Below are 103,341 nucleotides of genomic sequence, written 5' to 3' on the forward strand. Positions count from 1 at the left end.
TTAGCCAACTACCCATGAGTAGTGAGGTCACCGAGCTCAGGAACAAAGCTCCCACTGCCAGTTCACTCTACTGCCGTAGTCCCTTGCTGCATTCTCAAACCGATCTGTATGCCCACAAATAAGTGTAGTGCCACCCAAAGTGGAAGCTTCTGGGTTCTTTGAAAAGTTAGTTCTGTCAAATGAGGTTTTGCTGGAGCGCACAGGTGAAAGGGTGCCTTGCTAAGGCAGACACGTGGAAGAATGCTTTCCTGAAGCAGACACCGGAAAGGATGCTTTGATACAGCAAACACGTGAAAGGACCTGTGAGGTAGTGCATAAATATGACCCCACAGACAGTGGGAGATAAGGACTGAACATTGGTTTGGTTTGCTCCGCCTCGCTATTCTTTTCTAATGACATGCATGTATTGGTTCGCCTTACATATAGCATTGTGGAGCTCAACCTGTGGTAATGCCACCATTGAGAGAAACTCGCCAAGAACTGCTCACGAGGCTCCTGTGGCAGCTTGCTGCTTCCCCGGCCTCACCTCAAGCCGGTTGGCAAGCCTGGTGGTTTCTTCAGGACTGAACTACAGCGGCTGGTTGGTGCCTGGTGTCTGCCTGCAGAAAGTACTGGACTGCAGCTGCTGAGTCATATTTGGTGTTTGATACGAGACTGAACTACTGAGAAAGAAGATCGAGCTCACCCCCAAAGAAGTATTGCTGAACAGGTCCGCTTCCCCCATGTCCTAATAACTTTTCTCTTACACTACCTCTGATGGGTGGTGGGCTAGAGGAGAGGCTGACCCTTACCAAAAGTAGGTTGCAAAAAAAATGTCTAACTATAACCACCCCTCTTCTCTTTACAGCAGATGGGTCCAGCACAGAAAACTGGACACAATGGGTTGAAACTAATGGGTCATGGTAAGCCCAGCCCTAGTAGACACATCTGCAAAACAGCTGTGATAAGGCTCAGGAAATAGCTCAAGAGGGAGTGTAGGACAGAAAGGTTGTAAAAGTCAGAATACCGGTAAGTCTGCTATGATACTGTCTCCTAGAAATGGCTGCAAAACCAGACCCGGAGGATGATAACGTCCGTACACAGGCTAAAGCACAAAGAAGAAACTGTAAGGGTTCCAACCCCTAAACAAAAAGCTGCGTAAAACTAGAAAACATGGATCTCTCCAATCCCTCCGCTAAGAAAGGAGTCCTAAGGATGAGCCTCTTCTCTGGTTCTCCAATACAGAGCGGTCAATCTCGGGACCATGTACACATAGAGAACAAAAACAGATTCAGTAGGTTGTCTTTGGATAATCGTGCACGTGTGTATGTTTATAACATGATAAGCAAAAAAAGTGAGTCTTTCAACCTGAGAGGTCCTGGAGCTCTGGAGGGACTGTAGGAAGGGAGAGTGATTGTGATTATATATTAATTAAAAATAGAAGATCCATCAGTTTAGGGGACAAGAATAATTAGCATTTGTGCATGACTCTTGGACGTTCACGCAGAAATGTCTAATGGTCATCCTTGGCAGTCCAGGCTGCAAGAATAGAATATGCCTGGGAAAAAACACAGCATTAGGCAGTGGCCTTCACCGAGAAGTCAAACATGAAACTTGTACCACAAAACAGTCCAGTTCTGCTCTGACAAGACTTTGTGTCCTTCCCACCAAGCCCAGCCCCGGAACATCTTTCCTCAAGAATTCTTGCACTCTCTGCCCATTGTAACAAAGCCTGGGTGACCACCTAACATGACTCCACCTCATCAGCATGTACATTTGTAGCCTAGCCCGATGAGCCTTGGGTCCATTCTTCTGTGAGCTCACAGCACTGGTCCATACCACTTGAGCAAGCTCTGCCCCAGGCCCCAGGCCTAGACCCTCTGACTCTCTTCTACTGCACTTGGTCTCCAGCTCCAGAAAGTTGGTAGTATCATCAAACCCATTTGACAGATGGAGAAGCAAAGGCCAGAAGAGCAGAAACTAGCCCAAGGCTAGTAGAGGCAAACATATGGGAGTTCCATCACCTGTGCTGGCTAGTCTTATGTCAGCATAACACAGGCTAGTGTCATCTGAAAGGAGGGAACCTCTATCGAGAAAATGCTTCATAAGATCTAGCTGTAAGTCATTTTCTTTATTAGTGATTAATGAGGAAGGGTCCAGCCCACTGTGGGTGGTGTCATACCTGGGCTAGTGGTCCTGGGTTCTATAAGAAGCAGACTGAGCAAAACCCAGGAGGTAAGCCAGTAAGCAGCACCCATGCATGGCCTCTGCATCAGCTCCTGCCTCCCACTTCCTGCCTCCCGCTTCCTGCCCTAATTTAGTTCCTGTCCTCACTTCCTTCAATGTTGAACAGCGATGTGGAAGTGGAAGTCAAACAAACCTTTCCTTCCCAACCTGCTTTTGGCTCATGAGGCTTCATCGCAACAATAGAAACCCTGACTAAGACATTACTATGTGAACAGTTTGCATTTGTTCTATAAAAAACGTAGACTATTTGCCTAAGAATTTCATGAATTCATTGTTTCTAATGGCTGAATAGTACTCCATTGTGTAGATATACCACATTTTTTGCATCCACTCTTCTGTTGAGGGATACCTAGGTTCTTTCCAGCTTCTGGCTATTATAAATAGGGCTGCTATGAACATAGTGGAGCATATATCCTTATTACATGCTGGGGAATCCTCTGGGTATATGCCCAGGAGTGGTATAGCAGGATCTTCTGGAAGTGACGTGCCCAGTTTTCTGAGGAACCGCCAGACTGATTTCCAGAGTGGTTGTACCAATTTGCAACCCCACCAGCAATGGAGGAGTGTTCCTCTTTCTCCACATCCTTGCCAACACCTGCTGTCTCCTGGATTTTTAATCTTAGCCATTCTGACTGGTGTAAGGTGAAATTCATGAAATTCTTAGGCAAATGGATGGAGCTGGAGAACATCATACTAAGTGAGGTAACCCAGACTCAAAAGGTGAATCATGGTATGCACTCACTAATAAGTAGATATTAACCTAGAAAACTGGAATACCCAAAACATAATCCACACATCAAATAAGGTACAAGAAGAACTGAGGAGTGGCCCCTTGTTCTGGAAAGACTCAGTGAAGCAGTATAGGGCAAAACCAGAACAGGGAAGTGGGAAGGGGTGGGAGAGCAGGAGGAGGAAAGGGGGTTGATGGGACTTTCAGGGAGTGGGGGGCTAGAAAAGGGGAAATCATTTGAAATGTAAATAAAAAATATATCGAATAAAAAATTATTAAAAAAAAGCGTAGACTAGAATAATCTAAGATCTAAAATAGAAAAAGATACATTATAAGGGCTTTATTTTACATTTTAGCCATACATATAGGGGTGCGGTATGCACATTTGTAGGAGAGTCCAGAAAAGGATGTATAGTGTTGGCTGATGTGATGATGGAAATTGAATTTGAGTTCTTTGGAAATAGTACATGCTCTGAGGCACTGAGACCTCTCCAGCCCCAGGACACATTGTAAAGAACTGACAGATGCATCTCAGTGGTACAGTGCTTTCTCAGTTGTGTGGAATCGTACCCAGAATAAAAACATAAAGTTATTTTGGGCAAGTAGTAAATAATATCTTCTATACGCTTACGGCACTTACACACTCCCGACTTAATTTGCATCTGAGTTGGAGATACAGGATTATGTTTCTTTTCAAACTTTCTGTCCTATTCAGGCTGCTCTCCCCTTAGTCTCTGGCTCAATGAGAACTGAGGATGTTTTCCTATGCAGGGCTCTCAGCAGCCATGATGCTGTGTAAGAGTTAAAGGTGTCAAACGCTTGAGTGTAAACATTGGCTTTGCCACAAATCTCCTGTGTGCTTGGGTGAGTCCATCAGCCTCTCTGACCAACTATTCTTCATCTGTCACGGAAGTGATTGACATAGCCCACCTTTCCTTCATCAATGATGTATACAGATAACCGAGGCACAGGATTAGTGCAGAGCAGACGGTAATTACCAATAGTTATTCTAGGCCGCATCCTGAAGATGCTACTCAGAGGCATGTGAAGCTGACTCTGCTTGGTTCTAGTCAAGAAACCCCTGAAGATATTGGGAAGTATAAAACAAAACCAAGTTACATTCTGTCATGAGATGCGTGACAAAACTTTCTATCTTCTCTAAGGTTCAGGAAGAAGGTGCCATTGTGCATCTGGGCCATGGCCGGCCGGTCACGCTGACACATGGCTAACAGAGAGAAAGCTCGGGACTCTTAAATTCTGAATCCTTCAGACAGTCCTGCCAGTTTCCAAACATGGCATCAACATCGTGAAATGCTTCAAAATCAATAAAAATGCATTTGGCAGCAGAAGGCAGTTATTCATACATTATCTGAAAACAATCAAGTAAAATACACCTTCCATTCAGTTCTCGGGGTAATATGCACTCTGGGTGAGCATTTATTTTTAGCTGACTTTCCCCCTCTCCCTCTTTTTTAATCCAGTTGTTAGTTTCTGGGGGGTCAGAAAGAGTTCAGTTGTATAGAGAAAGCACTAACCGCTGAATGGCTCTGTCAGGCTCCTGTATTTAAGGAGACAGAATTGCATATTACAAGAAAATGATCGTTCAGCTACTTTTTCATTAACCATTTGTCTAAAAGGAGACAGACTGAACTGCCTCCATTGAAGTTGGGAAGCAACAAATTGAATGTGCTCCATAAGGATTATGTCATACTTCAAACGTACAGAGAGCCACGAACACCGAGACAGAACGTTGGGAAATAGCGGTGGGCTCGCTATTGTGGGTGGCCATTTAATCGAATAGCCACAAATACTGACAATAAAAAAGGAACGAAGCATCCCGGCATTGTCTGCACCTCAGGTGAGATACGGTGATAACTTTCTCTCATCTGCATCTTTTGATCACTGGCACACATAAGGAAAATTTGAGAGACTGAGAATGAGGGTGACTAACAAAAGATCAAGCATAAAATGCATCCCTGGTCAGCTTCTTTGGGTCTGTTTGTTGTTCTTGAGACAGGGTCTTGTGTAGCCCAGGCTGGCCTCAAATTTGCTGTATCAACTTTGAGGATGCCCTTGTAGTCATGATCCTCTTGCCCCTGTCACCATAGAATGACCTGTGAATGCTACCATGATATGTTTATGTAGTGCTGGGGATGGAACCCTGGTCTTAATGTAAAAGAGGCAAGGACTCAGGCTGGGCGAGGTGGTGCATGCCTGTAATTCCAGCACTTGGGAGGCAGAGGCAGGCAGATTTCTGAGTTCGAGGCCAGCCTGGTCTACAGAGTGAGTTCCAGGACAGCCAGGACTCCACAGAGAAATCCTGTCTCAAAAAACCAATAAATAAATAAATAAATAAATAAATAAATAAATAAATAAATAAAGGCAAGGACTCTAGCAGCTGAGCTGAATCCCCACCCTCCATGTCAGCTTCCTATTCTAAACTCAGAAAAGACATCTAGAGGAGAGGACCAGGAAGTCCTGAGTGAGCCCAGTGTTTACACAGATGGGCTTTAATGGCTGTACCCCAAGACAGAGAGACTGGGGCAGAGAGATCAACCAAGATTGTCTCTGAGTCTGTCTACACAGCAAGTCTAGAAAGTCCACATTACCACCCACAAAGTTCTAAACCAAATGTCCTGCATCTCTTTCATATTAGTTCATACCACCGACTTGTGTGACTTAAGGAAGATGCTAGAGTGTCCCAACTTGTAGGACCCACAGTCTATACCAGTAAAGCCTCTGGAGGTACAACTATGGCTCCAGAGACATGTATCCTCAAGTGTTCACTAGGAAATGCCAGCCACTAATGCTTACCACCTATGAATTTCATAGATTTAATAACAAAACAGGTGTTCTGTCCTGCTACTTAATAGAAAAATCACTCATCGCTCATGCAGAAGAGAAAGGAAATACTCACACAGAGGACAAAGATGCCATGGAAAAGACGCCTAGTCACCCCCGGGAGGTTGGTCCTCTGTGTAAGCCACATGAGGAGTGTCCTCACTGGAGAGGAAATAGGGATAAATTATTTCCTAAGAAATTATGAAAAATAATATTTCAATGTCATTTTTAAACTATGGGAAAAGTCATTAGAGCAGTTAGTTTGTGCCCAGCATCTCCAAACTCAATGCCCACCCTGCGTATTACACAACCCCTTCACTGTGTCTTGAAATGTAACTCATGGAAAATAAAACCAAAATAACACACTCTAGGGTAATGACTATCCAAAATGCAAAAATTAGCTAGTGTTGGTGAGAACACAAACTGATTGAAGCCACTGTGCATTCTGGGTAGAGACTACTATGATGCAACCGCACAGCTAGCACGATGTGTGCTCCGTTAAAAAATGTAAAGTATGATCCAGCAATCCCACTTCTGGGTATGCAGCCTGGAGAATTCAAAGTGGGATTGCAAAAACATTTGCTCAGTCACAGAAGCAGTTCACAGCAGCCAAGAGGAAGGAACTGAAATACTCACTGACAAGCCAATGAGTAAACAAATGAGGTGTGTGTATGTGTGTGTGTGTGTGTGTGTGTGTGTGTGTGCAGAATGCAACATTAGTCACTCTTAGAAAGGCAATCCTGTGCTGCGACACAACCCAGATGAACTTAAGGACATTATCTCAAGCACAGAAATAATAAGACTGCTCAAAACCTCTAGTTTAAGGTATGGGCGAGGCGGGGCACATGGCTACAGAGTTCCACACTCACAGGTGAAGGTGTCTAGGGGTCTGCTTACTGCAGTGAGATACATTCAACAGTACTGAAGCTCACTCAAAATAGCTACGGTGGTCAGAAACAGCCAACATAGGACACACACAACCCAGCATAAGCATAACTTTAGAAACTGTACACGGTGCCCCAATATCTTAGCACAAAAGGGAAAGGAAAGGTCTGTGATGTGGCCGTATTTCACCAGAGAAGCCAGCACTACAGAAAATATGACAGTGCCTGCATGTTGACACTATCCATAGAATCTTCAAGAACATGGATGCCAAGAGGCAGGAGGGAAGATGGGTCTGGCTCTCACAGTGTGGACTGTGATAATCCTAACCTATGTTCACAGAAAGCTGGCAGAGCTGCCTTACCACCGTCACCACAGCTGAAGATGCCCCTCACAGAGCACCCCTAAAGGGCAACATCCTAGAGAGAGCAGAAAGGGTTGCCCAACAACTATGAGCCTCAGAGAGGCTAAGGGCATCAGTGGGTGGAGCAGTTCTTTGGCAACACTCCATCCATCAATAACTCAGGCCCCACCCAGACCTCTGCTCAGGAAGATTTCTGCAATATCATATTATCGAGTCTTGCTATATTGAGTCTAAAACACAGTGCTCAGCAAACCAACCATCCCAGACCAGAATTTAAGTTTGCTACTTTTCTTCTTCTTCTTCTTCTTCTTCTTCTTCTTCTTCTTCTTCTTCTTCTTCTTCTTCTTCTTCTTCTTCTTCTTCTTCTTCTTCTTCTTCTTCTTCTTCTTCTTCTTCCCCTTCCCCTTCCCCTTCCCCTTCCCCTTCCCCTTCCTCTTCCTCTTCTTCTTCCCCTTCCCCTTCCCCTTCCCCTTCCCCTTCCCCTTCTTCTTTTCCCTTGTTTTTTTCGAGACAGGGATTCTCTGTGTAGCCCTGGCTGTCCTGGAACTCTGTAGACCAGGCTGGCCTTGAACTCAAGAAATCCGCCTGCCTCTGCCTCCCAAGTGCTGGTACTAAAGGTGTGCACCATTCCACACAGCTGTGAAGTTTTATTTTACTTAAGACTTAAAACAGAAGTTTCAGACTCAAAGAAATGGGGCATGGTAAAGATCAAATTGGTACTGGAGTTGAGAGGAAAATGTCAAATCTTCCTGTCGACTCTGAATGCACCAGTACCTAGACAACCTATTCTGCCAACCCTGAGCACTGCTCCTAGGCTGGGAGCTGATGTCTGTGTCTCTTCCCTTCGTGCTTGGCACCCCCTCCTGCTTTGCTGGACAGTGCAGCTGCCCGGAGACTAGACGGGACTGGACAGCTGCACTGGCTCATACAGTCTCCCCAGGTGTCCCCAGGCCACGGCATCTACTAGGAGATCAAGGAAAAAGAGACAAAGGTCTAATGAGGAATTATGTCATGGAGAGAGCAGTATTCAAATGCCAGTCAGACACTAATGAGCACATAAACCACGGGAACTCATGCCATTTGAAGAAAAGCAGGGGCCTTGAGCTCCCTTCCAAGCCAAAGGCCGCACAACAGAAAAGCTTTGGAGAGTCTTATGCCAGCTTGTTCTCCTGGTTCATGAAGTCCTTTGACTTCAATATGCATTTATTGAGCACCTGCTGTTTGCTGGTAGTAACACTAAACACTTACAGAGACAGACAGAAAGAGAAACAGAGAGAAACACAGAGAGAGAGACAGAGAGAGAGAGAGAGAGAGACCCAACATCTCCACTGCTGTTAGTGTATTTTCAAGAACACTGTGAGGAGGGGGAGGGGCAGTGAAAATATTTCCAAATGAAAATGCCCAAGATCCTGAAATGAGGATGGCAAAGGGCTCGTGAACCTGAGTGACAGAGAACATTGAAAACAGGAAGTTCTGTGTCTAGACAGAGCAGAGCTGAGGAACCATTACTTGATATGCAATTTTCTACTTAGCAGAGCAGGTACGCAGAATTCAATTTGGGAGTGATCTGTATTCGATTCCATCTCACAAAAGCACTCAAATGTAGGCAGGGAACGGGGAATTTATCTTCCTGCAAATTCACCTTCTAGGGGTAGATGCTGGCCCACCAGTGGGATTCAAGGCTAGCTAGGTGGGCGGCAGAACAGACAACAGAGAGAAATTACAGCCACAAATCGCCCCTCAGGAGCAGTGCGGGAGCTGCTGGCCTCTTCCCACTCCGGTAATTACAGAACCAAAACCACTGCCAGGAAAAGGGATAACTAACCTGCAGGAAGAAATGTCTCTCCTGCTGCCCAGGAAACCGGCCTCGCTCTAAACTGGAGCGGTAAATCTGCCGTGCTGACGCTATTACTCAGCTAAAACATTTTCTCATTTCGCATGTTTATCATTTCAAAACTTCCAAGTGTGCTTCGTAGTCAAATTGCGTATTTTAAGCAGTATTTCTTTCTCCCCTCGCCCCCTCCCTTCAGTCATTAAATAATGTGTCTTACAATCAGTAACAGCTTAGAATCAAGGAAACGCAATTCTTGACATGATTTAAAATGAATCTTCCATAAAACGAGACAGGAAGCTGAGAGGCTGAGCTCCGCTTCCCACACAGGGCCGTGTCATCAAGGGCCTTCTGCTTACAGCCCATCAGCTGCCCAGTGGCGCCATTTACAGGATCTCTCTGGGGAGACACACCTTCCCTCCCATCAGGCCTGCTCTCTATTGGAGCCCACGCAAGGCAAGGCAAGTCAGCAGCCAGGCTGTTCCCAGACAGGAAGCAGGCAGCCTCTGAGTCTTAGAGACACACAAAAGCTAAGCGGTGTGGTTGTGAAGACTCTTGAGCCCAACAGCAGATTCACTTGACCCCAATTCTAAGCAAGTGCGGTCCCCATGATGTCTGCTTCTGATGCAGCCAGCCAGACAGCCATAGGAGGTGCAAGGCCGTTAGTGGACCCAGCATTCCCTCTGGAGCTGCAGAAAATGCAAAAGTGCTTGAGTTTCGTGAGTGCCCATTGAGATGGCGCGTGCCTTAGAAGCGAGTGGCTGAGCATGCCAGTCCTGGGAAACCAGGAGGCCGTGGTCCAGTCCTCACATGTAGTTGACAGACTACAAATTACTCAGCGCGCACCGTGGGATTATACCCATCCTCGGTTTCAGTCATCTTACCCTGCTTTTCAGTTTGAGCTCTCTTCTCTTGGGTCCCAAAGGGACTCACTAAAAAATAATTAGTAACAATAAGTATAAAAGTTTCTTTTTCCGTGGTCTTGGTTCTAAGGCCAGCTTGGCTTTCCTCCCTACGCAGGGCGGCATTTTCATGAGAAGCAGCTAAACTAAACGCAGAGGACGACTGCTCCAAGGGCTTTGGAGTGCCAGCAGCATCACCACCCCAGGCAGACAGACTTGAAAAGGCCGGCTGGGGATGAGCTGAGTCTTGGTGAGCCCATTTTAAGAGCTGTTAATAGCCTGAACTGGAACATGAACTGCCGGGAACATCCGCTCTCCGTGGGCGCCAGTTGGAGCCAGGCATCTGTCAAAACACCTGCAGAAGCCGGCTCTGGAGGAGGGAAGGGAGCTGGGGAGAACTACAGCAAAGGGGATGCTGTCGGGATGTTGTCGGGATGCTGTCGGGAACTGCAGCTTTACTGAAAACAGAAAGGCTACAGGAAAACAGAAGGCTCGTACTTCAGCTAGAGCTGAAAACAGGCTGTTTCTCTGCTGCTTCTTTGAAGCAGAGAACCGGGAACCAAAGGTCCCACACCAACTTTTGTAAGCACTATTAATTTTAAAGTTCTGTTAATGATCCAGTGCACTAAGTCTTCACTAAACCAGATCAACACAGGCAAGCAGGTCTACAGCAGTTTATGCTAAGGATGGGACTCTGAACTGATAAGAAGGCAATAGCTAGGTCCGGAAGCCACCTGGATGCCAAGAGTTCCGGGTCCACGTGACAGAAATGACACAACATCAGAAGCCACCCACAGCTGGGCGGAGGTGGCGCACGCCTGTAATCCCAGCACTCTGGGAGGCAGAGGCAGGCGGATTTCTGAGTTCGAGGTCAGCCTGGTCTACAGAGTGAGTTCCAGGACAGCCAGGGCTATACAAAGAAACCCTATCTCAAAAAACCAAATCCAAAAAGCCAAAAAAAAGGAGGAAGAAGAAAAAGAAGAAGAAGAAGAAGAAGAAGAAGAAGAAGAAGAAGAAGAAGAAGAAGAAGAAGAAGAAGAAGAAGAAGAAGAAGAAGAAGAAGAAGAAGAAGAAGAAGCCACCCACCAGCTAGGACAATTTCAGCTGGACTGTCACGTGAGTGCAACAGCATGTCTCTGTGCTGAGCCCCAAAACTGGGAGCCACGCTTGATACAGCAATAACAAGGCCGAACCCCCAGGTCCGACCCTCGGGGCTTCCTGCCCCAAGTCAGCTCCTTGTTACTCTGCAATCTCATCCATTACTGTCCTGTGAGTTGGCATGTGGTGGTCTTTAAAGCTGTACTTCCTTATGTAGTGATAAGTGCACAAAGGTCCTTTTGTTAGTGTGTAGTCACTGTACAGTGTGAGGTTTCATGAAGACACTCTCATTCAAGATCATTGTCTCCATTGGGTTTCTATTGCTGTGATAAGATACCATGACCAAACGCAACCTGGGGAGGAAAGGGTTTATCTCTTGACAGCTCGTAGTCTATCATCCGGAGGAGTCAGGGCAGGAAGCGGTAGAGGAACACTGCTCACTAGCTTTCTTCTCATGGCTTCCTCAGCCAATCTTCTTATAGAACCCAGAACCACCACCCTAACGATGGCACCACGCACCATGAGACGGCGCCCTCCCACATCAATCGTCAATCAAGAGAATGCGCTACATCTTTACCCACGGGTCAATCTGGTGGGGCAATTTCCTCAATTGATGTTCCCTCTTCCCAAATGATTCTTGCTCGTGTCAAGTTGGCATGAAGCTACCCAGCACAGTCATGTACTTTGGCCATACGCACTGGCACGTGAATTACCATCTCTTGTTCCCCTCCCCATTAATCCCCATCCTTGCCCCGCCCCCACACAATCTTCCCTCTGCTTGCATGCCAGTCATCTGGAATCTGGGCTCCATCTATGAGAGAAAACACCACGTAAGAATCTTCCTGAGTCCGGTTGATTTTGCTTTAACGGTGGTATCTCCAGGCCTACTCCTTTTTTGCAAATGGTATCATTCATTCTTCTTTATGGCATGATACTCCACTGTGTGTGCACATCACATCCAGTCATTTGTTGATAAACAGTTGATATTGTAAGTTGACAGTGTCAACTGATTAACAATTTTAATGAAGCGTCCCAAGCTTTCTGGGGTCTCAGTGTCCTTTTCTATGGGATAAAAATAATAATACCAGTGTGTGTGTGTGTGTGTGTGTGTGTGTGTGTGTGTGTGTGTGTAATAGTTAAATTTGTATGTGGGGCAGAAATGTCAACCTTGTGGAACGCTGTGGTTCTTCAATACACTTTCAGGCTCCTTATTCATCTAAGGAACACAGGCTAAGACTGACCAGGAACTGCAAGAAAGAATACATTTAATACCACTAGAAACCTGGAATAGTGATGGAGAAGTAGACACGCATAGCAGATGATATTTGATCATAATTTGTTCTGTGTTCTCCATGTTAACAGTCTAGTCTCTGGAGGAGTTCCTCTTGCTATGGTGGGACGCACCAACTGAGGTAGAAAACATTCCTGAAAACCAGTTCTGCCCTGCTAGTTGTCCATACACTGCTCCTCCCCGTCAAGCCAGCAGATCCTGGGAAAGCAAAGAAACACAGAAAGCAAGGAGTGAGACTACAGAGAAAGGAATCTCCTCCCAATAAAACATTCGTTTTCTCTCCTCCCTGCTGGCTGGGTAACTTTGTGTTGAAAATTGCAGAGTCATGATTGGCCCCGATCCCTGGAAGACCACACAGAGCAAAGCCCCCCACTAACCTCAGAACTGTGAGGAGCCCTCTCATGGATTCAGCAGCTCTGTCCCCCATCTCTTTGGTGCAGCAACTAGTTATCCTCACTAACTTGGAGAACCCTTTCTAGCATCCTCAGTGCCTACAACTGAGCAGAACTCTGAGCAGGCTGTTTAGTCACCGGTGAGCTGCACAGTGCCACACCAACGGGGCAGACATCTCCACAACCAACCCCAGCTGTGCGAGAAATAAATCCGAAATTTACATCTCCATTACAATTCGCTAGTGATACTATTATAGCATACACTCCTAGGGTCAGGTAAGGTATGTAGACGTACCGGTGAGGTTCTCCTTCCTGGACTTGTGGGAGTGTGCGGGTCTCATTTGTAAGGTTATCTGGCCTTACCTGCAAGATGGTTTCTTCCAGTTTTCCTTGTGAGATTTCTCTCCCTGGAGCTCACTTTCAAAAGGGCATTCTTGGGACCTTCCGCCAACAGAAATTTTGTAGTGACATGTCATGGGAACCACACTATTTTCCAGATCCCATTGGCTCAAGTTTCTTGAATCACGATGACATTTGTCATCTGAGAGTAGCAATGAACAAGGTAATAGATTGCAATGCCTCCGATGAAATAGCTGGCCCATCACCCATATCCTTTTACTACTGGCCCAAACTCATGTCCACCTCAAAGGCTTTATTTGGAAATAAGGTCTTTGCATATGTAAATAATTAGGGCTCAGCAGTATCTAGCTCTAATGGTCAACAGCCTAAAATCACCTGGGAAAGCGTCTCAATAAGGGATTTTCTCCTTGGGCTGGCCAATGGACATAACTGTACAGATTGTCTCAAGTCAACTGATATGGGAAGACCTAGCCCGGTGTGGGTAGCACAATTTCCTAAGCAAGAGTGAACTCTACGGAAGAGGAGAAGTCAAGCTGTGTGCGAGCAGCTGGTGCATGCATCTGCATTTATCTCTCTGTGTTCTTGACTGTGGATAGGATCCGGATAGCTGTTTAAAGCTCCCGCCTTGCCTTCCCACAAGGGTTGAAAGCACTCTGAAGTTGTACGCTGAAGTAAACTCCTACAGTACTTAATAATTGGGGTATCTTATCATAGCAACAGAAATGAAACCAGAACATACCTCTGAGTTTGAAATCATCCTGGATTTAGCAGGATCCACTTAAGGAGAGCTGACACATATATCTGATCCTCACAAGGGAGGCAGTCTCCATTCGCCTCCATCTACATCTCCTTTCGGGGATATTTCTATGAACACTTCTCCCTGATATGGGACACGTAAGATCCCACGATAGGCAGGGCTGTGACCAGTCCTTCTAGTGCTGGCAGGGAATGTCACGAAGGTCACTACACCCGTGCCACATCTGTCTTCTCTCTTTCCAGGAGGCCCTGGGATTTGAAGTCGGAAAGGTAGAAAGTGGATGTTCCCCATGGTTCCTGGGTTAGCACACAGCATGTGCTGCAGGCTAGCCCGCACACTCCATGCAGTACCTGGAGTTTTGGTATGGATCTGGGCTGGAGCATGGCCAGAACCCCAGTGTGCTCGTGGAGAAAGTAGGAACTTAGGCTTGGGCACATCCATGCTAGGGGTTCAGAGTCAATGTGTTAATATATACTACACACAGCATTAATAAGGCACAACCTTCCCACACAGCCCTGTGCCTTCCATGTGGGGACACCCCTGGCCTTTGCCCCTCCAGGTGCCTTCCAGGGTACTCTGCCTCTACTGATTCAGGCAGTGACTGCCAATGCAGCAAAATGAAGTCTATCACAGAAGGCAAGCTAGCTACCCCCCTGGCAAAGCAAGTTTCACCTTCCCTTTTGTCAACCTGACTTAGATTCCTTTTCTATGCCTACTTACCACAACTACTGCAACTGGAGAAGTCTCCTCCTAATGTCCAACCCTTAAGTAAGCTGAACCATTTACGATGACCATTATTAACTAGATGGACAACTGAACTATGACAATCCCAAAAGTATCACACACAAAGTCACCATAGGGGAAGAGGGAAGGCAGCCTCAGGTTTCCTAAGTGCTGAGCCCTGGTTATGAAATTAGAGGAATAGGATGCAGTGGATGCCCTGGTTCTTGGTGGATACTGTCAGCAGCTAAGGGGACATGCCTCTGCACAGGCCTGAAGCAGAGGCAGTTAGCAGAGATAGTTCCCTCTCAAGACCCACTTCCACAGTCTCAGTACACTGAGATGCCCTTGCGTTCCAGATGCCTCACAAGAAGAGACCCAAATGTCAAGTCTTTGTCCCCACTGGCTAGAGGTCAGCTATCCTGAATTTCCTCCCCTGATAGCAGCTACACCCACCTCCAGTGAGGGCCAAGAGTCCATCCATCTCCGAGACTACCCATCACCTCACCAGATGTCTATCTGGGTTTCAAGTTTGGTAATAATTAAAGTAGGGTCTTACTTAAATTTGCTTTCCCTGTGGTTTCTCCCCAAACAGCCAGTGAGCAGGGTCATGTGATGCCTGAGATAAGAGCACAGAGGAAACCCACATGTCCCCAAATGCCTTCCGAATTTCTCACAAAGGTGTTCCCAGTGTCAGAGCCAACACCTCCATCACAGGGTACGCATCTCCAGGGAGCGTGGACCAAGATCCTCAGGCTCATTCTTTTACACCATGAGGCCATGAGGCCAGGAGGCCAGAGGCTGTGTGTCCTGACACTAGAAGACTGTGTGTCCTGACACTAGGAAGGACTTGTGGCTATCCTAGTGTTTCTTCTTCAGGGCTGGCCCACCATATGCCTATAAGACTTCCTGCCATGCTAATAGATGTGCTATCAATGATTTATTAAATGCTGTGTGCACATACACGCTAACATATTGAATCATTACAACAAAAATTATTAGTCCCATGTTTTGAATGAGACATTAAGATCAAGAAGCATGGGCTGGAGAGTTAAATGGTTAAGAGCACTGACTGCTCTTCTGAAGGTCCTAAGTTCAAATCCCAGCAACTACATGGTGGCTCACAACAATCCATAATGAGACCTGATGCCCTCTTCTGGAGTGTGTGAAGACACTGTGTACTTAAATTTAATAAATAAATAAATCTTTTAAAAAAAAATCAAGAAACTTGCCTTTTCAAGCCATCGTTGGCTATCAAGAATAAGAACAGGGGAGTCCCCAGCCCTTCTTTGCTAGTTTGGGACACCACGTCAAGTACCTCCCTTCAGAAATCTTCAGATCCCTGTACATAGCTCCATCACAATCTGTCATAAATGTCCCTACATTTCCAGAAGTCGAAGCCTGCTCCACCTGCCTCCCAGGAGTCAGAGGCAAGCTGCAGCCATGATGGAGCTCACCCCAAGGAAGACAAGCGTGGATTCTTGTATTTTGCTATGAATCCCTACCTCAGCACAGAGAGGACAACTCCACCTTCCTGGCCAGGGCGCCATCTCACTGAGCCCACCCAATAAGATAAGCATGAGTCGACTCCACTGCCAGCAAGAAGTCTCCGGTAGGGGGCGCCTAGGGTCCTGCCTCGGTGGGGACTTCTGCAGAGCACTCCTTCCCAAGCAAGGTCACTCCCAAGCAAGGACAAACTCCCCTCGGTGCCTGCGAGCCAGCAGTGGTCACTGGGTAAGAGTGTGCTCAGGAAGGACTTCCCAAGAGGATTTGATATGAGTGAGCATCCCAGGTGTGCTCCAGGGATTAAAAAGTGAAATCCCACATTCGAAACCTGCTGCTCGAGGGCGGGCGGTGGTGGTGCACACCTTTAATCCCAGCACTTGGGAGGCAGAGGCAGGCAGATTTCTGAGTTCAAGGCCAGCCTGGTCTACAGAGTGACCAGTGAGTTCCAGGACAGCCAGGGCTACACAGAGAAACCCTGTCTTGGGGGGAGGGGGGGGAACACCTGCTGCTCTTCATGTTTGGGTTTCTTTTTTTCCTAAGAGTAGAAAACAATACATCCACATTATGAATATTTTGACCATTATTAATTTTTAAATTAAACAAAAAGCAAGTAAAACAGAAAATGAAAAGCCTCCAAAATCTGTTCCCTCACCAATAATAATAATAATAATAATAATAATAAAATTTTAAAACTGTATTAGTCTAAGCAATCACTTAACCAAATTACTATTGTGTCTCAATGTTCCAGAAGGAACACAGCTTATAACACATTAAAGATGCAAAGAGGCTATTGGTAAACACCCACGGGTGGACAGGGCATTTGTTTTTTTTATTAATTTATTTTTTTATAAATAAATTGTAACTTCTTCCAGATTCTCCCCAACTCACTACATGAACTGATAGGTTTGGTTTGGTTTTTTTTTTTTTATTTTGTTGTTGTTGTTGTTTCTTTGTTTTTGTTATTGTTGTTTTGTTTTTTGACAAAGATGTCCCGGTTCCAGTGTTTCCCACACAGATTTTTGTTCTTCTACCTCCATGTTGAGCAAAACCCTCCTAGTCCCCATGCCCCCAAGCATTAGATTGCCAAATGACACAGATTAAGCTGGCCCGGCTCCTAAGAGGCCAAAGTTCTGGGGTAAGCTATTACGGAGTGCTCGCCCTATCGTGGTGTGAGTGCTGGTGGATGGCAGGTGTTGGTGTTCACAGTCCCAACTAGCAAATGTAGCTGTCTGGGGCAAGGGCAGATCCCAGGGTGCAGAAGCTGTGGAGGTAGCGCCTTCCTCTGTGGAAGCTAAGGAGAGTGGCTTGGGGAGATGGCTCGGTGGGTAAAGGACTTGCCCTTGCGTGAGGACCTCCTGAGGAGTGGCAGGACACGTGTGTAACCCGAGTGCTTATACAGCAAGGGTGAAGCCACAAGAGACCCTACCTCAGAAAAGGTGTCCCGCAAGGACCAACGCGGAGATTTCCCTCGGACCCCAACATGCACACACAGAGACACCACGTATTAGTCATACCCAAAACGTTACAGGCTTGATGTGTGCATGCGATGGTCCTGGGACAATGAGGATATTCTGAGGTGGCTTAGCAAGACAGCCCAAGGTCCGTCATATGTCCAGCCAGCAGGACAGTTCACCGCATGCCCGGCATTCCTTTTTCTGTCGTAGGTAATTCATCTGAACATATTTTCCCCTTCGCTCCCATTAAACACATAAAAGAGGCATTAGCTTCAGAATGTTAGGTGTCTGAGGATGTGGTAGACATCATTCTCAAGTGGAAACTTCTCCACAGTGATAAATCTCGGGGGTGGGGAGAGATAAAAGCAAGATGATGCAGTCTATGGTCCTGGTTTAACGCACGACTTTTATGTCTTTGTTAACGTTTTTATCTAGACTCCTGAAAATAGATATAAAAAACATCTAATGCTGTTCAAAAAATTATGTAACTGTAAAATAAAAAAAGCTTGGAGCAAAGTCGTAAGTAGAAATAATCAGGTACAAAAACACCACTCAAGTTGAATAAAATAGTGAAAGTTTTAGCTAAATATCAATCTTGGATACAATTACAGCCCAGTAGTTAGCAGATCACTCAGAATGGATATTTTAGTGGCCTACTTTTCAAATTACGGTGTGGAACTCACAGCAATAAAGGGCAGTTTGAAGGAGTGGAAAGTCATAAAGTTGAGACTGTAACATGTCTTGCAAGAGCAGGGGAGGAAAGGAGGGTGCGGAGCATGAAATGATGCTGGCTTCGCCACAGCCACGGCACAGCCTCTGATCTGGGAGTCCCAGGAGGAAAGCTGACTGGGTTACATTTAGAAAAAAAATAAGAAAGAGGGGGAGGGGGGCTCTGAAATGAAATTTTCTCTGAGGGAAAAAAAACCATAATGTTTGCTAAAATTCAAATTAGCCCCAATAGCACTGAGAGGTGTCGCTCGGTAGTAGAATAAGTGACGAGCATGAGTGACGTATCCGGCTATGCGTACTCACACGCATGCGCGCACGAGGCTTTTCCATCGAGGGTGATTAACCAATGAGGGAGCTTGTCTACCACACTCAAGGACCTGAGTTTGATTCCAGCAACACACCACACAAAAGGGAAAAAAGGAAAAGCCAATTTTGGTACGAGAGAATAATTAATATAAATTACCCTGACAAGAACTGCAGCTCCAGAGCTGTCCATGCCACGTGGCACTTAGAAGTTGGCAAACAGGGAAAAAGCTCGTTAAACTGATTATTTAAGCTTTGTTACCTTCCGACATAGAAAATAGTCCCCTCACTACAAGGGAAAGTATGTGCTCGCGCACACACACACACACACACACACACACACACATATACACAAACAGAATACAAAGCTGGGCTCAAAACTATCCGCAGCTGTACCTAGTTCGGTGCAGCTATCAGTGTGTTCTGGAGAACTTAAGGTCTACAGGAGACACCACCACGAACTTCTGAGGTTCTAAGGGAACCTCCTCCTACTCTGGGGGAGATGATGTCCTTATCTTCCAAGGCTAATTACTATACAGACATCCTGAAATCACACCCCTAACCAGAGTTGCCCTACTCCTTCTGTCAGGTGTTCACAAATAGAAACAGTCGTTACAGAGACGTGGATTTCTCTTCACCATCAATTGACATCATTAATACAATGGACTGGTAACGTTCAAGTGATGGACAATGGCCTAGAATTGTATACGCTGGGCATCAGGACAGGGCTTTGCTCTGCTGTTGTAGTTGCTGCAGCAGCAGCAGTGGTAGATGTAGAATGTCCCCCAAGACATAGTGGTGGCATCTGCTTTAGCGACCCACACAACAGCAGAGGTAGCCACGGCCATAGAACACTAAGCTTAGAGAACACAACTGACACCTCGGGCCACCCACAGCATCCAAATCCTGGTGCTATCAATGTTACGGTCCACATTCTAAGACCTGGTGTAAGAATGAGTTTTGGTAAGTATGATACTGTCTATGACATCGGAACCTTAAGGAAAAGGAGCCAAACCCTCCCGCCAACTTACCACAACCTAGAATCAGCTGAGAGCAGAATCTCCATTAAAGGATGGTCTGCATGAGGCCAGCTTGTGTGTGTGCACAGGGGAGAGTCTTCACTGTTAATCGAAGCCGGAAGACCTGGCTTGAACGGGGTGGCATCCTTGCCTGGGCTGGGCCCTGCAATCTAGCACACACAGGTAAGCAAGGCTGTGCTTGTTTCTTTCTCTTTGCTCTTGGCTGTGGATGTCATGTGACCGGCTGTTTGGGTTCCTGCCCTGACTTCTCCTCAGCGGTGGACTGTAACCTGACTACAAGCCACATAAACCCTTTTTTCCCCTACGTTGCTTTCTGTCGGGATGTTTTATCAAACCCCCAGAAATAGCACCCCCAGAGTAAACGATGATGTCTTGTTACATTTTATACCCAGTCAGTATCCCTTCATCCCATAGCGGTCTTCCCAGAGATTCATCGTTCTACACAGACGAAACCTGCTGACAGGGAAAGGAATGAGAAGGCAGGAAGGTGGTTACTAGTATAACCAAGAATGCTCTGAAAATGACAAGCCATGCTTGCTTTACCTGTACAGATCGAAGAGTCCTGCATATCACAAGAACCTGATGGCCTGAGCCAAGGATGTGCATTTATGGCACCAACGGCTGTTGTGTAGACAGCTATCAGGGCGAAGCCCTGAGCCACGGAGGGCTGCTCCTCTCCATGGCAGTAAGTTTTGGTGGTTCACAAAGATGAGAATGGCCCGAGTCCAGCAGCAGGCGAACCTTGGAATCCATCGCTGAGCCCCCTGCAGACCGCCGCCTCCCCTGGGAACCTCATACCCTTGATTTGCCTCTGCCCACTGAGAGGGTTAAAGTGGTGCAGCTCCAGAACTTGGCTGCACTGACTTCTGCAGCTGACTCAGCTCAGAAGGGGGCTCAGAATGGTCCCGGGCTCCCACTGCCTGCAGCAGTCCCTTCCGTGCTCACCAGCTTGGCCGCGTGCCCGCCCAGTTCCAGCAGCTCAGATCCTACAGACGTTAGCGGCTTCCGCACTCTCTTTGGAAGGGATGGCTGCTTTAATGTTTGCCTGGGCAATGGCGGCCTTTCCAACTGCACCAGGAGCACTGTGGCCTCTGCCGGGCATTCTGTGATGCCCAGAAAATGCCTCCACAGCACTCTCTGCCCCACAGCGTGTTGACACTGCAGAGTGCTGATGCTTCTAGAAACCTGCAGAAAGGTCCAGAGGGACCTGAGCTGCTCACCTGTCACCTGTCCTGGGACTTCGGGGCTCAAGACCCGCTGCAGATGTTTGTGCCTTTTGGGAATACTCGGTCTGCCAAAGTTTTTGTAGACAATCAGACGATGCAAGCGAGTGTTTGGTTTTGTAAGTTACAGCAATTCTGTTTTAGCTCAAGCTGCCATGAAACCTTCAAAGGGGTTTCAGCGGTGAAACGGCTTAACATGAAGCTCGGGTATTGTAAGGGAAAACAGCAAGCCGGACTCTCCAGTTCCCCTTTAAAACAGACCACTCCTTCCGCACCTGCCTGAAAACTTGGCGTGATGAATTTTCTGGTTATCGTCAATTTTAAGAAATTAAATGCCTAGCTCCCAAAATAATTTCACATTTTAAACATATAGAGAGCATCAAACTGTGAACTCAAGTTGCGACTTTACTCCTGCTCTAATCAGGCTGCTGCAAGCAGGAATCCTGGCCTTTCTGGAAGAAATCCTAGCCTTTCCGGAAGAGGTGCCTCGCCGCCTTCTCTTCAACATTTGTGCAGTTTCTCCTCCTTGCTAAACACGGTTTTAATCCCTCCGTGTCAGCAGGAAGGAAAGGCCAGGGGAGGAGGAAACCCTCACTGACTGGGGTGGCCGGGCAGTAGACAGCCCCAGTCTCTTGGTTCAGCCACGGGTGTTCACAGGAGACTGAATCTCAGGACGCTTTCCGAAGTCCTCAGCAACTCCCTGCTTGGATCGCAGACATCTCTTCCCTGTGGTTCACTGGGTGAACGAGAAAGGCTCTTCTAGCTGGTCACACTCTGCTTTATCTCAAGGAATGCAATGAGGTGTTCATCTTCTATCTTCTTGGGGACAGTTTTCCCTCCACTTGACCTCCTGGTCCAAATCTAAAACATCCCACATGACTCTTCCCTAGGTGCATGGTCCACATCTGGTTCACAAAATACGTTTGAAATATCCTTTATCCCCAGACACTCGGAGTGGACAGTCTATGATTTGCAGTATTTCAAGTAGATGGTTTTTTCAGTTTTATGATGGTACAAAAATTATATGCAAATACTAGAAACAGATGGTGGACCGAATCCAATGGTGCTGGCCTGTGACTCCACCAAGGAACCAAAGCTGAAGGCTTACAAGTTCAAGTCCTGCTTGAGCTACAGGGCACAGTTAAACCTGAGCAATTTAGTGAGGGCCTGTTTCAGAGTAAAAGTCACAGTAAAGACTCAGTGATAAGAGTTTCTCGCCTAGCCTGCAGGAAGTCCTAGCTGTGATCCTCAGGGCTGGACAAAAGTAAGTAAAGGAAATGTAAAAGAAACAGAGAAAGATGAAGACAAGGTATGGTAGTACATATCTGCAACCCAGCGCTTCAGAGTCTGAGGCAGGAGAATTACAGGTTTCAGATCTGCTCAGGGATGGTGGGACGTGCCGCACAAACAGCAGACAGTTGCCTCTGTGTCTGAGATTTGGAGTTTGGATCTTTTCCTGGGCTAACAACACGCAGTACTTTGACAATCTCTTGTGAGGGGATCGTTAGCTCCCAGCCAGCTGCACACCATCACGACAGGAAACAACAACATTGTAGAACCCACCCTGTGATGCAGCCGTAATAATTAGAAGGCTGGGGAGAGCAAACACACGGAAGTAACAATATTTAGAACTCACTGGGAACTTGTTGAGATGAAACCCCATTGAGGGTTGAGAGAGACAGTTTTCCTGATCTTATAAATACATAAGAGCCTTTTAAAGCTGTGATAAGGGAAAAGTGTGCATACAGAACTGTCTGATGGTGTGATGTATTAGTCAGGGCTCTCTAGGGCAACAGAACTTGTAGAATGAGCCTAGAGAGAGAAGGGGTATTTGTTAGATGGCTGACCGGCTGTGGCTCTAAGCTAGTCCAACAATGGCTGTCTACCAATGGAAGATCCAAACTCCAGCAGGTGTTCAATCCACGAGGCTGGAGGTCTCAGGCAGTCTTCAGTATACACAGGATTCCCAAAGAATTAGGCTTTAATACCAGTGAAGGAATGGACTTGCTATCAAGAGCAAGTGGGCAAAGAGAAATGAGCAAGCTTCTGTCTCATGCGTGCTGCCTGCCAGAAGGCGCGGTCCAAATTAAAGGTGGATCTTCCCACCTCAAAAGAGCTGGATTTAAAGTGCACCTTCCCACCTTCAAGGTCCAGATTAGAAGTGGATCTTTCTACTTCAAATGATTCAATTAAGAACTGTCTTAGTCAGGGTTTCTATTCCTGCCCAAACATCATGACCAAGAAGCAAGTTGGGGAGGAAAGGATTTATTGAGCTTACATTTCCATGTTGCAGTTCATCACTAAAGGAAGTCAGGACTGGAACTCAAGCAGGTCAGGAAGCAGGAGCTGATGCAGAGGCCATGGAGGGATGTTTCTTACTGGTTTGCTTCCCCTAGCTTGCTCAGCCTGCTTTCTTATAGAACCCAAGAATACAGCCCAGAGATGGTACCACCCACAAGGGGCCCTCCCCCCTGATCACTAATTGAGAAAATGCCTCACAGCTGGATCTCATGGAGGCACTTCCCCAACTGAAACTCCTTTCTCTGTGATAACTCCAGCCTGTGTCAAGTTGACACTCAAAACCAGCCAGTACAAAAACAAAGAATCCCGAGCTGGTGAGATGGCTTAGTAGTTAAGAGTACTGACTGTTCTTCTGAAGGTCCTGAGTTCAAATCCCAGCAACCACATGGTAACGCACAACTATCCATAATGAGATCTGATGCCTTCTTCTGGTGTATCTGAAGACAGCTACAGTGTATCTACCCATAATAAATAAATAAATCTTAAAAAAGAAAAAAAAAAGAAAAAGAAAAGAATCTTTCATAGGTGTGTCCACTCATTCAGATTTTAGTTAATTCCAGATGTAGTCGAGTTGACAGCCTAGAATAGCCAGCACTAAATCTAACAGTTCATTGTGTATAGTCAGTAGCAGTGAGACTTTCCTCTGAAGCGGAGAAGACAAAGGCAGCAGTGTGGCCATCGAATTTCAAAAGGTTTAACTTTACCTAACTGCAAAAAAAAAAAAAAGAAGGTAGAAAAGAGTGTTGAAGAAAGCCAGGCCTGGTGTCACATGCCTTTAATCACAGCATTCTGGAGGCAGAGGCAAGTGGATCTCTATGAGTTGGAGGCCAGCCTGATCTACATAGTGAGCTCTGGGATAGCCAGGGCTAAAAGTGTTGACCATCGATTTAAGTACTTGTTAGCCACCTGTGTTCCTTTCCCTGGGAATGTGCTGGCAGGTCCCACAGGCCACTTTTCCTTTCTTTTCTCTTTATTCGGGTTTGATTGTTATGAAGAGGCATCACGGCTGTGATGGATTATATATGCTCTTGCCAGGGAGTGGCACTATTAGGTGTGGCCTTGTTGGGGGAAGTGTGTCGCTGTAGAGACGGGCTTGGAGATCTGCCTCCTAGATGCCTGAGCATGCCCAGTCTGTTCCTGACTCCCTGTTCTTTGAATAAAGGTGTAGAACCCTCAGCTCCCCCTGCACCATGCCTGTCTGGATGCTGCCATGCTTCTGCCATGATGACAAAGGACTGAACCTCCGAACCCGCAAGCCAGCCCAGAGTAAATGTTGTCATTTATAAAGCTTGCATTGGTCATGGTGTCTGTTCACAGCACAAGACAATGGCCAAGGCAACTCTTAAAAAGGACAACAGTTAATTGGTGCTGGCTTATAGTTTCAGAAGTGTGGCCCATTATCGTAATAGCAGGAAGCATGGCAGCATGCAGGCAGACATAGTGGTGGAGAAGGAGCTGAAAGTTCTACATCTTGGTCTGAAGGCAACCAGGAGAGACTGTCTCCAGGCAGCTAGGAGGAGGGTCTCAAAGTCCACCCCCACAGTGACACACTTCCTCCAACAAGTCCACACCTCCTAATAGTGACACACTCTGGGCCAAGCATATCCAAACATGTGAGTCTATGTGGGGGAGGGGGGGGCAAACCTAGTCAAACCACTGCACTTGGTATTTAGTTTCTTAAGCTCTCTGTATGTTCTAGACCCTAATCCTCTGTCAGATGTACAGCTGGCAGAGACTCTCTTCCATTGTGCAAGCTTCACAGTCACAATTCATAGTTTCCTGGGCAGAAGCTTCTTAATTCCACAAGGTTTACCTTGCTGATCGTTGGGCTTATATATGAGACGGTGGGAAGAGAGAGGAGACCAGGGGTCCAAAAAATATTTTAAATCACAACGGAATGACATTTTGTTTTCAAAGGACTGACAGAAACAAACATGCTGCCATCGGTACAGACAGAGACACGATCTGTCATCTTGTCCAGAGAGTAATTCCAAAGGAAGGACTGAAAATACGGCAGTTAGCTTCAGTTATAAAGATATACCCCCACGGTCTGGCAGTTCCTCTAAGACACACCTAGAAAACGCCTGCCTGTGTGGACCAATATTATAAACAAGAGTGTTCTCGACAGCTTTGTCAGAAACAGGAAAGGGAAGAACAACATAAATTTTCATACACAGGAGAGCAGATTTCCTTAAAAGTGGTTTTTCTATAACAAAAATACTACTCGATAGATAAAAAGCAATGAACTGGCCACCTAAGGGTCAATAGATAAATCTGAAGTGTAACACTGAGGGAAGCAAGTTGCAGACGACACTGGATGCCGGACGGCCCTCGTTTGAATTTTTAAATGCGATGGGTGTTTCAGCAGTAGCATGTATTGTTTATGGGCCTTTACACAGACTGTGAAAGTACGAACCCCTCCGGGAAAGAGAACGTCCTCTCTAGTGAAGAAGACGAAGCGAGGAAAGGAATTGGGACTGGGGCCAAGCCAGAGAGCTTGCTAGTAGTTGTAATGCTCAAGTCCCTTGTAAGTCGCCCTTCTCCTCGGGTGCACGAGTCAGCTCCCACCCTCCATCTCCTCCCTTTTCTCCTCCCCTTCCCCTGTTTTCTGTATGCCACGCGGTGAGTAGCCTTGATCACAAGTTCTTGGCATCCTGATGTTCTCGCCTCACCACAGGCCCAGAAGCAATGAAGCCAAGAAGTATAGGCTTCACCACGTGAAACTGTTAGTTAAAATCAGTAATTCCCTCCTCTAAGAGACTCTCTCAGGTGCTCCAGTCGCAGCCACAGAAAGCTAACTCATACACACGCGCCTCCCTCAACTGCTGCAGTTCTCTGACCAAATATCTGGTCTTCATGACCTTGAACCAGATTAGACTGGATAGGAAAGAATGCCCACAGCAGAGCTGCACCCTACTGAGCGCCCTTCCCTACCCCACAGTGCCCTACCCCACGGTGCCCTACCCCACGGTGCCCAGCCTGTCCTCTGGCAGGCTTGTCTCACTCCCTACTCTGTGGATGCACCCAGTTCATTTCCACTGCCCAGAATTTCTGTGGCCCAAAAAGTCTCTCTGGTCCTCTGCCTGCCCAACCCAACCTGGTAGACCAGATATTGAAACAGAGTCTGGAGTTTTTGGCTTCTAGAAAGTATTAGAAGTAATACTAAAATACTTGTGTTCCTACCATGCTCATCACTCTAGAATATATTATCAGCAGGTTAAAGACATAAATGTTGTTTAAATTAATATTTTATTTGTATGCATTCATTGGATAACAGGTAAAGTATGCAACATAATGATAAAATAAAGGCAATTAGCCTTTACACCCACTTAGGCATTTTCAAATGCTTTTGTATTAATACATAATAACAACATATGTACAAGGTTCAGTGTGACATTGAATACATGCATACGATGTGCACTGATCAAATTCAGTTAATTACTATTTCCTTATCATTACCTCAGCTTGGTGCTCTCTCTTATTTTTAAATCTCTAACTATTATGAACTGCATTATAGAATACTTTTCCTTCTTACTGTGTCGCTCAATCTCTCCCCCCCTGTTGTGGTAATTTCTTACCCCAATCAGCCCATTTAAAACACACCCAAGTCAGTAATTATATTTATTAGCTATGTGTCTAGATTGGGCAGATCTATCACTATACGAATTTATCCCCAGCTATGAGGAGATCCCTTCCTACCTGCGGCTTCTCCAAGCCATGTGGCTCTGCCCAATCTTCCTTCCACCTCTTCTTCCTCCATCTCTCTGAGACTTCCTGTCCTATCTTTTCCTTCCCCTGCCCAATCACTGGCTCTAGCCTTTATTTGACCAGTCAGAACAGGGAGAAGGCTTAGCCAGATCACCTGAGTAGGTGAACCCCCTCATGGGGTGGGGCAGTCCCTCTTGAAGAAGCAGAATTAACACCAAAATACAAACAGCACCAGGGAAACCCTTGACACTTCCCCTTGCCTTCCCAGGTAATCTCTACTCTACACCCGGATGGGCCTTCTTAGAAAACATGAGCAAGTTCTCTTCTTAAAGTAGAGAAGGCCGTCCAAAGCACAATAGAAAACTCAGCACTCATCCATTCCTCTGGGGGAACGGTCTGTTACACACCTTGTCACCACCACCTTCTCCTAAAGTCTGCTTACCCAACTGAGGACCTTTGTTTCCCAGCACCCTCACCCAGCACAGTTCTGAGTCAAGTCCTGTGGTGAGACGCACTATAGGCAAGAGAGAAGAAAGGAGCGTGCCTTGCCTTCTAGAAGGGAGTAGTGTCAGATCCCAGCAAACATGAGACAGGCGTTCCCAGCAAGCTCTGGACATCCGCCTGCCTTGCACTGCACCACAAGCTACTCAGGGACCTCAGAGGGATACAGCAGGTCCTATGAGTCACACAAACAATCCGCTTCCATGTTCTGCCTCAGATCCCAGAGTCATTTCCTCTGCCTCCCGTCCCCAAGATCTTCCACAACTGTGTGAGCCCTTACTGCCTTTATTAAGACAGTTGACATTAGAGCCATGTAGAGAGGCTACCGTTTCCTGACCAACCCTCACCTGATGTATCAAATGTATGTCACATATCATTAGGGGACATCTTGGAAGAAAAATCAGGACACCAGTCAACAGAACCAGGATGAAGTATTGAGGATATTTGGCTCTTGAACATCCTATCATGTGACTATTCTTAAGAACTGTACTTTAACTGTAGAATATTACTCAGTCGTGAAAAATAAAATCCTTTGGAATCAAAGGTCAATATGTCAAGTGAAATGAGCCAGGTGCAGAAAGACAAATCCTACAGGGTCTTACTCGTATGTGAAAAGTATCTCTCATAGGAATTGAAGATGAACTGATAGTTACCAGAGTCTGAGGAAACTGGGAGAAAAAGGCATGGGAACAGTTGGACAATAGGTAGCAAGTCTGTCGGCTAAGAGAAACACATTCTGGTCTTTTATATAATACTGTGACAATACATAATAAACAGTATATTTCAAAAAAGCCAGAAGCAAATATTTTGCATGATTTACCACAGATCATCATTTGCAGAGACATATTGGTTTATCCTGTCTTTAACATTACATGCTGTGTACAGGCAACAACACATGCTAGCCCATAGCTGTGTATAATTCTCTGCATCAACACTAATTTAAAAGAAACCACCAGTAAGCTAGTGAGATTGCACATCACTAGGAGATCCCATTGAGGGCAGCACCAACAAAGCAGGGGCGTGCTCTGTTTCCTCTGTCTGTTCTTGCACCCTCGTGGAACTTAGTGAATTGGAAGCAGGAAGAGATTCTCACAAAAATATTTTGGGGTAATATATGTCGGGCCCTTTGAAGATGAATTCCCATGGCCATCCATGTTTAAAACGGGTACCGGGAGGATGAGGCAGAAAGGGCACTGAGCCCTATGTGCTTCTTTGTCTTCTAGCGCAGGATTGCTTAAGCTTCAGATCCATAGGTTTTTATGTTACAGAACTAGAATGCCTACTGACTTGGTTGATAAATTCTCACGATTGATTTGGCTGCTTTTATATCCTCCTGCTAATCGAAAAAGAATTAACTAAAGGCAGATTCTTGGTTTCGTGTTGCTGTAACAAAATACCTGTGGCTGGCACCTCATGAAGAGTTTTGTGGAGCAGGCATCTGTCTCTGTCTTGAGGGTCTGTTCCCATATTCACCTGCTTTATCCTTCCCTTTCTCCCCATAAATCTTCCAGATGGGCAAGACAACTCTGTCAATGACATCTAACTGGGGAACTCTCTGCCACCACAGAGAAATGGGTTTGATTTTCCAGACCCTAGGTCGTAGGAAGGCTCCACATGTAAACTGGAAACACACACACCCCTCCTTGGGCGATCAGGTTTTGTTTTGTTTTGGTGTGTGTGTGTGTGTGTGTGTGTGTGTGTGTGTGTGTGTGTGTGGTTTTTCAAGACAGGGTTTCTCTGTGTAGCTCTGGCTGTCCTGAAACTCTGTAGACCAGGCTGGCCTTGAACTCAGAAATCTGCCTGCCTCTGCCTCTGCCTCTGCCTCTGCCTCTGCCTCTGCCTCTGCCTCTGCCTCTGCCTCTGCCTCTGCCTCCCAAGTGCTGGGATTAAAGGAGTGCGCCACTACTACCCGGCCAATCAGTTGTAAGGAAGGAGGAAAAGGCATGTTGTACAAAATGGCTTCTTAAGTAGATATGGCAGAAGACATCTGGAAACTTCCAGAAGAAAGGCTAATACTTGATTTGACGGTCAACTCTACCCTCTCCGTCGTGTGAAGCCCTTCCCAGGGGTCCCCTTGAGGCTCTGCTTCCCTTCCTGATTCCCTCCATTCTTTCCTTGAGGCTCTCTAGTGTGTGGACCACACAAGTTCACAGCATGTTCTAGTCTATAGACTGTTTCAAGCTCATCCTAACTCCTATTATTACAACATCACAGAGGGTATAGGGGGGTCTTTATAAATCTCATTACTCCTAAAAATACACAGTGGAGCAGTGGTAGTGCACACCTTTAATCCCAGCACTTGGGAGGCAGAAGCAGGAGGATTTCTAAATTCAAGGCCAGCCTGGTCTACAGAGTAAGTTCCAAGATAGCCAGGTCTACAGAGAAACTCTGTCTCCAAAAAAACAAAAAAAAGTCCTAAAAATAAACAGCATCAAGTGGGATCGCCATGCTGTCGTTGGACAACTACAGAGAGTCGTGCATACTCTGACCCTGTTCCTGGCTTGTAGTTTGCATTTAACCTCAACACAGCCCAGAATTTTTGATAGAATTTATCAGAGTCGATAACCTCTAGTGTCATTGCAGCCCAAAGCAGGTGGAACTGATGCTTCAGGACCAAGGCCCAGGCTCAGCTTGGATCCCTGATTACACACAGCCCTCCCCTGGGCATATTGAGGCAAGCGAACAGAGAACTGTGAGTGCTTTTAAAGGAATCTGTCATCACTACTGACAACCTAACATGGAACAGGTTCCTCCGTGCAAGCTCCGATAGCACTACCTTTCAATACAAATCGGAGCCCAGTGATTGGCAGGCATCCTCTGAGGTTAGTTCTTTTTATCTAATTAATGAAGAATAAAATCTAATATTTTGAGTGGCTTGGTTATATACAGTCAAATTCCATGAGAATCTGGGAAATTTCCTCTACCTTCATTATTGATTTGATCAGTCAAGACAGATTTGTTTATGCCACTGTCATAAAAAGTCCCCAGGACCTCCCTGGCTTTAAATATTGCATCTTGCCTAAACCCACGACTGTTGTGGGCTGGCTGGAAATGTAGGCTACCGACACTCTGCCATCTGGATGTCCCGGACTGCAGTTATGAGGGGGGGCAGGGATGGAGAGCAGCAAATGGCGCTTCGGCAGATAAGACCATCCATCCGTCTGCCTGCCGGTGGTAGATACTGTAATCCCAGCACCTGGGAGCCAGAGACAAGGATCCGGAGTCCAAGTCCATCTTGGTCCACATGAGACCCTGTCTCAAAGCAAAATGGAACAGAAAGATCTTGCACAGAAGAAACACCCACCCTACTCACAACGCTTCGGCTAAGAGAGCCGTGTGGGCACACCGGGGGGCATGGAGAAGAAGCCTTCCATGATGGACGACTGTCACAGAGCCCTGACCATAACGGCAACCACCATCTGGCCCTCCAGTATGCAGCTGTTTTCATTTATTCTCTCCCCAAGAGGAAGACTTCAAAATCCCCACCTAGTCACAGGTCGGGAACCTCTGGGTGGTGGCCTTCAAATCTCCAGTAGAGCCTCATTGTTTGCACTGTAACAGAAAACCACAGAGCGGGTGGCACAGAGAGGAGAGATGTAACTCACCATTCTGGGAGCTGCCAGGATCAAGGCCTCTTAGGCTTAATCCTCCTATGGCCTCTCTCCTTGGCTTGCAGACAGCCATCTTCTCCTTGTGTTCTCACGTGCTGTGTAGTCTTTCCTCTGTGGCTTTTATCTTCTTATAAGGCCACCAGTCTTCTTGGACTAAGGCCTGGTCTTATATAACACAAACTACCCTTTGAAAGTCATTGTTTCTAAATACGATTCCGCTGGGGGTTAAGGCTTCAGACTAAATCATGAAGGATTCAAGTAGCCCACAGCCAGAAATGATTGGACACAGAACAAGACCTGGATAGTCAGCTATTGTTCTAGAGGCCATGAATTTAAAAGACAAGTTATCTACCTTCTCTACGCCCAATCTGTAGAAGTAGACTAGGAAACGCGTACCTCGGAGAAGGGGGGAGACGGGGAGACAGTAGCACCGGTTTCTCTGAAAGCTTCTCTGAAAGTCCCCAAATAAACAGTGACCCTGGGAAGGTCATTGGTCGGGGAATGCGCCCAGTGAGGGAAGCCACTCTGGCTCGCTTTCCCATCATGCTTTGTGGCACATGAGGGAAGCCACTCTCTGGCTCATTCTCCCATCATGCTTTGTGGTGCATGTAACTAGGTATCAGAGGACACCCTGGCCTTCATCTGCCTGGCTGTCATCTCATCTCATTTCCTGCTCCAGACCGGTTCTGGTTTGGGGTCATTTTCTGTCTCTCATATTTAGCCTTTCTTCATTCTGTGCTGGTTCCTTTGTAGGACACCTCTTAGAGTGACTTCATCTGCTTTTTATCAGATGATGACAGTTCCAGATGCTAACAACCACACCTACAATTTTCTTCAAAGACCTCCTTGGCCTTGATGCTGGTACACTTCACCCCTTTGTAGCCTTGGATAATGATGGGATGGTAAATGAAACATAATCAGGTGAGTGGCATTTGAAGGTAGGTGAGCAGGTTGTGCCCTTTGCGACAGGGCTCAGCTTTAATATATTTTTATTGCCAAGAGGCGCTCCCAATTTTATCCCCTCCGGCTGGGCACCCGGAATCAGCCAGCCTTGCTGACGAGGTAAAGCGCCACACTTTCCATTAATTCCCGCTCGGAACCCAGCTAATTCTTTTGTGACCTTGTTTCTTACAAACACCTTGTCAAAGTCAGCCAATAGAAAGCAAAGCACATCGCTACTCTTGTGCTTCCCTCCTCTTTCCCTATAGCTATCAATTCATGTATAGTCGGCCTTCCGAGTCACTGGGGGCAACGGTTTAACCAAGGCTGTGCTGCCGAGTCACCTGTCATCCTCCAAGACTTTGCAATGCTCTCTCCACAGCCTGCAGCTTGTCCTTCAAACCAATGACAAGTGATGCTCCTCTCGTTACGTTAGTGCCCTGCTCCAGCTAGCAATTTATGAACTGGTTGGAATAGAACTAAATTCCGGAAAAAATAGATTTCTTTCTCAAGTGACATCCTCATTATGAATTAGTTGGAGGTGGGGAGGGGACTTGTCTCCATGTCCTCATCACTTAGAGGTACGACCTGACAAGGCCCCTACTCTGATGTAGCCCCTGCTATGGCCAGAAATTGTGACTGTAATTGGCGCATTAGCGCTTACAGGCTTCTGATGACACGTTATTGGCCAAGTCACTTGACCAGGTCTAATTTTAACAAGAAAGCACATTCTTACTTGTCCCTGGAAAGTACAGTATCAGAACAGTAATAAACAGCCCTATGTCTAGCATTCTTTTTGGTGGTTTGTTTTAGATTGGGGTACTTTGGAATAGGTCCAAACTTTCCACATATATCCAAATAGGTTCACCCATCATTGTCCATGCTCCTAGACAGACATTTCCCAGCGTGATCTCAACACCCAAGTCCCATTGGATTTCAGAAGGTTCTATGTATAAATAAAGATGCGTGTTGTAACAATGTTGACCAAAATGGTTATGAAGCAGGATATTTTCTTCTTTATAGATCCACGGAGCTGGCCGTGGGGCATCAAACACTGTCGGGGAAAATAGCTTTCATGTTTAGTAAGTGATTTCATTCATTCATTTCCTATCAAAATCAGACCTGGTCGCACGACTTGAGTTGGCCAATAAAGTGTCATCAGAAGCCTGTAGGCTCTAACACACCAATTGCCGTCACATTCGTTCATTCTGTGTTAACCTTTTCTGCTCAGGAAATAATTCTCAACCTGGTTATTTTGAAAAATATAGACTATGGCATTTGAAGAATTATCAGTATCTGGAAAGGCCCGCTTGGCTTCAGCCCTCAAACTGTCCATTCCGCGCCTCTCTGATGAACGGACACGGTCTGCAGTTGGTACAGAAGTGCCTGATGCTTTCATGTAGATGACCATCCCACCGTGGATTCTTTGCATGCTCCGTTTGATTCACATCAGTTATCCACGTGGAGTTGGTCTTTTTCCCTTCTGCACAATACCAAGGATGCACTTGCAGAAAACCATTTCTCACAAATATCACCTTTGTAATCTGCATGGAGGGATTTTACTCATTTAACAAAAGAACATCAAACCTATATTCCTTAACACCCAGGGTGCGGCCCAAACTCAAACAAAGGAGCCTATGTTCATTGATGCTACTACTAGAATATGGTATTATTGGTGCCCTTCTCAGTATAAAACTGTGCCCTGGTTTTCCCTGTAGAGTGCAGGAAGCCATGTACACCCTGTACCTGGGTGAACCTCACCTTCATGACTTAAGAAACACAAGGCGGTCTCAGCTCTGTTGCTAAGTGCATTATGAAAACCAAATACAGCTAGGCGCACGCCTTTAATCCCAGCACTTGGGAGGCAGAGGCAGGTGGATTTCAAGGCCAGCCTGGTCTACAGAGTGAGTTCCAAGACAGCCAGAGCTACACAGAGAAACCCTGTCTCAGAAAAAAAAAAAAAAGAGAGAGAAAAGAAAAGAAAACCAAATGCTTTTTACATTGTCCGGAACAACTTTCCTGTCTTATTTACTTCAACAACTTTGGGTGCACACTCAAGACAGATAACGTTCCGTGGTTATGTCTTCTCTGGGAGTTGCAAACAAGACCCAGCCAGCCTGCTGAGCATACGCTCGTGGGTATTCCAAAGTGAGGCAGAAGCCGCGCTGCTCACTCCACAGAATGAACCGCAGCTGCTGCGTTAGTTCTGGCTCCGATCACGGTTTGTGACTTCTGCCATCTCCACTGGTTACAGCTCTGATTCATGCACGAGCCACTCAGGCCTTATGGGGCAGGCAGCTCAGCTAGGGCTGCAGCTTTCTAGTCCAATTTCATCAAGTGCGAGGAAACAGGCTTCTGTTACCATATCTATTTTCTGATGATTAGTTAGCAGCTGCATTTAAACTCACATATTTTTAATCTTCCAAAATAGAATCTGACTCACTCATAGCAAAAGTTGCAGTTATTAAAAATTACCATCCCATGGAACTAGAAAGTGTCATCCTGAGCGAGCTAACCCAGTCACAAAAGAACACACATGGTATGCACTCACTAATAAGCGGATGCTAGCCCAAAAGTTCAAAATAAACAAGTCACAATTCACCCAGCACAGGAAGCTCAAGAAGAAGGAGGACTTAAGTGAAGTGAGGGGTGCTTTGGTTCCTCTGAGAAAGGGAACAAAATACTCACAGGAGCAATAAAGGAGAAAAAGTGTGGAGCAGAGACTGAAGTAAAGGCCACCCAGAGACTGCCCTACCTGGGGATTCATCCTATAAACAGTCAACAAACCCCAACACTACTAAGGACGACAAGAAGTGTATACCAAAAGGAGCATGGTTGTCTCCGGAGGGGCCCTGCCACAGCCTTACACATACAGAGGCAGATGCTAGCAGCCAACCATTGGTCTGGGCGTGGGGTCCCCAATGGAGGAGCTAGAGGGTGGTCCGGAGGAGCTGAAGGGGTTTACAGCCCCATGGGAAGAACAGTGATGTCGGCCACCCAGGGCTCCCAGGGACTAAACCATCAACCAAGGGCACACATGGTTCAAGCCAAAAATGTGGCAGAGGAATGCCCTGTCGGGCATCAGTGGGAGGAGTGGTCTTTGGTCAGGTGAAGACTCAATAGATGCCCCAACAAAGGGAAATCGAGGGGGGGAGGTGGGAGTGGGTCAGGTGGAGGGGCATATACTTGGAGGCAGGGGGTGGGAGGAGAGGTTGGGGGTTTTCCGGGAGGGGGAAAACCAGGAAAGGTTTTAGCATTTGAAATGTAAATGAAGATTATATTCAATTTAAAAAAATTACCATCCTAGTCATAGGCCTTAGGGGAGACCTAATATTGTTTGTTTGTTTTGGGGGATTTGGGGGTTTTTTTGCTTGTTTATTTTGGGAAGGTTGGTTTTTTGTTTGTTTGAGGGTTTTTTGTTTATTTGTTTGTTTGGGGGAGGTTGTTTTTTTGCTAAATGGCCAGCTGCAGAGCGTATTCTAAGCCTTTATGTTTATACCACAGACCTGGGCGCTCACAACTTTGTTCGCAGAAGCCTCTTCTTGCACTGGGCAGCAGTCAGGAGGGAGAGGGGGCAAGGCTGGTCAAAGGGCTGAGTGCTCTGGGTCACTTCTCACCAGAGGCGGGGTAGCATCTGAGAAGAAGAGGCGGAAAGAGAGCAGAGCAGGAAGCTGGAAAGACTACTGTCCCCTGGGCGTGACAGAGCTGTCACAATCACGAATTCACAACAGGAGAGCTGCATGCACAAGACCAAGCCAGTCAAAAACCATAGCATGGTAGGGTAGATCTCTAAGCCCCGCCCCTTCCTGAGGAGCCATCGGCAGCTGATCAATATTAGGGAAGGAAGAATCACCCTCCCCCTCCCTCTCCCTCTCCCCCTCTCCCTCCCCCTCCCCCTCTCTATCCATATATATATATGTGATAAAGTTTGGGTACACTCTACAGATAATTGGGGCTATTCGGGTAAGATGGTGAATATTGGCTCGAGTGTTCACATCACTGGCGACCCGTGTGCCACCCAGATCAAAAACAAAGTGTGCCCATTAACGAAGAATTTAAAATGAAAAGATCACATTTCGACACTGTTTGCTTTGAACCGCAGGTAGTAGCTAACACATCAGACCTAGGCAGTCATGGGAAGTGGTCAGGCTTGTGACACACCCAAAACTGGGGGGGCGGGGCCTCCAGAAGTAGCGCAGAGGCTGCGTGGGTGATACTGGGAGGTCGGGCCCAGACCAGCTGAGAAACTGCGGGATGGAGGCAAGCCCCTCAGAAAGAGGAATGCAGGAGCAGCTCGAGCAGGGTCAGGAAGAGGAAACCGGGAGGAGGTGGGGCTTCCCGCAGCTGGCTTGCAGCCTCTCCAGCGCACACCTTGGCAGGAACTATGGGGAAGAGCTAGCAGAGCAGCAGTGTCTGCTGCCTGTGAGCAGGCAACTCCAGCCTGACTGAGCAGCGGAGGTCTGGAGAGAGGCAACGCTGAAAAGCACACACACACACACACACACTCGTCCTCTGCCCCAGGGCAGTTCCGGTTGATGCCTAGGAAAACTTTCATACCCTGGCCTTATATGATTCCATCCACCAAGCAGTTTAGAGGTTTGACCAGTCACTGGCTGTACAGAACCATATTGGGGCAATCATGCACATGGTTTTGAGTTTGACTTTGGTCAAGGACAATCCTTGGCTTCGGGCAGGAATCTGCCTTTTGGACATAATAGGGAAGTAGGTTAAAGCAGGAATTTTTATCCTTAGGTGGAGTGCTAAGAGGGTACTTGACAACAGTCAAGGTTAACTTCTCCCAGATAGCCAGGATCCTGCTCCACCTAGGGTGGAGTGCTTGAAGTAAAGGTTAAGTTCATTGTTCCTCCAGGTCTAGGAATTTCTGAATTAAGCAGGTTATCCACCCAGCTGCCGGAGCAGTCAAGATGAGGACCTCCAAGAGAAGCTAGACAACTTCCTCCGGAACTCAGCCTGGAGTCTGGGGGGGAAGGGTTTGCCCAAACTGTTAAAAGGTCTGGCGCCATTAAAGTTTCCAGCTTTGATCAGTGAATATTGTCTTAGCCATTCTCCTTTTCGCCCCTTCCCTATTTATCCCTCAGCTTCTGTTCCAGAAACCTACTTCATAATAGCTGCTGGCAGCTATGGAACCCAACAACTGGCCTTGGCTGTAACCAGCCATGGAGTCAGGGAGCAAACACTGGGACCGGTGGCTTTCCCAGCCGTGCCAACATAAATATTTTCTATGACCTTGGACACACCACTTTTTCGGTTGCCTGTTATTTAACATGAAGAAATTGGATCAAATGTTCTTGAAACTCATTACAATCTGTAATTCTTAGAGATCAATACAGAGTTCACCTGTTATCAGCATTGTTTGGTGGGAGAGGGGGACCCTAACGCCGTGAAATCCTGAGATTCAGAAGAAAGAAAGGGTGGGTCATGAAAAGACAAAAGACCTGACAAAGAAGACATGGGAAAATAACAAAAGCTCGGGCCACAATGGAGGCAAGCCGCTAATCCAGCACTCCTCGTAAGGCAGGACAGACAGAGGCTAGCCCAGTCTACATACAAAGTTCTGGATCTGCCAAGGCTACCCAGTAAGAACCTGTCTCACAAAAGAAAAGCAAAGAGAAGAGGAGAAGGGGGAGGGGAGGGAGGGAGGGGAGGAGGAGGAAAACCAGGATGAAGAGGAATAGGAGCAGAAGAAGGAAGAGGAGGAGGAGAAGGAAGAAGAGGAAGAGGAGGTGAAGGAGGAGGGAGCAGAGGAAGAGAAGGAGGAAGAGTAACAGAAGAAATCGATACCAAAGAGGAGCTGTGGGCGTTTGAAGGGAGGACGCACAGAGCAGGGGCCTGCCTGGCACCTCTGTGACTCTGACCGTGCCTGACGGCTCCTTAATGGCTTCTAGTGGCTGGGACTTGGACGCTCTGTGTATACCATAATTCCTGCACCGGCTGGAGACAGAATGGGCGCCAGCCCACTTCAAGGAAAGCCAGCCGTCTGTAGGAACGAGTTAGAGTCCTGGTGCAGAAACCTAATCTTCCCTTCCCCCCAGGGCTGTAAAAAGAAGATGAGAGGCCTGTGCATATTGCCATCTGCCACAAAGCATTTCTTGACATCCGACTCCCCTCATATAGATGAAATACTCTGTTCTTCTTGGCAGAATGGTGTTATTCCAATGCGTACGTATAACTCACTCCCACGCTGCGGGACGAACTGCTTCTGACTGAATCACAGAAAAGGCAGGTGACAGTGCTGAGGCTGGGCTTTGTATGTGTAGGGAGGACATCAAAACACTATCCCCCATAACTCTCCCTGGACTATGGTCACAAATCACCTGATAATTAAATATCCTCTTCAAGGTACCATGGCTGATTTAATGAGGGCCAAACCCATCATAACAGATTGTTAATCTGGGCTGGAGGGTCTTTTTTCCCCCTTTGTTTCATTTCCAAAGATTTTTATTGCTATAAGATATTTGGTTATACTCTTTATTAGGCTGATAAGTTTTGAATTGCTTTTCATTTTATTACCACATTAGTTCCTTCTTAATGGTTTTACTGGAACTCGGAAGTCTCCTGAGTTTTAATAACCTCTCTTTTTTCAGTACTTATAGTCATGGAATTAATTGTATAGAATCATGATCTTTCAGTGAATGTGTCACTGGGCCAAAAAAAGAGAAATTCAATAAGAAGAATAGGACCTTGAAGAGTGATTAACGATTCATCCTGCTGCAGAGTTCTCGCTTGCAGACTCTCATTCGCTTTACAGAGGCAGAATTCCCCCTCTCTCTACCTGAAGAGTTTCACTTAGACTAAGTATTTCAGAGTTCTCTGAAGTGGGGAACAGCATAACCAACTGTTTAGGCATCAGCTAAATTGTTTTTAACTTATAAAAGGTCTTCTCTTACCTACCTAAGAGTAATCTCTTTGTCGGTTGCTGTGTTTAACGGGTGGTAACAATAATATGCATAGGAGGAAATCACCATGTTGTCAGTAACCAAAGTTTCTTTGCATCTTTTTTTTGTGCTAATTTTCCTTGCTCCATGGTGATAATAATTCTCCTAAGAATAAATACCTACTAATTAGAATACTGAGGTCAAATCTTCTTTACTAAGTCACAATTTAATTAATATGAATTAATATTGAAAGAACAAATGTCGGCTGCAAAAGGCTCTAAAAGAACATATAATTTACATAACTTCTTGGATATTGTCAAACGATGAGAGTGCCAAGTGAAAATAACCAAGTTTTCCAAAAAGAACAAGTAATTAAACACCAGATTATGGAAATAAGAGTTGGGCAAATTAAAACTATAGCTGCCAAATAAATCATCATCAAGAAAATGAATATTTTTAAAGACTGGAAACCTTTATTTTTACCAGTATATAACCAGATATACAGATAGATGATAGATGGAGGATGGACGATAAACAGGTGCTTCAGTTAACACCTCTCCAGCAGCAGCAACTGAGAACATTACCTCATGACAAAATCACCCTTCTAAATCTAACCCGTAATGAATGCTCAATAAATGCCTACCAAATGAGTGGGTTTGTTCAGTTAATGGATTTAATCAGATAAAAGGAACAGAGCCCATCCAAAATAACTCCTTGATCTGACAAAGCTGAAAGTTTTTCAGGCAGTCAATTAGTAATGAAGTTTATCTTCCAGGATCTGAGTTATTCCTAAAGATAAGTAAGCAAAGTATTAAAATGAGAACCAAATTAAAACAGGATTATCAACATCTTCAAAAGTGCATATAACCATATGGCTTCGCTACTGGATTTTACAAAATGCTTAAAGAATAATTAACTCGAATACCTTCAGATTCCTACAAAATAAACATTAAGAATATCAAAAAGGCCAGGGAGGGTGGATTATGACTGTAATCCCAATCCTTGGGAGGCTGGAGACTGCAGAACTAGCAGAGGTTCAAGGCCAGCCTGGCTGTATACTGAGTTGCAGGAAAGCATGGGGGGCAGGGTGAAACCTGTCTCATTAAACGAAACACAAGTCTATCAAGGAAGAGGAAACTTTCCAAGCTCGTTCTGAGTCCAGCATTACCCTAAGACCAAAAGGAGACAAAGTCGTCATGAGACTAGAAAACTACATAGCAACATCCTTTATGACTACAATCACAAATCCTCAATTAAGCACTCGAATGCAGAAACATGCAAAGATTACTCACCATAACCCAGTAAGATCTATCCTAAGAGCACAAGACTGATTCGATACATGAAGAACTACCAAAGTAATACATCATAGGGACAGAAAGGGGAAACACATGTGTGTGTGCGCGCGCACACACACATACATACACACACACACACACACATGCACATACACACACACTCCACACCTTACTCTAGAAACAAAAATTAACCCAAAGTGGATCACAGTCCTAAATGCAAAACTAAAGGTATAAAAGTTCTCAAATTAAATATACCAGAAAAAGGTGTGACCTTGACATACATTTCTTAGACATATCAAAGCACAGTTCAATTATTTCAAAAATTTAATTAAATTTTAACCATCAAAATTTAAAACTCCTGGCTCTGCAAAAAGACAGTGTTAAGTGATAAAGAGAAATACCAGATGGGGAGAAATATTGGCAAAACACAAGCCTGATAAAAGAATGTGTCTTCCAATTAAAGACCTACCAAAGCTCCATAAGTAATAAATCCAGGGCTGGAGAGTTGGCTGGGCAGTTAAGAGCACTGACTACTCTACTAAAGGTCCTGAGTTCAAATCCTAGCAACTACATGATGGCTCACAACCATCCATATAAGAACTGATGCCCTCTTCTGGAGTGTCTAAAGACAGCTACAGTGTACTTACATATAATAAATAAATTAAAAAAAAAAAAAGAAAGAATGCAAAAGTTCAAAGATGCAAAGCTTTGCACAGGTATTTCACTCAGGGCAGCAAAAGCATGAGACATTCGATGGTGTACGTCACACCACGAGGTGTTCCATGGCGACCGGCTGAGAGGATGTCCCACGGCTTACGTCACGGGACCGCAGTAGGACAGGTCAGGAGGACTGAGGTGGGAGCACCTGCCACTCTCCCAAGCCGCTAGACAGTCTGCTGCTTTCCTATAAACCCGGGCAACCCTGCTCCCAGTCGTTTTGTTTGTAATCAAGTGTGGACCCTACTCAGTAGCATGAAGGAATCTCAAATGCGCGAGCCTCAGAAGGAGCCAGTTCAAAGGGCTCATCTCCGTGGCGTCACTCATGCAACTCCGGCAAGGCAAAGCGCAGGCGCAGAAAGTGGACCAGTGATAGCCAGGCAGGACCTGGGGACAGCAGCCATCTTCAAAAGGACACAAAGGAATCTTGTGAATAATGGGTTTGTTCTGTGTCTTAAGTGTGGTGCTAGTCACGTGACTCTGGATTGACAAAACTCGCAGTGCTGTGAACTTTTCCGCTTTTCCGCGTCAATTATAGCTGAAATGTTCAAGTGTACGGCTTTTATATTTTACTGCCATCGCCTTCAAATATGAGGTTGCATTTCTGTAGCATTTGTATGTGTTGTCATTATCAGGCTGCAAAAAGAAGATATTCCAATTTCTTAGGACGGACTATTAGATTTTCTGAACAAAGGACTGAAGACTGACAGAAAAATATCAAGCTTGCTCTGAAGCCTCCTCCTGCTGTGGGAAAAGAACGTTCTGAAATTGCAGATGGCCACCCCTCCTCTCCCTTCACATGCAAGCCGGGCGCAAACCTTCTTGTTTGTGCTCTGGCAAGAGTTCGTTTGCTTTGTCATAATTCATCTGAACTGTTCTCGCCGGCAGCGTGCAGGCTCTGGCAGGCAGTCCCATGCATGATCTGAAATCTGTTTATTGATATCAGTCTGGACATAAGCTACTGTCTGAGAGCAGAGCGATGCTTTCTGCTCGAAGTAAAATAGCAGAGCCATCTGTTTTCCCAGAAACACTCCCTGAGCAGGATCAAGTTTCATGTCTTAAGTGGCACCAAATTAAAAAAAAAAAAAAAAAAAAAAAAAAAAAAAGACATGAAGGAAACAGCAAACAACCGAATGTACAAAATCGCCGCGCGTGAGCCGACTGACCGAGCGGAGGAGAGCATCACTCCTGCACACTTATCTCATCCGGAGAAGTGCTGAGCGCCGCGCAGTTCCTCTTTGCTTCTAAGTGCTAATGGGGGAAATGTTTTCCTTTCATTTACTGAAAACAACGGAGATGCTGTGTCAGCAGACAGGCCATGACACAAAACACACACCGGAAGCGAGATGCTGCCTGGCACATCGTGAGCAAAACAAAGAGGTTTCCTTAGGGCCTGAATTTTGCAATCTAAAGTAGAATTTTGAAAAAGTAAACTGTGGAAGTAAAGAGCCTCCCCCTGGACAGGAGTGTGCGTACAAACGGAGGACCAGAGGTCTAAGACACACACACTGAAGCAACACCGGGCTGAGTGTCCGGGAGGCAGAAAAAAGCAGCTTGGCTTTCCACCAAATGAAAAACTGCTAAGTAGAAGAGAACTGCCAGGCAGTGGGGGCCCACGCCTTTAATCTCAGCACTTAGGAGGCAGAGGCAGGCGGATTTCTGAGTGAGTTCCAGGACAGCCAGGGCTACACAAAAAATAAAAAATAAAAAAGTAGGAGAGGATTAGTTACATGTAAATAAAAGCAGAAATATAGCAAATATGAAATTCATACTTCTTTGGAATATGCTACCCCAGAGTACATATTTTAATTAACATAATTTAATTAATGACAAAGGAAAATGGTTAGTAATTTAAAAAATTCTCCTAGTTAACCATTTGATAAAAGGAAATTTTATACAAAAATTCCAAATTTCAGGCCAGCTTGCTGCCAAAGCTGCCGGCCTGAGCTTGACACCCCCTACCCATCCCCGGGATCCACACAGGGAAAGGTAAGAACCAGCTCCTGGAAGTTGCCCTCTGACCTCCACGTGCTGGCACGTACACTTCACAGAATGAACACGTCAACCGAGTTTAACGATTATACATTCCTAGGCCTGGAGAGATGCCTCGGCAGTAAAGAGCACCCACTGCGCTTCCAGAGGTCCTGAGTTCAATTCCTAGCAACCACATGGTGGCTCACAGCCATTTGTAATGGGATCTGATGCCCTCTTCTGGTGTGTCTGAAGAGAGCAACAGTATATTCGTGTATGATAAATAAATAAATAAATAAATAAATAAATAAATAAGTCCTAATTTGAGTCCATTACCTCAGGAAGAAGCTAATGCTGCTGGAACTCTGTCCTAGGGTTTTATTGTTGTGGCCATACACCATGATCAAGACAACTCCTATAATACAGACAGCATTTAATTAGGTCTGGCTTCCAGGTTCAGTCCATTATCATCAAGGCAGAGCATGGCAGCATCCAGGCAGGCATGGTGCAGGAGGAGCAGAGAGTTCTGCATCTTCATCTAAAGGCTGCTAGATGAAGACTGACTTCCAGGCAGCTAGGATGAATATATTCTATATTCTTTGTTTACATTCCAAATGATTTCCCCTTTCCCGGTTTCCCCCTCCCCATAATTCCCTTTAGCCCTTTCCCTCCGCCCATTCCCCAATCAACCCCCTCCCACTTCTCTGTTCTGGTAATCCCCTACAATGCTGCATCAAGCCTTTCCAGGGCCCTCTCCTTCCTTCTTCTTGGGAATGATTTGATATGTGAGTTGTGTTTTGGGTATTCAGGGCTTCTGGGCTAATGTTCACTTATCAGTGACTGCATTTCATGTGTATTCTTTTGTGAATGAGTTACCTCACTTAGGATGATATTTTCCAGTTCCAACCATTTGTCTAAGAATTTCATGAATTCATTGTTTTTAATTGCTGAATAGTACTCCATTTTGTAAATACACCACATTTTCTGTATCCATTCCTCTGTTGAAGGACATCTGGGTTCTTTCCAGCTTCTGGCTATTATAAATAAGGCTGCTATGAACATAGTGGAGCATGTGTCTTTATTGCATGCTGAGGAATCCTCTGGGTATATGCCCAGGAGTGGTATAGCAGGGTCCTCCAGAACTCTTAACCCACAGAGGGACAACGCTGCTATTACCTGCCAGTGTGGAGAAGGCTCCCAAGTTCTGCTGGCAGCTTGAGATGTACCCTGGGCCCCAAGCTGCATCTGCTTGCCTTCAAGAGTTAGCCTGGGGTACCACCACCCTAGGCAGCTGTGTATGAGCAAGAGTCCTCTGTGGTGCCATTCTCAGCTCAGGGTCTCTCCATTTGAATGAATTTGTATTCTCACAAGTTAGAGCCTCTGAAGGGTGGAATCTTGACAACAGGAGATTTCTCCTACTGGCCCAGTGCAAAGCGAACGGTTTCTCCTTAACGGTGCTTGTGCTCACTGTTTTTCTATTGCTGTGACAAAAACATGACCAGGGTAAGTTACCAAAGGAAGGCTTTATAGTTCATGGTTCCAGAAGGCTAGGAGTCCATCGTGGTAGGGAAGTCATGAACCGTAAGCAGCATGCACAGAAGCTGAAGCAGGAGTCTGGGCGCTAACCTCTTGAATGGGAGGCAGGAAGCAGAGGGCAGACTGGGAATGTTGAGTCTGAGTTCTCAAAGCCTGCCCCAGCGATGTGCTTCTCACATCTAGGCCATGCCTTGTAAGCCTCTCAGACAGTGCCACCAACTAGGGACGAAGTGTCCAAATGTCCAATAGCTTGGGTACATTCTCATTCAGTGTGGTGCTAATCTCTCCAACGATAGCAGCTGACTTCCTATTTCCCTTGTCCACAACCGTAAGCTCACTCAGACTCCTTCCTCACCAACCTACACACTCTTGTTGTTCCTTCTCTGTCAACCTAGATAAAGGAGTGGGCGATAGTTGCTCCATTGTCTGGATGCTCTGCTGCCCTGAGATTTCCTCTGCTGAAGGAATTAGTCCATTATTTTTTAATTTAGCCTGAGTCTTTTTCTTGAGACTCGGGCAGCATACAGCCAGGTTCTTTGTTGGAAGACAGCACAAATGGCCTGTCCCTCCTTCCTGATGAGAGTCCCTGTTCCCCTCTGAAACCTCACGGGCCAGGTCTTCATCATCTGTGTCTCTCCACACTCTGGTCTTGTAAACCTCACCCCTGGAATGGCCTGGTAACCTCTGCTTACAGCAGTCTGTGTCTTTATTACCCCAAAGCTCCAAACTCTTCCTCATCCATCCCAGAATCCATTTCAAAGATCCAAATTCTACCATAAGAACTTATCATATTTATCACAACAACCCCACTTCTGGTAACAAGTTTCTGTACTGGCTACTTTTTCCCCACCCCAACTGTGAAAAATACTTCATAAAAACAATTTAAGGCAAGAAGACTTTGTTGTGGCTCTGGGTTTGAGGATCCTGGCCATTACTCTGAGGAGTGTGTGACAGCAGAGGTTGAAGCAGCTGGTCACAGCGCACCTGCAGTCACCAAGCACAGAGAAGCGAATGCTGCTGTCTGTTCATTCTCGCCCTTGTTTGCTTTTGTTTTGTCCCGGCCTAGGACTTCACTCCATGCAACAGTTCTGCTCGCATCCAGGAGGGGTTCTCAGTTAAAACTCCCTGGAAACATGGTCACAGATGTATCCAGAGGATTGTTCTCTAGATGATACTAAATCCTGCCACGTTGGTGATGAGGCTTAACCACCGTACTCCCAAATGCACAAGTGACCTCTAACATCCAGTGTCTCAGAATCCGACACTGTTTGTAGACAGGTTGTCTTACCGAGGGTTTCCATTGCTGTGAACAGACACTATGACCAAGGCAACTCCTATAAAGACAAAACATTCAATTGGAGCTGGCTTACAGTTTCAGAGGTTCAGTCCATTATCATATCAGGAAGCATGGCAGCATGCAGGCAGATGTGGTGCAGGAGGAGCTGAGAGTTCTGCATCTTGAGTCAAAGGCAACCAGGAGAGCCTGGTATCTTCAGGCAGCTAGGAGGAAGCTCTCTTCTGCAATGGGTGGAGCCAGAACATAGGAGGAGACCTCCAAAGCCCACCCCACGGTGACACTCTTCCTCCAAAAGGCCACACCTCCTAACCCTCTGTATTTGTCAGGCACTGACAGGGCCTCTCAGTAGACAGTTACATCAGGCTCCTGTCAGCAAGCACTTGTTGGCATCCAGGACAGTGTCTGGGTTTGGTGACTGTATATGGGATGGATCCCCAGGTGGGGCAGTCTCTGGACGGCCTTTCCTTCAGTCTCCTCTCCCTACTTTGTCTCTGTATCTCCTCCCATGGGTATTTTGCTCCCCCTTCTAAGAAGGACCAAAGTATCCCTACTTTGGTCTTCCTTCTTCTTGAGCTTCATTTGGTGGTGGGACCCATGGCTCCAGCTGCATATGTAGCAGAGGATAGCCTTGTTGGACATCAAAGGGAGGAGCCCTGTGAAGGTTCAATGCCCCAGTATAGCAGAATACCAGGGTGGTGAGGTGGGAGTGGGTGGGTTGGTGAGCAGGGGTAGGAAGGGATGTGATAGGGGATTTTCAGAGGGGAAACAAGGAAAGGGGATAACATTTGAGATGTAAATAAAGAAAATATCCAATAAGAAAAGAAAGAAAGAAAAGGAAGGAAGGAAGGAAAGAAGGAAGGAAGGAAGGAAGGAAGGAAGGAAGGAAAGAAGGAAGGAAGGAAGGAAGGAAGGAAGGAAGGAAGAGAGCCATGAACCTCTGACTTCCAAGGAACATGCACATACTGGCACATAGGCACGCATACCCCCAACATGCACATAACACACACACATACACACACACACACACACACACACACACACACGCGCGCGCGCGCGCGCGCACGCGCGCGCGCGCACGCACGCACACGAGCACATGATGAGTACGTTTAAATGGGGTTATTAGACTGAATGCTAATCCAATCTGTCTGGCTTCCTTATTAGGAGAGCAGACTGGGGTGTGGACCCGACACAAAGGTCATAGCCAAGGTCCTTAGCCAAGGAGAGAAGCTCTGGAGAGACTGATCCTATGGGTACTAGGACTTTGGACTATAGCCTCCAGAGGAGAGGAGTCCGTCTCCGACGTTTAACCCCCGTCTGTATATATTTCCATGGCAGTTCCAGCTCATAGAGACACACGCACGCGATGCTGCTTTTCTAATATGTGTGATGTGTTTGCACCAGTGTCTGAGAGCGAGGGAAAACTATAAAGCAGTTCTGTTCCTAAAAGATACTGCTTCACTAACCTTCTAGATAGCGGGCAGAAGAAATCTCTTAGATCTGCAGCCGTATCCTTCAGGCATATGGCTTCAATCAGGGACCACCCTTTGCCTACCAAAGAGATGCCTGATTCAAAGAGGCTTAGAGCCCAAGCTTCGAAGCCACTCAGACGCTGCTAATACCTGAGCTCATGCAGTCCAATGGATTGGCTCCGAGCAGTAGCGCCTTTCCGGCGGCTGGTCGACAAGTGCAAGTGAGGACAATGTGCGTCTTCACTGTCGTCCAGGATCAAGAGGTTAAGCACTGCACGTGCCTAGTCAGTCAGCGTGCCTTAGTTTATCCAAAAGAGAAATGCCATTCACATAATTCTTTCCCTGTATTTCTGAAACACAGTCTCAGGTAATGTAGGCTGTCCTTTCATTGATTCCATAGCTGAGCATAACCTTGAACTCCTGACCTTCTTCCTCTATCTCCCAAGTGTGGAACTGTGTACCGCATCTGGGAAATTCGCCTGTGGTGAAGTTAACATAGGACAGCAATCATCAGTCTGTCAGCTACAGATTCCTCATCACTAGCATGTTGAGGAAGAGAAACCTCACAGGGGCCTGCTCTGCCCTTTTAAGCCGCCGTGGCTATGCAGTGTGCTTAGGCAGGGGGACTGCAGAAGAGCGTGACATTTCTCCATCACTCCAAATTAACTTCAATCAGTCTTACCAAGATCAAATCTATGCTAAAGAGATTCTTGGTCAGAATGCAAACACCTCTGAAGATAGCACTAAGTAATCTAACCCTGAAGTGGTTATGTGAACAAGGGATCATGTGATAAAATGATCTGTAGCACACTAGGGACCAGGCATAGGGGAAGACAGAGGCAGGATGACAAACCAAGCCAGAAGCTTTGCCTGCCTTGTGATTCTGCCAACTACTACTTAAAGGGATTTAGTCTAATGCCTTCTGCCACACTGTCGTTGTGTGTTAACTATCACGTCACATACACACACACACATACATGTACATACATGCACACATGTGAGAGTGCGCACACACACACACATATACAAACACACACTGCCAAGCTGAATTTAAAGCAAACCCTACAAGACCCCACTACCTAATGTATCCAACAAAATTGCAGAGGTGTGCGCAGTTTTCATACTATTCTGAAGCTTGGGTTTTCATACCGACATGGACCTGCTGCTTGTTTTCCATCCTGCAATATGACAGAGAAGAAAACTAACTCAACATCTCCCTTCCACCCTTGGATTAAACCCGGAGATCAATGAGCCATTGTTTGATCAATCCTTCCTGGATAATGTTCACGCCATAATATTAAATTAGAAAAATAAGACATCTAATTTCCCCACCTATAAAAGTTATATGGTCCTTTTGTTCATGTTCAATTTGCATCAGTTCATTGAGTCACAAGTGTGCCGCTTCCAGGAGACTCATAATGTGTCATTATTACAGAGCACTTCAGTCTGAAGGAAAGTGTTCTGTCTAAGAGGACTCAAACCACTAGAGGTTTCTAAGCTGAGAGACATTATTGTGTTATTTAGATACAGCTGTCCTTTCCTTTATACAAATATCCACCTTCCTATTTAAGTATATGGCCCACAGTGTCTTTAATGATAATAAGTTCCCTGTGCTTAATACCTGTTTGGGCAAGTGCTATTTTCATTGATCCTAAAAATTACCTATTTTCTAAATGGAGTCCTTGCAAGAACAGTTCACTTAGTCTTAACCAATAAGGGCAGACTGGGGCTCTGTTCCCAAGGGCCTCTGGTCCTGTGGGCTGGCTCCTCCCACTTGGGACCAAGACATGCTCAGAAGTCTGCTGACTTGTCCTTTCAATGAGCACTGAATTTCCTGACCTTGGCTTAACTCTCATGTCTGTGCCCAGTCTCCATGTCCCCTAATCTAACATGGAGTCTGAGTAGCTCCTTGCCCCTTTCTGCCATCAAACAGTCCACCAGCCAACAGTCTGCACAGATTCAGACACCCAGTCCTGTTCTAATGGACTGAGGAGGTTTGGAAGGATGTTTGTTTTCCATGTGGTCGTTCTCACAAGGCTGGGAGTAGACAGCATCCCTTGAGGGAGGGTGAGGCACCACTGGTGAATGACAGTGGCAGGAGGATTCAGCTGTGACTATGGGCCAGCAGAAGGCCCAGTGAGTAAAGGCCCTTGTCACCAAGCCTGTTGATCTGCGTTTGCCCGCTAGGATCCATATGGTAGGAGAGCGCTGACTCCTACAGTTGTCCTCTGACCTCCACATGTGTGTAATGTAACTCCCGACTCCCCCTGGTGTGCGCGTGCATAAACACACACACACACACACAAAATAATGTAAAAGGTGTTTTTTAAGGGAGCCTTTGTCCATTGTAGTAAACCACTTCCCAAAAGTTTAGAGCCCAGCTTCACACTTCACTTCATGGCTGTCCTGGTATAATTTAACTTCAGTCATCAGCATCCCAATATTGTGACCACTTTGTTTTGCAAAAGTTTTAGTTTAAAAAAAAAAAGGAAAGAAAACGGCCTTGAGAAACTTGGAGTGTGGGCATGGGAGGTTTTGTCAGAATTGCACGCCACTTCACACTGACCTTAGAGGTCTGTTCAAATGACCTGGGAGGCCCTATGAAGAGCAGGGAAATCCAGCGCTTTGGTTTGTCTTGTAGCTCATACACGCTGCAAAGACTGCTTCTGCAACAGCCCCACCCAGTGGCTGTCCAGCGTCTGCCTTCTGTCTGCAGGAAGAAGCTCTGAAGCCTCACTTCAGGTGACTACGTCAGGCGACTCATGAGCACACTTCTTACTGGGTTTGGACTCCTTGTCTGCATCTGCCCCAGGATCTCCGATGCTCTCCAGAGCACAGTCTCACACCAAGGGCAGAGGAGCACAGTGAGGAGCTCAGGATCGTGAGCACGGACCCCTTGGCCCAAACCATGTAGGAGTGGGGGTGCCAATGGGTTACACATGCCAGGCAAGGGCTCTCCCAAGAGTTTTTACCTTCTTTAGCTTTGAATTTTACCAAGTTGCTACTGGTCCCTGATCCCAATCTGGTTAGACATGAACTGTATTTCTGACATTTAACATAGTAGCTCTCATGAACGAACTTGATCAATGTCCTTAACCTGATAAAAATTCAAACTAGCCAGAGTGGAGAAGCCATAGCTCTGGTACAGAAGTTCCTTGTCGAACTGTTTACTTAGCAAAGCACCACCTTTAAGAATAGTTCACGACCTGGACGAAGCTGGCCAGTACATTTCTACAATCTCTGAGGTCACAGAACCAAACATCCGTTGATTCTCACCACAGAAAAGCAAAGCGGGGGAAGGTAAGTTACAAATGACTGCAATTTGGTGCCTTTACAAACCCACCAGAAACACACATGAAAATCTGTGGAATACCTCCAAGGTCCCAAAGACCCTACATCTCCTCACCACCTATGTGGCAAGGAGCAGGGCTGGCCCTCCCAGTGTGTCTGGAATATCACGGCAGTAGCTAGAGTAGGAGGCAAGAGCAAGAGTTGGACAGCAAGGTCTGTGCTCCCACAGAGACCACCCTGTCACCACAGAACTGACTCCCACAGTCACCACAGAAATGACTTCACAGGAAAACCTGAGCCAGGAGAGCTGAGGGGAGCAGCAGTCAACAGATGATTGAACACTCATTGCTTCCATGTGCAAACACACAAAGCCTCTATTTCTTCATCTGTTTTTACATTCTACAGAAGTGTCAGGGGCCAGGAGGCAGGCATGTCTTCTCATCATGAACCAGCAAAGCCTCAACAGACATCACATGTCAGGAATGACTGATGAAATGCATGTGTCCCTAGTTGGTCCTCGCTTACAAGGAGAATATCAAATGTTACTGTTTTCATCAGTTTAGCAAAATATTCAGCCATCTTTTAACATTGACGTCCCATTAGGACCTGTGAGATTTAGGTCCCAGATGTAGGAGGGGCTCCATCTTGTCTCTAACAAGAGCAGAGGAGCTGAGCCGATACCATTCGATATTCATTTTTCAGATCTATGAAGCCTGTCTACTCACACTCAAAGGTTTTCCTTAACTTATCTTCTATCTAAATCAGTCTTTTCGCATATGTGAGAAATGTTAAATAGCTGTTCTCATAAAAATAAGAAAATTAACTAGCAGAAATAATTTGTGACTTCCTCATATAACCTTTCCCACAGGGTCTAAAGTATAAACACTGGCAGACCAAAGACTGTGTGTTAGGTTTAAAAACTGATCCCCAGACCCATGTCCAGTGTGTCACTGTCCTGGTGGCAGACACCAAGGCTCAAGAGACAGTAAGTCACTGTCCAAGGCCTCCTGCAGAGAACAGGAACTCCCTACTCACCCTGACTAACTGCCACACAGATCCCAGCCGGAGCTCACAGTCACTCACTGTTAAACCTTCTCCCTGAGCCAAGGCTGTTCCCGAAGAGCCTCATCAAGTCTAAGATATTACCACTCAGATTGTAGTAACACAATGACACTAAAACATACAGCACTGCCAATTAAAACCATGTGCAATTTATCTCAACTTCGCCCATGTCAAAACATGTGCACATTACACAGTCAGTCCATTTACACACAATTGTACATGTGTATAATCAATCAATGAAGTAGGGTAAGCCACCAGCCTTAGAGTAAAACATTCCTTGCAAGTATTATAAAATCTAACTATCACCCTGAATCTTCTAGAAAATTAATTTAGCTACAAACTACAGAAAGGAGATAAATCTCAGTTATGAACAAAACTACAGGAAACTTCAGATGTGTGCCTAAGTGGCCCGTCCTCTTCACCTGAGCCACTAAACCATACTGCTGAGACGACTCCTTCTGCCCCACAGACTGTCACTTAGGTGTGTCCTCACGTCCCCTAGTGCATGCAAAGGTAGCAAGCACATCCAGACTGTTCCACTAAGGGCTCAAGGTTCTGGGGAGGGGAAGTGGAAGATCAGAAGTCCAAGGTCATCACCCTCAGCAAATTCAAGGCCAGCCCAGGCTGTGAAACTGCCCTTTAAAAAGCAGCAGAGTTCACACTTGAGTGTTTCTGAGCTTCTGTTCATTTTCTCGAGAAGGGAAGGAGAGCAGCGGAAACGTGTCATTCAATGTCAAGGGGCTTGCTCTGTGTCTCAGATGAGGAGGCCCGCAGCCCGGCTGCCTCCTGATCAGACCGTCTTTCCCGCGCTCTGCAAGCACTCATGTCATACGCCCACACGGTGTCGATGCCCTCTCCAGTCGTGTGGTCCGGAGTCCAGCGTGGGAACGGGAAGCGGCAGGCGATGACTCTAGCCTCATCCACAAGTTCGAGCTCCAGCTTCTCCTCCAGCTGTGGCATCTGTGGAGAGTGACATCCACGGTTCCCTGGACACTCTGAAATGCCTTTCTGCACTTCAAAGGCCCTGAACATACAACAAAACACATCACCTCAGGCACAGATACTTGTCAAGCAATCCACGGACACCAGAAGACACATTGCCAGCAGTTACAGGGACATTTTCTACTACCCATCATAAAATAATCTATCTCAGCAGATATGTATCATAAATTCTTGCTTTCTGACAAAAATCAGAATATGGCAATTAAAATAGTATTTTAAATGACTTACCTACGTAAGCACTCCAACATAGCATTTGTGGGGTATTTAAAACATATTTTTCTACACTTTTGACATCTCTAAAGTGGGGTGCACCATATAACTGGCATCATCTCTAAAGTGGGGTGCACCATATAACTGGCATCATCTCTAAAGTGGGGTGCACATATAACTGGCATCATCTCTAAAGTGGGGTGCACCATATAACTGGCATCATCTCTAAAGTGGGGTATACCGTATAACTGGCATCATCTCTAAAGTGGGGTGCACCGTATAACTGGCATCATCTCTAAAGTGGGGTGCACCATATAATGGCATCATCTCTAAAGTGGGGTGCACCATATAATGGCATCATCTCTAAAGTGGGATACACATATAACTGGCATCATCTCTAAAGTGGGGTGCACCGTATAACTGGCATCATCTCTAAAGTGGGGTGCACCATATAACTGGCATCATCTCTAAAGTGGGGTGCACCATATAACTGGCATCATCTCTAAAGTGGGGTGCACCGTATAACTGGCATCACCTTAATCCTCCCTCTGTCCTCTAGAGGGACAGTCAGTACTCTGCCGCTTTCCCTCCCTGTGTCTGTCTCCCTGCCTGGAACATCTACCTACTGCAAACAGGAATGTCCACGTTCTAACGCTCACTCATAGTTCGCTGCCAGCCTTGCCTCTGCTAATGTCCAAACTGTCCAGAGCTGGCCATGGCGTGTCCTGCATGTGGCTTCTCGTCCTGTGGAAATGCTCCCATTAACTGTCCTGAGCACCTCACAGGCTTGGGCTCACACACTGGCTCCAAGCTTTTGTACCTTCCTTTCTGCAACCCTAGATCAGCAAGTCTCAAGGGTTCCTGGTTCCCTATTATGAAAAATGACAACTACAGCCAGACAGGGAAACCAACAGGGCTCTCATGAAGGTTTTATTCTTGACTAACATCTTATAAAAATGGCTGGAAAAAACCTCCATGATATGAACGGAATAAGCCAAAATTCTAATGCATCATTAGACCTGATAACAAGAGAATAAATCTCATTAAGGAGAGGATTTCTATTCTTCTAGTGGCCAGCAAAGATTTAAAAAAAGCAATTATTCCTTGAGGGAAAAATTAAATACACAAAAAATGAGACAACATGCATTTTTCAAAATATCAGGTTTCTTATGGTAATTTTTGTTCATAAAAAGATAATTGTAAACATATTCATATTACTATTCTTTTCTCTTTTGTAGTTTCTTTTATTTCAGAGTGACTGTCATATGCTAAGTCAAGATAAACCTAAAAATGAAAGAAGCTATTTCAATCATAAGAAATTAACTGACTAAATTACACATAAATATGCATCAAATCTGTCCTGATATCGCACATGAAGAGAAGCAGTGATGTGTTATGCCTGCCTAATAGAATTCAAAATTATTCATACAATTATGGGTTTCAAAGCGACACAAACTCATCATATTCTAATCATTCTTGAGCTAAAGGCATAAGGCAGGCCTTTGGCTGACAACGTGACACGTGACCTGACAGCCTCCTCCCTCTTCGTCTTGGCCCCAAGACTGAAGACATCCTTACCAGGAGGACCTCCGGAAGCCTTGGCTGCTTAGGCCTCACTCCCAAGACAGAGCGCAGGCCTTGGGGGCTCCCCCGAGGTCTGCCTGCGCCCTGGACTTGCCTCGGTCATGCACGTGAGCTTTAGACTCTTCTTCCTCACCCCACATTTCCCATGTGACTTCAGGAGCCCATGCTGAGCTACTGCAGAGGGCTGCCCCTGTACCTCGCTCCCCCAGCTCAGCTTCTGCTCACCCAGGAAGCAGAAGACTCCTGTCTGTCACCAGTGTTGGATACGCCACTACTGCTGCTGAGTTTCTCTTTGAAGAGCAGCAGAAACTTGACATCTTCTCACCAGCTAACCCACTGGAGGCTGAGCCTCAGTCTGCCATCTGGACGCCCAAGAGCACACAATGTGACTCCCAATTTCTTATGTCTCAGGTCTGACCTCCATGAAGTTGTGATGGTCATTTCTACCCTAGCCAGTCCCTATACCCGCTGCTTATGTCGACAGCATCCTTCACACACCGGTTCTGTTCCCTGGCTCGTCTCGAATCTGCATCACCCTGCACCTGTACTTACTGCTCTCCCACCAGCCAGCCAGCACTGGAGAACTGCAGGCCTCAGCCTAGATGACAACACACAGACAGCGTCCTTCAGGGGCACCGGCCCTGCCTTACCCCTTCCCTGCCTCCAACAGCCCCTCAGAACACTTCTCTCCTCTAGTGCGTGGCATATTCTACACGGGTGCCTCATTTAACATATATAATCTTCCCGCTAGTGTAGAGGTGCAGTCAGGACACTGTCCTCACATGTTTTTGCCACATGTAACTTCTCCTTGTGACTGCATGCAGCAGAACTCATGGGAATTCTGCTCATGTGATCCTTCTTACCCCTTATCAACTGGCTGGGGCTCTGGACAACGGTGGCCACTGCATGAGACTTTAGTTCCCTCACTCGCTAGCTCCATCCTCCCAGGTGCCATGGCCTCTAAAGCGGTGTCAAGGTACCTCAGGGTACTTTGTTACTCACTGATGTCGTCATGGATAAGGAGACCTGGTCTCCTATGCAGCAGGCATCCTCACTGCAGGAGCACAGCCTGCAGACACAGAAGAGCCCAGTGTACAATATTCACTGAGGACAGGGTCAAGGTGTGCACAGTAGAAAGTGGGGAGCATCAAGACCACTATGGGGCTGGAGAGATGGCTCAGTGGTCACGAGCACCGACTGCTCTTCCAGAGGTCCTGAGTTCAATTCCCAGCAACCACATGGTGGCTCACAACCATCTGTAATGGGGTCTGGTGCCCTCTTCTGGTGTGTCTGAAGACAGCTACAGTGTACTCATATAAATAAATGAAACAAAAGATTTATTTAAAAAAAAAAAAAAAAAAGGCCACCACGAGCAGCTTCACAGGAAGGGCAGCGTTCGCTAACTGGGCCCAGCGCAGAGTGGGCCTGAGGTCACGAGAATGGAGAGAAGCAGTGCCAAGCTGGGACTGACGAGATGAACGACTGCAGAGAAACCACAGAAAAACGGCTCCGACAGGGTCCCAAGTGCGTTCCTCAGCAGGTGTGCACTTTTTCCCTAAAACAGCAAGAAGTCACAGAGGGGTTCTGTCTGGTGTTTTGGTTTGGGGGAAATTTATTTGAGAAAAGGTCCTGTGTAATGCACGCCAACCTCAAACACACTGTGCCAAGGATTAGCTTGAACTTCCTTCTAACCCTGAGCCTCTACCTCCCACGCTGGGGTTACAGGCATGCAGCAGCGCATCTGCTTTCTGTCGCACTGGGGACTAAACCCAGGGCTTCATGCACGCCAGGCAGACAGCCACCACCTGATCGACACCTCCAGCCCCACGGTGTTTTAAACAAAGGCCCAACCAACTCATCCGCAGTTTGAACAGAAAGCTTGGGCTTTGCAGCGTTTAGCAGGTCCAAATGGCGCTCGTCCTCTGACTGTGACACATGCGACATCCTGCAGTGTTAGCGCTGGTTCCACTTGTAAATGCACTGTGCCACTAGGAATGATCTAGTTGGCACCAAAGGCAGGGCTGAGGATCTACACTGCCAGCTGTTCTCCTCTGCACTTCCCCAAGGAGCCTCCTGACTCTCCACGTGCCCACCAGTGAGGGCACCGGCCACCCTGAGACACTTTCCATAGCATGCTGGCTTTAGAGGCCACCTGCCAGTGACAGGAGTACTGAGCAGTGCTCAAGACGATGGGATGCACTCTAGCAGCGCCTTACACAGCCGGTAAGCACTGTCCCAGGGCCTCTCAGCTGTGAGAGGGCAAACTGGCCTCCACTTCCCAGCCAGCACTCCCTCCTGCCCCTCACTGCTTCCACCTGAGGAAAGTTTGCTGTGGACTGAAAGTGAGGGTCCCACACATGAAACTCAGCCACCTGAGCTTTCGGCGCCCCTCACCAGCCCACTGTATGGAGGACACGGGCTGGCCGAATCTCTTTTTAATGTATGCAAATGCTCTGTGAATTCCCACTGCTCTCTTTCCCTGAGAGGAAAACGCTCTCAGGGAACGGCAAAATGCTGAATTCTTGGTTGAGAGTTGTCTGCATGCAGGAGAATAAGCAAAAATTGCAAATGTATTTTTCAAAATAACAAGACTCTGCTGCTCCTGAGGAAACAGCCCCCTACATACTGTGCAAGCCAGCCCTGACTCAGGCAGCAGAGCGGCCTCCACCGCGTCACAAAGGCCACTGCTGCCCCCAGGTGGGACAAGGCAGCCAGGCTTCAGAGTCTACATGTCAGCCTAGCACCTCTGCAGGATAGAATTCCCAGTAAATTCCACTTTCTACTTTCCTACAACCCATATGCTAAGTATTACATCTTAGAAGGAAAAGGTTGCACATTATAAGCAGTAGATCGCCATCATAAATCCCTATCTAATCTATGATCCCAAATTTTGTTTATTAGTGGGGTGTGGAGTTGAGGCTGGCATCAAACTCACAATAACCCTCCTCCCTGGTGCTGGGATTGCAGGTGTGAGCCCAGGCCTGACCCAAGCAAGTTTTTAAATGATCAGGGACCAAGACCTCACACCTGACTTAACTTTAGAGCAGTTCCTCTCAGGCACGGAACAGACACATAAACACAGCCACTTCTGTAACAGTGTCCCTTCTGGTTTGTACAAAGCCAAGACTGCACCGTTACACTGAAAGCTCCAAGGTGGGGACAATTTCTCAGGCAGTTAAGCACTACTTGAGAAGGCCCGAGCACAGCTGGCACAGTGGCACACACCCGTAGTCTCCACAAGTGAGAGGCAGGGGAACTGCTCCAAGGGAAGCCAGTCAGGCCACACAGAGACACTCTAGCTCAAAAAGGCACAACAAAGATCTAAGGCATAAATGCCAAAATAAAACAAAGAACTAAATTTCCTTTTTTAATTAAAAACCATATCAGTCATATAGCACCATTTCAGCAAACATCTAATTCTGCCAAGATTATTATGGCTACAATTACAACTTTGAGAAGTAAAAGGGGGTTGCTGTCTCTGGTGTGTAAGCCAGGAGTGACACAGAGAACCCTACCCTGAACGTCTCTGCAAAGGCTCGCAAGGCCCATTTTCAGAACAATAGTGTGGTATTTTCTCTTTGAATATATATAATCAAAGTTCAATACTCAGTTCTTTGGCAAATCTGCGAACTGGAGGAAACTGAAATCAGTCAATGCTCATCCACCCTGAAAATTATCTTCCAGCAAAACTGGAGGAATGACCAATTCAAAGGGGACATCCCATTAAGTCCCCAGTGACTGGCGGGGTGTGAGAGAGCAGCCCTGAGAACCACTGACACCGCTCACTGCAGGAAGCTCGGAAAGCAGTTTCCAGACTGCGATGGCTAAGGCTTTGCGAGATCATTCAGATTGTTCTCTGAAACTAAGTTCTAAAATGTGGCTGAATCCTTAAAGATTAAACCTCTAAGTTTTATTGTTTGTATGTCTGTAAGTGTTCTGTTAAGCCAGTGAACTGAAAGCCAATGTTCCCTCAAAGTCCCTGGGAAGCCATCCCTGCCTGAGTGAGAAGAGGTGACGTGCCACGTGCAGGGGCTGTGCCAGGGGAAGGGTGCAGACTCACCATCTGGGGCACACCGAAAATGACGACGTTGGAGTAGTGTGCGAAGGAGACCTGAAGGAGGGAGCACAGAGGGGTTATTTCAGGCCGGGCATCTGGGGTGCAGAAGCCACACGGACGGAGGGCAGCTTTTCAGTCCCGAACAACAGCCGCAAGAGGCACAGCAAAAAGAACACATTGCCACACACATGCTTTGACACACTCCAGTCACGCGCACGCACTCGTCAGCTTTCCACATGCATCCTACACTCCTCTCCTCACCCGCTGGGACTCCTTCAGGGCAGGACCCGGCCCTGCCCCTAGTCAAACCCCCAGAGCCACCGGTTTCATTCACACTGTCGCATCTTCACACTTCCAATCTTCTTCCTCTTCCCTAACAGTTCATTCAAAGTACAATAAAATGTTTTTTACAGCAGTTCAAAGTACAATAAAATGTTTTTAATGGGTTAAAAGTGCTTTGCCAGGCAAACCTCTTGTTACCCAATAAAGGTCTAGTTACTGCGTGGAGACCATCCAGTTATACAGAGCCTGACGACAATACAAACGACGCCCAAGCGTGCTGTCCCGGCTGCCGAGGACAGGGGTGCGAGCGGCAAACTCTTACTTAAGGAGAAGCACCTTGCAAAGCTTTCCTAACCCAATAGACAGTTGTGGTTTATAGAAGAGTACAGATGTGGACTGGAGAGATGGCTCAGCGGTTAAGAGACCGACTGCTCTTCCAGAGGTCCTGAGTTCAATTCCCAGCCACCACATGCTGGCTCACAACCTCTGTAATGAAATCTGAGGCCCGCGTCTGGTGTGTCTGAAGACAGCTATAGTGTACTCACATAAATAAATCTTTATATGTTTTTTTTTTAAAAGTACACATATAAGATACTAAAGTGTAGCTCTCCACAGTTGAGGGGTTCTGGTGGAGGTGTGGGTGGGAAGAGTCTCAGATCATTTAAAGGGGCTGCCCTCTGGTGGTTTAACCATGCTCCAGGGAATATACAGGCAACACAAATTGGACTGATAGACCGGGGGGAGGGGGGGGGGGGAGTGGGAGTAGGTTACGAAAGGGGAGGCAGCAGGGCTGGGAGGTGAGTGTGATGGGGTACATGATGTGAAATCCCCAGATAACAAGAATACTGTGGAAAAAGAAGATACAAATACACTTAGAAACTCCTCCCACGTATGACAAGAAGGAGCTGCCATAGCAGAGTTCATAGACTCCTCACCCCAGCTTCCATCTTTGTCTCTTAGCATGCAATACTCACAGAAAAGCCAAATACTTATCAAGAATAAACTATGCTTTCCCTGTGAAATGAAATATTTCATTATTTCATAAGAAAAATTAAATGCTTTAATTTGGTCAATAAATTCTTAGCATTCATATGACTTTTATCAAAACTTGAAGCTTGTACACTAAAGGACGGCCTACTGTAAAATGTATCAGTGTAGAACGCACATACATCTTGCTATGCCAAAATATTCATTTGGACTGTTTTCTCTTGACTCGCTTCTCAGTCATACTAACTAAAGTGAATTTTAAGGTCTATCGGCTTTTGTAGCTCCATCCTCCAGAGTTGTTACATACCTTCCAGAGATCGGAAATATAAAACTTGGCAGAGCCGTGCACGCCTTCCCTCCAGGCACGGTATCTGGAGTACCAAACCAGCCACGGATTCAGCTCATACCCCACGGCTGGGAAGCCTTCCTTTGCAGCAGCAATCACCTGACAGAGGCAAGAGGTTAGCAAAAGAAAGAAGTCCCCTTGTATGAGAGTTCCCATTTATGGTTTATAACCCTAAACCATCCTATTAGAAGATACTTCTTGCTAGGCGGTGGTGGCGCGCGCCTGTAATCCCAGCACTCTGGGAGGCAGAGGCAGGCGGATTTCTGAGTTCGAGGCCAGCCTGGTCTACAGAGTGAGTTCCAGGACAGCCAGGGCTACACAGAGAAACCCTGTCTCAAAAAAAACAAATCCAAAAAACATATATATATATATATATATATATATAAGGCTAGCCTTGAAGTCATAATCCTCCTGCCTCCACCTCCCAAGTACTGGGACCAGAGCTACATGCAGCTATGCCCACCCTGAATTCCTGTCTGTAGTCTGCAGGGTTTCACCAGTGAGTGGCGCTTCTCTCATTTAACTCTGTGCGCTCCCTGGAACTATTCCTCACCCACGTGAAGCACGCATCCACGCGGCAGAAGGGTGGAGGTAAGCAAGCCCCACTCCCCTGCATGGTTCCTCTACTCATGCCACCTTTACTGGAACAAAAATTCTAATAGACCTTTATAATTAGTAATTCACTGCTCCCTCCTGTCTGGCATGTTTACAGAGTTCTTTTCCTCCAGGGGGTGGGGGTGGAATCAATCTCAGAAAAATGAACTCTGAACACATGCTGGTGGTACAACAGTTTAGCCAAACACAAAATAAAACACTTTTTTTTTTTTTTTTTTTTTTTTTTTTTGGTTTTTCGAAACAGCATTTCTCTGTGTAGCCCTGGCTGTCCTGGAACTCACTCTGTAGACCAGGCTGGCCTCAAACTCAGAAATCTGCCTGCCTCTGCCTCTGCCTCCCAAGTGCTGGGATCACAAGTGTGTGCCACCACGCCTGGCTAAAACACACTTTTCAAACTGTCACATTTGGCAAATCTTTGCAGAAGCCTTGTAAGAAAAATAAAGCAGAAATTTTAACAATTCTGGTTCCAAACCTTAAAATGTTTTAGGATGACTCACAATCCGTCCATCGCCACTGCCAATGTCCACCAGGGGTCCTCTTCTATGTCGCAACATCTTGACAACATTTTCAACCTGCTTCGAAGTTGCAGGTACAAATGGCAAACAAACTTTCCGGAGGGCCGGGGTGATAAATGGCGTAGCCACGGCATACACCGTCACCAGTGCACCACCAACAACCCCAGTGACCAAGAGCCCCCAATGGCTCTTCTTCCAATCCTCGGACTCCAGGCTTGCAGGAAGACCGTGGCCCGACTGCCTTTCTTCCTCAGCAGTTTCTAAGTCTGCGCCATCATTGAGAGAAAGCAGAAACACATGGGGCACACACCAGAACACCAAGGCTACACCTTTTCAACAACTCTTCTGACACTGACTCATGCTCTGTGTGTGTGTGTGTGTGTGTGTGTGTGTGTTCCCACAGAGGCCAGAAGAGGGTATCAGATTCTGGAGCTGGAGTTTCAGAGCTGTGGCTTCCTGGCATGGGTGATAGGAACCAACCTTGGGTCCTCTGTAAGAGCGGCAAGTATTCTTAACCCCTGGGCAACCTCTCCAGGCCCATGAATCCCTTTTAAAGGACAAGTTCACTGAATACTGTATCAAATTCTACAATGACTTCTACTGGCAAAATCACTTGATTTGGGAAAGTTCTTCAATACTAAAGATTAAAATCTTTCCAGTGGCTGGGTGGGGTGGGCACGCCTGTGATCCCAGCACTCTGGGAGGAAGAGGCAGGCGGATTTCTGAGTTTGAGGCCAGCCTGGTCTACAGAGTGAGTTCCAGGACAGCCAGGGCGTCACAGAGAAACCCTGACTCAAAAAAGCCAAATCCAAAAAAAACCAAAAAAAAAAAAAAAAAATCTTTCCAGTGTACTGATTTTAGTGTGTCTGGGACTCTAGTAATTAATGTGTTATCTCAGTATCCCTTACTGCAAGTTTTAATAATAAAACTTCACATTTTAATCGTCTGAACAAAGAAAGCTTCAGCTTGGAAACCCTGTGATTTTAGGCTTTATTAGGACAGAATACAAACAATGGATTTGTCCACTGAATGTGCACAATTCAACAGGTTTTAGTACAGTGTGTGCCAATCTCACCAGTCAATAATAGAAGATTGTTACTGCCCAAGACGTCCTCTGTCCTTCAGCTGTCACCTCCCATCCACCTTCTGCTACTCAACTTAAGTAAGCACTACTTTTAGTCTCTGTTTCCTCAACTTTGAATATATGTAAGTGTCCTCAAAGGTGACTTATATCACCTAGCTTGCAAAGGCCAGGGAGATGGGTCAGTGTGTAAAGGACTTGCTGTCCAGATTCCCAGCACCCATGCAAAACACAGACACAACCACAGCACTGGGAAGTGAAGACAGGTGGACCCCAGTGGCGGCTGCCAAGTCGGCCTAGCAAAAACAGGCAGGTCGGGGAGTGACCGTCTTAAAAAAAATGAATCAGAGTACAACAGAAATTCCTATGTCAAATTGTGGTCTACAGCCGGGCAGTGGTGGCGCACACCTTTAATCCCAGCACTTGGGAGGCAGAGGCAGGCAGATTTCTGAGTTCAAGACCAGCCTGGACTACAGAATGAGTTCCAGGTCAGGGCTACACAGAGAAACCCTGTCTCCAAAACAAAAATAAAAAACAAACAAACAACAAAAAAAAACAACTGTGGCCTACATGGGTACACATATGGAACTCATACACACACACACACACGCACACACACACACACACACGCGCACACACACACACACACATACACACACACACACACACACACACACACACACGACCATGCAAATATACACATAAATATGCACATACATACACAGAGATACATAGGGTATGCAGTCTCTCACCAACTTACTACGCTTAAAATGCTATCTTCTGGATTCATGCATGTTGCTCCTTATCAGTGCCTGACTCTTGTTTACAGCTGAACATAAGTATTATTATTTAAATAAGAACTATGTCCATCTCATAGACAGATCACACTACCAATGTGGGTGACCACAGTTAAACGGCCTAAGGTCTGCCTCACCTGCAGACACATGTATCATCCCACAAAGCCAGAAGGCAGACAATGACACCCTGGTCTCCGAGGTCTCCTGCTGGCCTTTTGAGTTGTGGGAACCAACTGAGGTAAAGAAGTGTCAGAGTATGTATGAAGTGTATGAAGGAATACAAAGGAAGGAAACTAGGAATCTGAACGGAGGGGAGAAATGTCAAGCTACTGGGCCGGTGCCCAGAAGAACAACAGAGTGGGAGCAGAGCAGAGGCCTAACGGGAGGGCAGTCTGTGATCCGAGTGGGGGTCTTCACCACGTGGGACCCAGAGACCAAGCACAAGGCCAGGCTTGGCACAAGTGCCTTTATGTGCCCTGCCACCCCTGAAGTCTTTCTTGAACCCAGCGTGATGTCCACCAGCAGAGGAACGGGTGCAGTGTGGTATACATATGCATGGACAGAGCTTTAATCAGATTTGAACTAAAAATGACTAGAACTATCATGTTTTCTCTCAGACGTCGAATCATGTTTATGTGCTAGTGTGTGTGTTGAGTGTGAAGAATGGGAGACAGGATAATGGGTACAGTTACTTATATGTCATAGCAAGGTACAATGACATATATGTGTGTATGTGTTTGTGTGTGAAAATGTCATAATGAAGCCTTGTTTATGTTAACTTTAAAAACCTTGTCCTGACATAATGTCAATCTGAGTCCTTTCGCTATATATGTGCTATTGATACTACAAGTTATCCTACACAGCATGCGGATAAAAAGAAATAAGACGCAGCCGGGCAGTGGTGGCGCACGCCTGTAATCCCAGCACTCTGGAAGGCAGAGGCAGGCGGATTTCTGAGTTCAAGGCCAGCCTAGTCTACAGAGTGAGTTCCAGGACAGCCAGAGCTACACAGAGAAACCCTGTCTCCAAAAGACAAAACAAAACAAAAACAAACAAACAAAAAACATGCAGAGGACGCGCCGTAAGTGGTTTTCTATTCTTCTCAAATTAATAGGCAAAACCGATTTCAGAATCTACCATGTGACTTTTTTAAAGCCCAAAAGGGCATCACTGAGTCTAAGAAACAAGGAGCCAGACATTAGGCAAGATTAACAAACCACCACCTGTATGACAGTAGGCTCGCTTTCAGGTCTGTGCTGTTAACGTGCATTTTAATTTTGAGTACCTAATAAAAACCGACAATACTGCAGGGATAGTTTCTGTTCTGTGGGGTTCGGGTGGAGACAACGGAAATCCGTAACAAATAAAGCTTATAAAATGAACCATGATTTCTGCCAGACATACGGTGCAATTACCGTTACGGGGTATCTTTCTAACAGCAAAACGCTAGGGACAAGACACTGAGCACCAGGCCGTGCCACTTTGTCTCCACCTAGCAGCACACTCGTGGGCAAATCACAGGACCTATGTAACCTGGGGAGTAAGAACAACTACTGCGTGCTGACGACCAGGAACGTACGTCCAGCAGCCTTGTGAAGTAGGCATTATTATCATTAATATTAATAATATTAACATTATTAATATTATTATTATATTTGCAGACAAAAAAAAAAGCCGCAGGCTCATTAACTCCAAAGCAGCGGCTAGTCCACGACAGGGCGGATTCCAGCCGGAGTCGTGTGCACGGAGGTGCGGACCGCAGCCCCAGCAAGCACTGTGGTAGCCACGATCCGGCCAAGAAGACACCGACCGGCGCGGGGCGGAGAGCACGGCAGCCACGCGTGCCCGCGGCCACACCTGCCGGCCGTGCCTCATGCGCGCCCGATCCCCACGCGCGCCCGCGCCACAGACAACTAGTGAGCCCGCCGCCATGCCGGCCAAACCTCACCTACTCCCTCCATCGCGCGAAACTTCCGGGTGGACCGGAAGTGGAATCTACCATTGTCTTAGAGCGGGGGTGGCAATATTAAAAAGAAAAAAAAGTCTTAAGGAAATTAGTTCCTCGCTGAAACTCTGGATTCAGAAACGCTTAAAACTTAAATTCTCGAATCCGTGGCTGAATTATGTCTAGTCTTGGCATTTGTGTTGTAGACGTTGCCTTCTAAGTTTAGAACGCCCCCTCGGTTCATGGAAGACAGACCGTTCCAATAGCGGCGGATTCCAGAAGGTACTCCATGGCGTTAAAAAAGTCACGGTTGAAAAGGAAATCGCGCAGAGTGCACTGCGCACGCGCGGGATCTTGCGTCCTCTCGCGAGAAGGAGGTGCGGCCTCTCTCTTCCCGAGTGGTCCCCGCCGGTTATTGGAGAGCGCTTGTCCCAGTTCGTCCACCATGGCGTCCGTGGGGACCCTCGCCTTCGATGAGTATGGACGGCCCTTTCTCATTATCAAGGACCAAGATCGCAAGTCCCGTCTCATGGGCCTTGAGGCCCTCAAGGTAACGGCCCGGAACGCGAGGCAGCGGGATGAAGGGAGTCGGCCGGAGCGCTTCTGCGCCTGCGCTGGCGTGAGAGCGGATCGGCCATGTGCTGGCCCGAAAAGTCGAGAATCTCCGGTTCCGGGGACCCCCTCCGGGCTCTGGGTTCAGATCCCCACTGTGTGTGCGGGAGATGTACAGGCCTTAGTCCCACGGTGGGGTAGGGAGAGCGGCCCGCCGCTTCCGAGCTGGGTGGGGAGCGGGCCTGCTCGGGTGCATCTGTAGATAGCTTGTCCCGTAGACACTGTGCTGTCCGTGAAGGAAGGAAATTAGCGGAAAACGTGCACAGGACAGCCCGAATGGGAAAGATGACAGCTGGCGGTGGAGGGAGCTCGTCCAGCCTGGGATAGAAGGAACTGCGGGATGCACACACACGTGAAAGGCCCGGAGCAGTGTACTCAGAGGGGACCGTGAATCCCCTTAGGAAATTTCTGGAATGGAAGGAGACAGTTTCGGTGGAGCACAGTTCGCTGCAAATTAGGAGAGTTCCCAAAAGAGAAACAAAGAAGTTATCCTGTGGGAAGGCAGGGCCGAGGTGTTAAGTAGGAAGGAATGGCTCACAGAAGGAAAGGACTAGGAAAGGCCACGCAAGACCCAGGCCTAGATCCCAGGGAAGAAAGGAATGACAGTCACTGGTGTTGCCGCAAAAAGTGCAGAGGAAGGAGGGAGCCCACCTTAGGTTGTATTGTGCCAGTCCCGCCCTCGGGTTTGAGGTGCCCGTGTTGACCTGATGTTAGGGAAGTCGCACTGACTCCACTGGCTTCTCGGTGGGTTTTCTGTCATAGGAGACTTGACAGGTGTTTTGGAGGGACTGGAGAAGAGGACACAGCCCAACGCTGAGGGGTGGCAGATGCTTTGTTCTCTTGCTTTCGGGTTATGCACGGCATGTATTCAGTTCCACCATTTTTTCTACTTCAGGAGACTTGCAGATAAAGTAAAATTCCAACAAGAGAATTTACCAGTGTAATTCATGTCATCAGTTCTGTCATGTCGGCCATTTGTGTTAACTGCATGGACTAGTGCATGTGGTCCTCACTGGGGATGTGTCCTGTCCACAGAATTAGGTACTTTAGCACAGGGTCCTAGAGAAATTACCAAAGGTTTCACAGTTACAGTGGAGAAGGGTCAAGACTTCATTCCACTTCCAAAGGAGTCAAAGTGAACTAACGGTCCAGAGCAGTGAGGTTAGCGTTGGCTTTCGGACCAGATCATCTGGTTAGAGGCCTGTTCTGTGTGTAATGTTGGGCTGTTTCTTTGGCCTCTGCTAGTACATACCAGTTTAGCCAACCAAAAATAAGTCTGGGTGTCTAGACACCCCAAGAGACATTTCCCTGTGATGCTATTGAGAAACTCCGTTATTAATACCTACTTTCAGGTTACATTTTAAGAGCACCAGAGTTTGCAAAGCCCAAATGGACTTGCTTTGTAGCCTGTCTTGGTGACAAGAAAAGTTAATGAATGTGTACTTGCACAGCTCTGAAAATGCCCAGTATTTCTGTGCTTACAGAAGTTTATCCATCTGCATCTTGGGGTGAGAAGATTGAGTTGCAGAAACCATCCGACCATGCTGACCCAGGGAAAGCCTGGGTACTCTGCAGAAGAGGCTGTTGGTTTGGTATTCAGGCCAGGGAGGCTTTAAACTTTTAGAATTGTTGGAGTCACTAGAAAATGAGGAAATTAGCATAGCGAATAGGAAGTGCAGAAAGAGCATCTGGTATTGGAATTCTACAGGATGGTTTTGACCTGACTTAAGATGGTGATGGCAGAAGAACATGCGCTGAAGGAAGCGAGCCAGGATGTGTAGGAGCAGGGAGGGTCCTTTGAGGCCTGGACCTTTACTGTCTTAGTGTTAGGGTCTGTGGGGAGGTTCATGAGAATGTTGTGGACGCCAATGAGCTGAGTGTGCTGTGGACCTGTGAGTTACATTCCCACCGCAGGTCAAGGTCACAGGCTACTGGGGTAGTGAATAGAATGTGCATTGTTAAGTATCAGGGCTCTGCATCAGCCCCTTTGAATACCACGGTTCTTCTCTGTCTAGGGACATGTAGTTGGCCCCAGTCTCAACTTCTCTCACTGAAGGAGCCAAGATAACAAAAGAGTTAAACACAGTGGTAAGAGTGCTGTGCCCATATTCTTGCCATGGAAGGTCACACTTCTGTGAAGTTTTACATGACACAGGGTCTAAACGTAAATAAATAAACAAACAAACCCAACCTTTACTCAGAACAAGTCATAAAGAACATTACTTCCCAACTTTTGTCATCTCTAAACCTTTGCTATTTATTGAACATGAAGTCCGGGTTGCATAATAATGAGATGTGTGTATCCTTTTTGGTTTGGAGGTTTCTTAGATTTATTTTGTGTGTTTGAGTGCCTTCATGTGTGTGTGCATTGTGGTGCCAGTGGAGGCCAGAGGAGGGCAGTAGATCCCCTGGACCTGGAGTGGAGGCCATTGAAAGCTTCATTGTGGGTGCTGAACTTGTATCTTCCAGACCCGCAAATGCTCCTAACCGTCCCTGCACCTGCTAGGCAATCTCTATCCGTGAGCTTCAACTCCAGCCCTTACTCTAGTATCCTCACAGCTAGTTTTGGTCTCTCGTTGTTACTGGATTTCTGACAAGTTCAAGATAAATTTTAGAACATACCAAAAGAGAGCAGTCCCGGGTTTCCATACCTGATAGGGTCACTTGGACTAAATTCTTAACCATCTTTCAAAACTTTCCGTTTGAAAATAGTGTTTGCTATGAAAGTTAACAAGGGTGACTTCTCTGTGTGGGTTACTGTGGTGCAGTAAGCCTTGTAAACGGAAGGTGTTGTGTATTTATAGTTGGATCCTGTGTGGAACGACTTGTAACTGGGTCTTGGCTTTTCTGTTCCATTTAGTCTCACATCATGGCTGCCAAAGCTGTAGCGAACACAATGCGGACGTCACTGGGACCAAACGGTGAGAGAACCATTGATAGTTTTAAAGGTTTGAAGTCACGGTGCCTCTTTAGAAATGCAGTGGATATGCAGTGGATGGTACAGCCAAGGTGTTGAGCTTCAGGCTCCTCAGTTATCCTGTGCTCACAGTGTTGATTAGAGGCTTTTCCTCAATTCATTAGTGTGCTCCAGAGCGAGCCTGCATCTGGAGTTAATACTGTTTTGAATGGCACTCTGTGTGTGGTGATTGACCACATTTCTCCAGTTGAGACACTTAGACTGGTTCCCATGTGGAGTTGGGGTAGCTGGTAGATATTTATATCATGTGTATTGGATTATTTGTTGCTAGTGAATTTTATGATAGAAACTAGTGAGGTGGTCCAACCCCTGTAGTTCCCGATACTGGATACATTTTATTTTGCTCAATTTCTTTCTGAACACTTGTCTTTTAGGGCTGGACAAGATGATGGTTGACAAGGACGGTGATGTGACCGTAACAAACGACGGTGCCACCATTCTGAGCATGATGGATGTCGACCACCAGATTGCCAAGCTGATGGTGGAACTGTCCAAATCCCAGGACGACGAAATTGGAGATGGGACCACAGGAGTGGTTGGTAAGAAACAAAACAGTCACAAGAGCTAATGTTTCTGCATTGCATCATGAGGACGGTGGGGGACAGACTGAAGTTGGGGAACACATAGCACAAGTGGGCCAGACTTTGAAATGTGAGTATTGAGGGGAAACAGGAGGCTGGAGGGTTGCCAGGGAGATGGGACCAGTTGTCATGTGTGCTTTTGATCTATTTGATTTTCAAGCTGCAAATGTTGAGTTAACTGTACAAGAGGCATATTTTCGATTGTGGATTGCACTGGGAGAATGTCCTGGTTCTCATACCAAAATAAAGAAGTGGGGCTGTGCCTTAATTCTTCCAACTAATTCCCCACACCCATGTGTGCTTGTGCATATATACAAAAATAAGTGTAATTTTTAATTGCTTTGCAGATCAAAGGAAATGGAGATATGTTAACATATGCAGGGTTAATTTGCTGTAGCTAATTTAAATCCTGTATTCACCACTCTCCGGGCTGCCGCCATTTCCCAGGCACTGCTGCAGGGTGCACTTGGAGCTCAGCGGTCTTAACTTAGCAGAACCAAAGCTATCCTGTCACCAAGAGGGAGAAGGAAAGGGTTGGTGGTGGGAACAGACACTTGTCAGCCTTCCAAAAGCCAGGCTTCCTTCACTGAACGAGAAGTCCCTGGCCACGGAAACCCAGTTTGCTGTTTTCCATTTAAAATGTTGTTCTCATTGAGGCCTGCATAGTGACAGTTTTGGAATTTCGGTTCCGTTAGAGAAGGTGTTTTCATTTTGATCACCGGTGTGGGGATATGGGGTTGCTTCCTCCTGTCCACAGCAACTGACTGTGATTTGCCTCCTGCTCTAGCAGAGGCATGCTTTTGCCGGCTGCAGATTGTGTGATGTTTGAAATGCTGCTAACTTTTCAAAGGATATATAAGTACTAAAGCCCTGATTTGTGTGTGTGGGGCGGGGGGTCATTTAGGGATGTTGCTTGTGGTTAGTTAATAGCCTTGATCAAAGAAGAAACAAAAGGAAAGAAAATTGTTTCAGGGGTCTCTGTTTCTTTCTCTCCTATCTAGTAATAGGGGATGGAAGGGGAGGAGGGATAAAGAGTGGGGAGAGATCCAGTAAAGTAGTAAAGACCGGCTAAGGCCTTCATCTTTCTGATTTTACATTTATTGTGGGAGGGTCATACAGAGATCAGAATACAACTTTTGGGAGGCAGTTTTCCTACTGTGAATTCCAGGGCTGTTGGTGTTGGCAGAAGTGCCTTAAACCACTGTACCCACCTCCCCATCTCAAGTTCTTATTATCTAAGTCATATTTAAGGGGCAGCCTGCTGGACCTTGACCATGGTCAAAACTGAGAAAGTGGGGGTCTCCTCCCTTCAGTAATAGCCCTGGGTTGCCTCCAGCCCGGTTTCAGAGTGTTGTGATTTCAGGGTAGCATGTAAGGCTGGAGTGAGATTGTATCTTCACCTGATGGTCTGCTCTGTTGCGTGCAGTCCTGGCTGGTGCCTTGCTGGAGGAAGCTGAGCAGCTGCTGGACCGAGGCATCCACCCGATCAGAATTGCCGACGGCTACGAGCAGGCTGCCCGAATTGCTATCCAGCACCTGGACAAGATCAGCGATAAAGTGCTCGTCGACATAAACAACCCTGAACCGCTGATTCAGACCGCGAAAACCACGCTGGGCTCCAAAGTGTGCGTGTCCTCCCAGTAGTGTACTGTGGGAAAGCCTTCCCTTCAGAGGACTGTTTGCCTGCCCTACAATGCAGCAGCATGATTTCCTCAAGTTTCTTCTGTTGCCTTCCCTTGTTCCCCTGGGTTGTGGTTGGAGGCTGGACTTGCTGTTTAGGCTGTTGGATCACCTGACTGACTGTAAGGTGTTTCTAAGTCACCTTCTTCCATTGCTTTAGCACTGGGAAGTCATTCTGGAGAGGCTTTGGTATCTTTACTCAGTAAGCAAATGTACTGATGTGGTGTAATTAGAAGAATGGTCTTAAAATTGGCCTTCCTGTCTTAAAATTGCTGTCAACATTTCCTAACTAGCAACCTCAGTCAAGAAATCTCTACAGTAGCAGAAACTTCCCGTCCACTGCTGTATTAAAACCTGGGGAAAGCGGTCACACTGAGCTACTTTCAACCCTACGCGGTAGGGTTTACTGGGGCATTCCATACCGTGTTTCCCGGTACGTTGCCCCTGTTGTCCCCTCCTGCTCGTAACCATTCTTTACATTTTTTTAATGTAAATATTCACATAGGAGATAAATTAGGTCGTTGTCATTATTTCCTTTTTGCCGTTTCAGTTCTCCCTTGTTACTCTGCTTACATTTATTTTGTACGTGCATATTCAATTTGTGGAAGTCTGCTCTTTCGCAGCATGTGGGTTCGGAATCAAGTAGGTTTGGAATCAAATTCCGGTCCCTAGGTTTGGCAGCTAGCGCTTGACCTACCATGCCAACTTACCTGCCTATGGCCCTGTGTTAAATCATTTAGTAGTGTGAGTGGTGCTTAAATGTGGAGGCTGAATGGTCTCAACACAAGGGAAAATGCTGAGCTGTGAAGCATCTGAGGACTGCTCATTCAGTGTCTGAGAGCACAGGGCCAGAGAAGACACGAGGCTAAAGCGTAATGCGAGTGAGCGGGTAACTGAAGATCGGCTACCACTGGGCATTCAGGCTTTTTTTTTTTTTTTTTTTAAAGGAAAATCCAATCATAAAGGGTTTGCACAGCTCAGACTTAGTGCTTTGCCTAGGCCAGTATTAACCCCTGTCTACTGTGAACTCAGAAAGTAGCCCTGGTCTTCTAGAAGTGCTGCTGAGGTGCGTGGTGTGGCTGGACGCTGCAGTCACATGAGGAATGTAAACGGTGTGTGTTTTCATCAGGGTTAACAGCTGTCACCGACAAATGGCTGAGATCGCTGTGAATGCTGTCCTCACGGTGGCAGATATGGAGCGGAGAGATGTCGACTTTGAGCTCATCAAAGTGGAAGGCAAAGTAGGTGGGCGGCTGGAGGACACCAAGCTCATAAAGGGCGTGATCGTCGATAAGGACTTCAGTCACCCGCAGATGCCGAAAGTGAGTGCACGAGGGCGTGCCCACCCTTACAGGCGCACACTGCTGTGAACTCAGACCCACCACTCACGGTGATCTTCCTCTCCCCGTAGAAAGTGGTAGATGCTAAGATTGCGATTCTCACCTGTCCATTTGAGCCACCTAAGCCAAAGACGAAGCACAAGCTGGACGTGACGTCCGTGGAGGACTACAAAGCCCTGCAGAAGTACGAAAAGGAGAAGTTTGAAGAGATGATTAAGCAGGTGAGACCAGAGTGTTCCTGAGCTGAGGGTCTCACGGGTTTCTAGATGACAGGCACTCAGGGAATTAGTTAGCATCTCCGGGCTTTGTCACATAGCTACAAGTAGCAGGCGGTACAACCTGTGTTGAGTGTCAGTCACAACCACAGTCTGAAAACTAAATGGCATATAAGCAAAGAACGTGATTTTGTCCTGGGCCACCGTGAGGGTCTAGTGCCTTTCAGTGCGTGATCCTGGCTTGAGTGGAACAAATGCGAACTGGGAAATTAACAGGAGTTAAAGCGCGGTTTGGAGAGCAATGTGGTTCCCATGGGCACGTGGCGTAGAATCCGGGGGAGCTGAGAAGGCCTCCGCTGGCCTTCCTGCCCCTGTCATTGCACTGACATCATACATCCTTTTTTTCAGATCATGTAACAAGGGCAAACACCTACTCGTTGTTGCTAAAATTGTGTCATTTCTTTTTCCAGATTAAAGAAACTGGCGCTAACCTAGCTATTTGCCAGTGGGGCTTTGATGATGAAGCCAATCATTTACTTCTCCAGAACAGCCTGCCTGCAGTTCGCTGGGTAGGAGGACCTGAGATTGAGGTAGGAGGCCAGCACCTGCGCAGACCCCTGGCTAGGCATGGGGGAGCCTTGGATGCATGTATTAAGTGTCGCTTTATCAGCTCTTACCTGAAACAACCACAGCACACCAAAAGAGCAACAGCTTGAAGAAAGGAGCTGTAGAGCATTGTAGAATCATCTTTGAATAACAGTGCTTTGTATTTCTGTTATTGCATAGTCGACTCTGGGCTTCCTGTTGGCTTTCAGAGGCAAGAACACCCTGTCCGGTGCCCTTCTGTGGCAGCAGAATAGCAACCCCTCTGGACAGACATTCTTCCCTTTTCCTTCTGCAGTCTGTTGTGCTGTGCAGGGCGTGTGAGCTGGGGTCACAGACAGGGCCACCCAGACAGTAAGAGGCTAGTTGTGAGTTGACAGTGATAGACAGAGCTAGGTAGCTCCAGCCACCACCTATGGTCCCACCTCCTCGGACCCCAACTTCTAACAAGACACTTTGCAGGAACTTGAAAACTTTGCCTATCTGGTGAACCAAGTGGTCCTAGGTTAAATGTAATTCATTTATGGTTCCATTTTGGAAGTTCCCTGGCATTGACCACATCTGTGTGTCCTCTCTGATGCATCCTGATAGCTGATCGCCATTGCAACAGGAGGCCGGATTGTCCCAAGGTTCTCAGAGCTTACCTCTGAGAAGCTGGGCTTTGCTGGTGTGGTGCGGGAGATCTCGTTTGGCACTACAAAAGACAAGATGCTGGTTATCGAGCAGTGTAAGAACTCCAGAGCTGTGACCATTTTCATCAGAGGAGGGAACAAGATGGTAAGAACTCTGTCCTGGGGCTGGAGACATGGCTCATGGGTCTGGGCACTGGCTCTGCCAGCATGAGGAATTAAGACATGGCCTTCTCCCCAGATCATTGAAGAAGCAAAACGATCCCTCCACGATGCCCTGTGTGTCATCCGGAACCTCATCCGAGACAACCGTGTTGTGTATGGAGGAGGGGCAGCCGAAATATCCTGTGCCCTGGCAGTCAGTCAAGAGGCAGACAAGGTAACGGGCGGAGTAGCAGTGCGAACTGCTGTCTGAGGTCTCTGTTTATGTCCTCAGCTTCATCCTATAGATGAAAGGAAGTTTATTACTCTTGCCCTGAGTGACTTGGGTTTTTTTTTAGTTTTTCAAAACAGGTTTCTCTGTGTAGCCCTGGCTGTCCTGGAACTCACTCTGTAGACCAGGCCTCCAACTCAGAAATCCACCTGCCTCTGCCTCCCAAGTGCTGGGATTAAAGGCATGCGCCACCCCCGCCAGGCTTCTGAGTGACTTTTGTCAATGCATGCATATGAACAGCTGTTGGGCTGGCTGTGGCCGAGTGCACTCACTGCCCCGTCTTTCCAGTGTCCAACTTTGGAACAGTACGCCATGAGAGCTTTCGCAGATGCCTTGGAGGTCATCCCCATGGCCCTCTCAGAAAACAGCGGCATGAATCCCATCCAGACCATGACTGAGGTTCGAGCCAGACAAGTGAAGGAGTCGAATCCCGCCCTTGGGATTGACTGTCTGCACAAGGGCAGTAACGGTGAGTCGCCTTTGGCTCTAGAGTGGAACAGTTCCCGTCCACTTGGAAGATGGCAGTGCATGCTGCCAGACTGACCTTTGGAGGTCTTTAATGCACCTGGGACAGTTCTGCTCTGGGTCTTAGTTAATTGCTGTAGGATTCAGCCTTAGCAGCACAACTCATTTTAACCACAGTGCAGGTTGTTTGTTGGTGCCATACAAAGTGTTGCTGTTCGCGGCTCCACCTGGCTGCTGTCCCATGGCTGCTAAGTGTTTGGGAAACTTAAACTCTGTAGTGGTTTGGTGGCCCTACTCTGGAAAAGGTAGCAGACATTTAGCATTGAAACTTTGCTACATCTGTACAGATGGACTAGCCTTACCTGAAATCCTGCAGTGAAGTAAATTCAACCACAGAACTTGACAATTGTAAAAGCATATTGACAATGGTGACTCCAGCACCCAGCAGGAAACCACGATCCAAAAAAATAGCAGCTAGGTGGCCTATGTTGCTGTTCTGACGTGAACTGTCTACTGACTCAGCATTGCAGAGAAATGTGTTTCACTCCTGTTCCTCTGGGTGCTTTGAGATGTCATGTCACTGTCCTGCCTTGTAGTCATTAGCTCCACCATGTCCACACTAACAACGTCCTCAGTTCTTAGGAAATCCATCTGAAAATGACGGGGGAGGGGGGCATTGGAGCCAGTTTACTGCTACAGCTTTGGGGGTTTGGTTTAGGGGTTTAGCTGCTGAGATTTATTTTATGTGAATGAGTGTATTGCCCGCATGCATGTAAGTGTATACTATGTGTCTGTCTTGTGCCATTGGCGGCCAGAAGAGAGCATTGGGTCCAGGGGTTAACTGGATGGACGGAAGCCGCCATGTAGACGCTAGGAGCTCGGGTCCTGTGGGAGAAGAGAGCACTTGGTGCTCTCAGTGAGTCATCTCCAGCCCTCCCTTCTTTACAGAGCAATTACATTTTTACTGCACTTAACACTGTGATATTGATGGATTGTGCATACTCTTGTCCTTACATCCTGTTTCCTCCCTATGTTCGTCTACCACATTCCTGTCTTTTGTTCTGTCTGATGAACTGCTAGGTTTGACCAGAACCGTGGGGTGGAGCCTGGTGGGTGGGTTCAACCTATGCACATCTGGAGACAGATGACGCAGAGTCCACCAGGGGCAGTAGGGCGAGGTGGGCCTCACGAGCCGCTCTCTACCCATGGCTGACTATGGCACAGACTTACACTATTTTTGTTTTTGAAATGGAATTTCAGTGTATTTCCCAGCCTGAGCCCTCAGCTCTCCCTTGGCCTCCCCAGTAACTGAGAGCGCAGACCTGTGTACTGCAGCGGCCATGTTTCCTAAGCTTTGTTGTGACGACGGTGCCTGTTGATAAGTGCATTTGTGTGCTCTTGGACCACTGATTGCTCTGTTTTGTTTTTCAGATATGCAGTATCAGCATGTCATAGAAACTTTGATTGGCAAAAAGCAGCAGATCTCTCTTGCCACACAGATGGTTAGGATGATTTTGAAGATTGATGACATCCGTAAACCTGGAGAGTCTGAGGAATAAACTCTACCGTTTACATTGTGACTAATAAAGGGTGTGTCTGTCGTGCTGCGGCTGCAGTTACTGTGGCCCTCTGCAGCCTGTAGATGCTGGAATAAAAGCAGCTGCTTGGTCACTGCTTCCCCTTACTCCGAGCTTGGTGGAGGGTGTGATCTGTTTCTGCGTTCACTGGATGTCTAAGCGTCCTTGTCTGCAGAACTGCAGTGAAGCAGAGCACAACCCTGCAGATGCTGTTAGCAGCTCTGGTGTCCTGTTGTACTGGACTGCTCTACTTCACAGTTGACAGGACCGTGAAAGCTGAGGTGCGGTGGTCCTGACTGTGGCAACCCATGGTCATTCCTGGGTTCCACCAGCACCTGCACAACTGATATCACCCGTGCTAGAGCCTGAATCCTCTTGTCCTCCTGAGTAGCTAGCTGCTGGACAGTGGCCAGTTAGAGTTAGCTCAGGTGCCAGGCAGAACTGGCTTGGACTGTTCTGTGCCTCCAGCATATGCTCAAAGGGTGATTGCCACCTGGGTGCCTTTTTGGCTGGGTGTCATGATTTGAGCCTTGGGGGTGGAAGCCCACCACGCAGCCTACCAGTTAGCTGTCTGGTGGATGCTATGAAAAGCAGCCTCGCTGACTACGTCTGGAGGCCCTTCCCTGCAGGTGCAGTCTGCTCCACCTCCGCCAGCCAGTTCGATGAACGTGGAGCACAGGCTCCGACAGACACAGCAGGAGGACAGTCTTACCTTTTCTGTTCTGCAAGCTGCTTCAGGGTGGGCTTGCCACCAAGCCCCAGGAACCCATGATTCCTCAGACCCGTGTGCTAGAAAGATTGCCGCAAGTTAAACTCTGGCCTCCACAAAGGCACATACAAGTGTCTAAAAGTGAAGCTACGAGTTCGCACGTTGTAAAGATCACTTTATTAGGTTGACTAGTCAGAGCTGTAAGAACTGAGTGTCAACACTTCGCTAGGGGGGTTGATTATACACATAGGGACACTGATCTTCCTGGCTTTATACATCTTAACGCTTCAGTTGCCAACATAAGACCATATCTGAGAATTTAGCTGGTCCCTGAATTGCCCCCAGACTCCCCTAATTATTAGTTATGCTATCATGTAGTGTAGGAGATGGTGTTTAATTATTCAGGCAGATGTGGGTAACCGTGCAGTTAGATGTGCTTGTTCAGCCATTCGATGAGGTTCCTCCTTGCCTCCTCGATGTAGGGCTTGTCAGCAGGGGAGCAGTCTTCTCTCTTCCGGTGCACAAAGCCATGAGTTTGCCCAGAAAATGTCTTAACCTGGTAATTCACTATGCAGTGTTCTTTAAGCTTCTGGATCAGTGTAGAAACCTAATACGGGGAGGGAGGGGGTGGATATAAAAATGTGAGGGTGATCCTAACCCTTCAGTAGCTTCCAATCCTTTTGGGGTTCTAGGTTCTGTTTTAAGCCAGGGTCTCTACAAAGCCCTAGGTGTCCTGGAACTTAAACCAGGCCTGCTTCCAACTTTGCTCCCAAGTGCTGGGACTGATGGCATGACCCCCCTCCCCCCCCCCCACATCCAGTTTCGTATTCTAGTGCAATGGCTGACAAAGTGAACAGGTTCCACAGCCCCTGAGTTGTCTCAACAGTTCCTGGCCATATTCAGGATATGCAGGGCAGCATAAAGATTCCCCCATACCAGTGCTAGAAGCTCCTGCTTTGCACCACAGCTGAGACCCAACATCTGCTGTGAGTTTAAAACACTGAGTCAAAATCACACCAGTCATGGTGGTGCACATGTTTAACCCCAGCAGTTGAGAGAGGCAGACCTCTGAGCCCAGCATGGTCCACGTAATGAGATCCTTGTCTGAAAAAGCTTCACCTGGCAGAGCACATTCTTGGCACGTGTGAAGTTTAAGTCCTCAGCAGCACAGGGCAGGATGGGCATTCAATATCTCTGCTCTACTGACCATCCTAGCTTAGCCAAGCACATTGAGACCATTGCCAATTTCCCTAATGGCTGTGGGGCTACTGGGGAGAAGCATTTTGCCCTAGCGATCAACCAGAGACTATGCACATGGGTGACTAGACCAGAAAAAGATCCAAATTAAAAGTTGGCCTGCTGTGTGTTACTATGGCACATAGTAAAACAAGCAAACCTTCGGCTGTCATTCTGAACAGATTCATTCTGGGTTCAAGCTCCATTAGTACATTTTCATCATTGGAAAACTGACTCATAAATTAATCTTTGAAACTTTCTCCAAGCATGTGCTATGCAGTTAGATATGAAAGGCTGCCTACTCACCTGCTCAAGTGGGATCACAACATCATTTTCTGCAAAAATAAACAACGTTGGGTTCTTCAAATTATAAACATCTTCAGAATCTCTGATGATACCTGGGAAGAGATGAGGGAGATTGACTTCTAGAGAAAGCTGCCTGGATTTGGTTTTGCAAAGTAAGCCATGTGGTTAGAGAACACTTCCACGTGTTAGGGTGGAGGTAGTGTACACTTTCATGTGCATGTGCACATGCGTGTGTAAGTGTGGAGGCCAGGTGTCTTAAATCACTGTCCGTTTTTGCCATAGGGTCTCATGGACCCTAGAGCTCAGGGATGTCCACAGCTGGCTGGCCTGTGAGCTTGAGGAACCCATTCGACTCCACTTGCCCAGACCTGAGGGGTTTGTTTGTTTGTTATTTTGGAGACAGGGATTCTCTGTATAGCCCTGGCTGCCCTGGAACTCACTCTGTAGACCAGGCTGGCCTTGAACTCAGAAATCCGCCTGCCTTTGCCTCTGCCTCCCAAAATGCTGGGATTACGGGCGTGCGCCACCACCGCCCAGCTCCCCAGCAGTTTCTATGCAGATGCTAGGGGTCTGAACTCAGTTCCCCATGGCCGTGCCTTAGCCGTCTTCCCAGATGTTAGTTTGTTATTTTTAGCAATCCCACAGAAGCCTGGCCTGTGAGATTCGGAGGAAGTGCAACCGATGTAGCCAGATCTTTCTACTCTGCATCCTGTTCAGCAGGAACCAGCCAATAAACCTGATGCTGTTCCCGCTTGAGACGGCTTTATACTTCAGGTCATAATTTTCAAACCACCACTCTAGAAGTTTCTACACCTGTCCCAAATGTTCAATGAACTAGACAGTTTTATAAGAGCAGCCACTGGACCAAGTTATTATTCAAACAGGACCCAACCCCAAAGATGCAGTGTCTGCTCTACAGGTTACTGTATACATTTCTGTTGTCGGCTTGTCTGAACATCCTAAAGGTTCATTTGTGCTCAGGGCAGCCCACCTGAAGTCCATGGACTGCTGGGAGAGTGGGCAGGAGTGAGATGACTCACTTGCCACACAAGCCTAGGGACCAGAGCTTGATCCGGAACCCACATCAAGTTGTTCTCTGGCTCCCACACAGGCAGTGCTGTGTGCAGCCACCACATACACAGACAATGATTTTAAACCATGAAAAACAACTTCCCCCCTGCTTCCTGCCACCGTGAGAGCAAAGCTAAATAACACACAGTGTCTCTCCTCCCTGTTACTCCTCTCCAGAAGACAGCGAGCCACAGACGGGACATCAGCACTCCCTGCACAACTCTGACAAAGCCAGCTAGGTCTGGACATTCAGTGCATGTCTCTAACCCAGTTCCTACCATAACCTGCCACTCACAGGCTGCACAAGAGCAGCCAGCAGGGGGCGCTAGAACGGCATGCATCCAGGTCCACCTTTCAATTCACCCAAAGAACCCCGCTGGCCTGCCGATTGGCTGGCCTCTGACTAGTGATTGATTGCATTTGTTTTGTTGTGTGAGTCTAGCTCTCACTATGTAGCTCGCGCTGGTCAGAAATTTTCAGTCCTGCTTCAGCCTCCCAAGTACTGGGGTTTCAAGTGTGTGTTCCATGTCTCAACTTTATTTCCTTTTGTGTAAGAAAATATTTTGGGTTTTTTTTTTCTTAGTGCTAATAGAAGACGAAATGCCATGTCAAAGCGTTCAGGCTCCAGATAGAAGCAGCGTGTGTGTGAATGTGTAACTTTGAAACTGCGGTCAGCCTTCTTATATTTGTCTTTGATATATTTTAGTCTGGATGCTTTTGAATTGCACATTCAGCGTGCTGTTTCTGGGAACAGACAAAGGGTTCGTATCTCATAGTTAAAACAACTTTGTTTCCTGTTGGCCAAAAGGTAAATGTTGGGGCTGAAGAGATGGCTCCCCAGGTAGGAGTGCCGGCTCCTCTTCCAGAGGGCCCAGATTCAAGTCCCAGCACCCACGTGGTGACTCACAACCATAACCATAGAGGTTATGCCCTCTTCTGGCCTCTGGAAGCACCAGACACACACGTGGGCATAGACACACATGCCCATACAATTTCTTTAAAATCCGCTAATTAAAAAGAAAGTTGTTTGTAGTTTGCTTTCTGTGTGTGTGTGTGTGTGTGTGTGTGTGTGTGTGTGCCTGTGTATATGCATGCATGCATGCACTGGTGCACAGGTGTAGATACACATGAGAAATCAGAAGACAACCTTGGCCGTGTTCCTAAGGAACCTTTCCACCTAGATTTTTGGGACAGGATCTCAAAAATCTTATCAAGGATTAAGACAGGAACTCATCAAGTAGCCTAGGCAAAGTGCCCAGGGAAGCCCAAAATATCACCCATTTCTTTCTCCCTTAACATAAGTTCTGGGGACCAAATTCAGCAACTCATGCTTGCAAGACAAGAACTATACAGACAGAGCCATCTCCCCAGCTCTATTTTTAGATTCTGAAAACCATGCTAAGCTGGTTTACCTCACGCTGTTGGGTTTTGTATTGCAGTGTGTGGGAGAAGCCTGTCACTCAACCATCCCTGAGTAAAATGTGCTGGGCACTTACCATAGACAGACACCCCCGCCCTGACTTCCGGGTATGTCATCATCACATGGTGCACCACAATACCCCCCCAGCAGAAGCCCACAATGCCAATCTTCTGGGCATGACACTGTTGTCTCAGATACCTCAAGACAGCATCAACCTCTCTAGAACAGAAAAAAAAAAAAAAAGGCATTGCAGACAGCTGACAGGGCTGACCCTCAGGGTTGCTGGTACCTGGACTGTCTCAATGAAAAGTACCTGACGTCTGTGATTTTTTTTTTTTTTTTTTTTTTTTTTTTTTTTGGTGGTGGTAAGAACCGGAATTCCTAGAAAGAAGCTGCGACTTCAAGGCTGACTGACTGCTTAGAACTCAGTGGCTGTAAGGAGTCTGGGATGTCGCAGGTCTGGAACAAGATCCCAGTTCCTCTTGAGCTGCCTTTAGCCCATTAGTGAGCCATTCTTTGCCCGCCTCTGTGTTGTCTCTAACTCTTGTAATTAGCAGATAAAGTTGAACCTATCATCCTGATAAGTAGATAAAAGAAAAAAATCTTTGGAATGTGTCAATTCAACAAAACTGTATACTCCACCAATCAAAGAGTTAGTAAAGCATGCTATCAGATAGCATCTGGGTTGTTTTTGTTTTGTTTTTTTAAGTTTTATTTATTTATTATTTATATAAGTACACTGTTGCTGTCTTCAGACACACCAGAAAGGGGCATCTGATTACATTACAGATGGTTGTGAGTCACGATGTGGTTGCTGGGAATTGAACTCAGGACCTCTGGAAGAGCAGTCGCTGCTCTTAACCACTGAGCCATCTCTTCAGGCCCCAGCATCTGGGTCTTATACCTGAGATTATGCTGCAACCACCTAATCAATGTTTCCACCAATGTCTTTGGAAAGTGTCTTGATTTCGAATCTATCTTTGTTCTGTTACTATTTTTTTAAAAAAAAAAATGGTACTGCTTCCATGGTGGAATGTAGAACTGGGGGTAAACTAACTCTCTGTGGCTTATACCTGACCAATCAGAAAAGAGCAGGCTCCTCATCAGAATGCTGGGTTCTCAGGATGGACTACAGAGCCAGTGGGGGTGGGGTGGAGGAGGATGCTCTCCGGGTTGCTGGGAGAGAGGCTATGACCAGTGGGCTGCCTCTGAGGTGAGGGCTTTCCCGAGGATGAAGCCAGCAAACAGGAAGTGAGGCTGAGCTCTGATGGACGCAAGAGAGCTGGGCCGATTCCCACTTGACCCCAAACTACTTTCGCTGGTTCTGTAAACCAATAGCCCTTTCAACTGCTGGTCCACTTGGGATAGATGCTCTATCACTTGCCACCAAGCACCTAGGTGGACGCAGGACGCATGGCTTCTAAGGGAAGTGCGTGGCTGTGCTTGCTGGGGAAGTGGGGCAAAGGCTACACATCAGCCTCCATCCTCAGCTCACACAGTGTGCTGTACCAAAACTCTTTGCCATCATGCTGTTGGAAGGACTTCATCTAGAGCCAAGTGAAGTCATTCAGAGGGAGGGAGGGAGGGGCCAGGCGGGAGGGAATGAGGGAATTCAGGTTGTCTGCCCCCTCCCTGGGCTACATCAAGCACAAAACCAATCCTCTTGCAAACTTACCGATTGACTTTTCTGGCATCTCTTGATTTCAGCCACTCAGGGAAGGTGGACCAGTCACCAGCTGGGTCCCATGGCTCTTGGCCCGCAAAGAAATCTGGGACAATAGTTCTGTAAAATATGGGCGCGAATCAACCTTTAAGTCACCTGGACTCAATGTCCTGGTTCATTAAATGCCTTGTCGGGTTGCCAGTTCTAGGCAGAGGTAAGGGAACGCCTTGGCCACGAAGGCCACTCTTGATTGCAACAGAGGTCATCTGCTGCCGGCCGGATTGCATCAGATTCCACAACTGCAAGGACGCAGCTTCCAGCAGCGTCCACGGGACCCTGCTCCAGCAAGTGAGAGGACCCTCAGCAGGGACACTTCTCAAGAGACATCGCAGTGCAGAAGGAGGGAAAACTGGACCCCAAGGGCAAAGGTTGTGTCCTGTCAAAGGTCCTTCCTGCCTCGATGGAGTTAGTTGATCCACTCAGCCAGCCCAGGACTTTCTTGGTCTTAAACACTAGCTTTGGCCAAAGGGCATCCCTGAGGACTATGAGGGCGCACTAGTCACTGACCAAGCAATGTGGTCCACCCTCTGCACAAGCTGCCAAACAGTCTCCTGCCCCAAGAGTAAGGTCCACGGCAGGTTCTAGAACAGGCTACGGGAAGAGTAAACAAAGTGAAGGCTAACACCTGACATTGTCCTTTGACCTCTAAGTGCTCACAGCGGTGAACACGAACCTTCAATCATACACACATACGTATGTCATTGTATACACACGCAAATCATATAAAGGATCAAACGATCGATCACCCAACCGTGGACAACTCAGAGTTTGGAAACCACGGACGTTACTAATCCTACTAACTTACTTACCCTCGGGCAATCTGAGTCTTGGCAGTACAGCAGAGAGGCTGGTCTCTTGAAACACAGCCACGGGGAACACTTTACTTTGGGAGCCTGTGGCCCTAGCTCCGTCCACCCTGACTCAGCTTCTAGAAGAACAGCATGATTCCAGTGTGCAGTCCTGCCTCTGTCCTCCCAAGACAAGCTCCTCTGCTGCAAAGGGAGCAGAGCCCCAAGGCCCTGCCTGACGGGCCAGGCTGAGATCTCAGTACACCTCGTACTGTAGAGAGCACTTGACAAGTAACTGGTCGCTTTTGTCGTTCACACTTTTTAAAAATGTATGTACTTTTAGGAGTGTCTGTCTGCATGTACTCTGTGTACTGTGTAAATACCTGGTACCTGCAGAGACCTGAAGATGGTGTCAGATGCCCTGTACCTAGTTACAGATGGCTGTGAGCTGCCACGTGTGCTGTCTGAACCAAACCTGGGTTCTCTGACAAGTCTTCAAGTACTTATAACCTGAGCCATCACTTCCGCCCCTGGGTTCACATTCTCGACCAGACAGACAGAAGTATGGACTGTCCAGCCTCAGATGGCTTGGGGGCAAGTCAATGAATATCGTGAACTGGCCAGAGCCTCAGAAGGCCTAGTTATCTCTCTGCCTGTGTTATATATCCTCCCAGGACCTAAGGACTCTCCTGCTACAACAGGCACTTCCCGTTCACCCAGAGCAACTGAGAACCTCTGTCTTCAAGCCTTGACTTCCCAATCTGCAATATGGGGATGATAATATCCATCCCTCCCAGGGCTGCTGGAAGGGGGGAGTCCCTGTCCCTGTTGGCTATTATAGGTATATTTAGAGACTTCACCCAGGAAATGGTCCCACTCTCTGTAGGGCTGGGTACCCTGGGGACCTGAGGCCCTGGGATTCTGTTGGGAAGAGTTGGCTGTACAAGGTGAGAATTAAATTTCAAAGGACAATTCCCACTTCCCACCACTGATCACCAAGATAACAAAATAATGTAAATGAGAATGTAACTCAAACTGTGTTGGGCTTTTGGTTTTGTCTTTCTGAAGCGAACAAAATGGACCACAGAAATCCACATGCATTTAAGCAAAGAGCAGAACGTCATACATACGTGTATCCATTTCCAGCAATCATGTCGGCCATATATCTGGTGTTGGGTAGCTGCCAGCCAAATATGTCCTGGACAACAATCACGGCTTTGCCTGCATCCACGGGGGACCGGGTGACATACGCCTTGATGTGCTCAACTTGAACTTCCTGGCCCATGCCACCATACTCTAGCTTGTGACCGATGTCACATGGGCAAGGGTTAGCTTCGTTAGCCATTGGGGTCTTGACGTCAAGCTACAGAGGGAATGAAATATTCATCACATGCTGAGTGGTTCAGATCTAAGGATAATCTATGTTAAATAAACTCTAAATGAACTCAGTGGTGTGACGGCTAACGTCGATCAAACTGGAAATGTAGCTCAGTTCTAAAGCACTCACCCAGGATGCATAAAGCCTGGAATTAGATGCCCAGGACTTCATAAACCAGGTGTGGTGTTGCACACCTGTAAAACCAATGATGTCAGGCAAGCACAGGAAATAGTTTAGCAACTTAGGACTCCACTTGGGTTGAGCTATGCACACCTCTCCTCTCTCTCTCTCTCTCTCTCTCTCTCTCTCTCTCTCACCCCCTTCTCTCTAAGATTTATTGATTTTATTTATATGAGCACACTGTAGCTGTCTTCAGATTCACCAGAAGAGGGCATTGGATCCCATTACAAATGGCTGTGAGCCATCATGTAGTTGCTGGGAATTGAACTCAGGACCTTTGGAAGAGCAGTCAGTGCTCTTAACCTCTGAGCCATCTCTCCAGCCCCACACATCTGTTCTAATAACATACCCAGCAGCCTAAAACCTTACCTGTGCATACTATGCATACACACCCTCTCTGAACAATGCCCATAGCAACCCTGTTAACACCTAGGCCTCCCCCTGGCATCAGGCTATAGATGCAACCCCTCAGAAAAATGGAATACGTTTCCCCTCTCCTTAACAATCATCAACCTTAGGTTCTAGTCAGTCGTGCTCCAGCTGTGTCACAGTAGGAGGGGATGATCTTGTTTTAACTGGTTTGGGGGGCCGTTGGCAGTAAGGTAAACTGTATCCTCTAAATGAACTTAGAAAGAATCCTCTATTTGCCATCTTGTGCCTATTCATAATTGAGCATACATGTGATTAAAATCAGGTGCATTATAGGAAGGGACTTGCACAATAAAGAAAAGATCATATAGCTTAATAGAGAAAACAAAAACAAAAGCAAACAAACAAAAAACATGGGTATAGGCGCCCAATCCCCATCACTCGGGAAGCAAGGCAGGTAGAGCTCTGCAAGTTTGAGGCTAGCCTGATCTACATAGTTCCAGAACAGCAAGAGCAACACAGTAAGACTCTCGTTTCCAAAACAAAACACAAAATGAAAACCACCCAAATCATCCCCCTATTAACCAAACTCTCTTCTCAAACTCCACAAACAGAAGGCCCAGCCGTAACCAGGGTCCTTAGGGCCCTTTCCAGCCCTATGCCCTGCTGTCTGTCACCCTTGATGGTGGATCTGACCCGTTCTGTTACCTTGCTTTGTTTAAATAACATGCCCTTGATACTTGGAGATTGTGGGAACCTTGAATAAGAGACAGAGAGTCTGAAAAACGAAGGCCCTGACCAGCATTTGGGAGATAGAGGCAGGAAGATGAGAAGTTTAAGGTTATCATCAGCTACATAGCAAATTTGAGGACAGCTTGGACTGTGTGTGAGAGAAACCCTGTCTCAAAAATAGCTAGCTAAATACGATAAGCGCATAATAAAAACTCCAAAGCTTTGCAAATCAGTTATCCTGGAAACAGTACATTGAACGGTCTGTAGATCGACAGAATGGACTGCGGAGAACTCTCCAGTCTACACTGTGTGTGTTCAGGAGGACAGAATGGACTGCAGAGAACTCTCCAGTGTACACTGTGTGTGTTCAGGAGGACAGAATGGACTGCAGAGAACTCTCCAGTCTACACTGTGTGTGTTCAGGAGGACAGAGTGAAAATGAGCTCAGCTTCAAGAAGAAAGAGTGCAGACTTTCTGTGAGTCCACGTATGCTGCTGTAACAAGAGACGACAACTCGAAAGCAACCTCATAGTCCTGAAGGCTGTGGACAGAGAAGCCCACAACCAAAGCAGCAGAGCGGCTGACTGCTGTCCGCAGCAGGAACTCTTCCTGACCCACAGATGTCACCTCCTCCCTGTCCCCTCTCGTGGTAGGATCAGACAGTCAGTTCTCTGGATGCTCTGGTGGTGGCAGCAGCGGCTGCTGCGGTGCACGCCTGGTAATCCCAGCACTCTGGGAGGCAGAGGCAGGCGGATTTCTGAGTTCGAGGCCAGCCTGGTCTACAGAGTGAGTTCCAGGACAGCCAGGGCTACACAGAGAAACCCCGTCTTGAAAAAAACCAAATCCAAAAAACAAACAAAAAAACCCAAGATCCTAAGATGAGCTGAGCCCTTGTGACCTTTTCTCTCCCACAGACCCCATCTCCTGATAGCTCTGCTTTCTGGATTATGGTTGATTCTGTGTAGTTACTTTGGAAGTACATGCACATTCAGATCTAACAAATCCTTCAAAGAGATGAATAGAAGAAACTAAAGGAATTAAACTCTGACTTCTGGAAGAGTTTTAAACCAGGCTCATATACAGCCAAGATGTGACAGAGAGAAAGAGAGAGAGAGAGAGAGAGAGAGAGAGAGAGAGAGAGAGCACAAAGGTATAAAGTGAGGGTGTGCAGAAGGGAACAGTAGAGAAGGAAGACAAAAATAAATTTTAAAAAATACTTAAAAGGCGTCTAGCACCTGAAGAATGTTACCCAAGGTTGTCTTCTGGCCTCTCCATGCATGTATACACATGTGCACACATATCCCATACACATGTACACCCACCCACCCATATACACATGCTCAAAGAAAGAAAAAACATAAAATAAAAAAAATTTTGAAAAACCATAAACCATCTGAGATTAGTGGTGAGATTCCACGGAACCAAGCAGAGTGAAAAGCACAGGAGAGAGGCAGCCGTGGCGACCCACAGGTGGATCTGTGTGAGTTTGAGGCTAGCCTGGTCTACAGTTCAAGTTCTAGGACAGACAGGGCTGTTACACAGAGAAAGCATGTCTCAGAAAACAAACAAAAACACCACACATCGGGGACTGCGTCCCAAGGCAGACCACGAGGGACCGGGTTTTCTTCATTTGTTGATTGAACTAAGAACTAAGGATCAGGGGGAGGAAAAGCCAGGAGGGAAGCATCCTGCATCCCCAGGCGCTGTGTCCAGCGGGGTCCTGGAGTAGGGAGCAGGTGTCAGGTGGGCAGAAAGGCACAGCAGGCACTGTGAGGTCATCCTAGAGGCCAACAAGACATGGCACAGTTGACCGGTTGATCCACGTGGGAAGGACAGACTGTCCAAGGAAGGAGCAACAGAAGCCACACAGAGAGAAAACAAGTCGTTGAGAGCCTGTCCCAGCACAGCAAAGACATATCCCAAGCCTCGAAATCCAAGTAAAGAACTCAGAATTAGCCTGTTCCATGCACGCGCAGGAGAATACCTTTCCTTTAACACGGAACTACAACAAAGTTTCTTTTTTCTTTTCTTTTTTCTTTCTTTCTTTCTTTTTTTCTTTCTTTCTTTCTTTCTTTCTTTCTTTCTTTCTTTCTTTCTTTCTTTCTTTCTTTCTTTCTTTCTTTTTTGGTTTTTCGAGAGACAGGGTTTCTCTGTATAGCCCTGGCTGTCCTGGAACTCACTCTGTAGACCAGGCTGTCCTCGAACTCAGAAATCCACCTGCCCCTGCCTCCCAGAGTGCTGGGATTAAAGGCGTGGAACACCACCATCCGGCTACAATGGAGTTTCTTAAATGAGACTCCAAAGTCAAAAACGTCAAGGGCAAGATTAGTCCAATTTACTTTAACCAACTGTGAAGGAAAAAAAAAAAAGCAGGGCTGGAGAGATGACTCAGCAGTTAAAATCTCTTACTGCTCTTGCAGAGGACCTGGGTTCAGTTCCCAGAACTTACATTAGCTGGTCTGTAACTCCACTTCCAGGGGATCTGAAGCCTTCTCTCTGATCCTTGAAGCACCAACACAATGTTTCATAAACTTATAAACACAATGCTTGTAAACTTATGCAGGCGCACAATACACATAGATATAATAAAAAAAATTTTAAATGAAAAAAAAAAGCCAAGAAATGGTAGCGCACACTTTTAATACTGGCACGTGGGACACAGAGGTGGGCAGATCTCTGTGAGTTCAAGGGCAGCCTGGTCTACAGAGCAAGTTCCAGGACAGCCCATGCTACACAGAGAAACCCTGTCTCAAATGAGAGGGGCGGGAGGAGGGAGAGAGAGAGAACTACAAAAATGAGTGGATATTTAAAGATAAGGAGACTGCTATTAAGATGGGTGAGGGAGAGGGATAGGTGCTATGTGGCAGAGTCCTATCTTTCAAAGACAAAGAACATCTGTACAGATGAAGTGACAAGATGTTTGGGACTTGTCACTCAGTGTAGTGGGGTGAGGAGGGGGAGATGAGTTTTCAGTGAGTTCAAGGAAGCCCTAGTCTCTCTGTGTGGATACCCTTGAGCTTGTTCACAAGTTTTTAAGTGTTCACTATAAAGAAGACAATAACGTTTCTAAGGAATAATCAGAATGAATAACAAGATTGAAAGGCAAAGGGCGTGGTATACACGCCTTAAACCCCAGCACTCAGGAGGCACAAGCAAGCAGATAATCTTGAGTTGGAGGCCAGCCTGGGTTACATAGTAACTCCCACACCAATCATAGTAACTCCCACACCAATCTGGGCTATATAGTAAGATGCTGTCTGAAAAAGATTTTAAAGGCTCCATAAAAGCTAGATGTGTGTCCTGTAGAGAGTCACAGGGACCTGTGCACACTACCACACATTAGTGAAGAAACTACATTCTCAATGGCACTCGTGGTAACAACAGTTGGACACAATGTAACTATACACCAAAAAGAACATGCTTGTTGTTTTCCCCTTTTTTAGAAAGGGTTTCTCCATGTAGACCAGGCTGGCCTCAAACTCTAGGATCTGCCTGCCTGATTCTGAGTTTGGAATTAGACATGTGCTCCACTGCACTGGGCTCAGTTGTGAGTTTGCCTCTCCTGAGTTCTGGAATTAGAGATGTGCACCACTGCACTGGGCTCAGTAGAGTTTTGTTTCATTGTTGTAGCTTGAAATGTGTCCTTTCCAAATACAGATATGTTCAGTCCCTGATTTTAGTCTCTGAATGTGACCTTAATTAAAACTACAGTCCCAGCAGATGCATCCCACCAAGTGGGGTTGGCGCTCGCCAGTAGGTGAGCCCATCACAAGGATAGAGCGATCTGTACTTGCATAAAGACCTTCGTGAGAGACCGCATAAAGAGGCAGACCACTGAAGGCACGAGGAGCTGAGGGAGATTGCAGGATTCTCTCCTACATGCTTCAGAGGGAAGATAGCTTTGTTGGACTTCTCACTTCCAGAACTCCAGAGAATAAATATAGCGGTGCCAGTGGGAAGTCTAAGCTCTCCCTAGATGGGTTTATGCTATGTTCCCCTAAAATCTTTCTTTTTTTGTTTTGTGTAAGGACATCTCAGTCCAAGATGGCCTTAAATTCACTCGGTAGCCAAGGATGGCCTTGAACTTGTGGCTTTCCAGTCTGAGATTCCCAGCTGCTCAGAATGCAGACACACACCACCAGGGCTGGCTCTAAATGCTTTCAATTTGTATATAGCACAAAAGGTAAATGAGATATAATGGCAAATGTCTTAATCCCAGCACTCAGGAAGCAAAGGCAGGAGGATCCCTGTGACTGTAAGACCAACCTGATCTAAATAGTGAGCTGTAGGACAAGCAGAGCTACGTAATGAGACCCTGTCTCAAAACGGGGGCTGAGGGGGTAGGGGGCTCAGGGGTGGGAGAGGATATACATCGATATTAGGCTATATATCAATCAGTGGTTCTCAACTTTTCTAATGCTGTAACATTTTAATACAGTTCATGTTGTGGGGTCCCAACCACAAAATTATTTCATTGTTACTTCATAACTGCAATTTTGTTACTGTTATATATAAATTGTAATGTTAAGTATCTATATACAGGATATCTGATCTGCAGCCTCCATGGGGTCCTGACCCACAGGTTACCACCTCTGGGCTATATGTTGAGCTGATAAAGTGAGTGGGTGTTAATTAATTTACTACATTCTACTGAATATTCTCTGTGTTTCAGATTTACAGAGGGAAAGTGAGAGTTTTAAGAGAATAGAAATTGGGCTGGAGAGATGGCTCAGTGGTTAAGAGCACAGACTGCTCTTCCAGAGGTCCTGAGTTTAATTTCTAGAAACCACATGGTGGCTCACAACCATCTGTAATGGGATCTGATGCCCTCTTCTGGTGTGTCTGAAGACAGTGACAGTGTTTTTACATATATAAAATAAGTAAATCTTAGAGAGAAAGAGAGAGAGAGAGAGAGAGAGAGAGAGAGAGAGAGAGAGAGAGAGAGAGAGAGAGAAGAAGAAGAAGAAGAAGAAGAAGAAGAAGAAGAAGAAGAAGAAGAAGAAGAAGAAGAAGATTAAGAAGTTATTCCAGCAGTCAGGCAGTGGTGGCACACAACTTGGGAGTCAGAGGCAGGCAGATTACTAAGTTCGAGGTCAATTGGTCTACAGAGTGAGTTCCAGGACAGTCAGGGCTACACAGTCTCAAAAAACTAAAAAAGAAAAAAAAAGTTATTCAGCCAAGCAGATAAGTACTTTCCTTAGTTTTTATGAGCTCCTTACAGAATGATTACCTGTTAGACATGTCACAAGAGACCAGCATCAAGTCCATCCCATGCCCATCGCTGCCCAGGGCTGAGAAGAGAGTCCAAGGCCAGACACAGGATGCGTGCCTGTTATATCAGCCTTCTGCTGGCCAATGTCAACTTGATACAAGTCAGAGTTGTTTGAGAGAAGGGAACTTGAGAGAATGCCTCTATCAGATTGGCCTGTAGGCAAGTCTGTAGGGCATTTTCTTGACTGATTGGGGATGTGGGAAGGCCATGTCTGGGCAGGTGTAATGGCTGGTTTTTGAGTCAACACCACAAGTTAAAGTCATCAAAGAGGACATTAGAGCCAGATGTAAGGCATTTTTTCTCAATTAGGGATCAATGGTCGAGGACCCAGCTCATTGGGTGCTGTCAGCCCTGGGCCAGTGGTCCTAGATTCTATAAGAAAGCAAGCCAAGGGAAGCAAGTCCGTAAGCAGCATCCCTCAATGGCCTCTGCATCAGCTCTGCCTCCAGGATCCTCCCTGACTTTTTGTCAAGGTATTTTTGTTGTTGTTGTTGTTGTTGTTGCAGCAATAGAAAGTCTAAGACAATAGGGATCCTGGGGTGTAAGAGAAAGTTGCTCTTCCATGCACAGGCTTCTGCATTCTGCTTCTGAGCTTTTCTCTGCTTCAGCCTTCCATAGAAGCAAAGGACCTGAGCTCAGGCCCTCCAAAATGTCTACTGTGCTTCCTTTCCTAAGGCTTGGATTCCCATTCTTGGGTCTAACGTTTCCCCTTGAGCCCACATTCCTATGAACATGTCTTAGAAAAACCTCCTAAGATGACCAGTCTGCTCTGCCTGCCCCAGGCATTAGCGGGAGTGGGCAGACTCGAGGTAGTTTCTGTAACCACCTGGAGTCAGGCGAAGGCTACCTGCACTCTGCTCTGGGCAGAGGAGGAAAGTGAATCTTCCAAGAAAGAAAAAAGCAGGCAAGCAGGCGGCAGAGAAGGCAAAAAGAGCAGGCAGAAGAACGCTCCTCCATGCCTTCTGCTTCAGTTCCTGCTTTCAGGTTCCAACGGTGAGTTCCTGTCCTGACTTCCTTCCGTGATGGTTGTGGTGTGAACGTGTAAGTCAAACAAGCCTTCTGCCCTCCAACTAGCCCTCGGTCCTGGTGTCTTATCATACATAGAAATCAAACTAGGACAAGGATTACAAGTTGGCTTGGAAGCCAGCCTGGGCAAGCAACTGTGAGCGACCTATCTCGAAACAGGAGAAGAAAAAGAAAGACTGAACTGGCTCTGTGAGCTGTTCTCTTACCTTGACTCTGCTGGGAAGACCCAAGGGAGTCCAGGCACCCAAAGCTGCTGGCAACAGGCTCTTTGGACTTGAGCTCCAATTACAAAAGGAATTTTTTTATCCGAGAGAGCCAAATTTTTTCTCCCACGGAATGGGGTAGAGCCAACATAGGCCCAAGAATGCCACGTGTGGAAGGCTGGAGTCCTGCCCAGCTCTTCCACACGGTCGCAACCGCTGAGCCCAGCCTGTGAAGCAGGAGCCAAGTGTACTCTGGACAGGGCGGGCAATTTCTACCCACGGACTGGCCTGTGGGGGTTCAGGCTAAGATCGGGAACACACGCTTGACCTTTGGCAGCCCATGCTTTCTGGGTCTGCCTTCAGGATTTTTGCTTTTCCCCGTGACACATTTTCTAAAAGACAAGCTTCAGGATAAAGCAAAGGCCTCACTTCCATACAGACTAAAACAGGTCAATGGGCCCTGTGGCCCCTGAGGCTGAGTCTCCGGGATCAAATGACCAGAGTGGGAACAAACCATGGGACTCCAGGCCTCCCAGCTCAAGAGGAGCACGAGCACCTCTCAGTATTACCAGAGCAAACAAAGCACGAGGTGACATTTACATAAAGAACAACGAGGAAAGGCCCTGTGATACATCGTTAGTCAGGTGAAGAAAAGCCTAGAATGTTCCCCCAGGCCTTTGCTTTCCTACAGAGATAAGGAGGCAGTGCCAGAACACCCCTTCCTGTCCTTGCTTTCGTACATTCACTTAGAATAGTTTACACAATTCTTTCTAGAAGGCCGCCTTGTGGGAAGAACATCCTGTCCTCGATATCTCCATAGTTCACAGTAAGTTCCCACCTGGGGTGACAGGAGAGAAAGGGGGAGATACTGTACGAGTCCTCAGGAAGGTGAGAAGAAGGTCACACGGATACAAACTTTCTTCTCAATGGAAGCAGGAGCAGATTAATTTAGGACAGGCAGGACATTATTTGGAAATCTATCAGCCTATCAGTAACCCATGACCTACAAAGAATTGCAAAATTCAGAGCCATGGACTAGGGCCAGAGAGTGAACCGCAGAGGAAGGGCGCTCTTGAAGCGCTGTTTCTTCTGCACAGTATCAGGTCCTTCACAGGAGTGGCAGGGTTCCTGTCCCTCTCAAGTTGGGCCAGGCTCATTAACTGTGTGTTTGAGGCTACATACACCCTCAGCAGGTCCATAACCCCCCACTGGCAGAGCCTCCCAAAGCTAGGAAGTTCATTGTGGCACCATTGCCCTAAGCAGGACATCTTGGTAAGGACGTCTCTGGCCAGGGCCACAATGGCTACTGGCAGAAAGTGCTAGATTCCCCCATAATCCTTTATGGGAGACATTGCAAATATATAAATCACAGGCTTTCTCCTGTAGTAGGGCATTTGCTGCCCCTGCTGACCTGCCTCCCACTGGCAAACCTCTATAAATCACAAGGCAATGGAGCAGGTGGGCTGGGGTCGCTCAGCTGGTGGAGAGAGACCTGCAATCTGATCACTGAGGAGCTAACGGGTGAAAAGGTCAGCGTTGCCCTTGGCTCCACAGGGAGCTTGAGTGCAGCCTGAGCTCCTGGTGTAGGTGTGATGGGCAAATTTCAAGGGCTCCCTCACCTCCTCCAAGGGCTCCCTCACCTCCTCCAAGGGCTCCCTCACCTCCTCCAAGGGCTCCCTCTCCTCCTCCAAAGGCTCCCTCTCCTCCTCCAAGGGCTCCCTCTCCAACTCCAAGGGCTCCTCTCCTCCTCCAAGGGCTCCCTCACCTCCTCCAAGGGCTCCCTCACCTCCTCCAAGGGCTCCCTCACCTCCTTCAAGGGCTCCCTCTCCAACTCCAAGGGCTCCCTCACCTCCTCCAAGGGCTCCCTCTCCTCCTCCAAGGGCTCCCTCACCTCCTCCAAGGGCTCCCTCATCCCCTCCAAGGGTTTTCATGTCTCCTTTGTCATAGGCACCTCCCTGGGGTCTTCCCTTGCTGGATATAAGTCTGTACTTTCTGACATCTTTCTCGAGTCAGCCAGGACATCCGTCCCCTCTGTCCTGACTGCCACAACCCCTCCGCTGGTTACACCTGGATGAATGTTCGCCTTTTGAGGAAGACAGTCTTTAAGGAGCAGAACTCCATCCGGTTCCCTGCCCCCTGGAAGTCAGATACGGTAAGAAAGTATGTCTCGGAGTACGGGTTTCCTGATTTGAAGCTCTGAGAATTTGTGTAGCTCAGAAGTCAGAATACACAATGAAGTTGTCCAAAAGAAATAGAGAAAGAAAAAAAAAAAAAAAGACAAGCAAACAGGATTGCAGCAGGAAGTACCTGCAAAGAGGAATCAAAGTGTAGGGGCAAGTTTGATCTTGTGGAAAGCTGGCGTTCAAGAGGGAGGGGCTGGCGCTTTGCCAGGGTAAAGGTTGTAGAAACTTCACCGCACCTGATTTTGGGTCCTGCCCTGGAGAAAGTGAAGCAAGCTCCTAGCCTTGGGTAATTCTGCTGTCCCTCCTCCGAGTACGTAGTTTTTCTGACCATGTGTGCAGTTTGCATAAGGTCCCTGGTTTAGACCTCATTAGATAGAAAGCACACAGAGGCCTCTTTAAACATGTCCATCACTGCCCTGCCTGCCTTTGGCCTGTTCTCTCTGCTGCAGCACCGGCAGGCTGCCCCGTGTGTGCTGGGCTCGTCTGTTCTTACAACCTTGTTTTAAACTGGCTCTGGAAACAACAGGTGGCCTTCTCTGTCAGCAAGTGGATATAAACTGCAGGGCCAGTCTCTTTAGGGCCTGTGCCAGCCCCAGTGGCCATGGAGTAAAACCACACGGACTGTCTTGGCAAGATCGACACACCATCTAGGATGTCATATTCTTATATGACAGAACCCCTTTGCTTCTATCCACCCAGAACTGCTACCAGACATGGATACCGATTTTATTGCAAATATGCTCAGTTTGTTCATGGTTCAACCGGCATTAAAAAAAAAAAAAAAGATAGAATCAAAAGGCCCAGCCTAAAAATAGTATAGTTTAAAGGCAGGGAAGAAGGGTTCTTCTCAGGGAGGTGAGTTTGACTACAAGCTCTCAGCTGTTTTAAAAAGCTAACATCTGAATACCTACAGAAAAACTATACTCAGAAGCAAAGGGTGGTTCCCAGGGCTGGCTACGACCCTTGCCTTTTTGCCAGGATAATATATATGACAGTTCGTTTTTGGAAAATGAACCTGGAAGCTCCTCAAGTCTGCACCAGCAAAAGCCCTTTGCTTTCTTGCAAAACCCACGGGCAAGGGCCAGAAGGTTTGTCTGTCCCCAGCAACCGGCACCTACCTTGTCTAATGGTGAAGAGCAGGTCAGCAGGAGGCAGACGCCCTGGAGCTGACCGGGTAGGGAGGGACGTGCAGAAGAAGGGAGGAGTCTCGGTCTGCACCAAGGGAAGTGAAGTGGACGCGGTGACAGTGTCCAGCATTCCCGGGAAAAGCCGGGGGAGGGGCAGGTCCGCAAGAACCGCGAAGGGGCTGGGTGAAAGCGAGTGGTGATAGGTGGGAAACTGAGGCCCGAGCAGGCAGGGAGGGAGCCTGGCGAACTGCCCTGGGCCTGTCAGGCCTGGGAAGTGTACTTCTCTGCAGACAGTCACGATCGATTTGGCTATTTCAAGGAATAAGCTGCTACATTTGTGTACTCTCTTCACGTGACTTGGGTCGTTCGTCTGCGAGGAAGGAAAGTAGTGAAAGAAAATCTTGAGGAAAGAAGATGGCTTCCTCTCGTCCCAACCTTCCCCCCCACACGCTTAGGCAAGGGCGATGAAACCATGTTAATTTTCCGCTGCTGGTGCTGTCTCTTAAAGATAGAGCACAGCCGGCAGTGGTGGCGCACTGGAGCACGCCTATAATCCCAGCACTATGGGAGGCAGAGGCAGGTGGATTTCTGAGTTCGAGGCCAGCCTGGTCTACAGAGTGAGTTCCAGGACAGCCAGGGCTACACAGAGAAACCCTGTCTCGAAAAAACCAAATCCAAAACACCAAAAAAAAAAAAAAAAAAAAAAAAAAAAAAAAAAAAGAGAGAGAGAGAGAGAGAGAGATGTGAGCGCTGGCTCAAGGCCTTGCTCCGGGCAGCGCTTGTCCCCTGGGCAATTACACAAAACCCATCTTTGCTGAGAAAGATGGATGGAATCCAAAGCCCACGGGCTCCGTTTAAAGTCTCGGGTGGGACAGGATTGCTCTCCCCGTTTCTGAGACTGTCAAAAGATATGAGGATGGAGTGGGAGGGTGCCCCTTAGTGTCCCACAAAAGCAAAATATTTTCTCTAAGATCGAGGTTGGTCTTTGTTTTTTTCTTTAAAGGTTTTTTGTTTGTTTGTTTGTGTGTGTGTGATGGAGGTTTAGTTGTGGTTTTGTTTTCATTTATTTTTAAATTTTAAAATGTATTTATTTGTATTTTATGTACATTGGTCCATTGGTGTCCTGCCCACGTGTATATTCTTGTGCGTGTAGACAGCTGTGAGCTGCCATGTGGGTGCTGGGAATTGAACCCAGGTACTTTGGAAGAACAGCCAGTGCTCTGAACCACTGAGCCATCTCCCTAGCCCCTAGCTTTTAGTTTCATTTTGTGTGTATGGTCTTTTGCCTGCATGTATGTCTGCATGCCTGGTGCCTCTTGAGACCAGAGAGGGCAGTGGACTCCTGGGACGGGAGTTATACCTCCAGACTGAACACGGCCCACAGAACAGACAGGCCATGAGGGGGGAGAAGACAGGAGAACAACAGAGGAAAAGATGAGAGGGAGGGAGCAAGGAGGGGCAGAGCAAGACAGGAAAAAGCCAAGAGAACCAAGGGGAGGGAGAAGAACCAAGAGTGTGTGGCTGTAATGGTGGGGCTACAAAGGAAAAGGAAGCCGGGGGAAGGGAAGCAGCCCCTGTGCTGGAGAGGTTCAGGTAGGGGTGGGGAGAGAAGGGCCACACGCCCCGTGACCCTGGAGGCCAGTGTGTGCTTCCATCTGCTAACAGCCAGACGTTTGTCCGGAGTTCTTTGGGACCTGACACATGTATGATGTATGTATGATGTATGTATGTATGTATGTGCACCATGTCTGATGCCCTCCAAGGCCTGAAGAGAGTGTCAGATCCCCAGGACTGCAATTCCAGACTCCAGTTGTGAGCTGCCATGTGGGTGCTGGGAACTAAACCTGGTCCTCTGGAGGAGCAGCAAGTGCTCTAACCACTGAGCTGCCTTCCAGTCCTTGTTCTGCTTTCTTGATTAACAGAAATAAATACAGAGTATGAAGAAGGAGGAGGAGGAGGAGAAGGGGAAGAGGAGAAGGAGGGGAGGAGGAGGAGGGGAGGAGGAGGGGAGGAGGAGGAGAGGAGGAGGGGAGGAAGAGGAGGAGGGGAGGAAGAGGAGGAGGGGAGGAGAGGAGGAGGAGGAGGAAGGGAGGAGAAGGAGGAGGAGGAGGGGAGGAGGAGGGGAAGGAGGGGTGGAGGGGAAGAGGAGGAAGAAGGGAGGAGGAAGAGGAGGAGGGGCGGAAGAAGAAGAAGAAGAAGAAGAAGAAGAAGAAGAAGAAGAAGAAGGGGGGAAGAAGGCCGAGGAACCCAGAGGGGACAGGGACTCCACAGGAAGACCATCAGAGTCAACTAACCTGGACCCTTGGAGGTTCTCAGAGATTGAACCAACAACAGCCAAAGAGCAAGCATGGACTGGACCTAGGTACCCACACATAGGTAACAGATGCACAACTTGTTCTTCACGTGGGTCCCCTAAAAACTGAAGTGGGGGCTGTCCCTGACTGTCGCCTGCCTGTGGATTCTGTTCCCCTAACTGGGCTGCCTTGTCTAGTGAGAGAGGATGCAGTGACTAGATACGCCAGGGTAGGTGGACACCTGGGGAGGGGAATGCCTTTTCTGAGGGGGGGGAGTCTTGGGGAAGACACCAGGAGGGAGGTCGAGATCAGGATCAAAGTAAATAAATAAATAGAAGAAGAAGAAGAAGAAGAAGAAGAAGAAGAAGAAGAAGAAGAAGAAGAAGAAGAAGAAGAGGAGGAGGAGGAGGAGCAGGAAGAAGAGGAAGAAGAAGAGGAGGAGGAGGAGGAGCAGGAGGAGGAGGAAGAGGAGGAGGGGCAAGAGGAGGAGGAGGAAGAGGAGGAGGAGCAAGAGGAGGAGGAGAAAGAGGAGGAGGAGGAGCAAGAGGAGGAGGAGGAGGAAGAGGGAGAGGTGGAGTAGAGGAAAGAAGGAAAGGAGGGAGGCAGGCCAGGTGTGTTGGTTCATAGTTTTAATGCCAGCTCCTGGGAGGTAGAGTCAGGCAGACCTCTGTGAGTCTGAGGCCAGCCTGGTCTACATAGTAAGTTCTAGGATAGCCAGAGCTACGTAGTCTGACCCTGTTTCAAAATAAGTAAGTAAATAAGCAAATAAATAAATACAAATAATAAGAAAGCACTCCCAAGGATGGCGGTGGACTAGTGATTAGGGGACAGATGCTCAAAAGCTCTAAGTGTTTTCAAGGACTGGGACTGCAGCTCGGTTGGTACAGTGCTTGCCATGGGCAAAGCCCTGTGTTGGACTTCCCAGGACTGCATAATAAAATCCGGAATGTTGGTACACGCCCTGGACACAGCCCTCGACCTCGGGCAGGAGGCCAAGAACAAGCTCCAAGCTTTCCTTGGCTACACTGTCATGTCTGAGGCCAGCCTGGGTTAAGGAGACATTGTTGCATTAAAACTGAACAAGTAACACTTTTTTGAATCTTTGTTCAACATCTTTAAAACTGTGTAGAAGGAAATATTAGGTATGACTAATTATATATCGTTTTTCTCTATTTGCTAAATTTAGCTCCTTAAGCATCAGTACTAGTCTCTGGTTTAATAACAGTGTTATTAATAGATGGGATGTTGTATTCTCAGGACTCTGCCTTGCCACAGTGTGCTGGCCTGTGGTAAGGGGATGAGTAGAGTGTCATGGAGAGAAGCCATCTCCTGTAATTGGGCCTCTGGACCTTTTTCTGAAGAAAGCCTGCTCTTCCCAGAAGTCATCACTAAGGACTCTCCTGCTCCCCCTCTGGGCAACTCAGCAAAATGACCTAGGCCTCTGCACTTGTCCCCTTAACTGCAAAACGAAGGGATTGCACTGGGTTTGGTGCTTAGACTTTGGCTAAACTGCGAGGCTAATCCCTGGCCGCAGAGCTTCTCATCCAAGGGTCCTGATGAACTTCAGGAACTGAGCAGATGCACTGTCACTGCAGGGTTTTGGCTTTGTTATGCAAGCTGGCTGGCCTTGAAGTGTTGCTAGACAGCCACATCCCACCTTAAAGGCCAAAGTCGACACACAAAGCTGAGTTGGTAAGAGAAGATCGTGAGTCAGCAGAACCTGGTGGACAGAGCCCTGTACTGGTTGGTCCTTCCTGTTTCTCACTGTGGTGCTGAGCATGTCCCGCAAAAGCCCAGAGCTGTTCTTCGTGAAACTAAACTCACACACTTGTGCAGAGATGAAGCACACTAGGAGAGTCAGCCAGCAGAAGGGCACCAGCAGGGAGCTCCACGGGCCAGCTACCGTCTTTCACTCTATCTCATGGAGAACACATTCCACCTCACCTAGACCAGAACCACATACGCCAAGGGAATTCTAGAAAACATGGCTCAGTCTACAACAGGGACACATCACCGTGGTGGAAGCATTTCCTGACCTCCCTCAAACGGATTTCAAATTCTGTGACTTCTGCACATCCCATCCAGGCACGGATCCTAACTTTCACTGGGATGGGATTCGGAGACAGCCTCTCAGGAAGGAGCTCTATTCTGAGTATGTTAGTGCCCTACAAAGAGTTTGTTGTATAATATGCCCAACCTAGGGTGGCTTTGTCATACCTATGTGTGGAGACAGACCATTCACATAAGTAGTTCACCACCTTCAAACACCTTCATATTCTAGTCTGAAATGTCGGGCTGAGTTACGTACTGTCTTGAGACTTAGAGGATAAGCGCGTTTTCTGTTTTGTTTTGGTTGTTGTTTTTTGTTTTGTTTGGTTGGGTTTTGTTTGTGTTTGTGTAGACCTGGCTATCCTGGAACTCCCCAAGTAGAACTGATGTGTTATTTTTAAACATCTGAATAATGAGGATAAGCCACCGATGTATTACCACCTAGAACGAACTAAGGGCCAGCTATCATCACAAAATCTTTTCAGAGAGAGAGACAGAGAGACAGAGAGAGAGAGAGAGAGAGAGACAGAGGGGGGGGGAGGATTGATTTTCATCCTGATAAGCTCTCTTAGCCGAGTGAGCACCAGGTCAGCAGCTGCCACAGCTCTTGCAAAGTTGTTTTGATTTTTCATTAGGAAATAAGGAACCAAATTCCAAGGGCCAATGAGTCCAAGCTGAGTTAACAAACCAACGAGCGAGGGCAAAGTTAAACCAAACTGCTGACTGTGGGCGGCTGTGAAGAACGCCGCCCTTGATCTAAAGGTTAAGCGAAAGAATTTTCTCTGAACGACCTCTCCAAAGAAACTGGAACAAAATCAGAGGCGGCACTTTAGTGCTTCAGGGTATCCCGGGAAGGTGCGCGAAGGAAAGCATCCCGTGTCTCCTCAGTTCCCATTTACCGGGAGAAGCTGCAGGGAGGCAGCTAGGAAGCGCTGCAGCCTGGGTGCGCGCAAGCGCGCCTGCAGACGGGCATGGGCGCGGCACTTACTGCACCCTCCCCACAACCTCTCTCCCTCTCTCCCCACCTCACTCGTCACATATCTGCTCTAGGAAAGTAGCTGTCATGCTTTGAGCGGCCCCGTGGGAGGCCTTATATGACACAGAATGTGTCTAACTGCGACCCCAGCTCACACCTTCATGAGAGATGCTGAGTCAGCATCTCCCACCCAAGCCATTCCCCCAAAACCTGACAAGTCACGAACTGTGCACCCATAAACTAAGTTTACTGTTTTAACCCACTAAGATTATGGCTAAATTTTTGTGATTATTGGTACCTGAAGTAGGTGCTGCTTTTACAAAACCTCACACGTGGAAGAGGCTTTGGAACTGGAGGAAAGCCGGTTGGGTTGAGAATGGCTGAGAGCCTGGACAGCCTCAACTGGTTTCCGGTGCTTGCAGGAACCCAAGGCAAGGCTGTTAGAAATGCAAAGACCGATCTGCAGTCTGCCAGAACAGCTTAGTGCTGTCTGCTGCAGCCTCCGGGAGAGAAGCACCTATCCTGGTTCTTAGTGGGAAATATTTCAAATCAGAACGTTGGGGTTTGCCAGTGTCCTCCAGTTGCTTCAAGATGGGGACACTGGCACAATACCTGGGAGACATGAACAAGCATCTATTCACCCCAGATAGAGAACCAATGACAAACCAAAATAGGATACCACCAAAGGTCCTCTGACAATGAGTTTATTGGGGTGAGGGGTTATTTATAGGGTCAGAAATAACTTAAAAGATATCTGTGTCATCAAATGCCCACCCCGGCATGAGTAACAGCTCATAAAGGCTGGACTCCAGAGCTCACTGAAGACAGCTCAGTGGCTGGAGAGTCAGCCTATCTGACCTTGGGGTCAGGGGTCTTGTGATATGGTCCGTTTCAGGAACTTCCTGAACATTTTGAATTGTTTACCTCAAAGAGTCTAAAGAGCCTTCTTTAGAAGTTCTTGGGTCTTAACAGGAAACCGCTGCATATCAGGAGCTGAGGCTGGGTGTCAGCCTCAGAAGCAAGCTAGTCTGTCTGAGTGTGAAGTGGTCTCCAAGCAAAGATTAGATACAGAGGTCTGCCAGGAAAGCTGTTACCCAGAGATCCGTAGGCATGACCAGAAAGCATTCATTTGTAAGATTTCAGGAGCAAGAGAGAGAGCTCTGTATATAAAGGACGTGTCTTGCTGTGCAGGACCTGAGCTCAGCTCTGAAAACCCGAACAGAGATCTAGGCATTAAGAGCCAGCCTGTAACTCCAGCCCTGTGGGAAGGCAGGCCGAGCCAACAGAGCTGAACTGACAGTTTCCGGTTCTGTGAAAGGCCCTGTCTTAGTTAGGGTTTTGTTGTTGTAAAGAGACACCATGACCAAGGCAACTCTTACTCATCATGGTTGGAAGTCTGAAGGCACACAGGCAGACATGGTGTTGGAGAGGGAGCTAAGAGTTCTATATCGAGGGGTGGTGGTGGAGCACGCCTGTAATCCCAGCACTCTGGGAGGCAGAGGCAGGCGGGATTTCTGAGTTCGAGGCCAGCCTGGTCTACAGAGTGAGTAGAGTGAGTTCCAGGATAGCCAGGGCTATACAGAGAAATCCTGTCTCAAAAAAAAAAAAAATCCAAAAAACCAAAAATAAAAAAAATTTAAAAAAAAGAGTTCTATATCTGAGACACTGAGTCCTCAAAGCCCACCCACTAGTGGCACTCTTCTTCCAACCAAGCCACACCCACTCCAACAAGGCCACACCCTCCTAATAGTGCCACTCCCTGGGGACCCATGGGGACCATTTTTATTCAAACCACCACAGACTCTATCTCAAAAAATAAAAGGTGGAGAGTGATCTAGGCAAGATTTTCCATCCCTTCATCATGATTCTCTCCTCTGTCCATCCACAGGCTCCAGGAGAGGTGTCACCAAGACGCCTCATGATGAAGAACTGAGGCTCTTAGCAAAGGCTGACACAGAATTAAGGATTTTCTCCAATTGGTCACATGGCTGTCCAGATGCAGATGCTGGAACCTCAGTAAAGCACCAGATAATTGTAACCTTGGATGTGATACTAACTTCCTGAGAGACTTGGAGCAAGAGCCACTGAACCACTGAGCTCAGATCCCTGAGACTTAGAAGGTGTCTGCACTTCTAAATGATACGTGAGTGCCATGCATTGGTTGAGAGCAAGCTCTGTCTCCTAAGCAGCCCATGCTGACATTAAACCTGCCGCCTTTCTGCAGCACTGTCCGGAGGGCTGAGCACAGGTGTGAACAGCACACCTGGCTGTGGTCTGTGTTCTGAGTCACTCAGTGTTGGGCTGTGTGTTTCTCATGTTTTCAGCCTGCTCTGACCTGGACACGCCCCTTCAGAGCTGGCTGAATCAGCCAAGACAGTGCTCCTTTCATCTGCACATGAGCCAGTTCTGATTCAGAGCTTAGGCTCTGGGCTCTCACACTCAGAACACTGGCCACCAGCTTTTCCCTCAGCTCAGGTGTGAGACACGCAGAGACAGCCCTTTCTCCTGGACTCTCAGACATTA

General features: G+C 47.2%; 3 protein-coding genes across 5 annotated transcripts; 1 reads left to right on the top strand and 2 right to left on the bottom strand.

Moving 5' to 3' along the window:
* Positions 1–51,370: 51,370 nt before the first annotated feature.
* Positions 51,371–64,823, bottom strand: Atpsckmt (ATP synthase c subunit lysine N-methyltransferase). Of its 2 annotated transcripts, none has more exons than XM_052159379.1 (5): positions 64,668–64,752; positions 60,824–61,107; positions 59,673–59,810; positions 58,100–58,150; positions 51,371–52,203 (listed from the first exon to the last, which is right to left on the bottom strand). In XM_052159379.1, exons 1-5 carry the CDS (start codon positions 64,678–64,680, stop codon positions 51,967–51,969), a joined length of 723 nt encoding a protein of 240 aa, XP_052015339.1. In that variant the 5' UTR covers positions 64,681–64,752; the 3' UTR covers positions 51,371–51,966. The 2 variants fall into 2 exon arrangements, with proteins under 2 accessions (XP_052015339.1, XP_052015340.1); XM_052159380.1 differs by lacking the exon at positions 51,371–52,203 and adding an exon at positions 55,382–55,594 and having other exon boundaries at positions 64,668–64,823.
* A 202-nt stretch (positions 64,824–65,025) lies between these two features.
* Positions 65,026–75,883, top strand: Cct5 (chaperonin containing TCP1 subunit 5). Its single transcript, XM_052159376.1, has 11 exons — positions 65,026–65,214; positions 68,137–68,197; positions 68,628–68,792; positions 70,261–70,459; positions 71,644–71,836; positions 71,926–72,075; positions 72,540–72,659; positions 73,264–73,449; positions 73,543–73,680; positions 74,023–74,203; positions 75,631–75,883. The coding sequence occupies exons 1-11, from the start codon at positions 65,110–65,112 to the stop codon at positions 75,756–75,758; spliced, it is 1,626 nt and encodes a 541-aa protein (XP_052015336.1). The 5' UTR covers positions 65,026–65,109; the 3' UTR covers positions 75,759–75,883.
* A 760-nt stretch (positions 75,884–76,643) lies between these two features.
* On the bottom strand, positions 76,644–95,600 carry Cmbl (carboxymethylenebutenolidase homolog). 2 transcript variants are annotated; one of them, XM_052159377.1, is made up of 6 exons: positions 95,491–95,600; positions 84,160–84,392; positions 82,194–82,301; positions 80,595–80,737; positions 78,028–78,119; positions 76,644–77,092 (listed from the first exon to the last, which is right to left on the bottom strand). In XM_052159377.1, exons 2-6 carry the CDS (start codon positions 84,372–84,374, stop codon positions 76,913–76,915), a joined length of 738 nt encoding a protein of 245 aa, XP_052015337.1. In that variant the 5' UTR covers positions 84,375–84,392; positions 95,491–95,600; the 3' UTR covers positions 76,644–76,912. The 2 variants fall into 2 exon arrangements, with proteins under 2 accessions (XP_052015337.1, XP_052015338.1); XM_052159378.1 differs by lacking the exon at positions 95,491–95,600 and adding an exon at positions 92,193–92,262.
* Positions 95,601–103,341: the final 7,741 nt, after the last annotated feature.

The sequence above is a fragment of the Apodemus sylvaticus genome, chromosome 16 (genome assembly GCF_947179515.1).
Source record: "Apodemus sylvaticus chromosome 16, mApoSyl1.1, whole genome shotgun sequence".
Classification (NCBI taxonomy): Eukaryota; Metazoa; Chordata; class Mammalia; order Rodentia; family Muridae; genus Apodemus; species Apodemus sylvaticus.

Bases quoted from the DNA above. Each gene is read 5' to 3' on its own strand.
- Atpsckmt (XM_052159379.1), bottom strand. The intron at 59,811-60,823 runs GTGAGTCATCCT...TGCCTCTGTCAG, and splicing joins GCAGTGGCGATGGACGGATT to GTGATTGCTGCTGCAAAGGA. The intron at 52,204-58,099 runs GTGAGTCTGCAC...CACTCTCCACAG, and splicing joins TTTTCGGTGTGCCCCAGATG to ATGCCACAGCTGGAGGAGAA.
- Cct5 (XM_052159376.1), top strand. From the start codon at position 65,110: ATGGCGTCCGTGGGGACCCTCGCCTTCGATGAGTATGGACGGCCCTTT. The intron at 71,837-71,925 runs GTGAGTGCACGA...CTCTCCCCGTAG, and splicing joins GTCACCCGCAGATGCCGAAA to AAAGTGGTAGATGCTAAGAT. The intron at 74,204-75,630 runs GTGAGTCGCCTT...TTTGTTTTTCAG, and splicing joins TCTGCACAAGGGCAGTAACG to ATATGCAGTATCAGCATGTC.
- Cmbl (XM_052159377.1), bottom strand. From the start codon at position 84,374: ATGGCTAACGAAGCTAACCCTTGCCCATGTGACATCGGTCACAAGCTA. The intron at 80,738-82,193 runs GTAAGTTTGCAA...TTTCTGTTCTAG, and splicing joins GATGCCAGAAAAGTCAATCG to AGAGGTTGATGCTGTCTTGA. The intron at 78,120-80,594 runs GTAAGTGCCCAG...ATCTCTTCCCAG, and splicing joins GGCGGGGGTGTCTGTCTATG to GTATCATCAGAGATTCTGAA.